Raw genomic sequence first — 144,179 nt, forward strand, 5'->3', positions numbered from 1 at the left:
CAATAGATTATATTAGTAAATAATTTTAAAATTAAATAAAATAGAAAAGGACATGTATGACAAGAGTCTTGATTCTGTGTAAAAGTTTCTGATTGTGAAGTATTCTGTTTTTTGCAGGAGAAATAAGCGCAGCAGGTATGAAAATAGTTTTTAATAATTAAACAAACCTCACTATAGAACACTAGAAAACAAAGGATGCTGAAAAAGTGACTGTAATTTATATAATAATAGCTGGGGGTGGGGAGTGGGGGTGAGAAACTTAAATCAGAAAATCAAAATCTAAGAATAACAATAGATAGGATAAATTAATTATTTTTTGCATGCCCTGAATAAAATATAACATAAATCTCCTTATAACTATAATGGAATACAGCAAAAAAGAGACAAACATGAAGGAACAGACAAGAAAAAAGTATTTTTAGATCAATTTTGAAACAGATGGAGAATCATGTGGCTACAAACCCATTTAAATATGTGTCACTTTTAAAAATCCAGGAAAATGTTGGTGGTGTTAGACTGAAAATAGATATCTATATACCAGGACAAATTAAAAAGATATGAGAAGTGTAACTTAGATGGTGACCTGAGGAAAACAGGGCAGGGAAGAGGTATAGTGAGAGGGAGGGGTGGAGGGGGCTAGAGAAAAGTTTCTTATAACTGTTTACAATTCCTTTATGCTGGTTAATCTTAGTTGTCAAGAAGCTGAAAAATGAACAAGGTAGAAGTTAAAATAATTCTATTTGCTGCATTCCATTCAAAGCTTCTATTTCTCCAACACCTTAAGTGTGTAATTTATGCTAATTTTACTCTTTCTGAGATATTTTAAAGCCCTTTGAAAAGTTTATGCTGCAGTTAATGTCCTTTATGTCATGAACACTCACAGTAAAACATATTTTACATTAGCCAGAAGGAGGCATGGATAGGACACAGAGGTTACTCTATATGACCTCACATTTTTCTAGGGAATGCAGGAAGGACTTGCTTCTGGGTGGAGGTGGCATGTTGGATTGTCAGGGATTTTCCTGGAGGGCTTGAGCAGTAAGGTGTCTTTTCTTGCACCTCTGTCATCACCATTGTTTCTGTAACTGTTTGTTTTCTTATCTCATTGCTGTTTCCAGTAAGTTGTTCTTATTTCAGCCCATGATCTTTACCTTTTGTGGCTACAGTTTATTTCTCCAACATTATACAGGGGAGGTGAAGGGAAGGAGGAATGAGCAAGTGGCACATTGTTTGATGTGGTTTCAGTGGAAACATTAAATTGGATAATGCCATTCCTAAACCATGACATATATAAATAGTCATCAAGAATGTAATCAATGGGATTTTTTACTGTCATATTTCTCTATGTATATTTACTGAATCTCAGTATATCAGGACATCAAGCTATTTTTCTTGTATCTATAAATTCTTATCTATCTGCTAAGCAAAAAGAAGTTGAGATCAAAATTTTAAATTGTTAATATTATTGTGGAGTGCTATTCCTGATACACATTTCATTGTTATTAAACTGATTTTTCAGTATTACTTCATAAAAGTTCCACTTAACATTGAGGCCAATTTTATTGAGTATCAAGAATAAATTTGTGGTGAATTCACTGTGGTGGGCTGCCAGATGCCCACCAGCTGCTCTCTCCCTTACCCTGCTCAATAGGACATAAGAATGTTAGATGGAAAAGCTCATGGCTTAAGATAAGCACATCAACTCAGTAGTTACCATCATTCAGTAGTACAGTAAAACCAGACTTGATTTAGGGAAAATTAATTTAATTTATTGATGTTTTAAAAAGAGTAGAAAGGTGAGAAGCAAAGAATAAAACTAAAGCATCTTTTCCCCACTCCTGCCTTCCTCCCAGGCTCAACTTCATTCTGTCATTCCGAGTTCCTTTAGCTCTTCATCCCCAAGCAGCGCAGAGGAATATGATGAGAGGTTTGTGATCAGTTCATAACATTTCATTTATGCCTCTTCTTACTCTTCACAGTATATCCCTGCTACAACATATGGTCCCTGACATGGGATAAAGTCCTTCAGAGAAAGACTGCCCCAGTGTGAAGTCGTCAAGGGCTGCAGTGTAGTTGTCTGCCCTGATGTGGTCCTTTCCATGGAGTGCAGTGACAACATGCTTCATAAAGGTCTTCACATGCTGGAGCGGGACAACCTGCTTCACCAGCCAAGAAGGAAAATGTACCTTTCCAACGATATTTTGACATATATCTGCACCCTTTTCAGAGACTGAATCGGCTGGGAAAGTATACAGACTGAAAAGTATACAATTTTAAAAATTAATTTGGAAAGACTAGGAGTCAATTGCCTTTAAGAAATAAATTAACTTGTACTAACGGCACAAAACCTATTGCACAGCATCTGAACTTTCCAGCAGAATTTATTGGTCAAAGATTAGCTCTTACTATCATTGTGTTCATTTTAAACAAATAAAATCCTTTGTATGTTTATTAGTCTGAGTAGATCAATGTGAAATGGTCCATGTTTGAGATGTGGAAAAGGAAATGTATATAAATCACATCTATCCTTCTGGGGATTTTATCTCTGACTCATGTTGATACCCAAAAGTTGTTCTTTACCTTTTTCATTACTGTTGGAAATGGCTGCTTCTTACAGTAAAGAATATCTTATCCAGACCGAGACATTTTAAAAAATGATTGAGTTGGATCAACATGTTGGATTTGTTCTAAAGGAATTAATTTTAAATACATTACATTGTGCACTGAGAATATTTAGTATTCATCTCTCTGTTCTGCATCCTGAATCCAGCATGCACATGTGCTCACCAAAGAAGGACATGAAAGGCCAATATTCATTTGGCACTTTTCCTTTAAGCTTCCTCCATACATCACGCATTTCCAATGTTATTCAGTTTGAGGTTATGGGCACAGAGCTAATGTGAACGTTGTACTAAAGCCAGCTAAACCAGAAAGAACAATGCCGACTACATGCCAGTGTTTTCATTTTCTGATCAAATGTCTTACAGTTCCAGAAAGCCAGAGGCATTTAATATGCCTGTCTGGCAAGTAAGATCAATATATGTGTTCAGGGGGTCTAGGAGAAGGAAAAAATTAATGAAGATTCATGTATCAATCAATTCTTTGAAAGAATGGAAAGTAAATGTAAAACATTATGTTAATGAAAATCCAGGTCCCACAAATTAAAGCTGTATTTTATGCTATATATATTTGGGTATAATGCTAATTAATCTTGCAGTGCACACTGCTTTCCAAGCAACAATGAAACAGATGATGAACGTAGGTGAAATAAGGCTAAGACTGTCTACTTCTCATATTGCTAAACATTTTCTCTAATTTGTTGGGAAAATAATCCTAAATATGCTACAAAATTTATTAATAATTTTTAAAATTTTCCTGTATTTTGCATAATAGGTCATTAGAACATTGCATTTTCTAACAGAAGCTTCCACAAAGATCCATATCAATACAACTTTCAGATTCCTTCTTTAAACATGAAGTGTATAGCATACTAAGAATATCTTAAGCCTTAGAAAAAATTATTGTCATGCTACCGATAATGCAAAAATATGACGCAAGTGTGCAAGAGTGAATGAGTTAAGCTCAAACCAAAACAAAACTTCATTAAATGTGTGTAGCTTATACTGAAATGTCCTAGAGAAAGTAATCCCAAGCAATAAATAAATACTGACAGCCCAGTCTTTATGAAGTTTTTGGAAAGAGAGAAGTGTAGTGAGAAACACTTGTGTTGAATATAAACAGCTTTAAAAGCTTTCAGAGGAAATTGGTGTACAATGTTATTTGAAAGAATGGAAAACATTTTTTGGAACAATCAAAAGGGACCATTTTACAAATGCACTATTGCAGTAGATGCAAAGAGAAGAAAAGTGGTACTACAAATACATCCTTGTTTTGTTTCAGAAGCCATAACAATATGTCTGTTTTAGAAACAGATGGAAAATTTAAGTACTTCAGTAGCAAAGCAAACAAATTACTGTTATGGACAAAACCGGTGTTAAATGCTGACTATATAAGAAAAATAAAGTATTCTTATAATAAGAAACCATTATAAGTGAAGAAACAAGCATTTATTATATTTTACTGCTGAAAAGAAGTTATGGTGTGGTGTCCTATCTTGAGCAGGTTACATTGCTGGGAGTTTGATATCAGTTTCCATCAAAGTGTGTGCTCTCGATTAAGATAAATGGATGGCATGAAGTCATAATGCATGCAGTAAAGAACACAATGTACCTCAGTAGAAATCAGACATTTGTCTTACTTGTAAATTTAGTCAATTTAAATAGAAACTCTGACTAAATCCCAGTAGAAACCAAGGTGATGATATGTACCAATGTATTTAAACCTTCTTGATTAGAGACTTTGGAAAACAAAGCCATACAAAATTAAAGTAGATCAAAGAGAGAAAGAAACTGTTGGAATTATAGTATTAGCAGAACTTCTACAAGTGTTTTATTTTGACGCTCTTTGGCTTTCTACTTGATGTAAGAGGTCCTTCAAAATGCTGAGCCCAGGGGAGAGCCCAGATGAACAATTCCTACCAAGAATAACGCAAAACGAATAAATAGCTCTAGAATATATTTCTGTTTTTCTGGGGCCTATTGTCAATCTTAGTGTTCCCAGAAGGCTCCTGAAGAAAACAGATCCTCATGATAATTTTAACATTTCTCTGGTTGAAACAGTGAATAGAACTCTGTAGTACAGAGATAAAATTGTTGAAATGAGAAGTCCTTTTAAAAAGATGAAATTTTAAAGATGGGAAAAGGAGACAATTGTTAAAAAAAAAGCCCCGCCCATTTAAATAAAACAAAATAAAGGCAAACAAGGATACAGAATAGCAAAAAGCTAGCAGAAATGCTTAAAGCTTGTATTTCAAATCCAAGTGGATGGAGTTACAGGAAAATTGCTAATGGAGGCTAGTTTTAGCTAATAGGTTGTTATTCTCCTCTTCTCTAACTCCTGTTCTTTTCCATATGCAGACTGTGGTATGTGCTGGCATGTGAACCCTATCTTGTCCTACATGACTGGAAGTCCCCAGTTCCTCCTAGAGTACATCTATCCCATGCAGTAGCATGGAGGAAGTCTCATGGTGCTAATTTCCCTCGCTGTGTGTTTCTGGTGCACTTAAATGTGTGTCACTGGTGTGTCACTTAATCGTTTCCTGATGCACAGTACCAGGGCTGAAGCAATACCCTAGGGAACCTTTGGGAATGTTCCTCTTGCAATGGGGATGTTCAGGCATCTACCCCTTTGCTGTCTGTGCCTTAGACTAAAAACTGCCATGAGCATCCTTACTGGTCATCTGGTTGTGAATGTAGAGTCCCGAGTGGTCAAACATCATGCTCTTCTCTCTTTGCCTTTCTTTAGTTGTTAGTCAAAAGCATCTGGAGTACACTGTCATATTTTCTTGATATTTTGTGTCAGACTCAGTATAAAGGTAACTAAACATGCTTTATTGTGTTTAATTTTGACACTTAATTTAGATTTTCTTTCCCTTAATAAATTCTGTATGATATGTAACTGTTGTAAATGCATAACAGTTCTCCTGTTCAAATGATGTGATAGTAAGGAGCATTCAAAATATGTTGTAGGTAAGCATGACCTTACATTCATATCTGGAAGTACATAAAGAGAAAATGAAGTTGAGTGTATATGCCAATAAAATCAGCTACCTAGAGAAAGCAGGGGCGTACTAAAGAAGAAAGCAGTTAAAAATTATTTGGGAATAACATTTACACCCAAGAGGGTCAGTAAGATATTGAAGAGCATTATTTGTTATTGTTGTTGCCAGAATCAATGGGTTATCATGGGCTACCAATATCTTCTCTGCCATTGATCCATCAGCAAAATACTCCCCTTGGCCAGAGCAATGGATTGAGCAAGCAGAGGTGTTCTGCAACCAAGTCACAGAAAATGCTAAACAGAATAGCAGGGTGGATTTTTCCCTTCATTACCTTTTTCCAGGTGCTCTTTCTACTTTCACAATTATAATTCTTGGGTTATTGTTTTTGATACTCATGTCAGCTGGTGCTTAGACTGAATTTATTTCTTTGCCACCTGGTGCAGGGTCTACTGACTCTTTTTGTTTCTAGGCCATTACTCAGGAAGTTAAATTGCTAATCACAGCTGGGTTTGGCTCGTGAAAGAATAAAATGCATTGTCGTTAAAATGATCTCACAAACAAGCAGGCAAACAAAAATTCCCCTTAAAGCTGTGGCTGGGAATTTCTTCCAACCACAGTAACAAGGACACAGAGCCATCTTCTCTTTGTTATACATTTGCCTTTACCTTACAGAAGAGTAAGCTACTCCTTTATCAAGATATACATTCCAACATATTGCAGAACCTGCATTACTTTCAGGCTGGAAAATGTACCAACCTAATATGATAAAAGTAGAGTGTAATATTCACATATACAACACCTATTCTCTCAGTCTGCACATCCTGTAGTTGTATTTCCTGTACTACTTTAATATTTTTTCCTTCCTCAAATATTGGTCATAGGAGAAAGCTTTACTTAACTTACTCACACCAACGCTAACATCTCCTGTTGCCCACAATCCTCTTACAAGAATTTGACATCTGTGGATCATGAGAGAAGGAGAATGACAATTTGAAGGCATGGAAACAGGTCTAAAACACTTTAAAGATACTGGAGAGATTATCAATGGGCTTTGAAAAATGTCAAAGGTCTTCAAAAGAGTCATAGGGTCATTTTGAAATTTCATATATTTGAATGTGAATGAGCAATGCATGGTGTAAGTGAAATATTAGGTGGACAAAAACTGTGCTCTAGTTCTATTAATATTCCATACATTCAACTAATTGCTCAGTTGGTTACATATTTGAAGAATGCTTCCTGAAGCCCTAGATCCAGCAAAGCATTTTATTTGCCTTACCCAAGGCACATGATGTAAACCATAAAACACTTGTCATTACTGATTTATACTTGAACTTTAGTTCATGCAAGCTTAATAGGTCAGTGCATACATATACACATTACAGATTTTCTCTGTATAAATTACCACATATTATCACTATGAAAATTGCTAATTAAACATTCTATGTGCTGTTAATAGTTACTTCAACAAGAGTTTTATTAAAAGTTGTTCAAATTCTATGCTTCTGAGACATAACTTTTCAAATCATAAAGCTATAGGAATCATGGTAATTTTTTAAATTTATTTTGCTTGTTAGCAGTTCACTTGCAGAGCCACAAATATTCTTACTTACAAAAAAGTCAATTGAATAATTTTCAGAAAAAATCCATAATGATTTATAGCTAATTTCACATCACCAAAAACACCAACATTGAATCCAAAATACAACTTATTAGTTACAGTAGACTCCTTGCAGTTCCTTTCTTGAAAAGAAAGGAGTCAGGTACTGAAAGTCCCATTAAATAGAGTGCAGGTTAGTTAAACAGAATTGTGTCAAAGAGCTAATAGCATTTCAATATCTAAGGCTGTTTTTCTGTGTAGGCAACACTCTGGAAAATGGGCTACAATAGTGCCAGTCTCATTAAGGATTCACAGTTTGCAGAACAGTATAAAACTCTCCCAAGGAGCTCCATACTAAAAACTGTGGTTAAGACCAAGCCAAATACACAAAGGTGACATTGGAATATCCAGAAAAAAGTGAATCTAAGAGGAGTTTTCCCCTTTTTTTTGTATGACAGATATTTAAAGATATGAGCAGGTTTCAACATAAAGGTAAAAAGATTACTTGCAACAATTTAAATTGAATAAGAAATGATAATGCATTATTCTTTTGTTACCCCAAAGAGATGGAAGTTGTTTGTGCAGTTATCTCTTTAGAGATGTTCTCCACTTGTCCTTTCTTTGATAATTTGGGGAAAAAAAGAAGAATAAGTGAACATATTAATGTAATCTGTATTTTAATGCACTGAGTTTCAGTGTTTAAACTCCAAATGGCATCAAGCTGTGTTTTCAATTAATTTTTAAAAGGAAACTCCTCGCAATTACTGTGGCTAGGATTCCCATCACAGAGGACTAATGTCAGCAATCTGTTTCTAATTTTGCAATTATATCAGAAATCTTTTCAAAATGGAATAGGCATTTTGCATGTAGAAGACAAGACACTTAAGATGTGAAATTTGGAATCTTATACTGTTTTATATTAAAGGCATTACACAAAATTCCTGGAAATTTCTTTTTTTGTTTATTTTTTTCTTAAGAAAACCTTACAGCTCACACCAAATTATTCTTTATTTATTGCATGCTATTAATTTCTAATCCATTTAATGAAATTACCTCCACATTAATCTTTTGTGCAGCTAATAAAAAAAAAAAAAATGCAGTTTTTCTGTACTGCTTTTCCATGGAATAGAAACTATTATTTGTCCTTCTAAAAAGACAACTGGTCACTTTTCAAAGACTGAAAGAAAAATGTCATTTGAATATTTCTATTTTTTCCCTTGAAGATTTACACTTGCAGTTCTGATTTAAGTGTATGTGAAAAATTAAAACTGATAAAGAAAATAAGTTTTTTGATTTTTAAAGGTGTTTTGCAGGAGAAGGAATTTTGAGTTTGGGGGTTTTTCTTTTGGTAGTGGTTTTTTTTTTGTTTGTTTGTTTGTTTTAGCTTCGAATTGTTTGGGATTTTATTTCCTGAGCTAAAAGAATATGTTCCATGTTGGTTTTTTTAGATGTTTTGAGTACAAGGGATTCTGAGCAATCCTCACCCTGCATGAAGAGACTGTATGAGTGGAAAAGGCCACTCATCTGCAACATATCCTAAACCTTTGCTGCAGTGTAGGGATGGATGGAATTCATCATTCATAAATTATGGATGTGTGGATGCATCCAAAGACATTCTTGGGATTTCCAAATATTTTCAAACATGGAGACAACCAGCAATGTTTAAACAAGCAAATAAACAAATAATAATGAATAATAAAAATAAATAAAAAAAACCAGATCCAGACAAACAGCCCAGAAAACAACAAGAGACAGAGAGGAAATATGTTCGTTAAAACTGAGGTGAATTCTGCAGCTAAGTTAAATATTAATAAAGTGAAAAATATTCATAATTAAATGCTTTTCCATTGTACTGCAGTTGCTAATATATGTAGACTGTGTAGTGATAGGTTTAAAAAACATAAGTAACAAAGCACAAAACAGACTAAATTACAATAAAAAAAATTGCTTTAAATGTATAAAAATACAGTCACATCCTCATCTGCTCTAGACATATTTATTATATCAGATGCACAACTATAACTGATGGCTATTTTGTCCTCAATAACATTTACACAGCTTAATAGTTTTTAAAATAGCTGGTCATAGAGTTTAAGTAGGACACACCTTTGAAGGGCACTGAAAATCAAGATAATCTATCACTTTGTTCTTCAAAAAATTTTAAATGGAAAATTGCAGTGCCTGTTCAGTAAACAAGCTGTGGCATGTAAAAAGATCAGGAACACCACGTGGGTAACAGCTGAAAACTGAAAAGGGTATGAGTATTCTTTAAACACCCACATTCAATATGTGTAACTTTATGCAAGATGGAAATTACAGGAGAATCACACACTATCAGTTAAGTGAGTCATGGCTGATAGAGACCCAATACAAACATATGACAAAGCTGAACCAAAAATTGTTAAATTATGTAGATTTTCTCCTCTTACTTGAGTGAATATTAAACTAAGGGGAAAAAACATTTCTAGTAGTTATTTTTTAAAATTTTCTCTCTCTTAAACAAGAAGAAAAATTACTAGTTGGGGGGGGGTTCAACATTTTTTTAGTTAATCAACAACATATACAACCAGTAATCTAATTCCTTAAGTAAAATAAAAAAGAATTTCATAAAGAGAGATGATAACACAACAAGCTACATTTGATACAAAAAAACTTTGGAACATGTTTTTTTAACTATAAGTATATCATCATTTTTCAGTGGTTATAGGGTTAACATATCTTCAATAAAAGCATATCCAACAGTAAGCATGCCATCAAATTCCTTACAAATATCCCCTTGCTGTGTCTGACTCAGTGTCACTGCATTTCTACTCCAACCCTCTAAATGAGGGAAAAGTGAGAAACTGGGTTCTCACCCCTAAAAAGAGCTTAGTTAGCTGTTACTAAGACCCTCATACAACTAATATAATAAATGCTTCAGCTTCATGCCTCTGGTCTCTCCTCTCTCACCACTTTTAAGATATTTACTTGTTTAAGCATTTTCAAAATGGTCTCTCAGGTGGCAGAAATAAGCTAGCATAATTGATTCTAACCCTAGGTTTTACCAGTAGTTGATTTTTTGACTGCTTCTTCTAGATAAAAAATTATCCCTTGTGTTCTTTTTTTATTTCCTGTCAGCTATGAACAACTTCTTTCTGATTTCATGCATATTCATTTACATAAATAAGTTTTAAATATTTTTTTTTCTGGAACTTAGAAGTAACAATTGAAATGAATGAAGACAAATTGAATTAATTGAAAGGATAAAAATATTATTTGACTGCATACCTTTAATCATAATTTAAAACTTTGCAGGTCAGAACACAGATGCAGTGGATGATGAAGCCATAAAGTCTAAATAGTCTTCAGAAATCTTCTGTTGCACACAGAAACTTTCTGCATTTGCCTGATATACTTATTATATTTTTATTAGAAAAAATTGCAACATGATCTACTTAGAAGTGTTTTAAAAGTTTCTCAAGAGAAGATAATCAGCTAATTACTTCTTTACACCTTTTTTCGAATAATTCAATAATTCTATGTTAAACTATGTTGTTCTATGTATTATAAAAAGCTGGGTTTAAAAGAAATGTTACTGATGTTAGTTCATAGAGACTTCTTAATTGGCATGAAGCAATCACTATAAACAGATCCATATCATAAACTGTGATTCTTTAGATTCAAATGTGCTTTCCACAAATAGCCATGTTTCATAGAGGGCTTTTTTCAGTTTTGAAGGTCAATCAAACTTTTCTCCACTTATTCCTGTCATACTAAGTCTCATATTATTCCAAATGCCTTCCCTAATGGTAAGTTGTGTGCATAAAAAATGTGCCCTGCTATGTGTCCAATTCCTCAGAATCAATTTCATCGTTCACTAAATTTTAAAGCAATTGGTTACCAGTTTGCAGTAGTGGAATACCTAACAGGAAAAAGAAAAACAAAACAAACCAACACAAATGCAATTGGAAATATTTCTTAAGGAGTTAATTTATTTCTTCTCCAGTGTTTCTAATCTCTTTTAGATTAAGCCAGATTTTCCATCAGGGAGGCAGATACAGCTTTTAGACACCTAATAACAATAATTTTTTCTCTGAGGATAGCTGTTTTCATGTAAAGCAGACTATCTAAGCTCACAGAGTTTAGTGGAAATCTGAGCTAAATCTACAGTTATCCAGGTGACTAGTATTATTGGATGAGATTCAGAAATAAAAATACATCCACACAACAGAAGCAGATATAACACAGGACTTGTTATAAGTGGATCAGCAGACCAACAGAATCACAGCTTGATGCCAGTTCTGACATGCCAGTGCATCACAAGCAAATTTCTTGAGGTGCAGCCCTGTAGAGAAACACTGAAAATAATTTGATGAAGAGGGGTTTTGACTACTGTAGCCATCACTAGGATAATGCCACTAAAATAAAGGATATCCTTTTCAAATGCAATCTAAGATTCTTGAATTTTGCTTATGTTCTTTCATGCTGAATAAAATTCCTGTTTTTAGTAATATGGTGTTGATACATGTTAAAGCAGATGGTGCTACTTCCTACCTTAAACATTTGGATTTGGAGTATTTGTTTCCATGAAAATCTGGAGACATGGTGCTTAAATTTTATGAAACTTGAGATGAAAACTAGGGAATCTTCAAATTTTATTGCTAATAGATGTATTAATGATAGTATCATTAATAAGACTACTTATGTATTACAGGACTTTATCAAGTACAATACTATCTTCTTCCTGTTTTGGTGGGGGATTTTTTGAGCAACTAAATCAGTTCTCTATTACCTTTTGAATAAAGGAAGAAATAACTACAGATCTATGAAAAAAAGTTCTATAGAATTTTATGAGCTGATAAGTTATAAACTCATTTTTGAATGTGAAAAGGCCTATTTTCTTACCTAAGCTGGTATGTTCAGTATTTCAAAGCAGATTTCCTGATTTCCACTGCAATTAGAATTATTCTGCCTTTTAACCTGAAGATTTTCTATGCATTAATCTTAGGTCCTCAATCTCATTAAAATATTTATATTGAATCATAAACTAGGACAACAGAGAAACAGTTAAGATTTTATTTATTAGGCATGCTGCAATCCTGCACCTTCTCAAAACCACATTAATTCACATTGGCATGTGATGTTCAAATTTTGGTAGAAACACCAAAATTCACTGTTTATGTTGTGACCTTATTTATTAGTTTTTGACGAAATAAAAATGAGCCTAGCAGTGAAATTTTCTATTTGTATTATCAACTCAGAGATTCAGTCAATAGGCATGAAACATAAAAAATACTTATTTGAAGCATTTGCCCTTTATGTAATATTGTACAAACCTCCATTTTCCACAGCTTCAAACCAAAAACAAGTTAACTAACTGCCCAAATCTTTCCAATAAATAAAGAAACTAATTCTGGCAATGGTAGATAATGGCTGTACTGTAGTGCCCAAAACGACCTGTTAAAGGATTATGAGTTCATTTAATAGAAGATTGAAAATTATATCAGAAAACAATAGCTTCTAAAAGGAGATGTAGACTCTATTCAAATGTATGGCCTAATGTTTTTGCTTTCTTTTTCTCCTAACAAATTGTTTTAAGTAATAAAATTTAGTTAGAATAATAACTGAAATAAGAACTTGGTTCTAAGAAGGAAATTGGCAGGAAAATGCCTACACTTCTACTAAATTTTAACTTTCATTTAGTAAACTACAAATAGCAATGATGAACAAAAATATTTCATCAAATAATTCAGGCAGAATTCTGCAATGCTGTAACGTGTTGGATAGTATGAACACAAAAAATTGCAGCACACTTAATACATTTGGTTTATGTGGTGCTGGCACATAACTCAGACATGATTTACGCTTTCAAATATTTACATGGAGTACTGTGGTGGTATTATACACAAACTACACAAACTATTAATCAGAGTATTTGGTTCTGAACACTGATATTAGCTGATTAATCTTCCTGCAGTTTAAATGTGTTTCCATTAAGTCAAAATTTTGCCATTAGCATTAAGTGTGAGTCAAAAGGTTCATATTACAACTTCACTTACAATGGCTTCTATGAATGCTCAATCTGCAAGCTCTTAAGAAGAGATGAACCAATCAGAGGTAAAAATCATGTACAATCTTAGTGCTGGCTGGGTGCATTTGATTGCAATCAAGAATCATCTGCTCATCTAACAAGAGTGCTGGAAATAAAACAAATGAATTTTGTGATATTTCACTTAAAGTATGTTTATTTTTGTCTTCCTCTAATCTGATGGTTTTGATTTGCAGCCTGGTTGTTTTCCCACTCATGCAATGATCCCTGAAGAAAAAAATAAATTATGTCCATAAATGCATCTGTATGTCATACATAAAAGTTACAATACATACAAGCACACGAAACAAACAGATTTAGAGGTCACTTTAATATTAATGGAATAAAAAATTCTGGAGTCTATAAATGATATACATTTACGGGTTTTAACCTGTAAAATGATAAATTGTGCCTTTCTCAATTCTTCTGCCTAGTTTCTTTAATTCTGACTTAGAAACTTTTTGAACAAAAATAAATTTCATATATCTTTTAATATTAGTTTTTATAAACCCTGACAATTTTCTCAGTCTATCAGGCATAGAAATAGCAGTAAAAAATATCCTGATAAAATGCATTTTCAGTTCACAGACATCATTTGATGTTAATTTTAGTTTCTGTTTTGCCTTCCTGACTTTGAAGTGAAGATTTCTTTATATAAACTTGTTACATAAAAACAGTATTTTTATATCACCTCTGTCCCTCTCCTCTGTAATGGTGATGTTCTAATCTGAATATGATTAGCTAAATCCTTACTACTAAGAAAAAGAATTCTTACAATAAAGTACTACACTTATATCTGGCTTCCTTTCAAGATGGTTATAAATCTGTCTTCTTTTTCAGGGTTAACAAAACTCCTGTTTCATGTATACTTCTATTCAGGTATTATCAAACAATATTAGAAGTTATTCAGAGATTACACTTCTTTTTTGGTTTTGTTTTTCTTTGTTTATTTTTTGTGGGTTTTTGTTTTGTTTTGTTTTGTTTTGGTTTTTTTGGTTTTTTTTCTGTAATAAATGCATTTTAGAAAGGAAAGGAAATTTATTAAAGATAAATTATTTAGTCCAGGAGGAACTGAGGTCTGACACAGAAAACTACAAGTATTCTCAGAAAAGCAAAAGCAGCACTTGTTTCCCAAATCAATTATTTTTATAGGCCAGTTAAGATAAATCTTTGGTATTTTTTAGCCATCAGATTTGTGGCACAGAGTGCTCCTAGTACAGCATGTTGCTCAAAAAATTAAAAGCACATAAATCCAATTTTGGATTAATATCAAACTTGTGTCTGTTTTTTAATCAAGCCAATAAGTCTTCTCTGTTTTGCAAGTGATTTTCTCAGTTTCTTCCCAAAAAATGACTTTTACTATACAACAGTATATTTTACAATTGATAATTCATTTTAAGGGGAGTATGTAAACATGGACCATGCCACCAAACTTTGAATTGGGCTTCCAGAGTAAAGAACAAAAGGGATTTTTTTCTTTCATCTCTATCCCCTCTATAACCTTCCATTCTACTATAGATTAATCTTTAGTAATCACAATAAGACATTGCATCACTAGTGATGTAGCAGATGGCCTTATATAAATTGGGACTTCCAATACATAAAGTAAGGTAAGAAAGTCCCTCCCAATCGAAAAACAAACTGTCAGAAGCCTTCATTTTAATATGACAGATTGATTTTGAGATATTGTGTGTTAGATTTAAAGCAAACATTTTCAGCCTTCATTTTAAACTCTCGATTTCAAGAAATCATTGTTGCGAATTACAACCACCAGGTAATTCTTTATGTTTCAAGTCAGAACACTAATGTTTAACCTCCTCTGCCAAACCATTAAATGCATGAAGGTCAAAGTTTAAAAATTATTGCAGAAGGTTGGAAAAGTGGTCCCATGATAATAAGGTGTAAAAAGACTTTTTTTTTTTCCCTGTCTCATATATATGCTTTTCGTTTAAGCAAACAAATAGCTAAGAAAAATAGATTTCTGTGTTTTTTCAGGTTATTGCACATGCATATATAACTGTTCTGGAAAAATTCTGTGAAAGATGGCTTTTAAATTTATTAAATGAAAAGACACTTATTAAGAAAATATAATACTGGCAACAGTAAGAAAAAGAGATTACTCAACAGGAATACACAACAAAATTAACACTCATTTTTTTACTATTCTTTCCCATAAATATGTTTTAAGTAAATTTCCAGAAAATCCCTGAAATCTCTTTTTAAATTTAGCAACACAGCATAGTTTAAATATTTCCATAAGTATTTTAACTCTGAATAAAGAACACACAAAAAGTATATGATATTATTGAAAATAAAGGCTATTATGTAAGATAATTCAAAACATTAAAAGTATAAGTTTCTCAAAATGTTCAACAAGCACATGAATATTCAGTGCACATGACCTTTAAATAGAAAACTTTTCTTCTATATTTAAATTTTAATCAATTTCTCAACCAATCCTCATCTGACTTCAAAACAGTAATTACCTTTAGGTAACATCTGAAATTTTTTTTTATTAAGTGTGTGCTAAGGTGACACTTCAGCTTTCAAGTATAATGTATTTAATCTTTAATAAATTCCTGGAAATATATTTATTATTACAGTGAAACACTATAAAAGACATTAACATTTTTAATAGTCAATCACTATTCAGCATTTACTGAAAGTGAATATTATTCTTCTTTTAGCCAAATTAATTTTGTTGATTAGGTGTAACTAATCAATAGAGTATTTGTTAGCAATAGTTCTCATGGATTTTTTCATTTTTTATTTAGATGCTTAAAAAATCATAAGTGGAATTTAACTGACTTCATGCAGATATCAAAATAGGATCTATTAATCATAGCCAGAAAAGGTATCTCTTTCCTTCCTTTATTGTAAAGTGACATGACAAGACAACTTTACCTACAGATGTTCAGTTTTAAGGTGGATGGACTTCACCTTCCTAATCATCTATAAAATGGTCCTCGTACTTATATAATCAGTACTAAGAAAAAATTAAAAATAATAATAATAAAAAAAATTCAATCATTTAATTGAGTTGAAAGATACCCCTAAAGATCATTTAGTCCAATCTCCTTGCCATAAGCATCTTTCTCTGGACCAGGTTGCTAAAAGGTCCATCCAATCTAGCCTTGAGCACTTTCAGTGATGTGATCATGACTAACATCCTGGACAACTTGTTCCACAGTTTCTTTGCCCTCATTGTAAACAATGTCTTCAGTATTTGCAATCAGCTTAAAAACTTTGTCCCTTGCCCTGTTACTGTAGACCATGATACAGTCTGTCTTTCTTATAAGTCACTTTTAAGAATTGAAAAACAGCAATAAAATTCCCCCAGAACTTTCTGTTCTCCAGGGTAAACAGTCCCAATTCTCTCAGCTGGTCTTGAACATCATGATGTGCTATCTGCTATTCCAATATAAAGTGGACAGTGATAAAACAGTTCAGAATAATGTTTGACTCAGAATTTGCGTGATATGGATTAAAACCAAGTAAGATGATGAACCATCAGGCTTGTTTATTTTCCCCAAAGTCAATATATATTTGATCTTCACACTTTTGTTCAGGCAAAACCAGGGATGGCTACACCCTTTTTTAAAAATACCTTCTGTAACTTCAGAAGAATTTCAGATTTCTGAATTGCTGCATCTCATAATGTATATGTGCAATGCAATATTAAAAGTCTCAAAAGTGTCATGCAATAGCCATTAACACATTGATTTTGGTAAAATGAGAAGACAGAGCACTGAATAAATCTAGCTCTTCAGTGCAGACAGATTTTCCCTCCATTTCCTGAAAAGAATATTTTGCAAGATTTCTGGAAGAAGAAACTAAACCAATAGAGAATTTTTGATAAAGACAAGTTGACGTGAATCAAGAATCATAATTTTTAAAATAAAACACATAATTCTTTTAAACTGTGATCACATGAAGATTGATTTATCTATATTGTAAGAGAGAAATAAGGCGGACATGAGCTGTACTGTTCAGAGCTGCTTGTTGTCAAAAAGGATTATTCAGCCCTCTAAGGCTGGCTGCTCATCATACAATTAAAGTTGTGCTGATGTGAAAGCAGCTCTGATGATGCCTCACATATATATTCATGCAGCTCTCTTTCATTTTGCTGCAGATTGACTGCAGACACTTTACAGAATTTGTCTTAAAACTGTTAAATTGATCAAAGCCCAGTAATGTCTTGCACTGCATTTTCAGCTACTAATTCTTTTTGATGATCAAGGCAATGAATCAACTGTAACTTTTGGAAGTTGTTTAAGCCCTGTGCAAAACCTTATTTTTTATCATCTATAGTCAGTCATTTCACTGATGTCTCCTCTATTGTATTTCCAGAATATCCTCCATAAGAAATTAATAGACTAGGAAAAATAGAATCAGGATATATAGAATACGGTTTCTGTTGTGAGATGTTATTTTTTTACTCCACCCAGAACTTTCAGAAAGACATTATAAAAGTTTTTTGAATAGCCATTTCCTTACCAATAGAGTAACCTTGTCAAAACAGTAAAAGTGCCAGAAAAAATTTAATGACAAAGACTTAAGACTACCATCAAATTTTATTCCAGATGCAAAACTAACCTTAATTTCAATAAAAAACAATAAATTGATTACATGTCTTTGACATTTTATCAATACTGTGAATATTACTTGATGTATGAACTATATGAAAGAGATATCAAAGTAGAAAAAAAGACTGCGAAAAAATAAGAAATAAGCTCCCTCTCATTTATTCTTATGAGAAAAAAACTGATTATTGATTATAGTTTTAATTGAGTTTAGGACATTTTACTATATTTATGGGAAAACACCTATGTTAATTATAAGTATGTAGGTGGACATAGTAAAAAAAATCTGGTATCAAATAAATGTGAATAATTTTTTTCTTTTTATCCTTACTTGTCTTTTTTTTTTTTAATGAAAATTCAAAAGAAATAAAAATAAAGCCTATTTATTTTGTAGAGACACTGGAATTCATTAGAAGGGAAGTTTGAGGATCTTTGAGTACAGGAGAACAATTCTGTTCTCTAAATATGGGTATCTAGAGCCCTTATATGAAATATATATTTATTTATATATACAACTCTGGCATGGAAGGATAATACTTAAAGGATCCACACAGAAGAAACAAGAATTCAAGAATTAGAGGAACAGCATCTGAAAAAGCTCTGTATTTCCATTTTCAATCATTTCCTCACACCCTGATGGTTATATTCCCAGCTGATGAGATGATAGGATATTAAAAGTACAATTATTTCTGTGTCAGACCTTGTTTTAGTTCAAGATGTAAAGTGATGTATTGTATAAGCAAATACACAGATATACTTTTTTTTTCTACTTATTTGAGTATTTTGTTTCAAACAGAATTACAGAATCATTTAGGCTGGAAAAGATCTCCAAGAACTTTTGACACAACCTTGGTAACTGGATGATAACACTAAGTGCCACTGTCGGTTTTTCTTGAACACTTCCAGGGATGGTGACTCCACCACCTCCCTGAGCAGTCCATCCCAATGCTTAACAACCCTTTCCTTGAAGACATTCCAGCTGATGTTCTATATGAGCCTCCTCTGGTGCAGCTCAGGTCTATGCTCTCTCACCCTGTCCTTGGTTGCCTCAGAGAAGAGACCACTCCCCATCTGGGTACAACCTCCTTTCAAGTAGTTGTAGAGACTTATAAGGTGCCCCCAGGCCTCCTTTTCTCCAGGCTAAACAACCACAGCCCCCTCAGCCACTCTCACAGGATCTACTCTCTAGTGCATCCACCAGCTCTGTTGCCCTTCTGGGGACCCACTCCAGCACCTCAAGGTCTTCCTTGAAGTGAGGGACCTAAACTAAGCACAGGACTCAAGGTGCATCCTCACCAGGACCAGTTTTTCCCAGATACATGGCTAAACATGTAGTACTCTCTGAATATCTTTAAGAGTAGAAATGGATGCATTCACTTTGAAATAAAACCTCCACACTTTAAGGAAAACAAGCAGGTTCTATTTATGATATTTATGACCTAATAAATTGGACAGCAAGTAAGGAGAAAAACTTACTCTGTTTTATGTTGGGTTTAGCTCATCTAAAATTAGATGGTGGAAGAAAATTACTTTTTTCAACCACAATAAATGAGACAACCTAATTAATATACGTACAACATGGATTTACCTCCAAGTAATGTTTGCTAAGACACATTCAACAGGAGTGAAGGCTAATAATCACAGATTCAAACAAATAGCATTGTCATATTTACATCAGCATATTGATTGCAAACTTGGTATATAGTGTACAGAAAGTAATTTCATGCTTCACTTTCTACTTATTTTCATGTTTAGATAAGCATTTAATGTCCTTCCAGCTGTTTCTGGATGTTGTAGTTCCTGGGAGAAGTACTGCGTGTACCCAAACAAAATTAATTAAATGCTGCATAACACTGTACTTGTTGGAACAGAATTCCTAAAACAGATGCACCCAGCCATAATATTTAAATGCAAAGGTTTATCTGTCTCGGTGTCTAGATGTGGTGAATGGAGAAAATCTAGAGAAAAATATGAGAATATCCATAAGGATATTTCTCTAGAAAAATCCTCAGAAACTGCATGAAATATAGATATTTCATTAGTTAAAGTATTTGACTTTAAAGTTAATTACAATATAGTAAAGTGGAGGGAGACACGGTTTGCAAGGAGATGTTATTTACTTATGGTACCTGAGTTTAGTTGACAATTGACTTCTGTCATAGTTAAGAGTAGCAATTGACCACACTCTTTAAGCAGACACAAAGGTTAATTGTCTTAATTAGGTGTTATGTAATACTGACCTTTTATGATCACCACCTGTTACTGCTCTCTGCCTGCCCATTGAACTGTTCTCCACTCTTTGAGTGCAACCATCCAGCCAATTGCTTTGTGTGATCCATCCACCAGTTTAGAGAAAAGGATGCTATGTACAACATTGTCAAATGTTTTATATGTCCAGGTACATGATGTCAATTACTCTTCCTTCAACCACATAATATGTTACATGCAATAAAGAAAGGTTTTTCTGGTTTAAATTTAATTTCATGCCCTACAGGTATTATGAGTCTGGAATTTTATTGACTATGGCAGTGGCAACAAAATAAAATTAGTCCAGTATTTCTCATTAGCTTTTAGAGACACTCTTAAAACCTCATGTTTTAATGAAGCATTAAGCATATCTTATAAATTCTTAGCAATACTGAATTATGATATTTTAGCATATCCTAATATATAGGATATTTTTTCTACCCACATTTCAATAAGGGGTAGGATTTTTTTTAATTAATGGTATGTCATGATTTGAAAAATGGAAGTTTAAGAAACTGTGAGACTTCAAGAACATTTTCAGCTAATGGCTTTGAAACATCACCCACCTTTAATTAAATAAAATACTTTTTCACCACATGTTTTCATGATGAAAGTCCCTTTATATACACAGGTCTGTTCTCCTGGTGTCTGACAATAACTAAGAGGGAGAAATGTCTAAGCATTAAGACATAACCTCCATAATCTAGATACCTTGGGGATGGTGATGCTTGGGGAACTCACAAAACAAATGCCATCTCTCAAGAGAGCATATGCTGCTATTGGTTAAGCAGGTTAAACTCTCATCAGTGGTAGAAATAACAAATCTTTAGACATTCACAGCAAGTTTTGCGGATAGTCAAGGAAAACTGGAAGTTATATTGTGTTTCCTAAGAGGAATCTTCAAACGTGAAATTACATAACTTTTTAAGAAAAGCCAAATCACTGAGAATAATAAATTACACAAATTCAAGATTATCAGTATCATTCATCATAATGTAGACTAGAAAGGTATAGAATTGAGTTTATGCATTGTTTTCCAGGTTGCAATATACTATACCTGTGCATGGTTTGTGTACTTTTTTTAAGAGAAACAATTTCACTTTAAAAGACTTTCTGCTCTGCTGGTAGGCTATATATTTGGCAGTGCTCCTTAATGAGTGTAGATTTATTAGAGAATTATATCCAAAACTGTATAAGCCGTATCCTAATTTTCTACAATATCCATGCACCACCTCAATCCCGAGAATTCATGAATTCCAGCACAATATCACTAACCCTCTTCATCTGTCCTTGCTCACATACAGACTACCACTGATTGGTTAATAACTTGGTTCCTTAACAGGAATAAACTATAGTGCTGTACAGCAGCCAGTCTTAAGAAATTTGAAGGAAGACAGATGGACACTAGCTGCTCAACCTCCTCTTCTGCACTTGTGTTGATTGTATTCTGATTAGTGCTATTTATTCTCTCTTTAAAAACACACTTCACAAAGTTTAGGCTGTGGTATTACATACAAATTTTCAGTAATAATTGCATTCCAGAACTGTACTTTGCATAAATATGGAATAAGTTAGATTGAGAGAGACAAGTCCCAGAACAGATTAATGTCACATTGTTTGAGATTGCTTAGAGCTGCGCCCATCTTTCAAGTGATGAAGTTCACAATCTCTCTGAGCAGACTGTTTCAGTTTTTCACAACTATCTCTGTATTTTTTGGTTGGTTGTTTGTTTTATATCTATTTGAAATTGTTCTTGCTGCATTTTTTTCTATGTGCACATGTCACTGTGCACCTCTCAGAAGAGTTTGACTTTTTTCTCTATTACTACTCAGTGACATCCAAAGAAAATCAATTGCCTTTTTGAGGGCAGGGCATGGGAATTAGGTGTCTTCTTTAGGATGAATAAACACAGAATTCTCAATCTTCCCACTCAAGCCTTCAGCCACTTGTGGCCACTTGTTAAACTTTTTCAGTTTTCAGATGCTTTCCTCATATCTGTGTACTTCTGCGTGTGTCAGTACTCTGCAGGTGCAGCCTTATGAGAGGTGAATAGTGAAGAGTAATGATTTCCTGGCACCCAGTGACTATTTCTGAGTAGGCACTGTGCTCTCCCTGATGGAGCCCACTTTGGAGCTGGCCTTCCCCACAACAAGGATGTGCTGCTGACTCTCATTCAGCTTGGTTTCTGTCAGGACTCCCATCTCTATTTCTGCAAAGCGTCTTTCAAGTATTGGTGGGTAATCTCCATTTTACTGCTATTGTGAAAGATATCAAGACTGATTTTGTCTATTCATAAACTAAGTGGAAGCTGACTGTAATTTACAAAAAAATTTAAGAGAAATGGGCTTACCCTGAGTAAAGAAAAGGATTAATAATTTTGTGAGGAGACAAAATGGCATTTTATCTGGATCAAATTGTCACATTTGAGTAAAAGGAAAGCTTGATTTGTTCTGTGAAACTACTTGGATAAATTAACATATACTGAGAAAGAACATGAGACAAGAAAACTGACATATTGGAGGAGCAGCTAGAGAAACAATATCAGCAACTAAAGAAATTAAGATAATAGATGAGACAAAATAATGAACAGTTAAAAGACATTGAATAAGAATAAAAATATCAGAGTCAAGTCTGAAAGCAGAATACAGTAAATAGACAAACAGCAATTCAATACAGGAGCAAACAACAGGCAAAATATGCAAAATAGTCAAAGAATATGGGGGTAGAAATGTGCCTTGGGCCTTGTGCCATGAGATAAAGCAGATGACTGGAAGACCTGAAGATACGTGAAGTAAGAGACAAGTGATGACAAATTACTACAGATAAGAAATTAGTAAGTGATGGAAAGAAGATTTTGAAAACTGTACAATGTGCAATTACAGGACCTGGAATAAGCCTGGAGAACATTCTCTCTGGAGAGGCATACCTCAAATAAATGAAGAAAAGCAAATTTCAGAGTTCTTGCGAGAAAGAGTAAAATATCAGTACGAAGCTTGACAAGCATGAATGCAGACAGGGGAAATAATGTGGACTAGAAAACGTAAGGCTTTCACAATCTTGCAAGAAAATATGACAAATACAAAAATTACATAATCCAGAAGATATTTAATATCAATTCCAGAAAAGAGCAAGCATGAACAAATGAGAAAACTCATCTACAGAAAGGATGAGAAGAACAAGTGAAAAACATGTTGAGCATTAACTTATTCATTCTACTGGCATCTACAAGAATGCTGAAGATGTGAATAATAAAGTGTGTCAGTGACTTTTTCAGAGGAATGAATAATAGGGATCAGATTCTTGTGATAATAGAGATTCTGGAAAATATCACTCTTACATAACACACAACAGTAACTTCAGAGGATTCAAACAGATTTTAGATTACATTTCAAATAACAGAATATGGATTTTGAGAATGAATGGCATTTTCAAGCAGATAAGCTTGTTGACACAGTGTGTCTTTAGAGAATTAGTGACAGCAATAAGAGCAGATGAGAAACTGACCAGATTATTACAGGCTAACAGGGAAGATAATCAAAGATGCTATCAGATGTGTTCATTTTAGTGATTAAAAGTAGAAAAAGCTTTTGTACTGGAAGCCAAAATAGAAAAATTGATTTTATGTGAGAATAAGTGAGACAAGCAAAGGGGAAACCTTAGATATACAAACGATCATAGAATCATGGTTCTATTCAACAACTATTTACAGAGAATTACAACACAGTACCTTGAAGAAATTACTTGAAATCAAGTGCTGAATTAAAGAGTTGAACCAATGCTAAAAGTAAGGTTTGTTGAAGTAGTCAGGAGGTAGAAGTCCTCTTTTATTCTTCTTTGAAATCAAACATCAGTAAAATGTCAGAAAAGTCTGAATTGAGCAGGTTTCCTAAAGACGAAGAAAATTCCTTTGAACTTCCAGCATTTACTACTACAAAGAAACTTTCCATCAATCATTGCAACAACAATACTGAAATAAATTTCACTTTTTGCAATTTGGAGTTATTTAGATATAAAATCCTCACTTCCTGTATGGCTGATGCAAGTTTGTTTGAATACATGTTCTTTATATTTTAAGGATTTCTACAATAATAAACTCAACAAAATTTGACAAAAAAATAAATCATGCCATAAAGACAAACAGAAACCACATTTTTAAACAGTTTAACTCTTAAAACTCAACACAGAGATAAAAGAATTTGAAATTCTAAGTCCTTATGATGGAGAATTTATTTACTTTTACGTATTCAAAATTGTTTCCTTTGTAAGTCCCCATCTCTTCTGGAAGATATTCAGACTAGGATTTAAGAGATAGTGGTCTTGTATAGATTTTACAAGAAAGAGATCATAAAAGTTCGTTTTATTTTCCTTCTTTCTCTGCTGCTGCTGTCATGTGGCCAACTAGTATCATAGTTGTATTTTAGGAGAATCAGATGATTTCTACAGTCATCAAATGTCTTTTGTCTAGGTTGGTCCTCTAGAGTTCTTTCTCAAAATACTATCTAGGGCTCCATCAGAAATTCTCAATGTGTGTAAAAAAAAGACTGGCTATTTCAGGTCAGAATAACATGTTTTACATAATGGAAAAAGGTATTTTGTACATCTCTCTTTTCTTTCCTGATCTTTTTCATCCATTAAAGATGTAATTGCTTTTTTAATCGGCCAAATCACATCATGAATTCTTGAAGATGAGTCAGATTTTTTTTCCACTTTGGCCTCTTTGGTCCATTACTGACTCTAACTGTGACACTCATAGTAATCCACTCCTTAAGAAGATGCTCTACAGTTTTGAGGTACACCTGCATTCATTCTTTTTCATACTTCTATGACTGTAGCACAACTTACCCTTTTACCTTTGTTGACTAAGCTATGTCACCTCAGCAGGAAAAGGAAAGAAAATATAGTGAAAAGGCTTGTGAATCAAAATCAATTACCATCATAGGCAAAACAGATCTGATGACGGAAATTAATTGATTGCAGATTAATAACAGAGTAGGATAATGAGAAATAAAACAAAACTAAAAACACCTTTCTCTTCCCTCTCTCAATTATACTGATAAATTTTCTACCTCCTCATGTCTTTAGTAGTGCAGGATGGATGAGGAATGTGGGTTGGAGTAACTTATAAGACTTTGTCTCTGCCACTCCTTCCTTCTCACTCTTTTCTCCGCTCTGGTGTGGGAACCCTACCATATCATAGGGTCCTTCACAAACTCCTCCCTACGAGTGGGTCCTTTCCACAGGCTGCAACTCTTCAAGACCTGCTCTGGGATGGATTCCCCACAGGCAATAGTTCTTACCAGAATACTTGATGCGTCAGTTCCTGCCAGGAGCAGGCTCCAGCATGGGCTGTTCCTGTTATGCAGGTTCTTAGGGCGTATTCACCTGCTCTGCTGTGGGATCCTCCATGGGCTGCAGGGGGATTTGTGCTCCACTCTGGTCCTCCATGGGCTGCAGGGGCACAGCAGCTTCACCATGGTCTGCACCAGGGGCTGCAGGGGAATCTGCTCTGACACCTAGAGCACCTCCTGCCCCTCCTTGTTTGCTGATCTTGGTATCTGCAGAGCTGTTTCTGCAATATTTTCTCACTCCTTTCTCACACAGCTGCTGCACAGGAGGTTTTACCCTTTCTGAAATATGTTTTCACAGAGGCTCCAGCAGGATTGTTGATGGGTTTCACTCTGACAAATTAAAGGTCCATCTTAAAAACAGTTCTGTTGGACACAGTGGAAGTTCCCAGTGTCAGTCCACAGATGCCATAGCTTAAGCCTCCATCCTGCTAGTAAAACATTGCTACATAAACAAAATGCAGTAAGAAATTAAAATTATTTATTTAGTATGCACTGGATGTTTGCTAAAAGGATGTGGCTGGGTAACAGAGAGGTTTCCTGCTTCCAAAATTCTGGCTGGTGCAGTCTAGTTTGTACAGAAGCTTTTATAAATAGAAAATGAAACCAGAGTTTCTAGAGGGACATGGAGAGATACAAAAACTGGAATAAGAAGGAAGCCTATGGCATTAATGAAAACTGGAAGAAACAGTGCACAAAAAGATGTACTGTCAGTCCTCAACTATAATAAAAAAAAAGGTTTTGTACTTCAAATATTTTGGTTCTCCACACTTTTTTCTTCCTTGTTAAACCCCCAGTTACTTCTTCTGAGATGCAACTTGAGTAAATCCTTCGATCAATGTACATAATGAAAAAGTAAAAGCTCCATGATTCCTGGCCTTTGACATTATCTCTCTGCTGCTGCTGAAGGACAGCAGAAAGGACACCTAGGGGTTTGCTGCTCTCATATAGAGCTGCCAGTAGTACACCAATACACATTTCTTAGGATGCTTGGAAAACAGCCCTTATCTTGGTGGGATGCTGGGGAGGGAAGGGGTAACAAAAAATTTGCAAAGTGCTGGGTAGCTTCTCCTATACCTGCTTTAAGAATTCACTCAATCTCAGTGACAATGAGGAGAGAAAGGAGAGATTGGTATTACTTGCAATATCTTCCCCTCTGCCTTTCCTTTTTTCCATAGCTCTGTTCATTTCTGACCAGGGCTATATTTCATTTAACTGCTTTCATCATACCAGACCAACATAGGAAACAGCCTGCAGTGAGCCTGACCAGAATGATTTACTATTACAACACATCACCCTATAGGCTTAAAATGCACAAAAAAGAGATTTTAGCAGTTCTCTGTGGGATACAGGCAATACAGATTTCATGTTGCAGCACAAGAAAAAGAGCAGATATAAATGTCTATACTAACTCTCTCTAAGCAGCCATGGAATCTCTGGCTGAAGGAGGATTAACTTCTTGTCAGGCATTAAAATCTATAATAATAAATACAATAACTGAATGGAGTTAGTAGGTGTTTTAGTTCAGTGCAGAAGGGATCTAGAAGGTCTGCCAAGAATCCAAAAGCTTTGAAATGGGAAAGTAATTAAGGGCTGTGAGTACTTAACCAGTTAAAGGTTAAGTGAATTGTGAGCTAAGAATGCAGATTTATGAGCTTGAGAGGGGCTAATAAATAATGACAAATAAAATATTATGATTAATTCGCTTCTGCTTGTGATAAATGATACAGTTCTTTTCTTGAAAAAATTTACTGGATTCCTAATACACTGTCCAAATGGACTGAAAATAATGTATATGGGACTGAACAAAAGCTTTCTTTTAGCTAGGTATTTGTTATAAATGCTACTGAACAAAGATTTTACAGAATTGCTTTAGATTAAGGCATTGCTGCTTATTGTGGTTGGCTAAAGAATGACACTTTAGCTTCATAGCAATATTTAAGGTTTCAAACTTCATCTACATTTCATATAGGAGCTTTTCTTCTTAATACAGAACTATCATGAAACAGAATGTTTCGGGTATTTTCCTCAACGTTGTTTACTTCTTTCTTTTTAGTGAAGTCCAGTCTGAATGTCCAACCCTTGATAAATTATTTAGAGGTGAGGAGTGATGCAAGAAGTCAAAGAAGATTCTGCCATTTGGCTTAATGAAATGGCAAGTCAAAAAAAGAAAGCATTCTGATTTAAAAGCTTTGATCTAGTGCATTGCTGTATTTGTACATCAGAAAAAGAAACTTACTGCAAAAAAGACAATGGAATCCACACTCAGCTACTCACTTATTGAGCAAGAACTACAAATATATTTACTTTGTGTGAAAAATCAATTGAGAAAGTGCATCATTCTCTTTAATATTGATTTGGACACCAAGAATGTACCTAGACACAATAATTTGATTTTTTCCTCACCTAAAATGAAATGGTTGCACCATTAGAGTTTGTTTCTTCATTTACCTTGTCTAGAAACAGACAGAAATACTTGAGAGTCAGTGAAAGTGCATTTCTTCATTATTGCATTTTCAAGCAAAATGCAGACTAGGAGTACTAAATATCTGCTGATTTTAAGGTTACATCAATGGTGGGAATAATCACAGCTGTTCTACTGATTTATTGGCTAATGACAATATCAAATATTGAAATAGGGCTGCAAAGAGATTTAAAGTTTTCAAATGCTAGGTAAATGCTAAAATATAAAGTGATCAATGAATTATATATTCTTTTAACTGAAAAAGAAAAATAAAAATTTTCACCTCCACTTATATTATTATGTTTCTTGGTAATATTTTGTAGAATTGTAAGGTTCCCTATTCAAAAAAAAAAAAAAAAAAAAAGAAAAAAAAAAAGAAAACAAGTTGTTTTCTATGCCATAGGACTTACAAAGCCCATTTTCTCATTGGTTTGTACTCATTATTATCTTCACACTCTGTTGCAACCAAACGCCTATCATAAGTGTTTATACCTAAAATTATGGTGTTTTTTTTTTTTCCTTGTGTCTCAGTCCAAGTAATGGATGTATGCAGCTTTTAGATTCTAAGCTGGTTGAGCAAGTAATTGAAGATCTGTTTCTGCTTTGGAACTGTGTTTCTGTCTGCCTGGAAAGCATATATCTAAAGCAAAATAAAAAAGGATTTATTTCTCCCAATTTCTTCCCCAGTGCTAGGATAATAATAGCTCCCAGCTCTACTTTAGTTCTTAGGCCCTTGAAAACATTTAGTGTGGGATTTAGGTCTCTAACAGCTCAAACAGGCTACCTTAAGGCAGGTTACTCCTATCCTCAGTAGACACGAGTAACCTGCCTTAGAAAACTGAGCAGATTTGACACAGAATATAAGTTAGTAGCTGGAGGTCAAGATGGATAATTTAGGACACTCCAGATGGCATTGCATGCTTTGAGAACACCTGAGGAGAACACTGAAAATAAGAATCTACATGATATCCAGGTTTCTCAAATTTTACTGTAATTAACACTGACAATCAATACACTCAGCTACAGCTGAAGCTGGAACACTAAAGTCTACTCTAAAGTTAATGCTGACTAAGACATTGGGCAATAATCTAGAGGTTTGGAAATTTGGGAGCCTAGATGTAGATGCTTATGGTCTATATGATGGGTCATCCTTATTATTCAGTTATTCCTTATTATTCAATTCAGTTATGGATCTACAGGTGGAGGGGGAAAAAATCAACCTGGTGAACCTGGTGCTGAAAGTTTTGAAAAAGGTACATCAAGAGAGGGAGAAGATGACTCACAGCCATGGGAAGAAGCAATGGACCAGGCTGGCAAGCCAAGGATGATGTGAAATAAAAAGATCTTAAAAATAAAAAAAAAATAAACTAAAATCAGGACTAAAGGAGGACCACCCAGAGCCTATACACACAAATGCAGATATAATGAGAGGAATTATGAGGGAAAGTCTAGCCACCACACCAAACCAATCTTATTTATTAAATTATTTATTAAATTAACATTTTAGTGGTTCAAATCTTTCTCATCTTATTTGCAAAGTCTTGTGGGTTGACCCTGGCTTGATGCCAGCTACCATAATGAGAAATAAAAACTAAATCTTAAAACGCCTTCTCCCCACTCCTTCCTTTTTTCCAGGCCCAAATTTAGTTATGAGTTTTTTACCTTCAGTGGCACAGAGGGATGGGGATAGGGATCAGCTCATCACAGGCTGTCTCTGCTGCTCCTCCTTTCCCTGGGGGAGGACTCACTATTTCTCCCTGTCCCTCCCATGGTGTGTTGGGTCCCTCCCACGGATGAAGGTCAATGGGAATGCTTAAACTGTTATGTAATTCACTATTCTTGAAACTAAAGTTTAGAAATCAAGTTTGGCAACTACATGAAATTTCTTACTCAAAAACAAACAAACAAACAACACCCCAAAAATAAGAAGGGGAATCCCTTTGCTCCACTCACAAGATGACTTTAATTTCTAATAGTATAAAATGCTCCTCTGTGTGACAAGCAAAGTGTTTAAGTGGAATTTAGAACTAGATCAACAGTGGTGGATCCTTCATCCAAATACTACATAATGCAAGCAGTTATTTGAACATTTCCAGATTAGAATTTTGCCCTTTACAAATATGTTTTATACATACAAGAGGGCCTGTTGGCTGATTATTTTCTATCGCATCTGTTTGGATGGCATCATGCCCATTCACAAGCTCATCAAACCCTTGCCCAAGGGCAAAGCTACCAACCAAGCAAACACTAGTTAAAATAAGGCCAACAAAGAAGATAGAGTAGGTTAAAATAACATACTGCAAGGTAAGGAAATGAGGAAGCTCCTATATAGGATATAGATATATAGAGAATACATATAGATTTCTATATTCTATATAGAATAGCCTTTTGTTATATTGAGTGTGAAGTTTGGAGAAGTGACAGAGAGGGTTTTGTGAGATAACAGTATAGAGTAAGTGAAATGTTGAGATAACAGACAACACTTTGCTAAATGTATCATGGTAGGTGCAAATATGTGTACAAGTACAGAAACAAATATTACCTTTGCTAGCAAATTATTTGGAGAAGACAACAGCAATAAGATCAATAAGCACCCAGATGGTGATACATGTATTTGTAGTACTTCACTCAGCCAGCATTTGAAGTGCTTTAATTAGTTCAGCTGTCCAGGCCTCTTTCTCCCCCATGTCATCCCTCACTTATTATGTCAAAAGAAAAGAAATATTAAAATTATTATCATTATGGTACAGATGGAAAAAGCATAAAAAAATATAAAGGTTATAAAACCAGACTGTAGAAATGCCTTGGATAAAATATAATTTTGTTTTCATTCGTGGAATATAATTTCTGAGAAAAAAAAATTAAAGCTGACAGAGTGCTTAAAGCTACAGTATAAAAAAAATGAAGATTGATCTGGATAACTAAAGATTGTCCAAAAGCAAAATAAAATTGTCTGTATTTTTGTGATTTTATGTGTTTATAATCATAACAATGGGCTGTACTTACTCTTTATTTTAAGTTGGATTACTAAATAACAAAACGATTTAACAAGAGCATATAAATACTATTGTTGAAGGTGTTAGGAATAGTTACAAATAATAATCACAATAACTACTGTAAGGAGAATACTCCTGGTTTGAAAAGAATGGGTTTTCATTTTTGTTTTCTGTAAGTCTTTTACCATACAACAACTCTTTCAGCAACTCTTTTACTTGCAATGCCAGCAAGCAAACAGAAACTGTGTCCAATCCTGGTTCTCACATCAGCCTTTCTGGACTTCCTTCACATGGATTTTTGTATGTATATGTTAACTTCTGGGTCTAATTAAAATTAATTATTACATTAACAATGATTTAATGAATACAGTATTTCATTTCCTCTTTTAAAAAATTGATCTGCTTTCCCCTGAAATTATTTTTCTGTGTTTTATGATAAAATTACCTGTCTTCCTCAACATGCAGATGGGCCCATGATGTTCCATACAATTTCAGTTTGCAGAGTGTCTTATTTATTATGTAAAATAATCTCACTTCTCCCCTAGTTTGTGCCAGTCCAAGTGTTGTCTGCTAACTAAAGTAGTGAATTTTCATATTTGCATTAGTGATTTTCTTAATGTAAATATTTGCACATTTGTTTTGTCAGCAAATTTGCAACTTAGAATATTTTTTCTTTTTCTTTTTCAAATTAACACCAGGGACAAAACCAATTTTCCACAATTAACTAAAGTAAAATTTCAATCTATGAATATGTTTAAACTATACCTACACTGTAAAGTATAATAAGATAAGTAACTTGTGTTGCAACAGAAGATTAATCTCAGAAAATAATAATAAACTTCTGGTAAAAAAATTCCTATTTTTATTTCTGTCTCCATAAACAATATCAGAGCAAGTCCATTAATCCCTACAATTTATATTATATCACTCTAAAATTAGAAGATACATGTAATTGACAGACAAAACCATATACTGTTACTGTCTTGCTAGTATCATATCTCTATTTAGACTAGACACCAAAAATTAAAGTTAGAGCTCTACTCACCATCAGCAAGACAGTGTGAATATATGGGCATGAACAGATATCAGTCAAGGTGATGGACTACACTTCAGACCTCCACAATAAAACTTCTGATTTGTGCAAGAGGACTCTCCCAATCACATTGCCACAGGCAGCTCTCACTCTGCTCAGACCAGTTTAAATGTTGACAATACCCTGGGTAAAATCCCTTTGATACTTCTCTCTGGGCTGAACAGCCCCAAATCTTGTGGCCACTCTGCATGAGAGAGGTGTTCCAGCATTGTGATGAATTTAATGACCCTCCTCTGGATTCATTGCAACAGGTTAATGTTTTTATTGTGTTGGCAGCTCTAGAGGTGGACATGTACTCTAGGCAGTGTCTCTCAGGAGTGGACTAGAGGGGGAGAAGCACCTCAGTTCTACACCTGCTGCTTTTGATACAGTCCAGATGTGGTTGTCTTTTTGGGCTGCAAGTGTACACATTGAGCTTTGCATCACAAGCATTCCCAAGATCTTCTCCTCTGGGCTATTCTCAATTTGTTTACCACCCAGCCTGTATGTGTGCTTGGGACTGCTCTGACTCAGGTGCAGGACCTCGTGCTTGACCTTGTTGAATGTCATAGGATTCTCATGGGCTGTCTTGTGGCTCTCATGGGGACACCTCTCTAGCTGTCATGGTCCCCCTGCATGGCAGCCCTTCCACCCAGCGTGTCAACCACACCACACAGCTCAGTGCTGTCAGGAAAACCTGCTGAGGGTGCATTCAGTCCCACCATCCATGCTATATACAGGATGGTATAAAATGCTGGAATCCTTTCTACCTAAGAGACATTTGGCATTTTCCAGATTTAGTTCAGGCAGCCCTTAGCAGTCTAAATTTGCAACACCTTCACTGATCCATTTAACAAATCCCTAATGAGTAATGTTTTCAACTGGCAAGGTAAATTTGCATAACAAACAATTTCAAGGACTTGTTTAATCTCTGTTAATTATTCATTATTTATTTCTGTCTGTGTTTTTAAACTCTTGTCCTCATTTTAGTTTGGGACCCTTTATTTACTCAACATCTGGATACTTATTTCCCTAGCACTGGAACTTTTCTACCCTAGTAGAAAAGGCACAATGTATTTGTCTTTCTTGAAGTTCTGTGCAGATTTTTCTTTCTGTACTGTTTCTGCAATTACTATACAGAATTTTACATAAAGCTGACTTTAAGGAAAATCTATAAAAAGAATCTGCGAGTATATATATGTGTGTGTGTGTGTGTGTGTGTGTGTGTGTGTGTGTGTGTGTGTGTGTGTGTATACACACATATATATAGATATAAAATCAGAATCCAGCTTCTGAGGATTAAGTTCTCGAAAAAAAAAATTAAACTTTTTTTCTAACTCTTTTCTTCTGCAAGACAGGGAATCAGGGAAGCAATCATGGTGAATTTAAGAATATAATAATGGCACAATTAATCCAACACTTAGGATGAAATAGAGAGTAACTAGTTAGGTACTGTTGAACCTAGTAACTGGGAAAAGGCAAAGTTTCTTCAGTTCCCTGATCCTAAGTTCCACCATTAGAGAGGGTAAGTTTATGCTCTCCCTAGACAAACAAAACCACATCTATGCAGTACACATCCATTTGCAAGTGCAGCCAGTGAACAAATTAACACAGGATACACAGCACTCATACAAACACAAGCAGCAACAGCAGCCTTGTTCCATTCTCTTCTATGGCAGTTCAGGAAGAAGGTCTTCTACTACATCCCCAGACCATCCCTGTATCCTGTTTCTCGCCTGTTGCTGGCATTTTGTCATGAGGGTTACAGAGGTATGAGGTCAATGTGCATGACTGTACACACATGCCCTCACCTACACACACACACCCACACACACAGCCCCTTGGATCTTCCTGTCTGCAGTTGCCTCATGCATGCACACACACATGCAAATGTGTTTTCCAGCTGACTCAACAGCTCCTCCACCAGCTGATTTAGACCAACTGATCCCTCCAGTAGCCACTTTGCAGGTCATCTCTTCATTATCTGGTCTGGCCCAAATTTAGGTCTTCCAAGACTTTGATCCAACAGGCTGATTAGTCTGACTTGGTATTTGCTAGTGATCACTCACCACTGTATATATCCTCCCTTGCTCCAATTGCTTGTACCAGAGAAATATTGTCCCCCCTGACTCATGATCCTAGTCCATGTGCTGTCATATAAATCTCTGCATTTACACATATGCACATAGGTACACGGAACGTATGAAAGAACATCTCACCCAGGAAAACATTAGAAGTGGGATTCAAGATGATGAAACTATTTATCAGGTGCAGAACAGAGTCAGACATAAGTACTGACCAGTAGCCTGTCAAACACAGAGCCTTCACCCATCAATTTTCTCATGATTGATCCCACCAAAGAACCTTGATGCATCCTTTTCCCTTCCTTTGATTCCTCTTCTAAACATCTCAGTTGTCCTGTACAATCCCAAAATCCCCTACATCTTAGAATGTGTCCCATATGACCAGGCAGCAATCCTTCTCAGCTTTTGATGTAATCCAAAGAACCTCTTCCATTTACTCATGCTAATGACAGGTGCCATTACTGACTCATGAAGCTCAGGAGGAGCAGAACCAGTGCTCTTGTTCCTCTGATTAATTATGAGGACTTTACTGTTTGCCATTTCTCTTCATGCTTTGGAGAAGAATCTTTCATCATATATCCTATAACATCATTAGAATATATTTTAGCCTGAAAGGGAGTCAGTAAATGAGAAAAACTGGGGAATTAGAAAAACTTTGGCTAGAACTCATAATCTTCTTTGCAGAGACAATGAGCAATGCTGCTGAAGAAGTTTTTCAGTCTTGTGTTGAAAAATAGCAGCAGACTCCAATATTCTAGGGAAAATTTGAGGATGAAAATAATTTAAAATTGGATTTTCTGAGCAGAAAATGAACAGTTAAGTTAAACTCACGTCTTCCTTCCTTCCTTCCTTCCTTCCTTCCTTCCTTCCTTCCTTCCTTCCTTCCTTCCTTCCTTCCTTTCCTTTTATTCTTCCAATGTGTATAATTAAATATTTAAAGGTTTTAACGCTGGTTTCACTTTGTCTATCTACATTCCTTATTGCCAGCTAAAAAAAATCATTTTAATATCTACTTCCTCTGAAATACCTTTGAGACTTGAGATTCTGTCCTTAGCATTGAAGAAAAAAAAAAATTTAATGGATATAAATTTTGCTGAAATGTAGCATGGAAGCAATTTTGAAACATTCAGAGATTTTTTTTCATTACTACTTTCTAACTAGCCAAGAGCAGAACAGGAATTAGAAAAGATTAAATTTTTTTGTTTTGCAAAGGTTTCCTAGGATATTATTGCATTTGAGGATATGATAGGGTGCAGAGATCATTAATAATGTGGTATCTACCTGTGTTACGGATTAAATAAAAGACAAAGAATTATAGTTAATTTACTGCAGGACAAGGACCCATGTGCTTTATAATCCAACAAAAATATATACATTAATAATTTGTTTTGTGCATGGAAAGTTAATGTAGGTAAACTGCATACCATAAGCATTGTTCAAGTGACATCTGAACAGCATAAAACACAGAGAAAAAAGAAAATTCAGCCTCAGGGAGGAAATAACATCCAAAATCCTACTTCAGACTGGGAGACTATTCTTGAATAGCCTTTCAGAGGGTGAGGCATAAGAAATGATTATGATAAAATATTATTAATTTGTGTAGTCATCTGTTTCAAAAGAATCATGAATTCATAGTGTGATGAGAAAGAAAATATTTACAATACTTTGATAGCCTTATAGTCCCGATTTTGTTACTGACACTTTCTCTTATGTAGACAGCTGAAGACCAACGATAATAAACCCTAAGTCAGTTCCAAGTTCTTCCAAACCTCCTCCCAAAGTCCTTACTTTTGCAGCTAGAGTTGCATTCAAACTTTACAGCCTGGATTTCTAGTTTCCCACAGTCACACATCTTCTGGAAATTTCAGTGATCCCCTTTCATACAAATCATATTTCTCATATTAATTTTTGAAGGGAAAATATGTGGTGATGGTCTGCTAGGAAGAACCCGTGAAAAGATGAAGTCTCCAGATGGTTCTCCAGAACTAGGGCAACCTTCTGGGATGCTATAAAACAGATCCACATACATTTAGTTCTATGGTCAAAATAGACAAAAAGAAAGCTTTATAGCATATGATCAAAATATCTCTCTTAAATATTCCTGGGAACAAATGTAACCCTCTTCACACAGGTGCATAAATACCCTCTAGCAGATTGCCTTTTCCATTTTCTTTCCCTTAAAAAGGCTTTCAAAATGAGATGACTGCAGCTTTTCCTTCACAATATCCATTAATTATATCTAAGAAAAATATGAAAGAGGGTTGCCTTTTTTCTTCTGCTTAGTCTGGATACTCCATCAGAAATTTTATTGAAAGAGATCATTAATTTGAAGCTACTCATTTAATCTGTCCGTGGGCAGACCACATTGTGATCTGCGAAATTAAACTGACAAAGCAAAGGAGTAAATTCTATCCTGTAAAACAATAATTTCCAGCTGACAAAAAAAAATGGTGTGTGGAAATTTTATTTCTTTTCAATCATCTGAAATTTAGTGATTCTTGGACATCTTGAGAAAACAAGCCTGCATTCATTCCTGTGAAGAAAGACAGAGCTTACTTTCCTTTCCTATGGAGGCTCAAAATGGTTTAATCTTCATGTGCATATCTATACCAACATATATGGAGAGCCTTAAGATCTAGATATCTGTGTTTTGATAATGTTTATCATCCAAATATATGTTTGAGAAGTAATCTTTCAATATTTTTTTTAATTAAAGAATTAATTTTTAAATGGAGATGAAGATGATGGTGGAAGTAGCCTGTAACATGCCAACTAATTTTCCCTTACTTTTGCTGTGCAAAAGGAAGCTTTATGTGAATAAAAAACTTCTAGGTAGAGAGAAGAAATACCACATTCAGAGGAAAAAAATCTCTTAGTATATTTGAAAATTTTAAATTTAAATGCAGGCAAGCTATAAAAGTTGTATATCCTTCCTGAGCAGAAAGTTGAAGACATAAAGGATGTGTTTAATAGCCAAGAGTTCTTGAGGGCAGGAGCTAAGCAAGATGGTCACAGGAACTTTACCTCAGAGAGGAAGAGAAATGATGTGAAGCAAATAATGATACCCCAAGGAAAATGAACAGCAATCACTGCTAAACAATCAATTTTTTAATAAAATAAAAATAAACCCACTTAACTTGGGTTTCTCATCTGCAAATTATACAAAGTCTTGTCATATGAGGGCAAAGCATATGGTGATGATAATTTACATCATCCTTTCTTTTTCTTAAATAACTTATTTTTTTCTGAGAGTAGACTTTTAAATTATACTTACTATCCTTATAGCTTGTTGTATCTTTCCTTTTGTTCACTTAATGTCAAGGAGCTATACATCTTTTCTGAAAATAGATTTAGAGAAAGCATTCTTCTAATACCTGCTGCTAAAAAATTTAAATCTTAAGGCTCATTATAATCATACTACCCATTGGATGCCAGGAAGTGCAAAGCATCTTCTAGAAAAATGGTGGACTTATTGCATTTTTCTACTCCTTTGTTTTTGTTTTTCTGAGCGTCTGAAATAGATTTTATGAGAATTTTTTCAGTTGGTGGGCATTGACATAGTCATTTATGTAAATTTAGAAGATCAACACAGGCTACACTGTCCAAAGCATGCATGCAAGTACTTGCAAATGTTGTTTCTTTGGGTTTTAAGTAAGAACAACATGATAATCCATTGAAAGTTTGTTTTTAAAAGCAGTAAATTCTTGAGATATCTTCAAATAAGCATTTCTGGGAATTAAGTTTTCTCTTTTAATAAAGACTTCTTTGAATACACAATGACTTTATAACTAGTCAAAAACCAAATTAATATAAAAAATGGGATTTTAAAATTAATTTAGAAACAAAAATATTTACATTTTTTGCACTTTTCTTTCAGCAACCACTGATTGTCTCACCTGCTAGAAGCTTAATATTGGCACTTAGACACAACACCGAATACAAAGACAAATATAGTCATCAGCATTGTGTAGCTATCTGTTTGTATTCTGTGTCATCCATTTTTTTAACTGTATCCATCCACCCCCCTCCATAACATTATCCCCGTCTCTGGATGTGTTTCCCTGTTGGTGTATACAAACATACTGTGTTTGACATATTCAGGGCATGCTGAATTTATTCAACTTACACAGATTGTTGGCATCAGCAGCAGACCTGATTTACACCCAATATATTATATATTTCATTTATATTGTGCTAGCTATATGTGTACTACAAGTTTGACAGCTCTGGTTGTCCTGTGGCCTTGTCAAAACTGCAAATTCTAAATGTGTCAGAAGTCCTCAAGCTCCACTGGAACAAAATTTATATGTAGAAAAAAGAAGAAATAGCTTGGCAATCATGAACATATGGTAGGCTCAGTCTTTTTTCCTATGATATTGTTTTCTCATTGGAAATCATGAAGCTGCAGGACATTGAATGTGTATTAACTTCAGAAATGTTGCCTAGGAAACTCTTCAAGTCAGAAATCACAATTGTTCCATTCTGCTACTTTCCATTTCAACAGAATCATAGAATCATTGAATCTTTAAGGCTAGAAAAAATATCCAGCATCATCGAGTCCCACCTTTAACCAAACACCACAATCATTGTCAACTAAACCACAGCATTGTCACATCCAGTCTTTTCTTTAACACCTCCAGAGATGGTGACTCCACCACTTACCTGAGAAGCACATTCCAATGCTTAGCCACACTTTCAATGAAAAAATTCTTCGTGAGGTCCAACCTGAGCCTTCCCTGGCCAAACCTGAATCTTTCTCTTATTCTATTGCTAGTTGCCTAGAATAATTCTACTTCACCCTTTATCTCCACATCACAAATCCAAGATAATACCAAGGCCTAATTTTTTACAGCATACATCTGGGCAAGTCTTGAAGCTCAAAAAACTTTTATTGCAAATAAAAACTTTTTTAAAGGTTTTACATTTTTAAAGCATTACTCTAGTGTTATTTTCCATTTCTATTAATATAAATTAGCCTATCTAACCTCTTTTATTTTCTTACTCCAATACAAGACAATGCTAAATTGCACAGTTATGTGGAATTTATGGGCTTTTCGAAAACTGGAGGCAAACCAGGAATCTACAATGGGTGAGAAGGAGAACCTGGTGGTTTAGCATACTGGAGAGGGTTAGTGGGACAGTGTCAACTGATATTAAAGGGGAGGGAAGCAGGGGGGAACAGAGATAGGCATATAAAAGTGGTTGGTAGAGTGTAAAACAGGACTTGTCAGTGTGCTTGTCTGGCTGAACCCTGTGCTTGATCACTGCAGTCTGTTTTCCTATATCTTCCGGTTAAATATTTTCTTAACTGTCTCTATCTTTAGTCTCTGCAAGGGCACAGGGGAGACCTGGGCATGTGTTAGTGAAATTTGGGAATAGCTACTGGAGTCAAACCAAGAGGTGGGCACCCCTGACCATTGGTATCAGCTACAGGAAAGCCGCAGATGTATCTGTAGCTCACACCTGAATTTCAGGACATGGATCTGACCTCCAGCTACTGGGGCAGGAGAGATTCTGGACTGGAGCAACTGGAGAAATGATAGCAGTCCTAACATTCCTAACACAAACCATTCTCATCTTCACTAGCTTCTGGATGATTAACTGTGGAGATATTTATAGAGAAAGAACAATTGCTGTAGTGAAATATAATCTTTCATTAGTGCCCTAGTCTTCTATTCCTAAAACATTGATTCCATTGGATTTGTTTGTTACACTGAAAACCTTGTTATAGGAAAAAAATGAGGCATACTTCACAGGTGCAGCTGTAAATCTGCTACTGTCAGTCCAATCTGTGCTTTAACTAGTATACTAGTCCACATGATCAGTTCAGTTACAGAAATTTCTGCTTTAGAACACTGCAGTAAACTGCAGTAACACAAGTTCTCCTACCTGGAGGGAGGTGAAGTTTGATGGAGTTCTTGTCTCTTTTCTTGGAGGAGTATGATTCTGACACTGACATTGTGCCTTATTTTCTCCTTAGGCTGGGGATCATGCTTGGAGATCCTGGTGTTCATTCCCTGTCCCCATTGCCTGCCTTTAGGGAGTGTCTATGTGGGAGGGGAGCAGGAGAGAAGAGCCAGATCCCATCGGCCAAGGCTGCTCTTGCCCTCAAAGAGAAACCTGCCCTGTCCTTGCTGTGTCTGGTGACAGGGATGAGAATCCTGCTGGTCTTTAAATATTCAGAAGCACACTGATCTTGTTTGAAATCATGCTCAGCACTTCATAAAGTGCATGGGAAAATGGCGATGGCCAAACTATTCCTTTTGTTTTCCACAATTCCTGTTCTGCTTTTCATAGCTACAAACACAGAAAAGGAAAACTGTTTCTATGGGAATAGATGAAAATTTGCAAAGAGGAATTGAATTGTGTATTTTTAGCATTATACCAGTAATATACTGATTGTTTAGTACTGAAAAATATTCACAGAAATAATAAAACATTATTATTTTTGCAAAAGTATGCATCATCTCTTTTGGGTGTTTGGGGGTGATTTTAAGTAGATGGTTCCTTTGACAGCAGAGGCTGTAAATAGCTCTCATAGCAGCTATTCTGAAAAATGATTAATTCTGATTAAAAAAAATCTTTGAAACACCTCTAAAGCTGGAATAATTTAAGATTTATGACTGTGTCTTTCCTGTCTATAGGTGCAAAATTCCCTATTGTATGAAGCCATGCAAGGAGAGTTCAACCACAGCATTTTGACAGAGAGAAAATCTATTAGTTTCCCAAAGAATATTATTACACAGATCAATTTCTCATTCCCTGTCTTATCCTATAAATTTTCCCATAGACTAAACCTTTAACAAAAATTTATTTCCATTGTCTCAAGGAGAAGAAGTAATAATTCTTTATAGACATCGCTGCTTGCTTTTAAGGTTTGAAAACTGGATATGCAAATAGGTTCTGTCAAATGCTACTGGCAATGTACTATATACATACTCTGAATTTGTAATTACTATTTTCCAGCTTTTATTGTTGTAGCAACCAATTCACTTCAATTGGAGATTTGTGCTACTTCTAGCATTGAAACTTCCTGGAGTCTGAATATTTGGCCTTTTACCATTACTAATTTCATGCATTCTCCTAAATACAACATATAACAACAAAGGATTCTTTTTTGAATGAAATGTTCTGACAATACTCTCAACTATTCAAAAGGATTTTTTGCTGTCTTAGGCAGTGCAATATTTCTGCAGTATATTTATCCAGGTATTCATTTTTCAGACTGACCAGGGGAGAAAATATATTTTAAAAAAAGAGAGAAAAAAAGGATGGAAAAACACAGTTATGTGGTAAAATATCTGTTTATACACAGTAGAAATGCTTTGGTCTACCTTTGAAATTATTTTCAACTGAGCACAAAGAAGAGTGGGAAACTTCAGGGAAATAGGAATTTATGATCTTTAAACTCAAAAAGCTTATATTCCAAAAGTAGCATCCTTTATTCAAGCGTACTTCTTTTTTTAAAAGTGCTTGAAAAACATTAAAGTCCCTATGAATTACATAATATGGGGCATTTTTATGTCTAATGTAATTACTTTTTGTCTGGATTTAATACAATTCAGATGGAATAGTATTTATTTTATTATTGACATTTTTATTTTCATTTTGTATCAGAGGTTCTTTAATAAAAACAAGAAATAAATTATGTTCACTTATCATATAAAACACATCCTAGAGACAGTAAGTGTCTGAAGATTTTATTATTATTTGAGGAAGAATGCTTATAAGCAACATATAGGCATTCTTTAGAAAATCATGGATCTGCCATTTGTATTGTATCTTGAGAGAAATTAAATCTAAGTTCTTTGAAATCAAGTTGGCTTAATAGGTAGTTGAATCATGTCATAGATATCTGTGACAAATTTGCTGTTTCCTTTAAGATTTGATAATTCTTCCGACTTACAGTGATTTAAAAAGTAGTGATGTCACTTAGAAATAATTCAAAAGCCAGCTACTGGATTACCTTTGTCATTGGCTTCCCTTGCTTTTGAAATTAATCTAAATTTGATTTAATTTTCAGGTAGGCAGAATTAAAGAAACAATTTATTTACATGCCTAATACAAACCTCAGACATAACTACGACATATTTTTCTTCTATTGCTATATTTGTGTTAAAAGTTACATGGTTCTGACTTCATAGAAACTCTGAATGTATATATGTTGAAATCTACAAAATTATAATAGTTTATCTTCAAATATATTTGTCTTCAAAGACCTAATTCAAAGGTAAAGAATGTTGTTGGCAAACTAAGAATACAGACCATCGAATTATTAAAAAAACATTTATCTATTACTATGCAAAAACTTCACAGCATTTCCAGCATGAGGTAGTTTCAGGTAAACATTTTGCATTAAGTTTTAGTTGTTTAAGCATTGCTATCTCCAGGAAGAGCAACTTGCCTTCCTTAATAATAAATCTGTTATAATTTAGTTAGGAGATAGTAGTTCAGCAGCTGTAAAGGAAAAGAGAAACATAAATTTTCTCTATACAGTTAATTCATCTGAAGAAATTGATTTGATATGATTTATGTGTTGGCAGTATTACCCCCCACTGGTGGTGAAGTAGAATTCAACTTGAGTTCATTACCTGAGACAGAGCAAATAATCTAAGCCTGAATTAAAAATGGAACATTTCTAAGTAATGTTTTTTCTCTACCACCCTTCTATTTTCTTTACAAGTTATTAGGTATTCCCCCTTCTCAGTACCACTCTTCATGCAACTTAATCAATATCATTCACAATAGGTAAATGATATGCAAAAAAATATTTAGTTTTTTTAGCTGCATGAGAGGAAAGTATTTTGCAGTCATGTACAATTTCAGTATCTTCTAGAATTTCAGCAAGTCCATTTCCTGTATGGCATTCTTTTGTGTTCTGATCTAGATGGATTTCCAATAAATATATAATCACGTTTTTAGGATGGGAAGACTAGATAAAAGGGAATATATTGGACTGACTCCATGATCTGTGACATTTCAGAGACATGTCTTTGAATTTATTGTGGCGCTCCACTGTATTGTTTTATATAGAGATTTGCATAGAGATGGGCAAGCAAATATCCCTATCAAGTTCTAAAAATTCTGATAGACTCTTAGGAGGATCTTCTTCAGGCACATTGAGTTGTTAATATTGGAATTCAATTGTCTAAATTCTACTGTTCTTTTTTTTGTCATTAGGACATTTAGATGACAAAACAGATTTAATTCCTATTCACTTCTCTGGTTTTGGCCATTTTTTGTTGAGCTTTTCTTCAGTCCAAAAAATGTAAAATATAAAATTGTAAAAAACTAATACCCCAGGTCTAAATATTCTTAGTTATACGTTGAACTCATTGGAAAATTCTTTCAGTAGTGTCTTCTGAACTCAGATGTGTTCTTGACTTCACAATGACCCAGTTTCAAAGAAGTACTGCCTGACCTGTCTGCTGGTAGATAGGATTTTGAGAATATTTTTTTCTTTTTTTATTTTCCCTGGAGAGATCCTAGGTGTCCTAACTTTTGCTGAGCTGTAGTTCTACAGAAAAATGTGTTTTTATCTCTGTTGCTAAGTCTCTTCTCTTAAAAAGGCAGTTTGTTGTTTTCAACTCCGGGTAGAAACTAACAATACAAAGCTGCATATGAAGGGCCTGTTTTAGACATGCTGCTGGGTTCTTATTTTTCTAAATGTGGTTTGCCATACATTAAATCAGACAGAAACATTTAAAATTTTATTTATTGTATAGAAAACAAAAGATTCTCCTTAACACCTGACAGGGCATTCAAAAGTAGGAGGTTAAAAATGGTTTACAGGTTTGTTTTATCTTCAGCTAGCTCCACCGTCTCCAGCCTTAGGACCTCAAAATTAATCTCTAAATGTAATCACAGAGTCTTTTGAGATGGAAATGTAGGCAAAACCCCTGCCACTTTTCTGTCTATTGTTATTTTCAACAGGAAGCAAAAAATACAAGTTTGGTCCACCAGAATGTTATTTTCAAGCACAGATAAAGTTTAAAAGAAGCCACAGCTGAAAGAAAAAATGAATTATTTAGGATTTTTTCCCTCACTCTTCTGGAATTATTTTCTGGCTATGAACCATAGTGTGGGTGGATAATGTGGCCATAACAGAAACTAAATTAGCAATGTGAAACACTCTAAGAATATGTGTACTTCCCCTTTCCACCTATACTCTTTCTGGATAGGTAATGAGGACACATTGTCCCATTTTCAAAGTCAGAAAAAACTCATCTCAAGTAACTTATGAAACACTTTTTCTTCTTTAGTAGTGCTGATACACACAGGAAGAGATAAATTACTTAAAAATACTTGCAATAAGACTTCAGAAATGTTATGATATTATTAAAAAATCAAAAGCAACAAGAAAAAAACAAACAAAATATTTCCCATGACCTATAAAAACCACATTTAATTTCAGTATGATGCAAGTTGCTCGACACACTGAAAGAAATTATGAAAGGTTCAATAAAGAGTTTTGATTAGCTTTAAATAGCTTGTGATTAATTATACTGGTAACTGGTAGCAAATCTGAGAAATAAAAAAATCCAGAAGAGTAAAACTATCCTGTCATTTGAATTTTCCTGTGCAGAAATGCAGAAAAAAAAAAAAGGCCTTTTGTTTTTAAAATGGAAGAAGTTGGATAAGGAAGTTTTTCAACGAGATATGAAGTGTTCAAGCATGGCTTTTGAGGAAAAGTTTTGATAGTGAGCCAGTGGTCATACAGTAATTAGTAAAAAATTATACTCAAATGCGTGTGTGTCTTCTGACAGCTCATACATTTTTTGTAGGGGACTTTTCAGTGACCTTACAGCCATACTCATGAGTGGATGGGTTGTGTAAATATAACCACAGTTTAAAAGATACTGAAGAAATATGGGATTGTATCAGGGACTCTGGAAGCAGCAAGCAGAAGCTGATAGAAATAGCCTTGAAAGTGCAATCGTGGGACAATAGACAAGGTCCAAGGCTATGATCACAAATCACTGATGATTAATTACTGATCATTACAGGAACACAGCCTTGGCAGATGGGCAGAATCTATTTCAGGGTTAAAAAAGAAAACAGAAATGAAATGTCAAGCATCTCTAAAATAGGCCATATTGAATGAAACTTGGATGCTATATTGAGTTTATGGATAAGAGAATAAAGAGGAAGTAAGTAAATGGCATTAACAAATATTTTTAGATATTGCATAAACAAATCCAAGAGTCAGGAAGAAGATTAATTCATGGCCTTTTCCTTTAGGTATGTATGTCAAAAATATTTGAAATACATAGGTTACTGAAAATATAGACTAAAATAAGATCTGAAATTAATTAATCCATATAGTAAGGACCTACCTTTACACAATGCCTGAAAAATACACCATTATTGTTTGACTATGATCACTGATACATATGTAGAATGTCTACTTTCCTCTTCCCCAAAAACACTTCTACATTGTGACATTATGATTATATTTGAACCATGCTTTCTAAGTTTTGTTATGTGATAATATGTGACAGTGGCAACTATGAAAAATAAAAAACTATATTACATATGTTGTTCCCCCTATGGATTAGAATAGGTAGGCTGCTAAGAAATGTAGATGGGCTATTTTTGCATTTTTGACAAAGCTATCCTTTTTTCTTATGCTTCTTACTTTAATGCTGATTTTTTAAAATATATTGATAAGTCATTTCCTAGATAAAAGTTAGGCTGACAGATATGTAATTCCTCCAGATCTCATTTTCTTTAGTTCTTAGGGCATGCATATTCTTTTTCTATAAATTCTATAAAGTAACAAGCATTTCTTGAAATATCCTTTTGACTGGTTCTGTTGCTTTAGGGTCAATTTCCCTATGCTTTGTAGTACTTGAGATAACATAAAACTTCTGTTGCTTATTCTTTCTTCCTTTGGGCCCATATCCTTATCTCCCTGTCAAAATTATTTGCATGCTATGTAATATGTGATTAAAATTACTTTTTTTTCAATGATGGCTGAAACAAAAAAGTGTAACAAGTATGGAAGATATTTCCATACCTACTGCATTTTTCCTGTTCCTCTTCAGTATTGTATCTGTACACTTGTCTGTTTACCTGTATGCCAGAGGTTTCCTTGTTAACTCTTTTTTTTCACCAATGTACATGAATGAATCTTTCTAGCTTTTTAGATTCAGTATCGGTTGATTTATTTCTTCTTACTGATCCTTTACAATATGGCTGTCTTTTGATTTATGCAATCTCTCTTTGATTTCTCAGTCACTGACCAACTCTTGATGCATTCATTTCAATACTACACTACCTTCATTGTGTGACAACAGTTTGTCTTTATGTAATGATAACTTGCCATTTCAAGTTAATATACTTCATTAAATAAATTCCAATTCCTTTCCATTGTTTTAGCCCGCATATTATTTTTCTAGTGATTCTATAAGATACATGTTTCAAAAAAAAACATAAAAACACCTTAAATCTGGTAGTTAATCTACTGACCATGTACGTTTAAAGAAAAAAGGGCTTTATTTACTCAACTTCAAAGTGAACATTTAATTTATAATATTCTTATAAGTATTTTAATGGGATTTCTTTGCATTTAATTATACTTTAAAACACAGAAGCAGTTGCCACTAAAACGTGGTTAGGCATTGGAATAAGTGTCCCAGGAAGTTGTGGAGTTACAGACCCTGGAAGTGTTCAAGAGGTGTCTGGATATGACATGTGGGGTTATGGTTTATGAGTGATTATGATGGTGCTAGGTTGACAGTTTTCACTAGATGATCTTGAAGGTCTCTTCCAAACTTGATGGTTCTGTGATTTTGTGAGATCTGTAGTTTGAAAAAGGATTGTCAGTTTTTCTCATGTGCTCTGCTACTTCTGAAACTTTAAAAGCCTCGTTATATTACAATTTCTATTGTTATTTTCACAGAACATTCTTGAGAGAACAAGGACTTAAAATCTCCAATATTATAGTAATAAAGAATTATTCTGATACTCTTTCTAAACAAAGTGTCTCTAAAAGAAAAATGCCAAAACAAAACCTGATGTTGTTACCGTGTTTTAAATTGTATTTCCAAACAGATGACTCCAAAACAGCATTTTCTACTAAATTACTGCTATGATCATCACACCTTTTTCTCTAAATGTTTTTATAACCTCACTTGTGAATTTCCTAAGCCAGTGGTGGCTGCTCATCTTAGGAGCCTTTTTGATCTAATTTTGCTCTATTGTAGAAGAAATACACATTGCTTTCCAAATAACATTAAGGATGATCTCTAATCTCTTCAGTTAAAATCGTGAGTTGCAGACTGGATTAATGTGTCAAAATACTATAATTTTTGAGGGGAATGTGGAAAAATAATTTTAGTGCAATTCAGATGTTTAATATTAATCACAGGAATAAAACTTCAGTCCATTGTGATTATTGATTAAAAAAAAATGGCCATAATAATTCCAGGAAAACTGAATACATCACAGAGCAACAGTTGGTGAGTGAAAAACAGCAAATCCTGCAAGATCTTCTGATGACTTAAGATATTTTTATTACATTGGTGTTAAGCACACCAAATAATGGTGCTCATGTTCAACATAAAATTATTAGACCCACTTATTTCTTTTTCAATGAAACTTTGTTTCTCCTCTTATTTTGCTCCTTGCAGCTGTTTCTCAGTATGAGATAAAAGACTCTTTGAAATGATAACAGCACATCTTGTATCTGCTGACAAAACCCAGAAGCAATCAGACTGACACGGCCACTTGCCCCTTGCTTATTATTAAATTATATTTTTAACTTTTCTCATATCCTTACTTAGAGTCATTTTTCCCCTGGAATTTTTTAAAAAACAATCACTTTAAAAATAAATAAAATTTTTCATCCTATCCTGCTCTCCTTCCTTTTATTTTATTATTTTGCTTTTTGTTCTCTCCTTGAGGGCTTTATGTCTCTGTGTGGCAATACACAGAAAGCTTATAAATAAAAGCTTATGAGTATACACTGTTTTACTTGATTATTTCATACACAGAATCTGCTTTAGTATAACATGTTCTGCAGGTATTTTATTGCTAATGGCTTTTAAAGCACACACACCTGAACTGTAGAACATTATGTCTAGTTTATGCAATGGCCATAGATTGCATGAAAACCAGAACAAGTGTTTCAATGTATGTATGTCATCTCTTTGAAACTTATTTAACTAATATGACAAAAAATAATTTTAAAACCTTTTGATTTACTCCTTGACAGAACTAGGACAAACTACAACAATAATTTGGGCCTAAATAATTATTAGGCCTTTGGCCTTTTGCCATGACAAGCTCTAGCCACTAGGGTAAAAAAAATATGACACTGAATAGGTGGAATAGGCCAAACAAAAAGCTGTTAATTGACTTTGTCTCTAGTTTACTGAGATAATACCTACATGTATATTTGTTCTTAGTGAAGTCGAACAGTTGTATTTTATTATATATAAACTTAAATGCACAGATAATTTTTGATGGGACCCAGAGCTTCCATAATGCTTTTAGATACTAAGATAATTCCTATGCCAGGTATTTTTGTAACTTTTTGTAATTTTTTCATTATTTTTTCCCCTAAAATTTTTGGGACCATTTGCATTACTTAGAACTGAAGTACCCTACTGTGAGATTATGACAAAAGGTGTATGTGCAACAAAAGCGTTCCATCAAAACCATTCCAATGTTTAGGTACAATAGTTCAAATAAAAGAGTGTCAGTTCCTCCTTGTGAATGGAACTCCCTGAAACCCAAAAGAGGTAATTCCCTTCCTTTAAGAGACCACCATAGCAGGTGGAGTCTCAGAGAAACAGGGTTCCAATCTGAATCTTTAACCTTTCAGGTATATGACTACGTTTCAGGAAGAATTTCTTCACAAAAATGTTTTTCAAATATTGAAATGGGCTGCCCAAGAGGGTAGTGGATTCACTATTCCTGGAAGTGTTCAAGAAATGACTGGACTTAGCACTTAGTGCTACTAAGTGCTACGAGGTGGTGAGCAATCAAAGGTTGGACTCAGTAACCTTAACAATTCTATGATTCTAGGTTGCCTAGTACTGTGTCCAGTCTGGTCTTGAAAATCTCCATGAACAGAAAATCCACAACCTCAAGATATGACAACTTGTTCCAGTTCTTCGCTGTCCTCTTGGCAGAAAAGCCATTCTTATACCCCACTTCAATCCTTGCAGTCACAATTTATGACTATTAGCTCATTCAAGCTCTGACAATCACAGAATCACAATACTTGAGGTAGGAAGGCACCTCAGGAAGTCATCTGGTCCATGCCCCTGGTCAAGCAGAGTCACATAGTGCAGGATGTTGAGCACTAAGCTTTTGAGTATCTCCAACAAGGAAAACTGCACAGCCTCTCTGTAACCTCTCTGTACAACCTGTGCCAAGGGCCAGTCACCATCAGCAAAAAAAGTGCTTCTTGATGTTCTGAGAGAACCTCTTGAGTTTCAGCTCTTGCCTATTGTCTCTTCTCCTGTCACTGGACACCACCAAAAAGACTCCATCTTCTTGTTCTCTCCCCTCAGGTGTTGCAGATATTGAACTCTGCTCCTTTGGGCAGAGTTCATACAAACAGAAGTGATCCTTCTGGTGCTCTGAGTTCTCTTCTGCTGCTATAAGAATGAACTGCCCCTGTTCTGAGCAGATCTAAATTGCATTCTCAGCTCTCTCAGTCTTTTCTTATATGAGAGGTGCATCACTCCCTTAATGTACTTTGGAGCCCTTTGCTGGACTGTTCTCATGACAGTTTCCAGATCAGGGAGTTCACAGAACTTCCAGATAAGGGAATGAATCAAGCATAATGACCAATCTTAGTATTCTTTTAACAGCACTACCTCTAGTTACTCCTGACAGTAGGAACAGATGAGTGGAATATATAAACTTGCTGACAAATGTCAAGGTTTTGAAAGAATTATTTCAATTTCCATTTCTCTCCTTCACCAGAAGTATAGATTTCAACGTATTTTATTATGGAAAATTATTTTCCTGTAACCTTCTATCTTGAAATGCCAGAACTATTATCACCATTACATGAAATATTTAACCTAAAATAGGACCATTTTTATTTCAACATATTGCACTGTGGCATAAAATTGTGGTTTTGAGCTTTTTTATGGAATAGATGCACAGCAAATAAACACATAAAAGCCATACCTGCCCTTATTTTTGTTAGTTACTGTGCAGCTGGTGAAAAACAAAAAAAAATGTATTAGAAATTATTAAAATAAGAATTATTACTCTGTATTTTACAGAATTGCATAGAATGTTATTCATTTCATGATACAGTAATGATCCAATATTTTCATAGCTTTGAAAAGAGAAAGTATCTTCCACACAAATTAAAATTAAAGTGCTACAATCATTACTCATTTGCATCTTTATGTTTTAAAATTAGCTGTTGAAAATCATTTGACAGGTGTCAGAACCTCAATGCTTCACTCTCTCAAAGTGTATCATTAATTGTACTAGCATAATGATATTAAAAATAGATAATAATTTCTGAAAATAATAATAATAATAATAATAATAATAATAATAATAATAATAATAATAATAATAATAATAATAATACCTTTCTTCTTTGAATCTTTTTGATGCAATTTTCCATGAAACACTGATATTTTACTATAGTATTTTCTTATTAGATTCTCTAGACTATTTTCCTGAAGCCATGTGAAGCAAAACTTTTCAGAGTTGAAGGCTGGAATAATCAATCCAGGATTTAGAAGTTCTAAAAGTAAATAATAAAGAATCACCATAAACATTTCTACAGAACAATTTTAGGGAAAACCACCAGACATACTTAGCAATTTTGCTAATTTTTTTCTGAATTGTCTGCTGAAATGTCAACCTCTTGCTCAACACTATGTGAAACTGAGGAAACAATACCTAAATATCTAATACTTAAATAATCAAATTTTCTAGATTAGCTTTATTTATGTCTAGTTGGCTATCTTTGTATTCAATTCAAAGTGAAAAACAGAAATACAGACTAAAAATACAGACGAGAATTTCCTTGAAGAGAATAATTGGATTTTAAACTCCTCTCAGTTAAAAGTACACTGAGCGTCTTATGTACTAGGAAAGAAAAGAGTTTCTAACAAAAGCAACACTATTTTCAGTGCTCTAGTAATTTTAACAATTGTTTATTTTGTTCTTAGCTAATTTAAGCAAACCCTTCCCAGAACAACATGCTATATTCTTGAAAAGCCAGCTGGCTCCTGAGTACCTCAGAGCTACATAACCCTTAATCATCTATTAACACCACTATCTTCTCTTTTGTCTGTTGCAACCAACTCAAAATAAAGTCAGGCATACAGTATAAATTTTGTTAAAGGATGCAGTCTTATTCTACCAGATCACAATAAATAAAATGTTGAATTTCAGAATCTAAACTGTGATCATGTAAAACATTCTCTTTAATGTGTTTGGAGGAAATGACAAGCCTGGAAAACTGTTATTTTTGATAGTGGTAGTGGTCTCTCAGTGCATAAGGTGTACTAATAAATAAAAAGTACTAAATATAAATAACACTGAAACCATTAGTAATACTCAAATATTGGCCCTTAAATGTATTTATAGCTGACAAAACCACAATTGTTTTGCTTGGCATTAAGAAATGGAAGCTGAAAATTTTATCACTGTGGCAAGGAAAATATGCTGGTATTAACATCACATTTATAAAACAAATGTGCTGGGGGAGGACAAAGTTTAAAAAGCTGATGGCTCAAATATAAAATACATTCATAGGATCATAGGATCATAAAATCATTTAGGTTTGAAAAGACCTCTAAGATCATTGAAGTCAACAGTTAACACAGAACTGCCAAGCCCACCATTAAATCATGTCCCTCAGAGCCACATCTACACATCTTTTAAGTACCTCCAGGTATGGGGACTCCATTCCCAAAGCAGCCTGTTTCAGCACTGGAAAATGCTTTCACTGAAGAAATTTTTCCTAGTATCTAATTTAAACATTCACTGCAGCTTTTCCAACTCAGAATATTCTGTGATTCTGTGACTTAGCTGAGGACCATTTCTTATTGTCCTATAAGGAGAGGCAGAACCCCACCCTGCTACAACCTCTTTTCAGGTACCTGTAGAGTGATAAAATCTTTCCTCATGCTCCTTTCCTCCAGGCTAAAGAGCCACAGCTCCCTCAGCTGTCCTCACAAGACTTGTGCCCAAGTCCCTTCACCAGCTCTGTTGCTCTTTTCTGGACTTGCTCCAGCACCTCAATGGTCTTCCTTGTGGTGAGGGGCCCAGAACTGGATGCAGCACTCAAGGTGTGGCCTCACCTGTGCTGGGAAAGGGGACAATCACTGCCCTGGTCCTGCTGGCCACACTCCTGCTGATGCAGGCCAGGATGTCACTGTCCTTCTTGGCCACCTGGGCACACACTGGCTCATGTTCACATGTTGTCAACCACTATCCCCAGGTCTTTTCCACTGGGCAGCTTTCCAGTCACTCTGCTTCAATCAGCATTACATGGTGTAGTTGATACTCAATGCAGGAACCAGCACTGAGCCCTATTGAACCCTGGCCACTTTAAGAAGGGATTCAAAGAAATTTTAAAAAATCAAACCAAAGCAAATTAAGACTACAAACAACATTTCACACTGTGCCACAGATAGTCTTTAATCTAGTGCAGCTCCTTTAGTGTTTAATAGCATTTTGTTCAGTGTTTTATTCCTTGCCATTAATTTGCTCTGAACAGCCTTTGGAAACCAGACATGATTTCATTTTTGCTACAAATTAATGTCACAGAATTTACAATATTCTTTCTCTTTTTGTCTATGGAATAAGCACAAGTGATGACTCCCTTACCAAGAATAGACACAAACATACATTAAGATTCTGATATATGAAGAAGAATAAAAACATCTTTTTTATTTGTTGGCTGTACATGTCTATGTGCTGGTTTTGAGACAAAGAGAAGGCAAGTATATTGGATGTGGCTGAGATGGAGCTATTTTTTGCCAGAGCAGCCCTCCTAATGCTGTTCTTTGAACTGGTTGCTAGAAAGGTGTTGGCAGCAAAACCAGTGGCTTCTGCTGGGCAGGGCTGGCACAGAATAAGTGCTGTCTGCCCAACATTGTGTTCTCTTTCCATAGACAGGGGTGGGCAGGATCTTGGGAGTGGACACAACTAGGACAGCTGACCCAAACTGACCAAAGGGATATTCCATATCATATTATGTTGGTTTAGATGTAATAGCTAAGAAAAGTAGGAAGAAGCAGGGCACTTGTTTAAAGTCTTTGCCTTCCAAAATAACCATCACAGATGTGGAAGCCCTGCTCCACAGCAAGTGTCTGTACATTGCTGGCTAATGGGAAGTAGTGAATTCTTTTCCTTTGCTTGCGCACTTTCAACCTTTTAATTTAGTAAACTGCCTTATCTCAATCTGTGAATTATTTTCCACCTTATTTTCTCTCCCCTTTCCATCTGAGAAAGGGGAGTTATAGAACGGCTTTTTGGACACCTGATAACCAGACAAGTTCAACCCACTACATCAAGAAGAAAAGAAAACAAGCTTTAAACTGTTACCAGATTTCAAAACCTTTTCCAAATCATCATAAATACTTGTAATAGTATGTTTAGGAATCATGTTAACCCATTCTGTTTGACAGAATATTTCTATGTTTACATTTAGAGAAGTGAATCACACATTCTCATACATACATACACTTACAACAAAAATGTTTAATTTAGACTTCCTGATGATCATTCCCTGAATGGCTTCATGACTCTATGGTACACAAAGTGGACTACTAATCCATTATGTCAGTTTAGAAAAACCTTTTTCTCAATTTACATCCAAGAAGAAATGATAGAACCTATCTGAACTAATGCAGAGATCTATTTGGTGAACTACTTATACAAATTCAGTCATCCTAGATGCTAATAAAACTAAAGACAGCATTTAGAGGACATTTTGCCTCATGATACAGTAATACAAAATTTCTCACGTGAAACAAGCAGGAGATCTTGTTGCTGTTGCATTAATGCTAACAAAATGTAAGAAAGATTAGATGCAGCTGTCCAGAGTAAATCAGACATCTGGTCCAACCCTTTAATAGCTACTGTAGGGATTGTGGTAGGACTTCTATCATACTTATTAAGTTATCTACTACCAGCAAAGACTGTCCATGGCAAGGAAGGGTTTTTAGGAGACACTTGGTCTTAGATCAGCTCTTCTTCAGCATTTGCATACACAAGAGGATAAAACTAAATTATGTGAACTGGCTTAATATTATATACTTAAGGTCCATACTTTTAGGCATGGATAGCCAATTCCTTACTGAACCAAAATTAGTCAATAGCTAAGAAATGTGAGCAACCAGAGGCACACTGCTTCAACTCACTTCTTGACACCTGTCTTTATCAGGACTTAGAATATGATATACAAAAAAGGCAAATCTTAAACTCAAAAGATAGCACCTTCTCTCACAAAACAGGATGGCTCCAGAAACAAAAATAAAATGCAAAACTTAATTCATCTTCCAAAAAAGTAACAGAAATGTTACTAAGAAAAAAGCACACATTGATTAAACCAATGTTGTTGCAAGAACTTAGTAATATAATTTTCAATTTTTGAAATTAAAAAGAAGACAAACTCAATAGTTTAGTTTTAGTTCCTTTTCCCTCTATCTTTTCTCTTTTTTAAATTCTGGTTAAGATTGAACTAAGCATTGACTAATAATTTTAGATTTTCATTAAGGTAACAATTATTATTCAAGGATAAATTACAAAGGATGATAAGAATCAAACTCATGTACCTTAAGAATTAATTTAAAATATAAAGTAAATGTCTCAGAATATTAGTAAGTAAGGTGCTTCCATGTGCAGGTCTGGAAGCAGGAGATGTTTTAGTCCTCCACTGGCAACAATCATCTCTGCTGTTTTGGCATTGGTAGGTACAAAATTCTGTGTCAGTAAAGACAAACTAGGCAGTAATTGGGCAGAAAATTGCTGAGACTGGCCAAATGGTGATACATATGGTGGAGATATGAAAAGCAAGGATTACTTGTGCTGAGGGAGATGGATTGTTTAATTTATTAGATACCATCTGGGATAACAATAAGCAGCAGTTTTCTCCCTCCTATCTCTTCATAGTAAGAAGAGCAGGACACCCAGTTCTCTGGCATGCTCCCCCACTTGTAGTTGTAAATATCTCTCCCTTCCTCCCTCTCTTTTAGAATAAAAGCAGCAATTTGACACTACATGGACCACTGCCCTCATTTCAATTCAAAAATTTTGATTTCAAAAGCAATAGTGTGAGAGACTGGAATGATCACTGGCTTGAGACATTTCAGTGGCATATGTGGGGAAAAGAGCAGGTCAGGTTTTGCCTTGGCTAGGCAATGCACTGCTCCACACAACCCCCCCCACTCTAGGAGGCTGGGGTGTCCCAGCCCTGCAGTGGCCACCAGTCCCTGGCATGCTGGAGGAAATTCTCCACACCTCACCTCTGAAGCCCCTAACTCAGCTCCTGAGTTACCAAATGAGCAGAAATCTCACCTGGGGGATGGGGCCTGGAGAGCCAAAGGGTATTTAAGCCAGAACAGAAGGTGACAACATTGTCTTGACTGTATGTCCCTTGTGTTTGATATCAGCTGGAACACTGCTGGAACCAAGAGTGGAAGCTATCTTTGTTCTTTTCTTTATTTCTTCTCTCTTTCTTCTTCTAATTTCTTCTCCTTGAAGTCTGAATAGCCTAAAGTTGGATGGGCTGGAATTTGCCAAGTTAGTGCTTTGTGAAATGTTTTTGTTGATTGAATATTGTGCTAAACTTTTGCCAAATTCCCTGATTTGCCAGAAAAGTTTTTGTTGTTTTGATCTCTTAAGGAATAATTTGTACATATTTTCTCCCATGCTCAGGGTGCATAAAAGAATCATAATCCCTTTTAAGAGACTCATTGAGCAAGCTCTGGAGTCTTACAAATACCAACTATAATCAACTTTAAGTCATAAGATGTGAGTTCTTCCAGAAAAAATGGGTAATACTTGATACAGATATTCAAATGCGAAGTCTTTTTGAATCTGGCTAATTTTAACAGGTTCAGAAATGTTTAAATGATCCACTCTACCAGCAGTAGGGGTGAGGGAATATTTCGGTAAATGTGATAAGTTGGCCCTGCCTGGAAGCCATGTGTGAACTGATGCTGGTCTATCATTTCCCTCCTCAGCTAGAAAGGAGAAAAGAAAAATAATTTGTGACTTGTGGGTTGAGATAACAACAGGAATGGATCAATCATTGGTTATTATCACAGGCAAAGCAGGCTTGACTTAGAGAAATTAGTTTAGTTTATTATTAATCAAATCAGCATAGGATAATGAAAACTAAAACCAGTTGTTGAAATTTCCTCCATCTCTCCCTTCTTCCTGGGCTCAAACTCACTCACAGTTTCCTCTGTGTCCTTCCCCTAACAGCATGCAGGGGTGGGAAATAGGGGTTTTGTCTCTGCCACTCTTTCCTCTTCATGTCCTTCCCTTTCTCCATTATGGGGGTGATCCTGCAGGAGAGATTCCCAATGAGTTTCTCTAGCATGATGCTCCATTATGGGCTGTAGTTGTCCAGAAACTGCCCTGGTGTGGATCCCTTTCTCAGGGTGCATTCCTTCAGGAACAGACTGCTCCAGCATTGGGCCCCTGTGGGGTCACAAGTCCTGCCAGTGAACCTGCTCGAGTGTGTGCTTCCTATGGAATTCATGCATAAGGTGAGGTAAAGAGTGAATATAGTTATTTGTCTTTGACAGCCTTGAAATAGTCTCTGCCAGAACTTTTATCTGAGGGGAATGGTTTCATTGTTGCTGAATTTGGCTAAAGTCAAACATCTTACAACATTATAAACAGCAGACCTCAGTGAAGCCTTTGGAGCAATCCTGAGCCATCCTGAGCCATCCTGAGCCATCCTGAGCCATCCTGAGCAGCAGGATGCCATCCTGAGCTGTCCTGAGCCATCCTGAGCAGCAGGATGCCATCCTGAGCCATCCTGAGCCATCCTGAGCCATCCGAAGCTTGCAGGCTGCCAGCAGAGTGCCCCTCTCAGTGGAATATATTTCAGAGCATGTGTGATTAGATTTAAATACACTGTAGAAAGTATAGCATAAATATTGTATTCTCAGATTGATAATTAAGTCACTGTTACAATTGGAGTAAATTATGTTGAATCGTTTTGTGGATCTTAAATTAGTCAATTGATGAAATGCTGCTAACACCTTCAGACATAAACCATTGATCAAGTCTAAGGCTAAATTCACAAGGATGTCCACTCTGAAACTTATGACCCAACAGAAGGGACTCCATTGCCCCTTTTCCCTTTGGCCATTCTCCATCCTTACGATTTTTAATTTCTGAGTTTTGTGTAATTAATTCTAAATTGGTTATAATTTTATTGTAGGGTGATGGAGATTTAAAATCAACTATTTATATGCTTTCCACTTAGGCATCCTTATTTTCTATTCACAAGAGAGACATTTTTTAAATGCAAATTTAAGGGAAAGCTAAACAAGCTGTCTCTTCACTATATTTACTGAAAAAAGCACCTAAAATATTGCTAATGAAAGGCTAATAACCTGTGTAACTCAGGCATACATTTGGTAAATCTTACATATTCAATTAACCTTGCAGTAGTCCATTATCATCAATTGAATGGTCTAGGCTGGTTGTTCCCAACGTTTTTTTTAGTTAAATGCAATACAAAAATTAGAGAAACTTTGAGTTCTGATCTAAATCTCACCTGCTTAAATTGAAGGAGTTGCCTGAGAATTTATGGATCAGGTTAAGAAAACCAAAGCCCAGCTGAATTTGAGACTTCCAAGGGATAGCAAGAATATAAAAAATACCTTTTACCACTTTTTTAATATTAAAAAGCTAACAAAGGACATGTAGGATCACTGCAGAATAAGTTGGGTGTATTTTGTGACAGTGGGCACAGTAGAGCTTTGACTCACTCTTCACCAAGGCCTGTGTGATTAGTTGAAGTGTTTAGGGAAAAGGAGGGCAAGCAGAAGTGGATTGGGATGGAGTCACTATTTGCTTGAGACAACTAGACTTGTACAATTCCCTAAGACCCAAAGGGATGCATCAAAGAATGCTAAGAGAGCTGTCAGAGTTGCTTGTGAGGCAGCTATCTACCATTTTTCAAAGGTGTTGCGTTGGTGTACGCAAGATCCAGACACCCGAAATAAGATAAGTGTTGAAACCCCCTATAACTGACATTTATAGGAGAGCACTGAATAACTTTAATAGCTCTTACAGAACATTTTTCATCTAAAGATCTGAAAGTTCTTTGTGTTGGACTGGACAAAATCCTGAGCTTCTTGTTCTCACATCACAGCTGACCCTGCTTTGAGCAGAAGGTTGGATTCAAGATCTCCTGAGATACTTTCCCACAAGTCCACACCTGTAAGCCTATGATTTTAAAAAGTATGTAGTGGACAGTTTTCATTATTTTGGATCTACTTAATTTATTTAATTTTTTTTTTTTAATCATTTCTGTGCGTGTAAATTTCTATTTAAAATACGGTACTGTTACAAGTAATTTAGAATAACTAACTAACTTAGTAAGAGTTGATGGAGAAAAAAGTACAACCAAAACAAGATGTTTGGACAGCATTACAAATCCTTTCTGAAATCCTGAAAAGCATTAATGCGAACTGAAGAGTGGGAATTCATAAAAAGAAGCAGCAATATCGATTTTGCTGCCCTGTAATTGCTCAGTTCACTTAAAGTGAAACAGACCCTTTGACTAGTGAGGCAATGTCTTGTGTGGCTTGGATTCCTCATCTATGAAGCTGGATAAATTGGATTACTTTTTCAAAATTCTTTTAGACTTATTGTAAAAAATACATTAGAAGGATGTACCATTGTCCAATAATATTTCTCTTCAAAATATTTGTTCTCCAAAAACATGTGTAACCAAGAACGTGTACATTTAGAATTCAGTTTGGGGGAATGGCATTATTGGAACTGAAATGCTTTTGCAGAAGACAGAGAATCCTAGTAGAGGGAAATATTCTGCACAAAGGTAAAAGCAAAAGAATAAAATATTTTCTGATTTTTAGCAGATAGTGAGATAAGTGTTGATTTTTCAAATGACATTGGGTAAAATTATTATTTGAAAATAGTACAGCTTTAGACATGCACAATCAAATATCTAAGCTCCTGGTATGTGGTAGGAGTCCATTCTTTAAACTGTGTTTCCTAAGGCCATTTTAGATGTCCTAATTTACTCCATCTGGCCTCTTACTCCTGCTCCAGAAGATCATAGGTAAACTGGGTCCACTGCTGTATTTGCCAGCTCCATATAATTGCACTGAATAACCTAAAGTGTCTCAGAAGATAGTATTCAACATCTGAATTTAAGCAATTGAATCTCCTATATGAACATACCAACTCACTCTATACATAGTCTAGTGATTTTAATGGGAATTTAATCTAATTAAGGTGCTGGTGACTGAAACGAGATTATTTGAATAACCTGTGGCAGATGAGCATAAACAGCAAGTTGACATACTAGAATTCTGGTCCAAGTTCCACTGGACCTTGCTGTAAAGCCTATATTTTGGTTTCATTTTCTTTTTGAAGAAGATAGTGAGACTTAACTTCTATTACATAGTACTCTCATTTCTTCAGATTAAAAAAATTAATAAGAATTATTAAAATTATGCAGTCTTTCCCTAGGGATGCCAAGTAATGAAAAATTCTTCCATTGCCAATGTTGTTATCAGCGATAGTCACTTGGAAAATAAAAGTGCAGGTTATCTTTAGATCAGTTATTTCAAAGGAATTGTTTCAGAACTTTAGGTTACAGAGCTTGTACTGTGACCTTAGTGTCTACAAGTTTACCCAAATCAAGCAGCACTTTCTGAAAAACAATGTGACATCATTAATGATCAGGGCTTCCATAAAGCTATAATGAGTCTGTTAGTTTCTTATCTACACAAGCTCTTATTTTATTCCTTCTATCTCAATTTAGAGAAATTTGTGCTTGGTAGCTTGAAGCAGCATGGGAACTGGAAGAGAAACATCCATTTTGATATTTCAGAATCTAAAGATGCCTCTGAAAACACACATGCACAGACTCATGCATAATTTTTTTCCTAAAAATTATAAATATTTTTTCTTTCTAACTGAACAAACTAAGTACTTGAGATTATTAATTGAAGAAGAAAATTTACAATCAAATAAATTCTGCTTACAGCAGAGAAGCAACATATATTTACTTCATTTCTTTGGAGTATTTTTTTATTTCTGTTCATAACCAAGTTTCATGGAAGTGGACAAGTTATCTTCTTGCTGTCATTCAATCTACCATTCTATACCTACGTTAGTGAAGGTTTGTGTGCCTTAAAAATCTGGTAATGTACTCAAAATGTGTTGAAAAATAAATCAGAAGGAAGGCCAAATAATTTTATATGATGCTTCGCTGCTGTATTTATTCTGACAATGAGATATGCATTGAAAGATGGAAAATCTCTTCCTGTTCATGTTTTGCTAATTAAAATCAAAAATTAAACTAGAGGTTTTGGGTATAGATTCAGAAAAGTAAATGTGTTATGGACAATAATGCTCTTGCCCATGTAAAATTATCTCTTTTTTTCTTGTATGTTCAATTTCTTACACTTTCTGCCCTCTCTTTTGTCCTTATGACTCTTTGGTTCCTTATTTAAGTTTAGCTGTTCAGTGTACATTTCAAGGCTTGGTTTGGGTTTTTTTTCCTTCCCTATCTTCAAATGCCTGAAGCCTTTTTAAGGTAAATCCTCTTAGTTCAGGATTGCTATGGCAGCTGAAGGCATGACAAGTCTTTAATTACAGCTGTCTCCATTGTACCTTTTACATATGTTTTTAATTTCTCAGGCATTTCCCTTTTAATACCATTTAGTTATTCCATTATTGCTGCTAATTTTATTCATTTGAGAAGCCATTAAGAAATACTAAGCTAATTAAATGAGATGGATTTCAGTAGTAAAGGAGATTTATTTTTTCATTGTGAGGGAGAAAGAAAAGAGAAGATTAAAGAAATTAATCTGTGTATTTGTAACATTATTGAAGGAACAGTACTCAATATATATTTATGGGAAATATTGTTTCTTAGTGAGGAGAACAGTGGTCTAATTGTCATAGATGAGATTTTGATTTGCCTTGCCTTGGGCAAAGTACCTCTCCTGACAATGTGTCTTTCTTCCAGTCTGTTAAATCAATGTAGTTTCAATGGCTCATGAGTTTTAGTAGTTTTTAGCTAAATTGTGATAATTTTTCACAATGGAATTTAATTTAAAAAAAAACCTACCAATACATCTACTTAGATCACAAATTCTGGGAATTTGTTTGAATGCTTATAGGCACATTAATTTACATCTGGATTTGACACAACTGGAAGGAAAAAAAAAGCTTTTCTTTTTCAGTACTGCAGTTTAATAAAGTTTATGAAGTCTAAAATAGCCATTACATGACAAAGCATTCAACAAAATTATTTTTCTCACTTTTTATGTTACAGATGATGACTAGTAACACAGTATGTAAGAAATGTGGATGCATGAAGCAATCACTACTTTTTTGGAAATGATGGAGTAATTATAAAATAGAGTGAAAAGGTAATTGAATTATCATTTTAAACATTAAACTAAAATTATCTAAAATATAATGTATTGTTCTTTGACAAAAAATCAAAGTAAATTCTACAAGTTTTGCACTAGAGTCCTCTGCAAGTGCAAACGCACACATAAATCTATGTCTAGAATAAGTTCTGTACCACCATAGAGACCTAAAATTAGCAAATCAGTTTCAAAAACCTGTTCTTCCATCTCAGGAAACATGTTTTATAAACATGCTTTTAAGGGGAAAAAAAACCAACAGAGTGAGTATTGATGTAAATAAATGATGTGCAGTATGTCTCTAATAAAGATGCTAGTTGAATACTTTTAACTTCAAGAATTCTACCTAGCTTTGTACTGTCAAATTGACAAGTGCTCACATTAATATGTTATTAGCAGGGTTTTTACAAGCTTCCTTCTTCAAATTAAATGCAATTACCTTGAGATCTCCTTTTTATACACGTTGAATTCCCTGTAGAACTTCAACAAACATTAGACAAATTTCAAGTCAATGCAGAGTCAATTGCTTTGTTTAGAAAACATGAAGAGAACAAACTTGTCTATATATTTAATAGAAGGTCATGCAATTAATTGAAGGGGAAATAGGTAGGTGGAAATATGAGTATGTAGAATCCTCTCCAGAAATGAAGTTCTTAATAAATTATTTACTTCTATTAGTTGAGGCACTGGTAACAATACTAGAACAAAATGAAACCATAAAGCTGTCTGCTACCTGTGACTATAAAACTTTGCAAGCACATACTCGTGTTTTAACAGTCACTAGTAAGATTTCAAAGTCAGGGAATGAAAAGATTAGGAAAAGGATTTGCTTCAGAAACCTTAATCTGTTCACATTTTTGTATAAACTCTGATACCACCTTTACTTGCATGAACTTTTCCCATTACACTCATGACATGGATAAATTCCATTAAAAAGTAGCTTCTCAATTTTTTCCAGTATTAAATGTATTGCTGTAGGTTTTATTTACCTTATGCTAATCTGGAGCTGTTCTAAATTCAAAATTATTGTTTCACAGATAATAAAAGTTCCTCTTTTCCTTTTATTACAACAGTATGGGAATACTCTGTTAATTTGGCAGCATATATTGTGGCTACATCACTCTGAAAGAGGTAATACTACCCTGATTTTATGAAGAGTGAAGACAAATCCAACAGCATTATCTTCAACTGCCCAATTTTAAAATGTTATGATATTTTTCCAGACCATTTTGTGTGTAATATTCTACATATTCCAAGTGCATTTACTGAACAATTCTACCGAGTGGACAATTGCTTTTTCATTAATACCCCTTAAAACAAGAATTATTAGAAAGCCACAAAAGATTGTTTTCTTTACAGTGATGATATTATAACAAGGAACTAGTTATACAAAGTCTTAGGTGACCATATATCATTTAAGCCACACTTTAGGTGATGAAATAAAGAACAGCAAATTTTCATTACTCATTGCTAACCCATAAAGCAGACAGGGCATTCATCTGAAAAAGAACCCAGGAAACCTAGATTTCCTTAGATCATTTTAGACAGAGTAATTTCCCCACAACCATCCTGTAGCTTTGGAAGTTTTAGATATGGCATACAATTCAAGTACCCAATATCACTGTTTAGAGAAGAGAAGAACACAGTATATTAGGATCGAGTTATGAGTCGTTTAAATTAACTAGATGTACACAAGTTCATAATGTGGTGTACTTACACATGCTGAAATACTTGGAAGGATGCTCTCTATCATCTGTGAAAAGTCATGATAAATAAGGACGGAAAAAAGGGTATATCTATGCTGACTTCAAGGAGAGATAAAAATTCAGGGACAGCCTATCTTCAGACACTGGGAAAATTACAGAGCAAACTCCTCTTTAAAGCTATTCCAAATACGTGAAGAGCAAGATGCTGATTTTTATCAGCCAGCATGAATCTACCAAGGAAAAATCATGAATGAATATTCAGATTGTATTCTATGGTGTGTTGACTGGTTTGGTCTATAACAGTAAATCAGATGGTGATGTTTGTCCTGACCTTAATAATTTTTGTCATTCTGTCTAATAATAACCATATTTCCAGGGCTCTGAGTGTACAAATAAAACCTAAGGAACATGATCAGCATCACCTGGGCCTTCCCACCCACACACACAATACCCATGAGCATAGGACCTCTGAGTTCAGTCCTGGGCTGTACTTCACTGTCTGAGGTATGCTGGACAGATTTTGGTTGCTAGCATGCTCTGTCCATAAACCCTGCTGAAACAGAACTAAAGCTGTGGCTTGCCTCTTAGCCATAATAATCTGCCAGATGATCACTGGATTTGTTTCTATCTCTGTGGACAGAATACTTGGTTTGACTTTAGATCAGTCTCTTCACCATAAGCTTGCTTGGTGACTTAGGCTACTGGCTGGACTTTGTACACTATATTATCTTTTCTGGAAGTCCTTGAACTGTTGATAAAACCCATTCCTGTCACTGTTCTGTTTGTCTGCTGCTGGCATTGTGGCCTCTTGGTGAAGTCAGTGCCTCATACAACATGTGTGAGGTAGTCATGGAAATTAAATTTCAGTATTCACAGTTAATGACAAGAGTATATGGAAGTGTGAGAATCTGTATTGCAGCAAGGCTTTCTGATCAGAAAGCTCATAATTTGGGGGATGAAAAAATGCCCAACTTTAAACATAAAGAGATACAAATGTGACCAAACTAACATGGAACCAATGACAAGAAAAAACCTTGCTATTCACACTAATTGATGATCTGTCAAGAAACCACAGATAAACTGAGAGGAAATCCCTGTCACTCAGCTAGGCATGAGAGAATCTGTAGGATTATACATGTTTATGGGAAGGGAGGGTAGGGAAGTGAGACAGGAGGAACAGAGAGGTGCTATAGACAGCAAAAGGTATTAAAAACTTCAAGTCATGTAAAACAGGGACAACCATTATGCCTGCCTGGCAGAGCTCTGTGCCTATTGCTGCAGTTTGTCCTGTCTTATTAAACATTTTCATAACTGTGTCGAACTATCCTGTGTGTATGTTTGACTCTGCAAAGATTCAGTGCAAACTATGGAGGGACTGGCATGAGAGCACTAGATGTTCAGATACTTGAGTTTAAAAAGAGCTGTGGTTTGGGTGCTCCTGGACTGTGGTGTGAGCTACTGCAGCCCGTGAAAAGTCAGCACCAGTCACTGGAGGCAGCAGGCACAGCTAACCTCCAGCCACTGAGACAGGAATGGTTTGTGCCTGAAAACCAGCTACTGGGGGGATCAGGGTGAATGAGACAGGTAAGGGGCTCAGCACCAACCACTGGAGCAGGATTGAATGGCCAGAGGCCATATGGTGCTGGCTGCTGGGAGCAAGTGTCTGTATCTTCACCAAACCAGGTATGCAGGTGTATTTGCTGTCAAGCTTTAAGTATGATGTGTTCATGGGTAGGTAGACCTCGGGTCCAGAGTGGGGGATTTGTTGGGTGGAGGGTGTGTGCTGATTTTGAGGACTCATTATTGTAGGGTGTAAGTGCTGCATGTTTGCAATAAGCATCCAGCTGCACCAACCAGAGAATGCCCAGAATGAGGGATGGATTAAAGGGAACAGGATCCAATCAGGGGTGTAAGGCAGCAGAGGAGCTGTGCTGGTTCTTGGGGAATAAGTAGCCGTGTGTGTGCTTGTGAACCTGAAGAGTGTTTAGTGTGTGCTGTCACACCTCCTGTGTCTGCCAGGCCAAAAGGAGGAAAGGATGTGGCAGTCCAGGTTTGTGTCTGGTGTGAGTCCTATGTGTGGCTGCTGTTGAAGGCTGAGACTTGCCTGTGGCTGCCTGTATATCCAGCCTTGTCAGGGTCCCCTGTGTGTGTCTGGGACATGTGCTCAACTTTGCTAGTGGGACATTTTCCTGTCAATGGGAAGGCGGCATCTGCATCAGAGCCTGGGCAGAGAGCCCAAGTCCCCCGGGCACAAGGCAAACCATTATTTAATGAATAGTAGTATATTTTTGATCCTAAACTCAGTTCACACAGCTATACGTCAAAATATGCCAAAAGAGACTGAATCATTTGCTGGACTGGACTAGATGATCTTGAAAGGTTTTTTCAAACCCAAGCAATATTGTGATTTGGCAACTGAGACATCAACAGAGTAAAAATTTTGATGCAAAGAGGCTTTGACTTTACAAGAAACTAACGGTGCAGCTGAAACCTGAAATTCCTGTATAGATCTTTAACAGGACCACTGAAGCTGTTTCTCACATCTGTAACCAGAGCTACAGTATTTGTAAAGGATGTTCTGCAGGAACATTGTTCACATTCATTCATTAATTGCAACTTATGTCACAGAGTCACCTTAGAAACGTTGGGCAAAGACCTTCAAATTTACCAGTTCAGAAGATGCTTTCTAATTTAACATGAATAAATGCATATGGTAACCAGAAGTACATATAAGACACCAAATCTATGTATTCATGGAAGCACTTCAAGTGAGCTTGTAAAAGCTTATCTTCGTTGCTGTAGACATTAATGTCAGCACTACAGAATTAAAATGTTCACTAAATGGGCTTTGCAGCCAGGTGTTTTAGTGTTAATGTAACAGGGTAAAACACAGCTATTAGTTATAAAGGAGTATTTTTAAATTACTGTTTAGTTAACCAAAGGATTTATATGAGTATATATGTGGCATCTTCATTTTACATCCTCATAACAGTAATGTAAAGAAAAGATTCAACAGCTGCCTGCTGCCCACTTTATTAAAGAATTTACAGTCAGTTTGATAATCCTTTTCTTAATGAGGAAGTAATTTGTTCTACTACCAGTAAAAATAACTTCTGAAATATTTGTCACAGTATAAGACAGAAAATCACACAGTAAAATTATCCAAGAAATATAACCATATAATTCTATTACCCTGTATGCCACAGAAGGCAGAGAATTATCTAGAGAATCTCTACAAATGATAGGTACTCAATTTAAAGAATACAAAATATACACAGTCTTTTGTGTGAAAACTTAAATCTATGCTGTTCAAAGGAATTATTTTCTTCAGATCTAGTCAGAATAGAACTGAAGAGAGTCATTCTAAATGAGTACATTCCTGCAATAGCAGCAGCAATTTTTCCCCCTCACATAAAGTTTAGGAAAACTTAAGAATTTAAATAGTTTAATGAAAATATAAGATGCACGGAGCAGTAGAGCAGGCTGACCAGAGATATTGTGCACTCTCTGCCCTTGGGGGTTTCCAAGACATAAATTGAAAAATTCTGAGCTGCCTTATCTAATTTTACACCTGATCCTGTTTTGAGCAGGAGATAATAAATCTAAGATCTCTGAACTATTCAATAATGGTATGATTCTGTGAAGTTTTTCTGTGATAAAATATTTTTCTCCTAAATGCACCAACTTATCCCACAAGCAAAGTTTTGGAAAGTCTTTGTTTAAATGCAATCTATATAGTCTACTAAAATAACAATTATTTATCCAGAGCTATTTGTTGCAGGAAAAAGAATGTACCTAAGATAAAATACTACTATTTAAGAGAAAGTCTTCTTAAATGGTTTCAAATGCATTTCCTTTACTATTTTCAATATATTTTACTTATATTGGGTATCTCCACATTGAAAATATTGAAACACTTTTCTCCTAAGGCTCTGTCCTTCAATAAATATTACTTTACCTTTGATGACTTATAGTAGTCCTGTTATCTCAGTGTCAGGCTGGTTTTTAATACATAAAAGGTACGTCACTGACCTTCATTCCTATTCTAAGATCCTATGCAGCATAAAGCCAGGATTATGGCATCTGTAAGTATTAAATCTATTAGCTAGGATACAACTGGTATTGGGTAGTCTTAAATCCAAATGGAAGCATGCATCTAGACTTGTCTGAATCACTAGCAAAGCATAAGCACTCTCTGTGACAAAAGAAACGTCTTGCAAAATATGTGAGCAATCTGATCCCCAATGGGTCAAAGACATGTGTAATTGCACTTAGGGGGCAGATAAAAATGTGTGAAGAGTGACCCATGCAGCAATTTCATGATATAGAACAAAGGAAAAGATAGACACAATGGACTGCAGAAAGGCAAGGCATCCTGCTGAGCACACCAGAAGGATGACTAGCAAGACTGAAAACAAGATTAATCAGCATCAGGAGCAGGGGATGAGGGTATGGTGAGGGAGCAACACAAGAACAACAGGCATAAGTTGAGAAATCTGGGGAAGAAAGAGATTATATGCTTCAGTGCTCACTTCTTTTGTTCTTTTTATCATCACCTCTGCTGCAATGTATACTCACAGCTAATTTAGATGTGTTAAGACCTAGCAGGGTTTTGTATGCAGCAATATATAGTGATAATGATTAAGAATTAGCCATTAGCACAAAATGTGTTGTTAACAAATGGCTTTCTTAAGGTTTTTTTAATGAACTAAATTAAGTCTTCTAAATAGTCTTGTCTCAGAGATACCTATTTCCAAACTGAAATGTGTGTATACATAGCACATTATTCAGTTTTGTTATACATTTCACTCTACACAGGATATCAAGTTGTCCTTGTCTCTTATTTTTGCTTAGACATGTCAAAATTACTATGATGTTAAGTTCTATATCACACAACAGTAGAAAATTAACCATAAGATGGTCCTCTGTATTTTGAAGGATATTCACTGCCTGTGCCAGAGCCTGGTCTTGAAGGTTCAGTTTATACACAGCAGAGAAGTGTGTTTAGTATGTTCAATAGTCTAAAGACTTTTTTCAAAATGCAGCATAAATAAAGCTTTCATTTATAAAAGACACACAAGCTAGATATCCTACTATATCCTATCATAATTCTCAGTAAACAGAAAAATAAGGAAAACATCTTTTAATGCTATATAAAGAAGTAACTAAGACTTTAATAAATGTCATTTTGAAATATATTAATTTATTTTACTACAGTACTACAGCCATTATTAAGACTACTGCTTTCCCTGTCTAAAAGTCAGTGATATTTCTGCAGTTACTTATTTCCTTACTCTCTTGTGTTCTCCAAAATTTATATGTTATTGCATTATGTGTAGATAACCCCCAAATCACACAAGTGATCAATGCATCATTCAACTGTTACAATTTTGTTAGAAATGCATTTATCACATTGTTTACATAGATTGTAAGAATAAAGAGATGTCACACTAAAATCTGCTGGATGAGTCCTTGGAGGTTTAGAAGTTCGATGTCTCAGCAACAGAGACTTACTAGAAAAAAAAAATAAATTCAGATCTCTTTAAGTCTGGCTCCTGGACTGATAAAAAATGATAAAAAATCTGAAAATTCTAAAATAAATTTCATACAGAAAGAGTGTAATTAGCCACCATTTTGTTCAATCCAAGTGTCTAATTTTGTATTTAATTCACTAAATTAACCCAGAAATTAGGTACTGGTATGAGATAATTCTTTTCAAGTATGAAATATTTGACACGTACGTGTTGAATAAACTATAATAAACTTGAGAGGAGAGGAGAGGAGAGGAGAGGAGAGGAGAGGAGAGGAGAGGAGAGGAGAGGAGAGGAGAGGAGAGGAGAGGAGAAAAGAAAAGAAAAGAAAAGAAAAGAAAAGAAAAGAAAAGAAAAGAAAAGAAAAGAAAAGAAAAGAAAAGAAAAGAAAAGAAAAGAAAAGAAAAGAAAAGAAAAGAAAAGAAAAGAAAAGAAAAGAAAAGAAAAGAAAAGAAAAGAAAAGAAAAGAAAAGAAAAAAGAAAAGAAAAGAAAAGAAAAGAAAAGAAAAGAAAAGAAAAGAAAAGAAAAGAAAAGAAAAGAAAAGAAAAGAAAAGAAAAGAAAAGAAAAGAAAAGAAAAGAAAAGAAAAGAAAAGAAAAGAAAAGAAAAGAAAAGAAAAGAAAAGAAAAGAAAAGAAAAGAAAAGAAAAGAAAAGAAAAGAAAAGAAAAGAAAAGAAAAGAAAAGAAAAGAAAAGAAAAGAAAAGAAAAGAAAAGAAAAGAAAAGAAAAGAAAAGAAAAGAAAAGAAAAGAAAAGAAAAGAAAAGAAAAGAAAAGAAAAGAAAAGAAAAGAAAAGAAAAGAAAAGAAAAGAAAAGAAAAGAAAAGAAAAGAAAAGAAAAGAAAAGAAAAGAAAAGAAAAGAAAAGAAAAGAAAAGAAAAGAAAAGAAAAGAAAAGAAAAGAAAAGAAAAGAAAAGAAAAGAAAAGAAAAGAACCTTGCAATGGTGTGAAGTCAAACTGGTCTGAGTGGATACATCTTTTTTATCAAGATAATTTTATGTATTGCCTCTTTTGAGAGCTGATGATTCATCAGATACCAAGAGCTACAAGCCAATTGTGCCTCATAGTATTGTATATGACATGGGGATTTGTAACAAATTACCTGTGTCTTATTTAACCTTCAAATACAAGTTACCACACCAGATTTCTGGCCATTTTAAGTAGTTGCTCAGACTGGGCAAGGGAACTTCCCCAACAGAGGTTGCCCAGAAGCAAAGAAGAAACAGCTGTTAAAGATGATTGCTCCTACAAACCCATTAATCATGCATGGACAGAAACAAAACCCATAAAACCTATGAATAAAAAAGAAGGAAAGTATAATTAAATAATTTCATAAAATAATTAGTACATATGCCCTTGTATACCATGTATACCACTCAATAGTAATAAGTGGGCAAGCAAGGCAAAATGGAAATGTACTCTTGACAGCTGGAGTTTCCGGCTATGAAACATGGATTCCAACTCCATTAGCTCCAATACAAATTTAGATCACACTGCTAAAATGGTTAGTATGCTAAGTATGAACTAAAACTCTATTTTCTTCAAAAGTTTATAGCTGTGAATGACAGCAAGGCAGCTAAAGACCTGTCACAAAAGCCTTGCAACAAATAATTTTTAACACATACAACCATAAGCAAAACCCCTACAACTTTGCTTTGGTTTCTATGTTTTTATGAATGGAAGGCGAGACCAAGGATGGACTAACTTCATGAATGTAGTAACCTAAATTAAAGACTTTCCATGAGCAGTATTTAGAGATTGATACACCTGAACATGTTTTTCTGCTTGAAAAAAGAGGTGACAGGGTTTGGAGTAATTTACACCTCTGGAGAGGTACATCACAGAAAAACAACCTCATGCTTATAAAGTAAACTTCCAAGTACTATAATAAATATTTCAATTTGCAGGTATACACAAAAACCTCTCTCTTTTCTGTATAAGTAATGAAGCTATTTTCTACCTAGAAGTGATTTTGTGTACATAAATACTTCTTTCAGTTGTTAAACAATTTGCTATATAAATACTTAAAAAAACCCTTCTTTTTCTGACAGTCTACTATATTCTGTTTTGTCTTCAACCTACAAATCTAGATGTTAGGCAGACAACAGAAATTTAAAACAAACCTGTCATTTTGGGTTTGAATTATTTAACATGCCTCTTTATCCCCTTCTTCATCCATGTTCAAGAATGCATTAGTGTCTGTTTCCAACAAAATGAAATATCTCTAGTTTTGGATCACAGTGCCCCAAATTCATTTTTCTGTATTTTGCCTGAATCATTAAATAACTCTAGTCCCCTCATATTCTCATGTTCCTTAGAGAAATTTCTTGTTTCAAAAAGAAATCTTCCATTTCTATTTTCTATTAAACATAATAGAGGTTTTATTTATATGTTTGTCAGGACATCTTGCCATACTAAGCTTCTAGGATCAAAATCCATTCAAAAAACCTGTAAAGCTGAGAGAGACTATTATTTTCCATACAGAGAACAATAATAGCTTGCCTGCAATGTTTTTAAAACAATTTCCTTATGGTCAGTCTATTGGTTCTTTTAATTCATCATGTGTTGTTCTCTGATATGCAGCATAATAAATCCTTCTCTATCCTGTTAGTATTGAGAGAGAAAAACTAAAAACACAACTCAGCTGGTTGTTTTGGGTTTTTTTTCCAGCAAAAATATCAGTCTTATCCTAATTTTTCCAAGACTGGAAGACAAGAGTTCATCAGTGAAGGGGAAAAAATTGTGATGTATCTTACTTTTGTTTTCACCTATTAAGGTTCTCCTTTTCTCACTGCTTTTCTGATCTTTTCTGATCTATTGCAAGTACAAAGAACAGTTATTCTAGCCATACAAGAAAACTGTGGTTTAAGTAATTTGGAAACATCACAGGCATTTGTTTTTCAGGTCACGCAATGTCCCCCTCCTTTGCCAACATAATTATGAAAATTGTATTTAGAGTCTACCAAAGTACTTAAGGCCATGAATATTGGTAGAGGAGAGAACAAGGTGTTCAAATATTTTATTATTATTGAATGTTTCCATTTTCCTAATTTCTGCAGAGATAAGAATAAAGACACTTTGATGCTTTGAGTTGCTTTATGGAACACTCTCTTTGTCTCTCTTTCTTACACCAAGGCACTGTAAACTACATTAAGGCAATAGAAGTAGTCTTACTCTACTCCCCTGGGACTTATTGTGAATGTACTGCAAAAGGTTTAATTTTCTCAGAGTAGCTTACCTGGTGCTGCATTTTGGATCAGTGACCAAAGCAGTGCTGATAACATGCCCAAGTCTTAGTTAATATCTGAGCATGAAGGATATTTCTGCTCCTCACAACCACCACACCAGTGATCAGGCTGGAGGTGCACAAAAGGTTAAGTGGGGAGCAGGCCAGGACAGCTGACCCCAACTGACCAAAGGGATATTCCATGCCATATGGTGCCATGGTCAGCTATAAAACTGTAGCTGGAAGGAGGAAGGGAAGAGAGGGGTGCATTTGTAATTACAGCATTGGTCTTCCCAAGCCACCACTGCATGTGATGGAGCCCTGCTTTCCTGGAGATGGCTGAAAACCTTCCTTCCCATGGGAAGTGGTGAAAGAGGTCCTTGCTTTGCTTTGCTTGCATGCCCAACTTTTTCTTTACCTATGAAACTGGATTTTCTCACTTTTTCTCTTCTGATTCTCTCCACTATCCCTGCCGTGAGGAGTAAGCCAGTGGATGAGAGAGGATTAGCTGCCTGCCAGTGCTAAACCATGGCAAGGACAAGCCACCTGCTAGCTTGAATTAAAGTGACCATGTGGTAGAGAACTGGTTCAGAAATAGGTTAGTCAGAAAACTGTGGGATTAGGGAAAAAAATAAAACATAATATCATGAAAGTTATATATCACAAAAATAGAATAATATCAGGAAAAGAGAGCCACTATGGTTACACCTGTGAACTAAACAGAATCAAGGCATTAGCTCAAGTGTGTGATCATCCATGAGATGATCATGAGAGAGAGCTAGCACTCCTCCTGACAGGGTTTGGGCCCAACGCCAGCTAGAGTTCTCCTGTAAGAAAATGGCAGAGATGAGATGAATCTCTGTTTTTTTGGGAATAAAGGCTTCAGCCATGGGAAAGTAGGCAGTACCTTGCAGATAACAGCATGGTAAATACACTAATAATGGCACTGTTGTAAATTTATTTAGATTATTAAAACCTTATTTAGGCTTGCAGTAACCTCTTACCTGTATGTATCAGGCATGTTCAATTTGCCCACATAAATAAAACACTGGCACGATCAACCTTCCTAATTCACCTTCAGCTAAGTTCCTGACCTTAAAGTGAGGAAGGTCAAAAGTTATAATTGTTCATATTCCTCTTTTAAAAACTAGAGTGGAGTAACATGATTGTGTAGGAAGCTAAAGGTATGAACCACTGAAATGCTTTTAGTACCCTGGAAAAATCCAGCTTCATAGAAGTCGGTCTGAATTTACCCTCAAAAAAATAATGCATGGAGGAAATTTAGATATGTTAGGGAAGAGAAAAAAAATTACAGAGAGCCATTTCTTTAGAGAAAGGATTCACCTAAATGAAAATGGAACATGCTTAATGGAATCTTATTTAAGTAATAAAAAAGTGATATGGAGTTTTAAAATTAAACATTATAGTAAATCTAAGAAGTTTGGATGGATGTACAATTTAGTAATTTTGAAATGAAGTCATAAATACAGTATTTCGGAAGAAATTATTAAAAAAAATCTTATCAAGTGTAAAGTGTTGAAATAGGTTCTTGAAGCAAGTTCAAATTGTATTTCTGTACAAATAATATATGACTAAACAGGTAGATATCTTGCAGAGCAGTGGTAAATGAAAAAACAGGAATTATTATAACCATTTCAAGACTTGTTTGAGAAGGTAATCATTGGGATGCTGCAATATGCTTCAGCAGAAAAATGTTAGAATTATATTTGGTAGATATTGTAAATGGAACAAACATATCACATTATGTCTTGAAAAAAACCAAATGCAACATATAAATTTATTTTAATTAACCTTCGGATCCTTGATTTACATGGAAAATTTTTATTGTCTTATAACTAAATTCCACGCCTAAATGTGGAGAATTTAAGTATTGGCATAATGCTATCAAATATATCAAAAGAGCATTTTCAATATTTGCAAATAGTCCTAGGCAAATAGAAAAGCATAGACGTCAATCAGAATTAAGTACCTCAGCTACAGGGTCACTGAGAAAAATAGCCTAACTGTCTTTGAATACTGATGGACCCCAGCAGCCATTAAATTATGGCATTGAAATGGATTGTAGTAGAAAGTGGAAGAGAGATGTTCTGCTCCCTCAAGGGTATGTGTCTGTGACTTCTCAATGCAAAAATGGATAATAAGAAAAGGAGGAAGCCATAAACCAAACACACAGAGGCATAAATCAGACACAAAAATAGTTAAGAAGTCAGTAACAAGAACCAAAACTGGTGAGTCACACTAACTGATTAGAGTACATGAAATGTGGGAATGTTTATTCCAGTGAAATTATCTGATCAAAGATGATGTCAAATGGGATATTAAGGAAAATGAGGAAGCAATAAAGAAAATACACAGAGAAATAAATCTGAGTAGCATGATGAAGACAAAGCTAAGAATCAGTCCTTACAAGTCATAATAATTAAAGGGCTATGAGAAAACTACAGGCAAACTTGACCTTTGACACTGGTAAGGATGCAAACCTGAAGGTCTGTGATGTAAGAAAGATGCAAGAAGGCAGAAGAAGCTGGGATGCAGATAGGGGTATCAGACCAGTTCTTGAGGTATTCACAAATGTATTTTTGCTTGTCAGCCTGGAAAGTGTGATGTTTCTGCCTCTAAACTGCTTCACTGGTGCCCTCCTACCTCTGGCAGCCCTAAAAGAGGAGGGGCTGTGGTTGGTGGGAGTTGGCTGTGGTCTGGGCTTGTCTTTGGTGGGAGTCTTGTATGTGAGTGCTCTTGAAGGCATCTTGTCTGCAGCCATCTGTGTGACTGGCACTGCTACAGATGTATTATGTGTACAGATGTGTTATGTGTCTGTGTCCGTGTGCCTGTGTCTGTCTGTGTGCACTGAGTCTGGGTTCCAGAAAATAGCAGCATGGGTCCTGGGCCAGAGGTTTTGGAGTCAGTGGCCATTAATAGCATCCCTTTGCAATGAATTTTGATAGAGGTGATGATTTTTGGAGTCTCTAAGAAGCCAGAAACTTTTTCAAGATATTATTAAGATTTTTGTATATATCAGTTACGATAGAATAGTCACAAACTATATTTCTGTGTAAGAAAAATTGCTGTGAAATGCTTTTTCCTTCATGAGATGCAGTTTATTTTTTCATCAAAAAGTCACAATCAAGGATCTGCCAGAGAATCAAAAAGGCGTGAGAGGTAATCAGAGTGTAAAATAGGATTTCAAGAGTGTAAAACCAGTGCAAAAGAAGCTAAATTAATTATTATTTGCTCCAAAATTTATGAGAGAGTGCACTAGAGAGATTTGAACATTGAAACTATTTTTAGTGCTGATTAGTCAGATTATTGCACCTGAGTAAAGAGATTTTAAAATAAATAACTGAAAAGAACAGTAAAAAAAAGTGTTAGAATTTGATGATATATTCAAGGAGTTCTAAGGGAACTCAAATGAGAGCAGTTTTGCAGAAAAGAACCTCTGGGTCCTAGTAAATGAGCTGAACACAAAGCAGCAAAGCACTCTTGAAGGAAAGTAAACAAAGAGCTTCCAGTGTTCCATCAGGAAAAGTGTCACCAGCAGGTCAAGGTAGATAATGTTTCCTCTCTGCTTTGCACTAATGAGGCCATCTGGAGTGCTGGGTCCAGTTCTGAATTCCCCAGTACAAGAGACACATGGACATACCAGAGAGTCTAGGGAAGGGCCAAGATGATGAAGGAAGTGAAATACCTGTCACAGGAGAGGCTGAGAGAGCTGGGACTCCTGAGCTTGGCAGAGTGAATTCTTGGATATTTAGGGAATTTGTCAATATGTGCAAATATCTCAGGATGAGGGAACAAAGAAAATAAAGCCAGGCTTTTCTTACTGTGGCCCAATGAGAGTGTGAGAAACAAAGAGCAAATTAGATAAACAGGGAATTCTTATACATAAGCAAATGTTCTTTACTATAATGGGGGTTGTATTGGATGTAGGTTTCAAGATTTTGTGTGTGAGGTGGGCTGCAGGAGTGGCCTATGAGAAGAGGCACAGGGGCTGCTGTCTGCCAGACACAGCCAGTTCCAAATAGCTCCAAGGAACCATAAGGCACAGTGGAGTCCCACAGGCAAGATGATGGTGCCTTGGAGAAAGAATATTTAAGAAATTAAATTATTAAAATGCAGGAGCATGTATGTGGGTACTCAGCTACCACACAGGATGAGCCCACAGCAGCAGCCAGGCACTGGAACAGGTAGCTGAGAGCCTATGGAATCTCCAGCCTTGGAGACACTAAAAACCCAACCAGGCAAGGTTCTGTGCACCTTACTCTGTCTGAGCCCCCTTTGTGCAGGGGTTGTGGCCTAGATGATCTCCAGAAACCCCTGCTGAATTCAACCATCCTGTGCTTCTACATGGCCCCAGGCCTCTATAACTAGAAGGCAAAGTTAAGTATAGACTTGTGTTTTCAGTACAGAGTACCAACAATTACATAAGAACACTTAGGGGTTTTTTTACAGCTGAGAAGAGTAGGGCTTACAGTACACATTGCAAGGGAGTTTTAGGTGAAAAGTTTTCTGAAACAAGATTTGAGAAATATAAAGGACACTGCAAAGAAAATGTTTTTGTTTCCCATATTATAGAAAAAGATGATTACTAGAATAACCTGTCCTCAGAAACATATCTGAGTTTTTTAGAACTGTCTCCTTACTAAGTCCCTGAAAAAAAAACAAAGTTTGTGAGATGTGTTTGACCAACAGACTGGAATATCTAAGTGAATGGGGAAATAATTTATCTGACATATGGGCATAATCCACCATGCACCGTGACTTCCAGCAGTCTGATGAAAAGACTTCCTCACAAATTACAGAGTTTAAAAAATAATGCCCAGAGCAAACAGTACAGCTCTGCCTATCCATAGATGGGCTAAATCAAATGGTAATTTGTTCTCTTATGGTAATGTTTGGCATCTTGGGCTGTCTGTCAGAGAACCCATTGGTTCTGCAGCTACAGCAGTAGGTACAGTATTAGAAACACTGGTTAGCCTGACCATACACTGATAAAGATAGTTTGGGGGGAGGCTTTACTAGATATATTTGATTATGCACAAGCAAAATAAAGTTTTTCCCAGATTTTATAAATGAGTAAAATGTAGACCAATTTTCATGATAAGGAAGAAATATCCTTTCTGAAATATCCAATGGTTCATGTAAGCAATGTCATAACTCAAGAACTCTAGCCATTTTCTCAGAGTCAGTAAACCAAAAGTTTCCCAAAATTCAGGCTGATGCAGACTATTAGCAGAACTTCAGCTCAGTTCTCTTAAAAATATCACTGTATGGAAAGAAGCTGTGAGAAAAGGAAGACAAACCTTAATAATCAGGCACTCTTACAGCTCTCATCTTAGTGTGCTTACGTAGTTAAACCCTACTTGCAAGCAGCTGAATTTTATATACCATATGCACTATCACTACTATAATCTACTCATATTTCCTAGCACATCTCCTTACTATATAATGTGTAAATCTATATAGAATCATAGAATAGTTTGGGTTGGAAAGTACCTTTAAAGATAATCTAGTCTACCTCTCAATATGTATTATATACTAAATCCTGTGCCTAGAAGTTTTTCACATATTGTCACATTAGGTCAGAATAAACCAAGTTGTTTAAAAGAACTACTTTTAAAAATAGCACTGTGCTGTCTCAAAGAAGTGAAAATTAAGAACTTTATCTTTTTGCTTTCCTGATTTCTTAGTAATATTATGCATTCTTTAATAACTTGATACCAGCTTCTTCCTTAGTGTTGAGATGCCAGAATACATCATAGACCACTCATCCAGGTCACATACTTAAAAAAGAAATTAGGAAGTCTAAACCAGCCTGAGGTACTGTATTTTTTCCTCAGAAACAAATTATTTCAGGAGAAAAAAAAAGACAGGATTTCAGTGATATCAATAAAATCTTCAAAAAGCTATTCTTTATTATTAATCTGAGATCAAGTTTTTTGAAAAAAATAAGCATTTTGATACTCCTTATTTTTTTAATTCTCTGCAAAAATATTGTCTTGCTGGCATGAGTAATTTAGTGTTAATATCGTATAACTCACTAATGTTGCTCTTTCAGGGAAATAAATCTATATGAGCACAACAATCCCTATCAGTCATCCTTCACAGATCAAGATATTCTAATTATACAATTTGTTTCTTTTAACTTCTCTAAGGATATATTTCCAGATAAATTTATTTATATACATATGAAATTTGTCATTTATTTTAAGAAGTTGTATTAAGGCTAGAAAACATCCTCAATAAGACACACTATATATGATTCCTTTCATCATGTAAATACTTGTGTAGCAAAAGGAAACAACTTCAACCATTTTCAGAAACATGGCCTAAATCACTCTGACAGTACAACATGTGATGGGAATATTTTTAAGGGAAAAATCACCGTAGGCTGTTTACTGTCAAGCCTAGCAAGACAAAAGGTTAGTTCACTAGGAGGAGAAACTGGATGTTAAATTTGAGGCTTAGTCCTATATGATATAGTATGCTTTTCTTGTATAGCATTGCACTAGTTAAGGATTTTCTGCATGTTGTTAAAAGTAAGCACACACACATATTTTATTAAGGATACATGTTAGGTATTTTATCTGTCAGTTATTCTGAATATATATTGTTGGTTGTTTTTCTATGTGACCAAATCAGTATATAGCAATATTAGAAATATATTATGGAGCTTTGTAGCACATCATATATATGTACTCAGGGAAAATATAATAACTATTAGATTATGATATTTTATCTCTTAAATAGGAAAATAAACTAAACCATTATAGTTCTTCTAGCATACAAATTCAGTAGTACACCATTGCCACAAATTATTTCATGTTTTTATAGAAGTGCTTGAGTCAAAAATTCTAATAGATTTAAATACTGCTTGCAAAATTTTGTGCTGGCCACGAAATCTGGAATCAATTAAATAAATCAGAATATTTCAATGTGTTCCTTTAATTTCACAGGAAAAATAGCTCTTTAAAAAATAAAAATTGAATTTGTGCTATTACTGAATGTTGCCAGGGTTTATTCCACTTTGCTAATGAACAGTAGACATGTACTTTTTGTCCAACACATGTAATTGAATATATGAAAAGATCATTAACTTTATGGTATTGAACTAAAATTCAGAGAAAAGGAGAACTCTAATGAATACCAACAAATATTATGTCTGCAATTACATTCGATTAGAGTGTAGAGTGAGATGCTATTTTTCTCTGACTTTTAAACACAACTTTTTCTCTATGCTAATATTTATATTACATTATTTTCAGTGTCTATACGCAACTCAACATTGAGACCAAAATTGCTTTCATTTTGTGTTTTCACACAACACAATTAGCAATTCATATTGCTATATGGAAAAAAAAATTGTGGAGATGATCTAACAGAAGAAAAAAAAATATTTTAATGTTTATAGTGTGTACCCTTGCTGATCTGTGCAACATTGCTCAATATTTTTGTGTCTTCTAGTCTAACTCAACAAATATCTTCCAAAAGTACAGCAGATGTTTTACTGTCTTTTAAATTTTATTTCAATCTAGTACATATATGCTAATACATTTGAATGCAGAGCTGTAAACTGCGTAAAACTCTGCAGAGGAATGCTATTTGGGTATATGTATTGAAGTCTTCAGATATCATCCATTAGGAAGCTGGTACCTGTAGACAGGTGTGAAGAAATTTTATACATTCCTACACAGTAACTAATTGTCTTCAGTTATACAGAAACTAAATATCATCACAGTAAGTGGTTTTATTAATTACTTATTCAAGAAATTTCTTATTTCTTATGTTTACTTAGGGAAAAAAATGCCTGTTGTAGGAACGCTGAAAGTTCAAAGGTTGTTTGCCTATATAGCTGCTAGAAAAAATTAAAGTAGCTCACTCCTTAAACAAAATTCCACTGTATGTTGCACCTCAGAAAACCAATTACTTTTGGATTGCCTTGATTTTTGTTGTTTATTATATAACCTAATCCTTCACTCTACTCCATGCTGCTGTCTCCTAGGAAAAGATGAAGAACTAGAAACTTGCATCAAGGAAAATGGTGAAGGTAGGTAAGCATCATAATATTCTGTTAAAATTCAACTGAAATTTAAGAAAAACTTATATAATTAAAATTAAAGGAAAGGTAGGTAATGGTTGAAGAATTATACCCATAAAAGGAAAATGGTAGCTAGTAATTGACATATTTTTACTGTTAATGTTTTGAGATATGAACTGAAAACCACAATTTTATCTGTCTTTCCATTTTGTCAGAAATTGCATATATATTTTTAAATCAGACATATTTAAAAATGAGATTGTCTCATTTTTCATGGGAATATTTGTAGTGTGACTCTAAATTTGCTATCTACTGACTCTGTCAGTATTGTTTAATAGAATATTTCCTCTGTGGATTTTAGTGTGAGATAGGCCAGATATGAACTTGCAGCGCTGAGGGCATTTTAGTCTTCTCTTGACTTCTTTTTAAGGTGAAAATTATGTGTGGAGAGAATCTCAAATATGTAGTTCAAACATGTAGTTTTTTATTTCTTCCAAAAAAATCTCCAAAATCAGAATATTAAAGAATTCTTAATCTCTAAGTTAGAAACACATGAATCTAGTTACCTGCAAGGACACAAATATTGCTAGAACAATTGTTTCAATATTTCATTTCCCAAAAAATGAGTCAGAAAAATATGTGATAACATGAGAAGACTTCTAAGCCAGAAATCTGATTTCAGTAATTTTACAAAAAGAACTTCTACGCAATTAGTAAATGTGTTAAAATACAGTAAAAAGGAAATAATTAAAAAGTGACTTTTAATTTACTTAATTGGTTTCAACAGAGACAGACATGTTGAACTAAAGGCACACATTAAGAATTCAAAACTTGACAAGCTTATTAGATCTCTCAGTGTTAATTACAGTTTTCATTTTCCTTAATAGTAGTAAAGGTCTAAAATAGTGTTCTTTTACAGTAACATCAAAATGTTAGTGCAAATAGCTCTATACTGCTGCTGTAAAAATACCCTCTTTTAGGGTATTTACCTTTTAAGCCAAAGTGCATGTTTATATTTATATATTTGTCCTACAGATTGCATCTTTACACATACAATAGTGATCTAAATATGTCTTTAACAATGCCATCTCTTTTCCTCCCTAATCTGCATCAGCTTTCCATCAGCTTTACGTGTTTCTATTCATATCATGCAAACTTAAACAAAAGCAGTGCTCTTCAAACAGTATATAACATGGTTGGATGATGAACTGCTAACACATTTAGGTAATGTAACCTTTTCTTCTGAGAAAAAGAAACCAAATTGTAATAAGATAGAACACATTTATTTTCTTTCTAACGGAGATCAAAGATTCATACCAATATAAAGTCAATGGTAGAACTAATTTAGATTGCTTCTATACGGAATTTTTTGTGTGCATATGTGGTTCATCCTGCCTGTGTCAAATGTGATGTACTTATTTTCCAAATTATTGTTTATCTCTATCTCACAGAATCATAGAATGGATTGGGTTGGAAGGAACCATCAATTATCATTCAGTCCAGCCATGGACAGGGACAATTTCCCCTGGATTAGGTGGCTCAAAGCTCCATCCAACCTAAATTTGAAGATTTCCAGTGATGGGATGTCAACATCTTCCCAGGGCAAACTCTGCCAATATTACTGACCCCCTTGTAAAGAGTACAGACAATCTAAATAGCTAATCTATACCTACCCTCTTTCAGTTTAAAACCATTGCCCTTTGTCCTACCACTACAGACCTCTCTCCTTCTTATATTCTTTAAGAACTGAAAGACTACAGTAAGGTCTTCCCAGAGTCTTCTCCTCTCTGGGCTGAATAACCCTAGCCAGCTCTCTCAGGCTGTTCTCATAGGAGACAATATGCTTCAGCTTTCCTACTGCCCTTTCAGACCTGCTCTAACAGGCAGGTGTCTTTCTTGTAATGTGACTAGACTCAGGACTCTATGCTCAAGCACAGGTGTAAGGAAAGAGCATCTGAAACAGAAAACACTGATTCTTTGTTTTATGAAATCAAGAACAGATTTACAAATGCTGTGGATGAGCTGGGAATGGTCACAGATTGCCTGCTTAGCTTTAAGCCATCAACACATATTTTACATGCCTTGAAAAAATATTGTATTATTGATGGAGAATGGAAAAGGTTTTTTAAGACTTCTTGGGTGCAATAGGTAGAAACTGAGTTATGGGTATCACAAGGCCCTTTTTGAACAGATGGAACAAAGGTCACAGAGCACGCTGTGTTTCAGCCTACTTTCAAGCCATCCCACTGAGGACATGGAAATATACCTAGAAATAAATATATCTTCATCAATTCTGTTTCCACTGTTCTAGATGTATCCCAATTCAATTGGTATTTACAATATATCGATATTAAGCAGAAATTAACTTCTGTGAACACAAAATATAATGTATATGGACAATGTTTAATTTAAATCGAAAGCAGTACTATGATAATGTCAGCCTACTTTTAATAGGTTTTATTTAAAATGAATCAGATTATAGTCACTATTTCTCATTGTACACACCAAATTATTTCTCCTTGAGCTGATTTCCTTTCATGAGTTTACTGGAAGTAAAGTATGAATCAAAGTATTGTAAACATCTTAATTGTAGCTAAAATGCTTATGATGTATTCAAATATCATCTATTGGTAATGGAATTCTTTCTGCAATGTGGGGTTGTGTAATAAAAACTAGAAGATTACTTTGATCTCAAAAGTTATGTGTTCCTATTGGATTTTACTTTGGTAAATCTACCTTTCCTTCTTAGCCCTAAAAATCTGATTTGCTTTGTAATCCATTCTGAATCAAATGACACCACTGTATCCAATCTAAATTTTGCTGGAACCCAAGACCATGGATTACTAAATTACAAAAAGCAGAGTCTAAGCAATTCACATTGGTATTACTACAGCTTTTGATAGAGACTACTGCAAATCTGTGAGCTTGACACTGAGGGCAAATGACAGTATTACTATTCTGCTGATCCAGTCAGTGTTATTTTTGCTGTGTGAAATATAGAAGCACAATCCATGGCTATATGGCATTAGGAACAGTATCTGTTCTTAAATTCTCACTTACTAACAACTTTAATGCTATTTTGTAGTTTAGTTTCCTTATTAATGTCCACAGAAACAATTATTCTTTTTATAAACTTTATTATAAACTAGGGAAAAAAAGCAGGAAAAAAAAACAGTGTCTTCAGAAAATATATTAAAGGATTATGTATTTCTCTGTAGGTCTCACTTTTTAAAAAGACCAACTATGATTATGTGTACATACTTTTACTTCAAGTGTTTGAGATATTTTTACTTGAAAAAAAGCCAAACTGAAACAAATAGACACAATTCATACTAACCTCCACTCCTGGAATCCTTAACTAATTAATGAACAGACAAAAGACATTTTATCCTCACATGTATTCATTCCTCATTGGTAATACTTTCTGAGTTTTTTTCATATCAATGTCTCTGAGTACATCTATATCTACATCCATCCATATTGTCAATCGATAGATATCTGTGATATTGCACTCATATCTACCTTGGATAGGCAAAAAGTAATTATAGAAGGTATAATATTTCTGCTTTTTGATAAACAGTGATGAATGGAATACTATTACAACAGATATTCACAATCTCTAAAAATTTTGGTTCATTACACCTTTGAGAAAGTAACACAGTCAGGCTCCTTTTGTCATCATTGAAAAGATGTATATACAGAAATTTCATGACTAAAATTCCAAATCTTCTGGGATCAGATCCCCGGCTCTTAGATAGACCAGACAACAGAAAAATAAAGAACTAGGGCAGTATTATGAATAGCTGTTTTCATTCTGTCCTTGAAAGCCTGTGTACAGAAATCAAACTAACACTCAAAATGCAATCATGCATAAGCCAATCCTGCTGTGCTGCTCGAGGCTAACAGTTCTGCAGGTATGAATCAAGGAAACACCAACTTCTTTGCTTGCTTTCCACCAGTACATTGCCACTCTTGCTAGGCCCTCAGAAAACCATCATCCTCACCTTTCCTCAGGGCATTTGGTAGTTGACAATAGCAGTCACTCATTCAGATGGTACAGGTAGAATCCTGGTAGCTTCTGTGTCTTGTTAATGATTCTGGATCATAAATACTGCCACTGCTGACAGATGTAATTACTCATGGAAATCCACTTCATTGTAGCCTTGTGTTTGCCTTATGAGTATCATAAATGGGCTCTTCTCAAAAATCTGACATTCTAGGAAAGTACAGCCCCAACTGAAAAGAGATGTGAGAGCTGACAGGAGATGACAAATGTCAGTAGTTCAGCCACACTGTTGACAGATTTGTCCTTGTTAACATCAACAGTATTAGTAGAATGGTGAAATAACCTATTACTCACTTGTCAAGCTTTTGCTGTTATAAACTTCCCACTCTCTGGTAAGTCTCTCCTGCCTGCTCCCCATCCAGCACCACTCCCACAGACACCTCTTGGTAACATTATTTTTTCCCCACTCGAATAAAAAGGTGAAATAAAACATAAAAGTTGTAGTGTTAAAAAACAACCTACATATAAAGTTGTGTCAAACATATTATAAGGATACATCTGTTTGTTAATACACAGTATTATATATATATATTTTATATATATATATATATATATATATATATATATATATATATATGTATATAATACACAGTAACGATGGCCCACACCTGAAGGACAGATTAAGGACTTGTGCAATGAAACAAGTTTCTCTCTATATGAATTTGCTAAACAGTCATAATGATGGTCAATGGGAAACTCCTGATCTTGAGACCTTGGCCTCAAAACCCTTTGTCTGTGGTCTGGAATGAAGTTCTACTCTGAGCTGGCACACTGATGTCTGTCTAAATAAGCACCCTGGAATGTGACTCCCTCATGTGCCCTTTAAAACTTTAAGACCTTTATAAAAGTTTTAACTATTTATAACTTTATAACTATTTTTTAAGGAAAAGAAAAACCAAAAAACCAGAATTTTAAAAAACTGAATAAGTTTTATCTTGCCAAAAATATGCAAAAGTTTTATGCAAAATATATAAAATTTACAGATTAAGTGAAGAACATGTATATTGTTGGAAATACATGATTTTGCTTTTTCACTACGAATGAATAGTCGCATTCTCTCTGTCTAAGTATTTTTAAATTTCTATTTTTTTCCTTCCAGATAGAGTTAATTTTGCAGTTCATGGTAATCAAAAAATAAATCTTCCTAGAAATAACACTAGTTCTGTTCTATTTTACTTTATATTATTGTTAGTCCACTTAAATCTTAGTGCTTTAAGTTCTTAAATCTTTAAGCACCTAAATCTTAAGCTCTCAAACATGAAATTTTGTGATATTTATTTTTGTAAGGTAGAAAAGTTAATTTTATTACTGTTGCCAAATCCATAGAAAGTAGCTGTCCTACAATCTTCATGGGCTGCATAAAAATATCCGCCTTCAAAATGTAAGTGTCCTTCAGCTTGGTGAAACACCTGAGTACAGCTTCTAGAAAAATGTTTTAGAGTGTTTTACTTATGCTTCTGCTTACTGAGATGAATGCCTCTTCTTCAACTGGTCTGTTTCATTTTCACATGTAAACATGTCATATACCAGCCAGATGCAGCACAGATTCCTGCCCTGTGCAGCCTAAATCAAACATGACATAACAAGTCAGGCTTATGAACAGATGTGGTGTATCTGGAGGGAAAACAAAGGACAAAGATGAAAAAAAAAAAAAAAAAAAAAAATTAGGCTGTTTGTCAGCTGTTTAATCAGTTTGATTCTTCCATCCTTCTTTTTTTTTTTTTTTTTTTTTTTTTTTTTTTTTTTTTTTTTTTTTTTTTTTTATTTCACTCTCCCCTTCCTCTTTTAAGGATTTAGAAGGTTGAATGCACTTTCCCTCCCTTTGCTGAGCAGGCAGTGAATATACACTTAGCATATAGCAACACCCCTGTAAAAGTTACAGTATATTCCCTGCTAATATGACTGCTCTGGGACACTAAAAATATTGCCTTTATTTCTTTCTAATGCGTGCTATTTTTTGCTACAGTTTGGATGTGCAAAGTAGCAGTGGTCTCTTGGGGTGTAACTGTATAGCAAGGTGGTGGGTTAACCTTAACTGGAGCCCAACAAGCAGCTCTGTCACACACCCCATGCTTCCCTTTGCTCCCCTTTCCATTCCCTGTGGAATGGAAAAGGAGCCTTTGCATACACCTTGGGGAAAAGCTGCAGCACACTTCAAACAGACTTTGCTGAAGCTGACCCCAAACAATTATACAAGTTCAAAAATGAATTTTAGACACAGAACCAAGAAAAATAAACTATTGTTGAAGGTATTTCTTTTACTTTGGGGTTTTTTTCTCAGATTATAATAGGCAAAGAAAATAAACTAAAATATAACAAGGGAAATATAATTTGTTTACAAAAACTCAATCATCCTTCTAGAATTGAAAACAGAAGCTTTTGAACACTCTATGTAATTTTATATTGAAACATGCCAATAAGTATTTTTCCGCCTTGCCTTGCCTCTACATGCAATAGAATCATTGGCTTGCAGGTAATTTTTTTCTTTCCCCTGCTTTTCAACTCCAGAAGAAAACTAAAACATGAAATAATTTATATGAAAGTATTAATCTCTACAAATACTTGAAAGCTGGAAGCCTGAATGGCGTGGAGTGATCCTGGCTGGCCCCACTCCACTCTTGCACATCTTCTCTTCTGTGGGACAGGGGAAGCAAATAAGAATCTCATGAGATGAGACAAAGATAATTTAAGAATTAAAAGCAAAAGCCACACGTCGAGGCAAAGAAAACCAAAAATATTTATCATCTACTTTCCACCAGCAGGTGATATTCAGCTACCCCTTCAGAAGTTGGTCTTCACCATGAGCAGTGATTACTTTGTAAGAAAACTGCCCTAACAATCAACACCCCTCCCCATTTATTTTCTCTTAGCTTTCATTGCTGAGAAATGTCATACAGTATGGAATATGCCTTTGGTTGGCTTGGGTCAGCTGTCCTGGCTCTGTCCCCTCCCAGCCTCTTGCCCACCCCAGCCTAGAGGCCTCTGGGGAGGGAGGGAGGGTTGGGGAGATGGTGCTGATGCAGTGCCAGTGATGCTCAGCTGGAGCAAAGGCACTGGTGAGTTACCAACTCTTCTGGCTACAAGCACAAAACACAGCTCCATGAGGGCTGCTATGGGGGGAACGATCTCCATCCCATCACGAACCAATACAAACAGTCAGGACACTGAAAAATTACTGGGTGTTTGCCCTAACTCACCATTAATTTATTAAAATGAGAAATTATTTAGATTATTTTAAAAATACATATGAACGATTATGCAAATATGACAGATTCAAGGAATCATTTCCCTGCATTTATTTTGCTTACTAATCCACAAAATGTAATTTTCCCCCACACTTCTGCTAACTTAAGCAGCTAATTAGTAGTAACAATCTATTCTGAAAATGTCTATAGATGCTCATATTTTAGTTGTTTTTAGTAGGGTCTCTTTAATACTTTTTGGTAGGGTCTTATTTCTTGACATTTTCTGAAAGCTACCAAATGCCTTATAAGTAGCAACATATTTGTTTTTCCAAATCTGCTATTCACAATAAATGAAGACCTTCATAGGATATGTTCTATTTAAAGCAAAATAAATTTTATGTAACAAATTCATTCCTTGTATGTCAAAATGCTTTTAAAAGTCTCTTTAAAAAGTCTGTTTGTTCTAAAGATATTGAAACTATAGTGCAGAAAAATGAAATTGCATATATGTATTGAAATTGCATATTTTTATTGAAATAAAGTTTCTTTATCTGTGCTGTTATCCAAAAATATGGCCCACATGAGCCATGATTATTATTTGGTATATTAAATAGGACTTGGATTTCTAGCAAAAAAATGCTATAAATAAGAGCAACCTTTGGCTGATGTAACTCAAGAGTACTAATTTTGCCTTTAATCTGTATATATTCTTATCAAGATGCAAGTTCTCTGGTATTGCTTGTGGTCATTAAAAGTACAGTTCTGGTTTTTCTAATGGCCATCTGCAGGGAAATGTGAGTAAATACAGAATTGAAAAGGTGAGCTGGTGTCTGGATAACAGTTTCTTTTGTATTATGGGTACATTTGGGAGTGTTCTAATATGAGTTAAATTTTTTTTTTTCTGCTACAGGCAAATACTCGTATCAGGACACTATAAATTATACAACTTTATTCAAATACTTAATTCGTTCAGTCTTAAAATAATCCAACCAAAGCAGCAAGCAGTCATCTTTTTTGGCTTCTTCTGTGGGTTAACATTTAGTTAGAGCACAATCTTGAGAGTAGAACCAAGTTTCCTTTATATTATGTTTCTTTATTTTCCCCTCTGCAATGCTGCTTGTAGAAGAGACACAATTTCCACCCTTTAGTGTACAAAGACATTTACCCTTCTTCTGTGAGTACAGGTATCCCAAAATACTTACGTAACTCTTCATGTGTTTTATGGTGTCACTGTAAAGGATGTTGGTATGTTACACAAACAGTGTAAAACTCTCTTTAAAAAAATAAAATAAAGAAAAAAGAAAGAGAAAATGGTAAGCAGTACCAGTTCAATACAGTATAACTGAAAGTGCACTCTGACACTGATACCCATCTTGAGTGTTCGAAGCATAAAAAAAGCAAAATGTCACGTCATAGTTTAGTGTGCAAACATCATTCATGCTCACATACAAAGAATCATCACAGAGCTAAGTAAATATAACTAGATTATTTTAATTACTGTTAATCAAATAATATAATTTTGTTTTACAATTGTGGCTGTTATTGTCTATTGTGTAAATAGACTTAAAGATAACACACAGCACTTTGAAATTATGTATAACATAGCCCTATGGAAATCAGTTAATTTATTAAAGTTCTACTGAGACAGGGAAAGTCAACCATTTTTACCGCCACAGGGAAATGCATTTATATTCCTATAATCCCTCCTGGAAGTAATAACAAACTACTGAAGAGTTTTCAGTGGAATATTGGGCAGTTTCTAGTTGACTTAGATCAATATAGCTTTACTAGCACCAGAGGTTTGCCAATTTACACATTTCAGTGAATATATATGCTAATTTATACCAGCTGAGAATCAGGCCTTTAAGAGATTGTAAATTTGTTTAAAGGTTTATTCATAATCCTGGATAATAGGAAGGGATGGTTGGGAGGATTATTTCATTCATTTTAAAGATGCAATTAAGCCAAATATATAGACTTTTTAAAAGCCTTTCAACAAAGGGCTGCTATTTTTAAACGACCATCTTTCATTCTGGGAAGAGACATATTTACTAATAAATTCACCTCACAAGGAACAATTTAGCTACTTTCTTACTGACAAAAGGAGTCCAGAACTATAGTCTGATAATAGACAGTCTGTAATCCGAGTTTCCATTAATTGATACATACCTTTAGACCGCTATGAGAAGCTAAAATGATTCTAATCACCATTATGGTTCAAGGACAATATCTAAGTTGCTATTAATAGTACATAAAACCTGCTAACCCTTGCATTTCTCCACAGTAGTTCTAGTATCTTGGAGAAATTCTATCTGTCTTAAATATGGCTTCCTAGTCTACAAATCAGAAAACATCATCAGATGTCATAGACCACCTACAATTGAGAGCCAAAGAAAAAGGAAGGGGAAGGGGAAGGGGAATGGGGAGGGGTGAGCAGAAAAGGAAAAGAAAAAAAAAAAAAACAAAACAAAAGAAGAAAACAAAAAGAAAAAAGAAAGAAAAAGGAAGAGAAAGAAAGAAAGAAAAGAAGAAAAGAAAAGAAAAGAAAAGAAAAGAAAAGAAAAGAAAAGAAAAGAAAAGAAAAGAAAAGAAAAGAAAAGAAAAGAAAAGAAAAGAAAAGAAAAGAAAAGAAAAGAAAAGAAAAGAAAAGAAAAGAAAAGTTTTCTTTCTCGTTGTCCTTTGTCCTTGTAGTGCAATATTAAAAATGTGGATTGATGTATCTGCTACCATTCTGTTCACAGCCAAGCATTACAGGCTCATAGTTCTCATTCTGAGTGGTATCTTTCCAAAATTAATCATTTTGAGACCTTCTATGGTTATTATGATGAGAAGGACAAAAAATCATAGGGAATACCCTAAGGAATTCCTAGGGAATTTACCAATATGTATAACCAATATATTTGGCTTCAATGGTGAAATGTCTGATTGTGAACAGTAGAGGAACCATGCTATTTACTTCCACTCTAACAAGGCTTTAATTGAGTTCTCCATTGGCTCTGATACAGACATGGAGGAAACTTCTGGCACCCCTCACACAAGCCACCCTGTAGCCACCCTCCCATCCTGCTACCAAATCTTGGCCATGCAATCTCAGACCCATAAATCCTCAGTCATCCATTAGAAATATAAATGTACATTCAAGCTACTCCACATGGGGTGCAGAACTTTGTCTCCTCTCTCTCAGTTACGCTTTTTGAAGACCTTGGATCCCTCTAGAACTTTAGTCATTAAAGCTGCTCCACCATGTATCTTGCATCATAATCATATTGTGGTTCTGTGACTGCATGTAGTTTTTCAATTCCTTCTTTTTTCTTGTGCTTCATACACACACAGGAGACAGCACTTAGGCTTTGCCACTTGCCTTGAGGATGGAAAGCTACACCCTCTCACCTTCCACTCCCTTCAGCCTGGCCCTTAGGTCTCTGTAATCACAATATTAGAGTTGCAATAAGAGGCATAGCAAATGTCTCAAAATAGCAAATATTTATAGCACACTGTATTCCAAAACAGCTATTGAATTTCCAGAGCTGGCTTGAATATCATTTTGGTCAGAAGGGTATTGAAACAAGTATTTTTAGATGAGTATGTGAATCATGGTCCAATAGTACTAAAAGAGGGACAAGCATTTCATTAACTCCATACTACCTGGGTAAATTTCCAAAGAAAAATTGCAAAAGTACACCTATTCAGATATAGAGGAAATATGTAAGCATTTACCTTTAAGAGAAGTTCAGGTCCATAGGTTCTCCATTGTCAGACCTACTGTCTTACAACCCAGTTAAACAAGCAATTTGAAATGTATCTCTGACCTCAGCATTTGTAATTACCTAGCAGTATGTAGCTGCATGATAAGGGCAGGTCTCTGTTCAGCATTCAGTCTGTTCTGGTCTTAAATGTAAAGCACCAATTGTTCTCACACACTGAGGAGAGAAGAAAATATTTCATACTCGATACCTGTGTTTCAGCAGCTGGGTACTTGAGCATTACAATCAGCTGACACTGTAATTTATTTCTTCTGGAATTGTGCTTGAATTCCACGTGTATATCTATTTCTTAACACCGACACAATTTCACAAGAGAAGCAGCCTGGAGCACACAGCAGGAGAAGTGCAGCAAACACAAACAGCACATCAGAGCCGCTCAGTAGAGGTTCTTGTTTGATTTCCAGCATTTTATAAGTGGTACTACATCATAGCAAAGCTCAGCAAGACAAACATGACAAAGTACTAGATCCAGACAGTAAACAGGTGTTCTGCAAAGATGTGTGACAATTACACACACACACACACACAAGTATACATGCACAGAAACCAACACACTCCAGTGCCTTTAATGCAGCACTCACATGAACACAGACAACAGTAATTCAGGTTCCTCTCCTCCGGATCAGAACTGAAGATAGACTTGTTGATAGATAGACACCATTGCTCCTTAACCCACAGCAATATCCACAGATCTGTTATCAGATTATTGGCACAGGTTTTATGTTCACCTAACACCCATATGTTCATAATTCAGAAACTCAGACTCTGGATCTTTCCTAGGCTCTTCCCACACACTAGCTAGTCCTGCAATTTCTCACAGTGCTACCTGAAAGTTGTATCAGGTTATTTCTTTCTAACTTGTTAAGTCCAGCATATTCTCCTGCTATGCTCACATTGTCATGTTTTTCATGTTCTGTTCAGTTATTAAATAGCAGGTCAGAGCCTACTCATCAGCCTACATATGTTAATACTTTTATTTGTATTCATATAAACCTATGTGTGTGTGTTTATTTTCCTTTAATCATCTTGTTTTGAGGTAGACATGGAAAATACTGATGTGTATTGATATTGTACAGGAAAAGACATGACAAATTGACAATACAGATATTGAAGTAAGCTGCAGGTGTTCAAATTCAACACAAAAGAAACAGTTTTTCCTAGTGAAACCTCTCTTTCCCCATGTGTGTGGTGAAATTTTGATCATAATGAAAAGGTAGGAATGACTGAACTTTCTTTCCTGGAAACACAATCAGAATACATTCTTTTATACAGAAACCATTTTCCTGAGGAAAGGTGCAAAGGCAACATAGAGAAAATTTTCGTGAGAACTTGATACAATATTTTTCACAGTCCACAGGGCCATTCCCACTTCAATTCATTCTGAAAGCAGGGAAAGAAGAAGCAGAGCAGTTTCATTGAGCTCAAGTAGTGAATTTACATTTACAGTGGCCAATCAAGTTTACTATTTAGGGAAAAAACCTCTTGTATCTTAGTTGCTATTTCAATCTAAGGGATAGGAGATGAGTTATTTAGAGTGAGAAGGTGAGTAAGAAGCTGTTTTTTTTTGATGGACAAGGTTTTCTTCCATTGCTGAAATGAATATGCAGGTATAGTAGACAGAAGAAGCCAACAGAGGGGAAATAATGAGTGACAAAAGGGTGAAACCAGTTCTCAGCTGCCTTTTCTGTGGAACAGCATCAGCTGTCATTTAGTTGCTCCTAGAAACATAGAGTTCTGCTTTAGGAGAAATTTGCTGACTCCCTGGAGACTGGTCTCTGAATGACTGACCAAAAAAGGCTAAATAGCATCAAAGAAGAAATTTAATTGTCAGTTCATATGGATAATGCTTGGCAGGCAAATGATTCTATAAAAATGGGCACATTATAGTACAGGAAATTTACTATAACCAAATGTTATCCTGAAAATTTTGATAATAGTGAACTAGCAAAGGTCAGTCCTATTTTATGTAACAGTGAATACCACAGTTTACAACTACTTTGTCAAGGCTGAGCCTTCTTGTGCTTGTGATCTTGTGGCCATCTAAAAATTAAACAAGTAAATTTTTCATAGAACATAGCTATATGTCAATATATTTAACTTAGTGGAGTAATGAAATATATTTTTTTCCATTCCTCATGCAAAAGAAAACTAAAAAACTATGAATACACAAATCACTTATCACAATTATTTCTTCAAAGTCTACAAAGAGATAATATGAAAGCATCTTTTAGATTTAAACATTTCTTAGGACTTTTCCTTAACGCAAAATTAAGCAACAATCTTTTAAATTCTTGGAGTTGCTGTTGTTCATAGGATCAGCAGTGTTTTTATGGCATTCAGCTACCCTGAATTATTTTATTAAAGTCCTCAGATCACCCATATTGACTGCTTTTTTTTTAATCTGCATGTGTCATCTCATTTTTTTCTCCTTTTTTTTAACTTTTTAAATTTATTAATGTACTATAAAATTTGAACATCAGTGAAAAATAAAATGAAACAAACTGTCTATGGTGATTATCCAATAATTTTCATTTTGTGTAGAAACATTTCTTCTTGTGATACTTTGAAGAAATAAAAAAACATTTTGTCTTTTTAGTTTATAGATCTGAAAAAATAATTTGTATAGCCCTCATTTACAAGGCTGTATGATTGCTGTATTTAACTCTAGAATGATTTTTTTGAGTATGTTTTTGAGAACAATACATAACTTCTGTGTAGGATTGAAGAACAATTTCACCATTAAGAAACTTTGAACCACCTTCACAATTCCAAACTTTTTAATAGAAATTGAATGTCTCACACCTTGTTTTTATATTGACTGCAAATAATATGAAGAAAAAAATTAATCTAAATTCTATTATTACACTGTAACATCCCACTAAAAGATAACAAGGTTGTATTTTTTTTTTTTCCAAGTAATCAAATGAATGCATTTATTTTGAGCCAATAATCTTTTGTTGATTTGTATTCTAGGTAAATGAATGATATTTTAAAATTCTAAGTTTAGTCAGTTAAAAACTTCCTGATTTGGCCGACATAATTAATGAGAACTAAATTAATTTTAGTTCTACTCCATAAAGTTTATTTACTTTTTTTCTGACAAAAGTGTAAGGCAGTTGTAAGAAACATACAAATGAATAGATATGGCCAACTTCACAAGACCAGATGCTAATCTATAAAGTAATTGCTCACAAAGCAGCACAGGCACACAAGCAGAACAATCAGATGGACTTATTAGAAGAATAAGAACAGCATGTTACTATTATTAAAAAAAAAAATTAGACAGTTCTGCAGAGAATTTACAGAGTGCATTTAAAGTCTCTGTGCTCCATTTGTGTATATATTCAGCCATGAATATTAAGGTTTTGCTTAAGGTGGAGTTATAGTTTGAGGACTTGAGGAATTTTCCACCCCTTCCCAAAAGATGGGTTTTTTCCTAAATTGTGTAGCTCTTATACGTATATAAAGGAATGCATTTTTTCTGTGCTAATATTTTCTGAAAGTGTGTTTAAATGTATGAAAAATATACCAGCTAATCTGTCTGGAGAAAAAGAATAATAAATAATTTTATTTTTTTTTAAACAGGTAATGGTGACCTATGATAACAGTGTTTGTCTGCAAACACTTTTAGGTCAGTGGTTTGAGCATATTATGGAAAATTTCCATTGCCTTTTCTGACAAAGGGATTTACACAAGTATTTGTACTTTGGGGATTCTAGATAAACTTCAACAGTGCAGTAATTTCTATTCTCCTCTTGCATTTGATCTACTTTCATTTCAGAAATACTCCAAAACTCTTTTCAGGGAATGTTTCTCTTTGGTCTGGTGGCAGAATATTAATACAGAAAGCAAGAGGAGAATGGCTGAATTACAGTCCCATGAAAAGTAAATATTTCTTTTATTATTTGTATAAAGTGGTAGAGTGTCAGCAATATTGTGCTGACACACAGTATTGTGCTGGTGCCTGTGAGGTTGAACATAACTGAAACCTAGACCCATGTATGATTTTTCATCTATTCAACAGCCAATACATTCTGCCACTCTCATCCCAAGCAAATGAGCAAACAAAACAGTGTGATTTACAGGTGATTTAAAATAATTAAAGTCCTAAATTGTCATGCCAACCTATTTAAACTGCTTTAATTCATACTGTGTGACAGGTTTTGTAGTCTTTAGTAAAATTTGTAAAAGAATCTGTGCTCACTCTTTCCTTTTTAACATCTACATTTTCTTTGAAGTGTATTTGCTGATTATACATGCTTGTCATTGCTGAGGAATATTTAGATCTTACTTGATGAGTAAGATCTTTATCTTTTGCTGATCTAGTACATCTATTACGCAGATTCAGAAGACAAGCTCTGTCTGCTGCTTCTATTATAGTAAAACTGTATTAAATGGTTGGAAAAATGGCAATAAGTAATATTTCTATAATTAAATCAGGTTGGAGGAGGACAGTCCTGAGGAGAACAGTCACCTGTCATTGGTTTGCATTTTACTGACAAGTCTTACATCACCTAGCTTTTCCTGCAGGATATGCTTATAATCTTTCAATTTGAAAATAAAAACCAATACAAAATAATGCACATACATATTTATGTGTATACATGTATATAGAGTTGTGTATGTATTTACTAATTATATATAATTTTCCTTTGAAATTCCTGATGCTAGAAAGATGAAAATGTAATTAACTGTCTTCAGAAATGTCTCTCATAAATAAAAATATCTAAATATTATTTTAATACAAAAATTCAATTGGTAGATTGCATCTTGATTGCTCCCTGTCATAAACTCCTTAGATAAATATATTTACTAGAGAAACATATTGGCAAGCATAATTTCCATTCCTTAGACTTTGTTCTCTGACCTGGTTTCATCCTTCTGAATTCTAGCCACCTATTTGAAACATATAATTTGGGATTCTATTCATCATTAACTCACTCTGTAGTTAGTTGAAAGTGAAAAAAACACTTTAAAAAGGAATTCAGCATTAAATATATCGACGTCTAGGGAGGACTCTCTCTTTCTACTTATTAGGGAGGAAGCTGAGATAAACATATTCCTCCTCAGTGACTATCAACTAAATGCTTGCTGTTGAGTGGAAAAACCTTCATTATTTTTTATAACTTCAGCCAAATTATCTTTTATCAGCCAAATACCTTTCGTGCTCTGCTAATGGCATCATAAACTTAGCAACTGCTCTTTATAGTTGGGTTCCAAAACAGAAAAGCACCATATTCCTCTTTTACAGAGGTAAACAAACTTTATAGATGAAATACCTTTCCCAAGATAACAGCGAATACAAATCAGAACTTCAGTACATGTAAGTTGACCAGTACGCATATATAAAGTATTCTTTACTCATTTTGGATTTGTGTCATTAAATGTCATCGTCCAAAAAGTGTCAGGTAGCTTACCAAGTTGTTTCCCACTTTGGATATGCCTATCTTCTCTCTATGACAATAGATGAAATTTTCTTGAAGAGTTTTTACTAGATACCAAATGATTTACGTCATGATTTAAACCCAGCTGGAAACTAAACACCACACAACCACTTGCTCACCTCCTCCATTCTGGTGGAACAGAGAGGAAAATAAAAGTGAAACACTAGGTTGAGGTAAGAACAGTTTAAAAATTGAAATAAAAGTTAAATAAATCAATAATAGAAATATAGAAAACCAGACCTAGTAAGACACAGTGCTGAGCGTATTCATCTCAAGCAGTTAAGCAGAAGATTCAAACCAGTCTTAGATGTAAAATTGTGGATTACTAAATCTGTTTAAAAATGCTAAACTGTCTTTACAGTCAGAAGTAAAATTAGACACTTCAGAGAATAGTTAGTGTAAATTACATCACCTTCTCACAAAATAAAATAAATCACCTCAGGAAGATATTAATTTCTCTATATTAAAATAAGATATGTCCAACCAAGGTGCCCTACTCAGGTTTAGATACCTAATCTGCACATCCTCAGTTTAGAGCAGTTGAGGGACAAATGTAAATAAATATCTGATATGACCAGTAAAAAAACATGTCCACATAGATATGAATGTGCATGTGATGGAAACACTGGGAGATAATCAGCAGAATGAAGACATCCAGGTAACAGTCACAGGCCTCTGTTCTGTCTCTGGTGCTCCTTAGCCCTTACTTAATCCCTGCTTTATATCATGTGTGTCATCCCTCCATTTTCCATATTCCCAGTGAATATATGCTCTGGATATCCACTGCTAGCAAGGGCACTAGCTAAGTCCCCTATGAAAGTATTCCAGATCCAGCTGTTCAAGCAGTGAGTCAATAGGATTCCCTGTGAAATTACCATCAGGGACAAGAAAGCAGAGCAGAGCTGGCACATCTTTAAGGACACTACATAGCACACAAGAACTCTCAATTCCTAGGTGTAAGACATGAGGAAAGAAAGACAAGACAGACTGGCATGGTGGGTAAAAAAATGACCAAAAACAAGGGCAAGAAGGAAATTCACAGGCAGTGGAAGCAAGGACAGGTATCCTGGGCAGAGTATAAGGATTCTGCCAAGTTGTGTAGGGTTGGGGTTAGGATGGCCAAGGTGTGTCTAGAGCTGAACTTGGCAAGGTACATAAAGGGTAGAAAGAAGGGATTCTGCACTTGTATCATCCAGAAAAGGAAGATCAAAGGACATATGTTGTACACACACCTGAGGGGAAGAATGCCATCCAGATGAAGTGCTGCATCCAGCTCTGGGGACCCCAGATATGATAAGAAGGACATGGACCATTTGCAGGTAGTCCAAAGAAGGATCACCAGGATGACCAGAGGGATTAAGCCTCTCTTACAAAAATCGGCTGAGAGTTTTGGGATTGTTCAGCCTGAAGAAGAGAAGGATGTGGGAAAACTAGCAGGTTTCCAACACTTAGGAGGGGATTTGTATGATGAGAAAAAACTTTTCAGTGTTGACTGCTGCAATAGAATGAAGAGTAAAAATCCCTTCCAACCTCAAAAGTTATTTCTATGAGAATATATTTTCAACAAATCAAGGCTTTGCCTATTTTATAATTGTCCATGTTAGATTTTAAAACTCTTCCAAAAAAAACTTGAAAAATGCTTTGTCAGGAAATTTTCATCCTCCAGACTGACCATTCAGCTACTTATGGTGACTATTATTAAAACAAAAACAAAACAAAAAAAAAAAAACAAAAACAAAAAAAACCCCAAAAAAACCCCAAAAAAACCCAAAAAAACAAAAACTCCAAAAATAAAGCAACTAACAAAGAAGTCAAAACCAACCAAATAAAAAAGGCACCACAGAAATTTATTTGCTATTACAGGGTGTCATCATTTCTCTAAGAGATGTGCTTTTTTTCCTTTTTTCAAGCAGATAAAAGCATTGCCACAGGCAAAGAAACAATATCTATGGCAAATTAAAAAAAAAAAAAAACAAAACAGCTTTTGGAATGAATGCAAGCTTCTGCAAACATTTGGAATTATTTTCATCCTGTAACCATTTAAGGAAACAAATTTTTCTGCATTCAGCCTTAGCAAAATTGCAGTCATAACCTTTCAATATTTCCAGTGAAATTTTTCCTTTATTCCAAGAAAAAGTTAAAAATTATTTTATTTTTTAATAATAAAGAGAGCTCTATTACTGAGTTGCTAAATGACTGATTTTTAATTTTGTAGTCAAAACTGAATTTGAAAAATTTAGAGATGCAATTTTGCAGTCCTTACTGATTTGAAATTAGCTAAATAGAACAAGTAGTTTTTTATGTGAGACAGATATCTGACCTAGCCTCAGTAAATCGATATCAAACTGAAAAAATTCATAAGGAACAAAATAAAAGCACAACATGAAAAAGGACCTCTCACTGAGCTGTTTTTGCTAAGTGGTAGCCAAATTAGCAATTACTAGCAATTTAGTAATTTTTGAGCTCAGAATTTAAAGTTCACTATCCAATTTTTTAAAATTGCTATCTTAAAAATAGCTTTTTTTAAAAAATTAGAGACATAAAAAGAAACAAAAACATATAGCACACTAAAGGGTCATCTATGACATGCCATCTTCTCAAATGTTATGTCATTTACCATCAGAGGGTTGATTTTTGTAGTGGGCTGTGTCTATACTCAATGGGATTGGACTAACATTGGATTAGTCACCATGGCTACTAATAGTGTTGTTTCTTCCAGGACAGATGGGATCATCACACTGGGATCCTAGTGTCAGCAGGTAACCATGCTGATTTAAATTTTTTGTCTGTTTAATTTGTGTTCCAAGTGAACTAACATTACCACAGTGCATAATCCTACATCTTTTTTTTTTGTTCCTAGCAGATATGATCATTGAAGAATTTCCCCCAACCTGCAGAAATGCTGTAAGCACAGTAGGCACAGACCTGTGGGAAGTAGATGGTAGGATAAATGTGGATGTATAAATGCTGTTGATGTTCAGCTGTGGTGATAAAGTCAAATTACCAACCCCCCTTTCACCAAAAAACCCTTTTTGATAGATACAGCTTGACTGTGCTGAAACTAGATAAAGTATATAAGTCTGTATGGAACAACAAAGAATAATTTTCAGTGTATATGGATTCTCAAATATCTTCCTAGAAGAAATATCTGCCTTTCAGCAAGCCCAGAATGACAGCAAACACAGAGATGGAGTAAAGTCTACTTTCCACCTGACACAGGTATTTAATTTCCAAAGGCAGAAACAGAAACATTAAGAGCTGGAATTGAGTCAATAATTGCTACAGGTACAGTTTGCCCAACTTGACTTCCCCTTAGCATGCAATTTCAGTTTTCCTTCAAAGCCCAAACATTTTTTATGTATGGCTCAGCAAAGATAATGTAAAACTTCCCTCTGGATGGTCCCACCATCAATAGCTGAAATAGTCTTAATATTTTCCTCTGGTATTATTATTGATACCATCCTTATTGTTGTCATTAGATTTTTTTATTATTGATTTTACTACTAAAAGTTTTTTTCATGTTGAAACATTGATATCTGTTACAGGAAAAAAAAAAAAGGGTTTTTTGAATAATGAGATATTTTGACACCTGTGAAATATCCCACATTTGATAAAAACTCATCGGATAATATTTTAAAAAGGATTACAGTTTTGGTTTTTGAAAAAAAAATTAACTATATTTTTCTCTCCTGACAGGCATGACTGAGATTTTCCAGAACAGAGATCTTTTACCAAGCTTTAGATGAAAACTCAAGTGATTTATATCTCAGACCTAACCTATTTTTTCAACAAATAAACAATATTTTTATTTTGCCCCTTGTTTAATTTCTATATTTTCTTCTGCGTAATGTTATATATATCACATCTATATAAGTGTAAAAAAGAAAAATCGTATTATTTTTAAACCAATAAATTTTGCACAGTGCCAAATTGAATAATTTAATGAGGATTTTCTTCAATCTTTTTAGTTCTTTTTGTGAATGGTAGGTAGCAGAGAAGCCTGATATTAACTCTGACTACAGGGAAGTACTCAAACTGTACAGCAGATTGCATTGAGCACAGCACTTTTACCACACCACAAAATATATTTAAAGTTATTCTGTTTAGTAAGGACATAAGTAAACATATATTTATCACAGAAGAGATTTTAGCTGCAGGTAGAAGGGGCAAACTGTTTTTTAAGTTATATTTTGGTCTGGTTTTATTTCTGTAATTAAATTACTACACTGGAGTAGTTCAGGGTGGTGTGTAGACATTTAATGCAACAATAGCTATACCTGACTTTCAGATGCTTCCTGAATATCTGCACCATTCTCATATGCATTTACCCTTTCCTTTTACAGCAGCAGAAATCGATCTAAAGGCAGCATTCCAGAAGATTCCTAGTAGAAGTTCTTGTCCTTTGAACTTCATCGTGAAGAAACAAGGGCTTGCCATTTTCCATAACACTCTCTGTTGCAGATTTTGGGGAGCCTTTTTTTGCTGAAGGTTTGGGTTTGGCTTTGAGTTTCAGGACTACATTTTGTTAGATATCAGGAGTTGTATGGATTTTAATCAAAGACATGTTTTCTTTTTTTGTAACATAGCATGACATGATCTGAAAACAGAAACCTTAAAATGTGTTTAAAATGAGGCAGATAACTAGAGTAGAGTGCAAAACAATTAATCAAACCAAGAACATTGGGTAAAAAAAGATGAATTTTTTCCTTTAGTTCAGGAAATATTGCTTTAAGTTTCAGCTGATAATTCTTATAAAAGGAGTTTGAAAGTCAAGAGGGAATTAATTTGGTGTGTATATAAAGAAGGAGGTTTCCTAAGCATATAGAAAATAAAATTTAGACTATCTGCTTTAAAAATGTATAAATATTAACAGATTAAGTTTTTGCTGAGCAGAGAGTTCATAATTGCAGAGCTTGTAGGACTCATCGGAGACAGGAATTAGAGGACCTGCAGAGTGAAGAATAAACAGGTTTTAGAAATGTCTGAGATGAATTTGGGGAAGCATGGAGCAGAGATCAGGGACATAACTGTGAAAAAGACTGATGGTTGCACAGAAGGAAGATGCCATATCGGTCTTCATGCCTTTTGCTATTGAGAAAGAAAAAGGGAATTGGAACACTGGGGAGGGTGTAGTGTCCTACACTCCACTGGGGGCTTGAAGGAAGATAGAAGGGAATGTGCTGGAATTCAGGAGCACAGTGCAAAATTGAGCAAAAATGAATAAAAACTGAAAGGAGTCCAATATTGGATGGGACTATAGTCCAGCATTGGATGAGACACTGATTTGAAGGTATTTCAAGTGTAACAGTAATTATGGTAGAGATGGAAATCAAAATATGATCCACAAGCAGTCATGAATAAATGCAGGATGTCTTACCAAAACTTAAATCAGGGAGATAATAAAGCACAATTATTTAATATGATTTCAACAATCATTCCCAATCATTCTGCTTCAGGCTTAGACAAGTCATGAACAATACTTGTGACAAATAAAAACACTTTTATTACAAAGCAGTATTAACCATAACAAAAAGGTTGAAGAAGTGTAAAAGTAAATAAAATAAATCTTCTTATTTTAGGAATGAAGGCTAAATATCCTTTAAGGTTTAATGTAAATATACTTGATGATGAAAACTGAAAATTTTTAGATTGATTGGTTCCATAAAATTGAATTCAGCTTTAAGGTTGATTAGCCCTTAGCAAATAGGAAGAAGGAAACTCCAATAGAACTGAAGCAACATAGGCAAAAATGGTAACATCTTAAAAAATTCCGTGAATTCTATTTTTTAATAGAGTAGCATCTCTGAAATCAGTTTAAAAATATAGTACTAGGCAAGATTCCAAGGACAGGTTCTAATGATGGCAAGATGCTGCAGTGTGATAGGATTCTACTTTCATTAGTCTGTTTTGTCTTTAATACATTTTAACTGTCATATTAGTCAGTCTTACCATCACTTTTATTAACCAGTGTTTGAGACCATGTCAGCAGATATCCCTAGAGGTTACAGGTACTAGATGTTGCTCAGCCCTGAAATTGTTTACATGTTTTCTTTGTCCCTGGGTCGTTTATAGATCACTATTGTTTTTCCAGTAATCTTATACATGACTAAACTATTTGCAAGGCAAAATATATCTCAGTTTTCAAACAGCAGGATAATGTTTTCAGAAGTCTGAACTTAAAGTGATGAATATATAAAAAAAAAAAGCTCATAATTGACAAATTACTGCAAATTTAGTGAAAAAAAACACAAGAAATACTTGCTATAAAATACTGAAAATATATGCCAGTTCACTTACTGCAACAACCCTTCAAATCCCACATATTGTGGCATAGTTCACTTGTGTCTGAATTTGTCTGCCTTTGGGCACACCTCTTGGACTGGTCCTTAGCCCATGTTAGGGATCTGTTCAGTAATTTCCTCATTTCTAAAGATCTCACAAGTTTTATTTTTCCTCTGTAGAAAACAAGTAACAAGATATAACGGGAGAGAATTGGCACATGATTGATAAATTCTTAACACAGTTAGGATGAAACTTGGAAGGAAATAGAGACTGAAGACATGCTTTCATATAGAAGGAGAACTTCTGCTTGCCTCAACAAAATAATTGCATATGTGACCTTATCCTGTTGCTACTTTAGGCACCTTGACAAACAGTAATGATTATTTTGGTCCCCAGGCTTGTTTCCACATGCATGTATCTGTCTAGCTATCTGTGTGGTGAGAGCATGTGTGAATATAAATAAATAGATTTGTCTAAAAATGCAAAGGAGGGTCTGCTAAAGGAAAAATCCAGAAAATTCTCTACCCTGAAAATCTGAGTTCTTATATCAATATCCCTCATCTACATATATATTCCCATTATCCACAATAAAATAAAATCCACAATAAATTAGTGTGGAATTTCATAATTCCTTTTCCTCAAAAAAAATAAAAAAAATGAATAAAAAAACCAAAACACAACACAACAAAAAGCCCCCATCCACTTAAACCTAAGCATAAAAACAAAATAAAAACAAAAAACAGAAAGAAAAAAAAACAATCAGGGAAAGATCTGTGAATGTTAAAAAAAATTAAAAAATCATTTCTTCAAGGGTCAAAACTTTATCTTGCATAACTGAATAGGGCAAAATAAAGGTTGTTTTTAATAAATATTCAGTTTAGAGCCCTATCTACTTTATAGAAGCCCTGACTTATGTGTGTCCTAATAAGTAAGAAACTTGTCTGTGATAGCGTCCTGAGGTATCCAGTGCACTGTCTTGAAGTTACAGTTTAATGGAATATCTGATTCCCAATGTCCACATCACTTGACAACAGACCTGTCAAAATAGCTGCTGTTGTCATTTTTGAGTATGTTAAATAGCATTAGATAATTCAGAAATAGAAGCTTTTGAGATTAATTCTTTATGCGAAAATCTGTGACATTTTTTGGATGAAAAGAACAAAATGTTTAACCTTCTTAATATTGCAACCAATACTTTGTATTCTCCTTGCATTTTACATTTTACATATTTTTCTGTTGTCTTCCCTCACAAGTATCAGGAACAGATAAGGAATGCTGTCCTCATTTGCTATACTATCAATGCAATGTTTTGTCATACAGTGCCAAAGGCACTCTTTGATTGCTATCTGAAGCAGATTTTATCAACATCTCCTGGGCATTTAGACCATGTCTACACTTATTTATTAATATACATCACAGTGCTCCACAGGGCTCTGATCTATGATCGTACTGCCAAGCAGCTGCTTGGAGCATGCCCTTATCAGTGTCTCAGTTGTTTCCTTGTATTTCACTTCATCTCATTTTAGTTTTGTACAATGCAAAAATCTACCACTAGAACTAGTTTTCTAGATGTGAAATTCTTTATCCAAGACATGACTGGTTTTTACAAAGGGCAGGTTTAATTCCTGGGCTTACTAATGAATATTGGCTCTGGACATCATTCAGAAATCTGGGGAAATAAACTGTCTTGGTATTCAGTATTTTAAAACTCTGATTTTACAAAGAACTAAAAAATGTTGTTAGTTGGAAGTGAAAGAAAAAATTGACAGTGAGGATGAGAAATTTTAGACTAATACGTGATAACCACATAAGTTATTTCTGATATAAAATAATGATCAGAGGATGAAATTCTTGAGATACAGGTAGCTGGGACAGCTCCTAAATTTTTGCATTTTTCAGTAAAGCTATTGCAGCTGCCAAATCACAGGGCTCTATCAGATATCTTACTGGGTAGAAAAAGCTCATGAAGTCTGCTACTCTTAAACAGTGTTAATATGTTTGATATTAAACCCAAAGACTTGCATTTGGGTTTTAGGATTTCAGTATTTACCTTGAAAGAAATAATCATAGTCCTCATAAGTACATATAGCGTTTGCCATGAGAAATCTTTTAAAACAGTCTCCATATTTTCGCAATTTGGATCTGCAGTTTTTCTCCTGCACAAATATATTTGAATTTTCATATAAAATGTTTTCAACATAACTCTGCTGCCTCTTACAAATAAGTTATTTGATTTTTTTTTTCTATTGGTTTACAACACAGTGCTGTTCCCCCACTGGCTCTCCAACATTCTTAAACTCTGTAACTTATCTTCTTATCTCAGCCCCTAAACTGACAGAGGGGAAAAGCAGGAATTCCCAGACCAGAGTTTTTCTGCTTTACATGTTTATTGCACAACAAAAGTGTTTATTACTCTCCACAGACTGTAAAAAGTCTGCCTTGATAAAATCAAACGTCAATGCCAATAAGTTGGTCATTTAAATAAGATTACATAAATTGAATCCAACTGACAATTATTTTGTTTGCTTTTCCTTTAAGTAAAACATGTAAAGGAAAAATATTCCAATATATCAGATGTATCAGATACATATATAGAAAATACAGCAGGGAAGAAAATGCACTGCATTAGAAATCTCATTATCCTGATATCTGAGATACATATTATCAGGTTATTACAGTTTTCATTATTTTCTACCCTGTTTTTCCTTTCCACTCAGACATAAGCTTTTCCATGTCTCATTGTGTGTGGTGCAGAATGGAAATTTATGGATCTCTGTCTACTACAGAAACAAGAAGACATTGCAAAAACCTCAAAATGATGAAAGTAGTGAAGGGCTCTTTCACTTTTCTGGTATTAACCATAATATATTTGACTTACAACACTGATTTTAGAAAAGACAATAAAAAGGAGAGCATCATGACATCACTATGAAATATAGCTTCAAGAAAAAGAAGATAGGATTTGAGGAATACTGTAAATGGAAACAGATCTCCCTCTTTCTTCTCTCTCTTACACTTAATTTTGTATTAATTCCACTGTCCCTTAAAATGTGAGAACCTGGTAAGTGCCTCTGTCCGAGAGCAAAGCACTGAGCTGGAAACCCCAGGATTTTTTCTTTCATCCTTGCTCCCAGACAAGTTCCTTACTCATATACATTTTTGATCTCTTCTCAGTTGTATTTGAATGTCTATGAAGTAAAACTGCTGGCCTAAAAAAGAAACTTCAAAAGCAAGGGAGATGCCCTCTCATCTTCAGTCCGTTTTCTTCTCCATCACAGGGTGGTAATACCTTGAAAATAGCACTAACTGGATGGATCTATGTATGCAGGGCCAAGGCAGGAAACTTTTCAAGAGAATGTGCCTGTTATTCAAGTAATTAAAATATGTATGTCTAACCTAGTGAAAAAGTAATAATTCATTTGCATAAGAGTGAAGGCTTGTTCAGAATAAAAATTAAATACTTCACAAAAAAGGCCAGAAATAAACCACTTATTTTTCAGAAGTTCTTGTAGACATTATTGGCTTTTGAGAAGTAAATTGTTAACTCCCATAAAACTAAAGCTTTATCATAATTCATGCAAATATTATTGAATTTACTCTGAATATTTGTCTACTTATAAAAAAAGTTTAAAACCATTGTTGTCCCTTTGAGTGCATCTAAGGCGGTGCTAAACAGTTTCCAACATTTAAGATTGAAATACTATTGGATTGCATATTTGAGATTTTCTTCTGAGTCATCTTCTATTTTGGGGATCCTTTTGAAATCAGTGGATTTTTTGCATCCTTGAAAACTGATCTGTGACTGGGGAATAGCATGGCAATCTTTCAGAAAAGTGTTTTTTATACAGTTACCTGTAAATCCATTTATTCTGTAAATACAGAGAGATTAGATTTCCCTCCTCTAACACTTAGAAATTTAGCCTGCTTTTTCTCCTTATACTCACTATTGGTCCTACATAATATTATTTGGCAGGGTCAATCTCTTAAATTTGCCAAAATAGTAGTATTTTTTCTTCCCTTACACTTTGCTTTTATTCTTATAGTCAAAAACAGTTAAGTAGAAGTATAATAAATCTTGAAGCTATTACTATCAGAACAAAATGCACATCACTTTCAGCAGCTGATTATTTAAAAAATAGATGCATATGCTATTTGATTTTTTTGTTCACTAGAATTACTTTCTTTTTCCCTTCTTAACAAAAATTCTCTTCTTTTGATCTTATTCAGAAAGGCAGTAATTCTTTTTTAGGACACTTGAAACCCTCAATAGATGCTGATTTTTCCACAACATCTGCCATGTTCCTATTTTTCCATGCTGAACAGACGTTTTTTAAAAGTAAATGCAGAGCAAAACAGATTTTGCTAAACCTTAATTAGCATTTTTATAAAATACTTCACCCATAGAATTTAATAGGAGAACCCTTTATGGCATCACTGGTTTAGCCCAACAGTAGATGTTGTATTGACATCTTACTTTCCTACTGGATAAAGATAGTTAGTCTTGATTTAACCTTTCATGTGCTTTAGAGCAAAGTTTTAAACCACTGTGCTTTCTAATTTTATCAGCACACATTTAACTTCTTTTAATACCAAGACAGTGAAAACCTTGCACTGTCCTGCCCTTCTTACAACAAACACTCATTAGTGAATACATACTGCAGTATATCATGAGTGCTTTGTTACTCAAGAGAAATATTCCCTTTGAAACACTGGTACATTGAAACACATAACAAATATTTATATCAAAAAACTGTCATAAAAGTATTCCATATATATTATTTAGACAGAAAGTTGTGTTTACAGTAAAAACACCTTTTTCTTCAAAAAGTGTCAACTTTCTAAGAATATTTTCTCTGCTAACAATAAAAGCCCCCTAACTCTTCACAAGTAGGACATTCAGATAATCTTTTTTCCCTGCTGAAGCTGCCATAATAATTTGAAATGCATTTCTTTATATTCATTTTTTCCCACTGTCGCATATTCCCATTCACTGTGATGGCCAAGCTGCACCTATGATGATATGAGAAAGAAAAATACACCACCATCAAAAAGAGCTCCCAGGTACACCACTGGTCAGACAGTATTATTGAAGAGGACTGCTTTCTGATGGGAAATATGATGTACAAAAGAGTTCAAGAGTGTTCAAATGAGCTGCCACTAAAGCATCTCTGAAAGTGCAGAATCTCTGAAAGTGCAGAAATATTTTGTCAATACTGTTGTTGGAGGTCAGAAAAGTTTCTGTCACTTTCAGTATTTCAGTCTTGTTTCCAGATAATTTCTGTTTAATTCTGGAAGAGAGAAGGCTTTTCTACTATTATGATGATGTTAACCACTTTAACTGTTGCACTTTAAAATACAACAAAAAAAGAAAAGAGAAGCATATATTCAGTTGATGATTTCTCATCACATTAGATTGTTTCTGACAATGAATGAATATTAAGTATATTCTAGCTATTCTATTAATTTTTTTAAAAAAACTTATTTAGCACATTTCATATTCTAGAAAACAACTTTTATGCTGACAATGTAAAGTCATATTTAGTTCAGCTTTCATAATTTTTCTTTTGTAGATATTTACTTCTATAAATATATCTTAAACATGAGCCTTTTTTTTCCAGTTTTTTTTTTCCATGGCAGTCTTTCTATAATGGTATTATTTTCTTAAAAGGGGCGGCAGTGGAGGAACCCAGTTTTGAAAATTTTGGAAGAGGTAAAATTTTCAATCGCCACTGCATGTCTAAAATAAAATCTCTCTCTGTGCCACAGAATAATTGCATTTGTTTTCTTCCATCAGTTGAATTTAACCAAATATTATCTTTAATCTCTAAATTATTACTATTCCCCCCAGTTAATTTCTTTTTCCTTCCAGAAGTTGTCTCATCTGCCAGCTCATCTGCTACATAGACAATTAAGCATCCAGCTTTTAAGTACTCACAGATTCTTATCTGTTTCTAAGTTCCTACAGACCACCTCAATGTTGTTAAGATTATTGACATTTTCAAGATAGCTGAGGGATATGCTTCAGTGTGTCCATAGAATCCAATACCATCAATATTATGGTTGTGGACTATCTGACTAAGGGACTGTTTTGTTTTGTTTTGTTTTTTAATAATTGTTGTTGGAATTTTTTTGTTGTTTTTTTTTTTCATTTAGGTTTGGAGGTTTTGTTTAGTTAATTTTTGATTTTGTTTGTTAGTTAGTAGTTGGCTAACTGTGGGAGGGGGTTATTTTGGTTTTCCCACAAAAACTTGTAGCTGATCACATGTGGAAGCTCTGACAAAAGACTTTCTGTCCTCCTGGAATTAGAGCTCTCTAAAGTCCCAGGGTTCCCTGTGTTGCCAAATGCCTTATTCAGCTGAAGGTTGTTCTGAAATGTCTCTTAATTGAGCGTGATCTTTGCAGATCAGTGAACTTCACAGGCACATTTCGATAGTGGTAGAAGGCTGAAGAAAAAAGTACTGACTCCTTGTTGTGTTCAGCAGAGCTTGTGTTAGGTCAGACTGCCCAAGGCCTTCTGACAGGAACTAGAATATGTCAAACACAATAAGGAAGAATTTTGTTTGTTTTATTTTATCTTTTAATTAGCTCAACACTTGAAAATAAGCTCAGAGGTCAGATAAACATATGGAGGGCTCATTTCAAACCTTGCCTAGTTAAAACTTCTTCCAAGTTCATTTTATATGAATAATTCTATTGTTTAATTATGTATTTGTTAACTGGGACCAAAACATTTTTCAACAGATACCCTGTGGGAAAAGATGAGGGAAGGCTAAGAATGAAATACCTCATCTGCCTAGCTCCCAGAATTATTCATTCTTCATAAAAATTCTTCCATCTGTTATCATATGTAACCCAAGAAAACACTTCATGAACAGGATGGTTTGTAACATACTTTATTGCAGAAGAACTGAAAAAGGTCAAAAGCTGGGCAGTCAAGTATCCCTTACCTGTCTCATAACTGGGAACACAACTGTTCTGTTTGTGCCTAGACCTGCCTAGAATGTCCAAGCAGAAAACTGTAAGTGCTTTGAAGCTGCTGGTTTGATTTCCCTTTGATTCCAGTCATACTGCTGTAAAAGTCTGCAGGCATTTTTCACCCTCATTATTCAAGTTTCATGTTGTTTAACTGTCTTGTATTTAGGAAAAAAATGTTGATCAAAGTAAAAACAAAATATAAGTGGCTTTTAGGTTAAAAAACCTTAATATATTTATAATTTATTTATTCACAGAATTAGACTTTCTTTTCCTCATTCCTCAATTTCTTTACTTCATGTTTTGTTATATCTTGGTGTTGCTTTTTCTCCCAGATCCATATATCTTACTTTCCTTTCTTATGCATTTTTCTTGTCCCAAGTGCAATTGTTATATTTGCTATATGAATTTCTCTAATATATAGAACTCATAATCATAGCTTGCTTGGTGATGCTGACCAAATTCTTAGTTTTCATTATAAATTCCAAAGACTCTGCATCCTAATTGTCCTTTCAGTTCTTCTTGCAGTTTTGTATGACATGCAGTGCAAGATTCTTAATGTTATTTGTTGTCAGTGTAATAGTCATAATACAGGGAGATAGCAGGAGAGATTTTTCACTTTTGGAGTCCAGTTGCATTGCTGATAGAGATAACAGGTCTGGTCCTGTATGCACAGCTACTTCTTTAGTCAATAATTCCTGGAGTGATGTAGGACCTCACCAGCCAGTCCTGTGAAGATATGAATTAACAGACTGTTAAGAAAATGGAATACTTGGAAAGAGGTAGCTGGCTGAATCTTCCTATTGAATATTTAGCTCATTTTGCAACAGTCATCCAGGGGATAACTTTGGCCATCTCTAGAATTCCACATATATATGTCCTCTGTTCCAGCCCAATTTCTACACACAGATGTCTTGACTGAACAAATGGATTGAGGGATTGAGACAATATACTTAGAGCAGTGCTGAGCAGATGGACTGGAGGTAGTTGGTGGACAAGAAGCTCAACATGACCCAGCAATAGGCACCCAAATATCCAACCATGTCCTGGGCTGCATTAAAAAAGCGTGACTGGCCAGACAAGAGAAATTATTCACCTCCTCTACTCAGCTCTCATGAGACTCCACAATGGAGTCTGGGGCCCCCAACAATAAGAATGACATGGACTCACTCTTGGAGTGAGTCCAGACAAGGGGCAAGAGGAGGATGTTTTATCTCAGGCTGCCCAATCACTGGTAGTTCAGGCCAACTGAGATGGGATTTTGAGAAACTTGGTCTAGTGAAAGATGCCCCTGTCCATGGGAGGGGGTTTGGAACTAGATGATCTCTAAGGCTCATTCCAACCTAAACCATTCCACAATTCTTTGATAAATGTCCTCAGTGGAGTGTCCCAAATAGTCATCATTATATATTCCATTTTATCAATAAAAGAGGAAAAAGGAAAAAGAGGAAAAAGGAAAAAGAGGAAAGAGGAAAGAGGAAAGAGGAAAGAGGAAAGAGGAAAGAGGAAAGAGGAAAGAGGAAAGGGGAAAGGGGAAAGGGGAAAGAGGAAAGAGGAAAGAGGGGAGAGAAGGGGAAGGGAGGGGAGGGGAGGGGAGGGGAGGGGAGGGGAGGGGAGGGGAGGGGAGGGGAGGGGAGGGGAGGGGAGGGGAGGGGAGGGGAGGGGAGGGGAGGGGAGGGGAGGGGAGGGGAGGGAAAGTTTACCCTGATTTTCCTCATCTATTATATAGAATAACTACAAATGAATAAAAATTTTCCTTTTGCATAACTAATGTAACTGAACTTTTTCACAAGAAATTTTGGGTTCTGGATTTGCAGGGATATGGGTGAAATTTAATGCAAAACAGATGAAGTCTTTCAAAGGTAACACATTTGAAGAAAACTAGGGAAATTCTATCATAAAATTTGAAAACAGTATTTTGGGGGGTCATCAGTCATATTTTGCAGCCATTTGTCATTGCAGATCTTCTGTCATATCACCCCAGTGTTGTCACGTGTCATTGTGTAATTTTTTTAGAGGAAGTAATTAATAATGTGCATGATCATATTGTGCATATGATTTTGCTGGTCTGTGTGACTGGATTACTCACATACTACTAAGGATGCACTCTTCCCACAAAGTATGAATGAGTTTGTTGTCTCCTGTTTTTTCTCAGTAGGCACCATGAAGTTTTAAGCTGCCTTCCTGAGAACAGTCATACTGGCTGGTTTTCAGTGTCAGAAAAATTGTAGTGATACTTCATTGGTCCCACGAGGAAGTCTTAAGGAGAATTTTTGAATTAGCCAAGACTTTGTATCATGGTAGAGAGAATATTTAACACAAGGGTTGTTGCTCTTCCCACTTCTTTGTCCAGTTTATCAATAGATGGCAGCAAATAGCCCTTTTACCTCTTATCTCCAGCCCAGAGAGTTATACACATTTAATTTGAATTCTTTTCTATTTCTTCCTTTCTTTCTAAGACAGTCATATACAAGACCATGTTGCAATGCAGTTAGACTACAGAATGTGCACATCTTCAGTAATTAACTTCACCAGATCCTCGCTGGGGAGAATTTATTGGGTTTCACTGAGAACTGTAAACAATTCCTGCCAAATGCAAGTTAGCAAGAAAGTGTGTATGCATCCTGTAGAAATTCACTGAAATAATTCAGTGATAGATTTAAATATCCCATATTTAAGTTCCCCATTTGCTGACAGGCTGAAAAACTCAGTCTCCAAAATCAAGATTGCAATCTCTACTTTTGATAATTTTTTACTAAATTCACATGTTCCTCTTTCAAGTTTTGGAAAAGCTTTTTCTCCACTTAGATATTCACAGTATTCCTTGTGCAACTCATCCTAGAAAAGCCCCTTGAGCCTAGTCAATCTGGATAGAAAGGATGTGTACTTATTTCTGAGGGGAAAGATGCTTTCTAAAGCTATGAAATATCTTGGCAGATTTCACTCTATGTGCTCAGAAATATTTTTTCACTTCCTGTAGGTGTGTTCTGAGAAGCTTTTGCTTTCAAATAAGGGAAGGGAAGGGAAGGGAAGGGAAGGGAAGGGAAGGGAAGGGAAGGGATTATGGGAATCATGGGGTTATTTAAAAGAATCATGAGCAGCTGGTTCAGGGGGGAGATTGTGCCCTGCTACTTTGCCCTCGTGAGACCCAACCTGGATTGCTGCATCCTGCTCTAGGGTCCCCAGGAAAAATAGAGACATAGTCCTGCAGGAGCAAGTCCAGAGGAAGGCCAAATAAATAATTAGAGGGCTGGAGCACTTTTCCTATGAAGACAGGGTGAGAGAGGCTTGCAATTAAAACTGGAGAAGAGAAGGCTCTGAGGAGACCTTCTAGCAGCCTTCCAGTACCTAAAAGGGGTTTAATAAAAGGAAGATAAGTAATTTTTACATGGGCAGATTGTGATAAGACAAGGGGTAATGTTTTTAAAGTAAATAAGGAGAGATTTAGACTAGGTATGAGTAAGAAATTCTTTATCATGACAGTGATGAGGCACTGGAAGAGGTTGCCCAAGGATGATGTGGATGCTCCATCCCTGGAAGGCCAGACTGGATGGGGCTCTGAGAAACCTGCTCTAATGAATGATGTACTTGCTCAGGCAGCATGGGTAGTACTTTCAGTTCCTTCCAACACAAGCTGCTATTCTGAAATTCAATGATTCTATCAGCTTTGCTGAGAATCATCTTTGGAGTCAGTTTCCTGATACTTGAACTAGCAACACTTTCTTTAACTCTCACTGCAGTAAGTGTACTCTTTCTCACAGTGTGTTGCCATGATGATGGTCTTGGGATATAAAGAGAAGATAGTAAAAAAAAAGAGTAACAGATAGCTAAAAATATTTTGATGCAGTATATACTAGAAAGCTGAAAATAAGAGGCAAAAAAACACCTTAAAATAGCTTTTGTGACACCTCTATATAACAAAAGGAATTACTTTCACTGAAAGCCATGGGCCAGACATGTGCCTAATAAAAAAGACAGGAAGAAATGCTCACATGCTCTACATGTCAGATCCCATGTAGTTTGAAGATTTAATTTGCTATCTTAATGCATCCAAACAAATCTGAAAATAAATTCATATAATTGAAAATTATATTAATAATACTTTTTTCACAGACAGATAATTTTTAGTTTTTAAAATAAAAATATGTGAGTGGATGTTTATTGTTAGGAGTCTCCATTTTGGATCATTTTGCAAAAAAAAGAGGTATGAATTGATTTTTTTAAAGAGGTAGGTATTATTATTAGAAAAGAAGGGAGAAAAAAAATAACAGTGCACACTTTAAAAATATCCTGGAAATGATAGATGTTGAATGTGCATTTAAACAATTACCAATGTGAAATGACACAGGTTGTATAATTTATTGTCTGGCAGTGCTTAGTTACTTAGTTAAGCTAATAAAATTATAGAGATTTAGAAATGAAAATGAGAATTTGTCTTCATTTACTTAAGATGTCCTTCACTTGTAACTCAAGTTTTATTTATACATATTGAATTTTTTTTCCTACACCAGTTATAATTTTCTCTTCTGAGATTTATCATGTCATATGTGAAATTAATTGTAAAAGGTCACATTTTGCTGCTACATCTTGAGCCAATGTTGTGAAGGAATTGAAAAATGCTGTATTCAATGTTCAGGCTGCTGCAGTTTTTGTCCTTGCTACATTACCTGTGACAGAACAAGGATGTTGCCAGCAAAATAAACACACTTTTATGAAATCAGTGAGGCTGAATTGCCAGTGACCAGTCCATCACTTCTGAATTAGTTTTATCCTCTGTTTTCTTAAATTGTCATGCTTTAATTATTTTTAGAGAAAATATTATGTGAAAACCCATCACTGTGATACTATTAGGCAAATAAATGTATTTCATTGTTGTTGTAATGTATTGAGCCTGGCTGCCTGCCAGGTGTGCACCAAAGCTCCTCTATCACTCTTCCTCCTCAATCAGCTAGGGGAGAGAAAATAAAGATTCATAGGTTGGGATAAGAACAGGGAAATCAGTCACCAGTTACTGTCTTGTGCTAAACAGACACAGATTAGGGAAAATTAATTTATTACTTTCATTTTGGACTAGGATGATGGGAAGTGAGGCCAGGTCTTAAAACACCTTCTCCCTAGTCCATCCCTTCTTCCTGGGCTGAACTTCAGTCTCAATTTTTTCTACCTCCTCCCCTCAAGCAGCATTAGAGGACAGGGAATGGAGAGGGCTGGGTCAGTTCCTCTCGGGCTCCTTCTGTCACTTCTCAGGTGGAGGAATCCTCACACTCTCTCCTGCTCCTGCATGGGGTTTTTACCACTAGAGAGTTACTAGATGCAGTTCCCCATGAACTTTACCAATGTCAACCCTTCCCCTGAGCTGCAGGTCTTCTCCAACTGCTCTAGTATGGGTCCCTTTCACAGGGTGCAGTTTGTTGAGTGTTTGCTTTCTTGCAAGCTACTTGAGGCTTCTGGAAGCACCTTGTGAGTTGATGGCCCCTCTGTGTGCATCCTTGTTGTTTAAGGGAATTTGAGGATGGTGAGCTTCACGACCCTGGGACATTCTCCTCCTGGTCTGCCAGAGCATGGCTGTGATCCCCTGGCACCAGGTCCAGCCAGTGTCAAGGCTGAACATGTATCCTTGGAGTTACACATAGACATGCACACACATCTACACAAATACAACAACAATGCCTCTACAGCGATCACACACAAAACCAGCACTTAAACACAAGCTGCACAAATGACCTGACCTTTCTTTACTTGCTCTTTCAGTATAAAAGACAAGACAAAAGACATCCAACAAGTAACAAGGAAACAAAGCAGGGAACCTAGGAAATAGATGGTGTGAGTAACAAAAAAAAAAAAAAAAAAAAAAAAAAAGGGAACAAAGGAAGACATATGGCTGAATGGAGCAAAGGCAGAAGCAGAATTAAAGGGGAAACATCACACTAGGAGAAGTCTGAGAAGGCAGGTCATAGTAAAACCATAAAATTTCCTTAAATAAGCATCGTACTGTATCCTCAGCTTGATGATCTGTTCAGGTATTGAGACTCTCTCTACAAATGGCTATCCAATTGACACCTTTAAATTTAGAGATTGCATGGTCATACCAGCAAGAATGACTCTAAATTCTGAGATTTGGTTTTCAGAAATGCATCCCTCTGTGCATTTATTTATTTTTCTTTTCTGAAACCATTTCCCCTCTATAAATAATTTTTTCCATTTACAAGAGGGAAAGTGCATTCTTACTTTTTGTTTTACCATGTGTCAGGATTATATCTTCATCAGAGATCACTGTCTGGGAAACTAATAAAAAAAAAGAATTGTGCAGCATGATGCTAGTTGTAGGTGGCCCACTTCCAAGAATACCATAAGCTTTAGCAGATGTTGGCCAGACTGTGCTAAATATGTGTCGGCAACTTTAGGAATCTCAGAACTCTTCAGTCAATGATCCTAAACTGCTGCTTTCAGATGGGTGGTTTTTTGTTTTTTTGTTTTTTTTGCATTTTACTTCTTTTTAAACAGAGGAACACTCAGTATCTTGTGAATAATAGAAAGAATATGCAGGAACTCAGTCACTGTGAGTGATGGTACAGTGTCAGAAAGCAGATAGGACCAGCTGCTCCCTAATGGATGGGAAGTCAAGTGAAATAACGTGCCAGCAGGGCAGGAGTCTTGACATCCAGAGTATTGTCCTAAAGTACCCAGCCAGGGGGAATAAAACAGGAGCAGGTTCAGAGACACAAAAAAAACAGATCTTTATAATATCACCCTGGGCTCTCATCTTCTCTGTACTATAAATCTCAGGTTTTGACATTCTTATATTCTAAACCCAGAGGTGCCAAATATCTTTGTTTACATTACTAGCACAGCTCCCTATCTCTGTCATGATATCTGTAACTTGTGCATCACTGCAAAGCATGAAACCATGTTATAAGGGACACTTAGATTTACCCAATCCTCAAAAAAAAGCAAAAAAAACTAACTGTAAACAAAATTACAAAACCCAACACCAACACCAAATCCAAATCTCAATTAACTTTATATTTAGCTTTTCAATACTCTGCTAAATGAAAAAACTTATGTTACAATTCTTATGTGGAGACTTCTACAAGGATATACACTGCTAAAGTGCTAGTACATGAATGAAAAGGCAAACTCCTCAACCAGTGATTTTCTAAGACATTGAAAGTTTTGTTTCCTTGATCTGCCACCCAAAATAGCAAGTCAAAATCAATTGCAATAAATAATTTGTCCCTATTCTGTATCTTTTTTATTTCTGTCTCCTGAAATGAGTGTTTATCTCAAACTATTAATATATATTGACTGCAGCAGAGTTTTAGTATTTGAAAATATTCTATTGTTATAAGAAATGTTGTTTAGGAAAATGTTTTCAGTTGTAAAGAATTATGACTCATTGGGTAAAAAATCTGAGAATTTAGAAATACTTTAGCATCTAAATATCAAGAAATATTGGGATATAACTTATCTTTTCAATCTTCTAAAACCATCTCTAATTAATTTTCTGTGTATAGTTTGTAGCACTGGAACTTATATTATCTATGCATTATTCAAAAAAACAAACCCCACCCAAAACTCCTTATCAAATGTTTTAATTGTTCATTAAGTACTAGCTAACCATAGGATCAAGTAGCAATTAAAATTATAGCTTGAATCAAATGTGCAAATCTAAGAAATTACTTCTTGGATTTCATTTTTTTTTCCAGTGAACTCGTTTCTGTATTGTTTTTTAATGAAAGGTCCTGTTACCTTGTATTACCTTATCTTTGTTTTCTAGAAGGGCCGTGTCTAAAGCTTAGATAGTCATAAGATTGCTTTCACTTGGGTGAAAGAAATAGATACCTCCAGCAGAAGATTCTTCTTGCTGTAATTCAACACACATAAACACCTTGGAGGCACCTATTTCTCTTCTGACTGCAAAGGGAGACTATGTGGATCAGACACATAATTTTACAATTTCTGAACCAAAGGAAGCAGACCAAATAAGTAAGTATTCTCTTATAAATAAAAAAAAATGCACAGTTGTATATGTGTGTACTTGTAGGACAGTCGAAGACTCAAAGTTTCACTTGCTTGTAACTGGAGCTGTTTTTTAAGAGGAAATCAAAGCACAGGTTCCAAATGGATGAGGACATGTTTATGCTGGAACAGCCTTCCAGTTAATTTAACAGAGAGATTGTTAGGGACATGCATTTTTTTAGGAGAGGTAAAGAAACATGTCATTACTATACATTTTAACAGCAGGCTGAAACCATTGCTTGAGAGATTATTCCAGGCCCATTTCCTACAATTTCAATGATCTGCTCTGGAATTTTAAGCTATATTTCCAATTACATCAAAAATAACCTAAGTCTAGAACTGCTGAGCAGTACACAGCTCAATCATGTGCAAAATTTTTCCTTATTCCAACATTATTTATTCTCTCACTTTTCACCAATTGCACTACAGTATGCTACACAGAAAATTATATGGGCTGGTTTCCACAGTAAAACTTCTTTAAGGAAAAGCATTCTTTCATCTCTGTGATTAGCAATCTCATGCAAATTGCAAGTGACCTGATTAAAATTTTTGCATCTCTGTGAAGAGTTTCCAAGCTTCTAACTTGCTATGAAATGTTTTAAAATTTTCTAAGACAATAATGGCTAATACTTGTTAAAAAATTTGCTTAAGCTCCTGCATTGAGAAATATCTCCATAAGATATTCTTGATCAATTTAGCTAACATACTTGTACTCCTAATTAAAACACAGAACAGGAACAATGACAGAAAGACATAAATTTTTTATTTTTTTAAATATATAGTGGTGTTTCTGCCTATTTGTAATAAACAACAATAATAAAGCTCAGTAAACTGTGAGCTTTGCTCACAAACAATATGATGTTATTTTCACAGCAAGTGATTTAATTACGCCTTTTTAAACATTAATAGAAACCTTAGACAAGGAATTTGGTAGTAAATGCTGCTAAGCATTGAGTAAAATGCCAAACTTGCCTTTTGCCTTTGCTTTTTTTTTTTTGTTTTGTTTTTTTTTGTTTATATCCATTTCAGAAAATGGAAATTGATTTATTTTACCTGAAAAGAAAGATTGAAGGTCAAAATTAAGCAGTTTTCAGGGGGAGTATTAATTAGATGCAGTTAAAGCCCCACAGAGCTTCTCTGTCTTCTGTCTTTAATTCCCACTCTGTGAAAACCTTCTGAACTTCCCCTGCTGCTTTATTCAGATGTAATCAGCACCCTTCAATGAAACTCTAATTTAAAGAGAATTCATTATAGTAGATTACTATTTTAAATAGGTGAAAAATGAACACCTCTGAGCAGAGAATTGCATGTTCTAAAATGAAGATAAGGTCCTATAGATAAGCTGTGTCAACACTTATCACTGCTGAACACAATTTATATCTCTATAAAGGTATATCTTTGTATAAAGACACATATATGCCCATAAAAATAAAACTTGTGAAGTCTCTCAAACTGTTTTCCAAACATATTAAAAATGTCTCTTAAATATTCCAATGTAAATGAATATTGCTTTATTATCTTACCTTTTATTTTCCAGATGAGTATTATATATAATAAACCCAAGGATATCTAAATTGCCTATACTTATGTAGTGATTCTAAAATAGATATGAAACAAAAGTTTCTTAACTCATACTCTCTGTCTGTAATTAACAGGATACTACAAAGCTGATTTTCAATTACTTTATATCTGATATAATCGTGCCTCATGCACTGTAGCTGCAAAGCTTTGATAAAATTTTTTAATTGATAGCACTCTAAAATGTATCTTCACTCATCCAGATCACTATAACACTGTCTAAAGATATTGAATACCTCAGATAAAAATACTAAAGCATAATTTCAAAACTTACTGATGAAACACATTTATGTTTAAAGCTACAGGACAGTGGAAAATTGGATCATCCTAATTGTAACAGGGGTATCAGTATTGCAATATGCTAAATGAGTCAATGTCTGTAGGAAAATACATACTCCTTCATTATACTGGCTGTGTATTCAGAAAAACTGAGACAGTGCCAGGCATGCAAATCAATTTTTAGGGTTGGAATAGGGTTGAATTTTTAGGGTTGAAATGTCATGCAACCTGAGAACAATTTTTTCTGAGTTTAACTAAAAAAGTATGGTAATCACTGTGATAGTTTGAAGGAAGATTTCATTCATAGCCATGCAAGGGAGAAAAAGCGCTCCAATTAAAATGATGAGGAACTTCATTATCTCTCATTGGAGATTATCTAAATAATGGTAGATGTTGGCACCAATGGTGTGCATAATATACTTTAAAATACAAACCCACTGCCACTGAGATTACATTTATCAAAATGGCTTATAAATATAGTTTCTTCTCTGCCTTTGGGCTTCTTGAACAGATAGTAATCAAGGTAAGATACAGAGTGAATTCTTCATGAGAAAAAAAATTTTAATATATGATTGCATGCTAGAGAACTTATTGGGTTTTTAGACTTAATTATGTGGGGTAAATGATTTCTACTTCACTGTATACAGTATTTTATAGAATAGCATGATAGTTCTGTACTATGTACTCCCTCAAGTATAAGATAAAAATATAGATAATTGTTTTCCTGAGCATAGCTCTGTCCCGAACTGAATTGTCTCTTCAACTCCAAGAGTACATCATGACAAAAACAATAAGTGGTAAACAGAGATGATTCTGGGGCTGTGGAATATAGGAACCATACTAAAGTTTATTACACCTACAAACAATTAACTTCAGCATGTCCTGTTCTTTATCAGTTGTCTCACAGTTGATCTTCGAGAACACTGCTAGTACATCTGTAATACTCTATAGAGAATCCAAACAATTTATTTTTCTTACATTAATTTTACTGAAGATTATCCAAAAATATACCTATTCTGAGAAAAGTATTCTAAAATACAAATACAGTTTTTAATGTGAATTCTTGATTATAGTAACGTTAGCTTTCAGTTTTTGATGACTGCAGTTCATGCTGTATGATAGGATCCATATTCAAATGTTAAAGACAGGACAATCAAAAAAGCTTATAGAGACTGCACAGCTATGCAGAGAGAATTTGGAAGTGAAAGCTTATGTGGAAAGGGTGTGTGTTCCTCTGAGGGCATCTGATCAAAGAAGCCACAAACCAGAACACCTAGAGTCAACCCAACCTGACACATGATAAGAGGTCTTGATAAGACCAAACCTGGTCAGTAGCATGAATTGGTAAGAGTATGTGGGATGGGAAAATGTTTTTTCAAAAGGTTGGGATGTGGAAAGGGAAGGAAACAACCAGAAACACACCTGGTCAGTCATAGTAATCAATGGGCTGTCAAGGATCTGCAGGCAAACCAGCACTTTGCAAATGATAATAATGCAAGCCTGGAGGTCCTACCTGTTGGAGGGAGTCAGTGGGACTGTGCCAGATGGTGATGCAATGTGTGGGGAAGAGGGATCAGGGAGGTACAGACAAGGGGACAGTCAGAAAAGGGCATAAAAGAGGCCAGCTATGTGAAAGACTGTGCCAATTAGTATTTTCTTTTGGCTGAGCCCAGCACCTGATTGATGAAGTCTGTCTGTGGATGCTGGTAGAACTCAAGGAAAAAGCAGTGTGAGTTTTCCCAATCTACTCAAAAGAAAACAGAAAGGAAAAGATTAAAAACAAAGCTAGCATCTACTGTTGTAGACATGAGGACAAGTAAGAAACATAATGTTTTAATAAAAACATACTTACAAGAGGTGTTGCTGTCCTTAAACCGTAAGCTTTAATTCTATCCTTGCTTCTGTGGTCCAGTCTATAAAAATGTGTCTGCTTCTGCAATAAACTGCTTCTTCTTCTGTCTTCTAGAAGCCTGTGTTGCTGTATTCTTTTGCCACTTCCTAGCCTTACAGCAACATCTGTCCTGTCTTTTTATGTCTTACTATGCCTTATCTTAACTCCCTCTGTGTAATCTCACTTTCTGTGCCATGTGTGTGTCCTGCAAGAACTCAACACCATCTGCTCATGAGGCCTATGTGTGGGTGAAACGTGGTGTCAAACCCTGGAGTCAGATTTCAGCTGGGTTATTGTGCCAGCTCCTGGAGCCTGTGGGGTCTCCATGTCAGCAACTGGAGTGAGTGGGAGGTGTTTAGACCCCAGACACTGGGACAGGAATTATGTGTGTCCCAAAAAAACAGCTACTGAGAGGACCAGGGTATGAGGTGAATGAGGGACAAAGTCTGTATTTGTAGTTCCAGATGCTGGGCAATGGCTGCCTGCATCTTCCCAAAACTGCGCGTGTGATGTGTGCATTCACAAACTGATTTTTAGTTGTTTCTGCTGGAGAGTAGGTGGCTTGGGTCTCAACAGGAGTCTCAGGTGCTGGCAGGGTCTATGCTGGGTCTCTGTGGCTGTAGGACAAGTGTGTGACTGCTGCAGGTTTGCTGCAAGCATTGGGAAACCTCTGGTGTGGGTAAGAGGGGCTGAGACCTGGGCAGGGGTACAAAGTAGTCAGAGGGTGTACTGGTGCTCAGGAATTCACAAAACTGTGTGTGCTTGTGATTCTGGAAAGTTCACTGACTGAACCTGTGAAGAGGAAGGTGGCAGTTCTGTCTCTTAGCCTGGGCAAAGATTCCAGGTTCCTGGGCACTGTGCTGGGCAGAAGGGAGCCCTGGAATGGGCAAATGGAGGAGGCAAATGCTCTCCCATCCCCATATGAAAATCTATAAAGAATTCAACCAAATTAGTTGCTTCAAGGATTTCAAAATTGAGGTTTATCAGACAACATTTTGTATCCTGAGACACAATTTTTGTGAGAATACATTTTAATCACTGAAGCCAAAATTTCAGAACTCTGAATGTCTTTACAGATACTTCAATACAAAAAAAGAACAAATAAAAATCACATCTGCTGCTACCTACAGTCTGATCCCTAGTCATCTGTGTGGATTTTAATTACTGGTTGGCAGCCATGGCAGGCAAATTTGAGCTGTTACTTTATTTTTAATTAAGTTGGGAAGATTTCCTAATCAGCCTTTGAAAATGACACCAAAGCTTGCATACATACACATTTCTTTGATTCTTCTGCCCATAACTCCTTAAAGCCTAGGAGTATGTAGACTTCACTTTTCTTTTTACATATCATGGAATTCTTTTGCTTAATTTATTTGCATTATTTGACATTTTTATTAGACTTTATAAAATATCATTTATTGCACACAGTACTCAGTACTCAGAGAAGAATGCATTGTCTTTATTTAGAGATATTTTAAATTACATAGGACTTGAGAGCAGCAAGCCTGTTTGAAGAATCCAAAATATGTGGTTTGCGGTAAAAAACTAATCTGTTCTCTCTATTTGAAATATACAATAATAATTACTCCACAATAGAAATAAGTCATTTGTCTCAGAGCTCTTTTGTTTTGAATGCATGGTGGTTTTTTGTGGACTTTGAGAGAAGACAGTAAACATCAAGTCAATGAACTGAAAATCAGAATAAATACAGTACTTAGAGTATAATATTACTGCCCAGTGGGATTTTATTAGCCACCAGCTGTAAAAAAAACCCTACTGAAATATGATTTATAGTATACATAATTTTAAATATTCAATAGTATTCTATGACCATCAAGGGTCATAATTTTCACATAGCTGCACATTGGTACTCAAAGTTTCTTTCTGTAAAAACAAATCAACAGACTGAAAATTAGTTTCCATGGATTGAAAATGGCTCATTTAGTCTGAAGAAATTGATTCACAGAAGTCAGAGACATAAACATTAGAATAAATTTAATCAAATGTTTAATCAATAATAATGCTGAATTTTAAGCTGACATCAGGTAATTAAAATGAACATTGCTACAGGAGGTACAAAGTTATGAATTATCTTCCATTTGAGACATGAAAACTGCAATTCATTCTAAGTCTGACAGAGGATTTTAGGTATTGCTTCTCTTGATGCCTGGGTAACTATTGCATATTCCCTTTACTTATTACATACTTACTGAGATTAAAACTTAGTTCAGACTAAATTTTTATCTCCCTAGGTAATATTTTCCCACAGTAATTACAGAAGAATTCAGATTCACTATTCTTTAAGGTGGCAAATAATCTATGTTATTAAAAGAGAGCTCCACACAGAAGCCTGTTCAGCTCTTTAAATATCTTAGGTCTAAATTCTTACATCACACTGCTGCACTTGTAATGCCCCCATTCTGCTGTTCTCTTTCTATTCTGCTGTTAAAATAAGCTTCAAAACATTGACAGGTTCTTGGAAATAAGCCTTTAAATACCAATTAACTTCTGACCATGTAGGGTTACACACTACCTCATCATGTTCCATAATCTCATAGACTCTAAAATGCTCAAATAAGCCTAGAGTAGAACATCAAGAGAATAGAATGGTAAAAGTAGGATTAGCCTTTTCAAACTAGTGTCATACATTTCGTGTTATTGTAAGCTCGGTCCTTAAACAGAAAATGTCTTGCAAACCATGCCTTTAAGCAATCAGAGACAACTACCAAAAAAAAATAAAAAAAAAAAAAAAGCAAAAACAAACACACAAAAAAGAATAGAAATAGTATATTCTTATTCAAAAGCATTGTCATTGCCCTAGCATCATTTAATCTTTGAGATATCTTTCTATATAGATGCATCCCTTTTCATTAATAGAGCCCTGTACCTGTACTCATGTGAATCTCTGCAATCAACAGGGATGAAAAATAGAGTTGAAAAGCACAAGCACTGAGGAGCTGGGAACTGAGTCACAGTGACTGCCAAGAGACATAGTGACTGCCAAGTGGGAATACTCTCAGAATAAGCAGAAATCTCTGCCCAGTTTCTTATTGGAAACTGATGGCAGGGAATGCCAGGACACCAAAAGTACTAAAAATAGATCATGCCATAGAGAGCTAGGTAGCCCATACAAATTTGGAGCAAACAGGGTAATTCCAAAGTCCCCAGTATGTTTCTTGAGACTCTCAGACAGCTCAACTGACACAAAAGGACACAGTTTAATTCATGTGACTTGTGGATTAACACAGACATTAACCCAAGAGGGACTTCCAAGGGGAGGTGTAATCACTGGGTCTTGGGCTGCAGGATGAACCTGCTGCTCTTCTGTTAGGTAGGAGCTGGAAATACCTTCAGCTGCAAGAGGTCTGCTCTAGTCAAGCTGCTAAGCCAGAGGAAGGAGACGAGGGAGGGAATGAGAAGAGCATGTTGCATCAGGGAAGATGTATGGGGAAGTGAAAGAATTTTTGCAGAGATCTGGCACAGTCCAGGGCCCACAGCCCATGACAAAGAGAATGAATGTTCAAAACTTCTGCTTGAGCTGGGGTAGGACAAAGATTTTCAGGACCATGAGACTTGAAAGCTGGGAACACTTAGGGCTCGAACAGAGTCCAGGTGGTGATGCCCTGAATCATACTATTAAAGGGAAAGGAAACAGAAACACATGCATATTGCATGTCAACTCCTGGCTGCAGAGCTGTCATGTTCAGGACTTTGGCTCCTGTAACTATGAACCCACTCAAGGAATAGGAGCTGCTAAAGAGATTCAGGCATCACAGTTGCCTGTGAATAACACAATGAAGAGAATTTTAAGCAAAATTTGTCATAGAAATGATACCAAAACCTGAAATATGCAGGAGAATGTGCATGGGAAAGGGCAATGGGGGAGATGTTCACATTTCACTTGAAACAGTGAAGTGACTCTACATCCACCTGAAGTGTTCTTGTTCTAATGTGTACAGCACAGGATAGAAACAAGGAACTGGATGCCAAAAAGAAATTACAGGGACTAGTAAATATATAGCAGAGTATTATGAAAAACTGAACTATTGTGATGCATGGATTGTAGGATTTTAAAAAAGATAGGCAGAGAAAGTGACAAGGTGTGAAAGGAGTGGTTGTGTCCAAGTCCTGAACTAACTTTAGATGCTTCTGTACTTGTCCTGCAGCTGTCTCACTATAATGATAATAGATGGCAGCTGTGACTACAAGGAGTAGAGCTTCAAGATCCTAAGGAAAGACAAGAAGACAAGTATCAAGGAATTTGGACTTCAGTAGAGAAGGTTTATTCAGAAAGCTAGCATGGAAAATTTTGGGTTCCCAAATTATCTGATGGCATACAGTGAATTTTCATTTGTGCTTTATTATAGATTGATGAGAAGGAATATGTTGTCAAGAAACTGGACTGGAGTGAAGAATTACTGAAGAATAGCTCAGAGAGACATTACTTTTAAGTATGCTATCTTCTTTAAAGGATGACCTTAAAAATTAAAAAAAAAAAAAAAAGAAGAGGTGACTTTTTGGTTCTTAAAGAAAGAAGAGTTATGAAACCAAGTGATGGATTACATTTATAGATATAATAAAGAAACTGGAGCTAATATCAAGACTGAAAGGACAAAAAGGTTGGTAGGAAAAGTGGCATTCCAAAGTTTTAACAAAGAAAATTGATAATTTCCTGTTCAGCACATGAAACTACTGGAACTATGTCCAAGACATGTTACGTGTTTTTAAGATGGAAGAAACCCACAATCCTTCAGCTACCAAGTTTTAGTAATTAGATGATTCAGCAATACCACTTTGCTTTGAAAGCATACTAAAATTAATTTTATTCTCTTTAGAGATATGTGCTGTCTTAAAATAGTTCTGATTGTACAGAAATTAACTTTGAAAACCCATTCCCATTTTCAGCCTTTTACTGTTCTCTGAAAATCCATATACATTCAAGAGATTATGAAAAGAAATGAGGTAGTTTAGACAACACCTAGTAGTTGCTTCTCTTGAAAATTCTTCAATACGTTTAGTCAATTATTGAGGGGGATGGATATAGAAACACAACATTTCTAAGAGTGTTTGCAGACTTTTCAAAGCAAGAAAACAATTCGTGTTGATGTATCTGAACTGAAAATAAATTCAAAAATCGGTTCAGGAACATTCTAAAGATGTTATTTCATTTATTTCTTTGTGATTGATGACTAGATTTTTTTTTTTACTATCTGGCTTTCTTTATGAACATGTTGTCCAGATGTCTGAAAAAAGTTGTTTTGGCTTATACTTGCAGTTTTATCTTTATGGAGCTCCACTAATCTTCACTTACAAGTGTGAATTCAAAGAGTCCAGGGAGATTGGTAAAAGGCCTAATTTTGTAAGACAAGTCAAGATTTAGAGACATCTACTGTAATAATCTAATAACAGATTATTAGTTATTTTGTTATTTAAAGTACTTTCAGTTCCAACACTCTAAGCATATGTAGTTAAGTAATCTTCAGTGAGTTAGCTGAGCATAAATTCAAGTAGAAGCCTTATTACCAGAACATAGTTAAGACAACACAGGCAAAAATTGTGTGTGGAAAATGCTTAATATGCAGGTTAACCTCATACCTTGAGACTAAAATCTCAGGATGGGGGCTTAGGTTGCCTTCAGGTTTAGCTGGCCTTTAAATCTATGTTCCATGGGGTGGGACAGAGTGGCTCACAGTACTGGGAGCCCTCTATACAGTCAATCCAAGAATGCCTTTAGAGAGTGATTTAGAGCACCAAAAGGAAACCCCTACATGTTTACACATTGAGTTATTGACTATAGAAAAGCATAAATTTCTCTGTAGCAATTTGATGCTCTTTAACAGTAGATTGAGTGCTGCGTTGAATCAGCCATGGAAATATAAGCTACATGTCTCAGAGCTGATTGATCCTAACATCTCTTGACCTGGCATTCAGGACACAACATTATTTTTCTCATGACTGACTTCATTCAAAAACAGAATGAAGTTAAATTCTAAAACTTTTCCATCATAGTAGTTCAATGGAATGTCTTGTGGGGAAGCTGTCTCAGCCTACAAATGAGACTTTCTTTAGGAAACTGGCAGCTGTCCTCTGAAGATCTAGTCCCAAATCCAAGGCATCTAGAGCTGATTGTTAAGGACTATACCCAGATTCTGAAGATCTCTGTATCTGGATATTCTAGGCAATGTGCCCTATGGCTTAACCTAGGATTTCTGTCAATAAATTTTCATATAGTGAAGAATTAAGTGAAGAAAACATGAGCATGTGAGCCTCTTGTATGTGTGTCACTGACCTTTCCACTCAGCATTCACTCCATAACCACAGTCTGAAGTAAAACATACAAACCACGAGTACCTCTGTGAACCAGTAATTGTGTTTTTGTGTGGCTCACAAGGGTATGAATCTTTCTCAAAGTACTGAGTTGCAATCCTTGCCTGAATAGGAAGCATAGAAAAGATATACCTCCAAATATGTTCTATAATTTTGTTAGGATATCCTTTAACATGAGAAATGATGAATTTAAATGCCCCTGTATAGAAGAGGGGCTGTAATAGTTCTGTTTCGTATGGGAGTACTTAAACACTTCAGCAGTTACATATGAGCAAGTTTCTGACAGTTTCATACACCAAAATGAATGCTATAATTTTTTTCCTTGCATGGTTTATGCTTAACTAATGGATTAGTTGTTCCAGGAATTAAAGTAGGATTCTGCCTCTTCTGGTTTATCTTTGAATCAAAGTTGCTTTTAGTCATCCACTGACTTGAAAAGGAATGTTTATGAGCACATCTACTAAAATGTGATTAGGTGCCTAGAGAACTTAGCCTAACAAGACTGAAGAATATTATATGCATTAAAGAATAGGAAGCCACAGATAATAGAAAACCTAAAAACCACCCCATTTTGCCTAAACTAGCACTATAAAAAGTAAGTGGGCTGAATTCTTCTTATAATGTCTATCTCTTTCTACTTCAATATATAATAAGTTATTCATAAAAAACGGAAGAAATTTTTCCTCTCCTAGGACATGTGGTAGAAATCAACCTCTGGTTGATCAGTAAGGTATAGTCTTTGTTAACCTCTTTTAATATAGATTGAGTTTCTATTCTGAATTAAACAGAGAAGAGCTTTGAAACCATCCCACTGAAATAATGAGGTTAAAGTAATTAATTGCCTTTTCTTCCCTAGGTGTGTAACAAGTGCAGTTAATATACATAAGAAAGGAACATACTCTACATTTACTTTGTGAAAAATATCCTTCATTTGTGTATAGATTTAACATATGAATTTTCACAGAAATTATTTCTAAATATGCAAGAAACTAGATGTCCTAAATGTATTTCTAATTCATTCAGTGTCTGAAGTTGATCAGAGATTTTGTTGCCAGCTGTGAAAGTGCTATGATGTCTCCTGCATTATCTGATAACAGTGGGAGACTAGTGTAGAAAACGAAATTATGTCAATCAAAATCAGACTAAATTATGTTGCTCACAGAAAACAAAAAATCTGATAAATATGAAAATAAATATTTCAAAAATAAATAATTATTAAAATAAATCAAGAAAGAAGGAAAAAGAAGACTAAAAAAACACACAAAACATGGAACAATACTGATATCACCTTGTAAGAAGCATGATAGAAAAGTCCCTTTTTTCTCATCTCATTTCATATTAGTTACTAATTGTGCTTTCCTGCAGAGCAAGATACGCAACTAATCTTTTAATGATTTAAGCCACTGCAGAGGTGAACACCAGGAAATAAATTAATCAAAATCCACAAGAACATGTAGAATGTATCCCACTTTTTCTAGAATATAAAGGACTCTGCACTAAGTAATTTTGGCACCACAGTGATTTTCTCCATCTCTGGTTGCAGAAAAAGAGACCTATATTAAACTTTGTACTGGTACAGAATACCAAGCAATAGAAACTATACACAAATTTCTAAATAAACACAGTACAAAACATTACTCCTGAATTAATGAAATTTACCATTTATTAAAATTAACTTATGTCTCCTGCTCATAGTATTGAATCAGTCACATAAAAATAGATATCTAGGGCCACTAGTAATGACTTCATATCTCAAAACATTATAGCTGTGACATGGTAGAAAGGCCTATCAGACATTTATTATAGGCACCCTTATTTCATATATTAGCATTCAATAACTGAGTTTAACCAACTATATCTATATCTATCTAGGCATATCTTAAAGTTTTCTGGTCATGAGTTCCCAAGCTTTGAATTTAAGTTAATAGCAATTTCCTTTTTGACAGGATTTTTCTAAGGAAAATTGCAGACACAGGAGTATTCAAATTAAATGGTATAAGAGATTATTAAAGATATTTTGCTCTCATTATTGACTAATCAAGTAATTTATAGTTTACACCATTTTTTTACTCATTTTATTTATTCGAGACCATTTATGCTTAAAAATTACACTTAAACATATTCTAAAGAATTTGAGCCTAGTTATGAATATCATTACCCTATTTAATTTTAAAAATCATTAATTAATTTAAAATATATTTTTTCAAAAACTCCCAATGTTATTAGAATGTTTCTGAGATAAACAATGCAATATTTTTCTCACTAAATCTTGTTATTTTTCTTCCCATAGCAATCTACTTGTTATGTTCTTACCCTGCTTTCCAGTTGATAATTCAAAATTAGATTTAACTTCTAAAAAAACATGCTTGTGTGAAGCGTTGGTTAAAAGTCAAGGGAAACATTTCTTTGCTCCAGCTTTTGAATTTTAAGGAAAAATATTTTTGTTAGTTGTCTCTTCATTTCTAAATAATGGAGTGTTACTAGTAAAGGTTTGGCTTACTTCCATTACTAAGGTTTTAGCAAATTTTTTGCAGCATTTGAAATACATTTATCATTGCTACTTGGTTCATGTGCTATGGACTGGATGTATGAATCCAGGCAGAGATTTTGTTCTTAATGCATCATACATCATCTAATGTTAAGTGTGCTCTCAGAAATCAAACTTAAGGAAGACACTGACAGCTGTTCTCCTGACATCTTGTCAATGTACAGAAAGTGTTAAGGTAAAAACACACATATTTTGAACTAAGCTTTATCTATTACAGTTTATTAACTAATAGTTATTTTCACTTTATTCATCATGTTTTTCAGTTCTTTTCTCCTAAAATAGGTGTAAGAAAAATTAATTAAAATTTTTAAATTAAGATTATAGTTTTAGCTGATATTCCTCCTTTATTTAGAACCTGGGACCAAAGTAGGACAAAGGAAAATAAATACAACTACTCTAGTTGAACATTTGTATAATAGCTTTATCTGTGGGCTGTAGCTTCCAGTGTGTGAGCCAAGTTAAAGTAGAAGGGGTTGAAAATTCATCTCCTGCTAGTTCATTCTTTCCTTTCCTCCAGCTTAATTTTTACTATTGAGCATGCAACAACCAGGACAAGCCAAAAAGGCTGATTTCCTCTCTGTTATGCAAACATACTCTTTTAAAAAGAAAAATAGCTATTCAATCCCTGATAATCATTATTTTCTTCTACTTCTCCTTTCATACTTGGTTGGTTTACTTTCTTTATAATCTTCTCTTTTTTGAATTTCTACTTGTTACTATAAGAAACATTTTGAAGAAGTAGAATTTTTTAATAGTTTTGTATTTTTAGTTAAAAAAAAAAATCTATTTCCCTTCATTTTCACAGGGGATATATTAAGAAAATCTCTCTAACAGAGTCTTGAACCCCTTTTATACGATTAAGTGGATGTGTGCTCTTAGCTCAGTATGGGACAGGATGCCTGTCAGGAGGGGGACAATGATATCAGTTATCATTGTCACATCACCCAGTTTTACCCTGTGAATCTGTGGCTGTCATGGGTTACCTTGTAACTAGAAGTATCTTGAGGCCAAGGTAAATATGTTTAAATTTGCTTTGTACCTCAAAATGAGCAAGGAATTAAAGATGTCAAATAATAATCAAAATACAGACTAAAAACTGTGAGACAGCAACTTTCTGGGGGAGTTTTCCAGAGTGGAACCATGACCATCAAAGTTCTGAACTAATAAGGTTATGCAGATGGTAGTAGCATGTGGTTCAACACCAACAAATAAAAAGGAAAATTAATGAAAATGTGTATGTATAGTTATAAAAAGTTGATTTAAAATAGATGGAGTAGAATTAGGTTGACATAAAACTTTATTTTGGCTATGATTAAGAAATTAAGTGCACTGAACAATATAAAAATTAGTGTAACATATTATGAATATTTTTATAACTTAGCACATCAGAGAGAAATAATGCACTGCAATCAGCTGGGAGATCTTAAACTAACAAGTTATCTCTAGCAAGTAATGAACTTGGTATTCACCTGATGAATCTGTAGGTTTGATAGAAGGGTTTTTTCTGTGACAGGAAATGTAAGCTTAAAACAAGCATAAAAAGCAAGTAAATAATAGGAAGGCTTGATCACAAATTGTGTAAGTCTCACAGCTTAGCATACTTACTTCTAAAATTTATTATACAACAGACTGTTGTTATTTAATTTAAATTAGGACATCACCTCTCAAAGAAAATGGGGAAAGAATTAGTTTTCTTTATTTTCTCCAGATTTTACTATAAGAATAAATCTATTTTGAGTGACTTCTGATTGAAAACAGATTGAAATTTTTAAGGCAAAATGTCTCTTACACAATACAAACACTCCAAAGCATAACAACCTAAGTTTGAGCAGAGAATGAATGTAAGGGTCTTCCAGTTCATGAAATATATGAATTTCTTCACACCATCAGCTCAACCAGAGAAAAATCTTGAAAGTTCTATGTTTCTATTAGTTTCTCAGCCTCAGACCCATTGCACTGGCTGCATATTTCTGATGTCAAATTAAAACATTTTTAAAACAACACAAAACTACACTTTCCATTTTTTAACTTATCAGCTATTAACACATCATATTATGTTTTACTGCCAATTAGTAAAAATAGCAATAATTCTTTTAAGATTTTTTATTCACTAGAAATTTTGCTGCAGGATATTTAAAATGAGGAGATTCAAAAAAATACTTCTTTCCCTCTCCTGTAAGATTTTATGTCATGCCATCTGGCCTTATGATAAAGAATGTGCTTATGTTAAAATCTCTGCATCACTTACTTGTCATATAGAAATTAGCTTGCTCATTTATATCAGTTTCTTCTTAGGGTCTATCTTGCTTTCAGGGCTGGAATTCTTTCCATTAAATAATTTTCCAAAATTATCTTTACACTTTGTAAAATATATATGTGGAATACAAAAGAAATATTTTTCTTTGCTTTGTCTTTTAAATAAAGACATCTGCAAAACTAATACCACTATTTCATAATTATATAATCTTCCATACTACAGTATTTTTCTAAAAGGCTGCCTGAGTTTGTAGTGTAAGCAGAAAACTTTATTGTTTGTAATGTGTGCTTATACAAAGCCAACAGTCATAAGTTTCACACTTTTCCATTACAAGAAAATAGCAGCACTGATTAAATGGTACTTTTTGAAAGTGCAAGGCTAATCCAGTGGAAATCTACTTTAATGAAAAAAAGATTCAGTCTCCACATAACAGCTGCAAATGTAACCCCTGAAGTATGAAATTTAGATGGAAACTCAAAATGTAGAAATGTGCTGGAATACACACAAATCACTATTAAATAAATAACACTTCTGTTTTATATAAAATTAATTTCAGCTAGTAAAGTGTTTCTGCTTGTTTCTGTGGAAAACAATCTAATATTGAAGTACTCAAGACACAGGTTCAAAAAATAATGACAGATCTGTTCTATAGAATTTTTTTGTCCTTAACCGTGTCGTGTCAGAAAGTCTAAATTCTGGGATCCTTATCTTTTATTTATCAAGCTTCTTAAACAAAGCATATTGATTTAAAGGAATATTTTTTTCTGAGGAAGTGGTCTAGGTAATGTAAGAATATGCAATATAAAGCTTAATTATTATTTTCACCTTTCTATTGGTGTTAACAGTTGTAAGTGTTAGTTTGAAATAAAGTCTAAACATAATTGAAGTTTGAAGTACAACTGCCCTTCCATTTTCCAGTGCTTTAGGGAAAAATTTATTATTCAATAAGATACTTTCCTTGTAGAACATAAAAAGTTCCAGAGCTTACAAGCAGGAGGTCAATTAACTGTTTTGCTTTTTTTGTTGTTGTTGTTGTATGTATTTCATGACTGTAACTCTTGGCATATTTTTGAACCACTTTGTTCATTTAACTGAGATTTTATAACACTGTGTTAGCAAAAAATCTTTTAAAGAGTCTGCAGGTATTTCCACCATTAATTCTTTCCCTTGGTCTTGAACAGCTGGGATAAAGATACCTCTTTGGAAACAAGACACAGAACATTTCAAGGACAGATGTAATTATTTAGTTCCTGCTTCTGAAAAATTGTTTGGCAGCCCATCTAATTTTGAATCCTTCTACCTTCTCACCTGAAAGAAAGTTATTATAGCTAAATCTTTGGCCAGCCTAGGTCACTGTAGCTCAGTAACCCTTATGTTAAATGCTGTCATTGAAGACTATAGTTCTTTTTGTTTAAACTGAAATAGAAATTTTCGGAACAAATTCTAGTTTTAATAACTACTTTTCCCCTCAATACCTAGTCTGCTGGATATAAAAATAATATATTAATTGAATGGAATGATGTCTTGGCCTCTGCATAAACATAAATTCTGAAACATTCTAGGCTGATACAATTTATGAGCAGGGCTTACAGCAGCAGAAAATGACAAAGATGCAGTAAGACTCTTTTTGGACCTAAACTGTGGGTAGAAGATATTTACATAGCTGTACTAATTTTTCATTGTGCAGGTAAGATCACACATTAAGACCCTTATGGAAAATTTAAAATTTTAGACAAGCTTCTGTAAGGAAGAAGAAATAGAAACTGGTGAAGTATAAGAAGTTTCACCTACTGTTTGCAGCACTTTTACCAGGTTCACTATAGAATGGGGATATGGAGATGTATAGAAACAATCCACTATTCAAACAAAAATCTAGTAAACTTTTCATAGTACATTGTTTAATATAAAAAATGAATTGGAAGTGGTGAGACAGACTTAAAAGGCAAAGAATTTCCTTCTCCTATTGGTCTGGATGCAAAACTTTAGTAGGAGTCACATAAGGACAGTATTGGAGTGTGATTTTTGTGCCGTAGTATAGTGGGGGAAAGGAAAAAAAAGTGATTATTATTGAACTAGAAGTCCTACTTCCAAAGTTTCATTATTTTAATGGGCCATTATAACATTATGACTCATGCTAGAGCCCTCATATGGATAAAGCTTTCTTAATTTTTAATTACATTTTTATCTAGAAAAGGCCTACAAGGAAAGGCAAAACATTTTCAACATTTATTCATCATTATATTAACTGCAAGTTATTCTGCATTTCTTTCTCACCATATAGTTATCCTGAATTCCTTTGTAACTGTATGGAAAAAGAGGATGTGTTTGGCATACTTAGCCTAATCTTCATTTCCCACTCATTCAGTCAATTCATCAATAACTACTCTAATTCCACAATTTATCACTATGAAAAGTAATTCCAATACCACAAACAATTATGATACTGCTCTATGACTAATTGGTACAGTATTTGAAAGTCATCACATTTGAAAGTCATCACATATTTATTAATTTCTATTTCCAGAGTCAACACTAGCAGTGTTACTAATACTATGAGATAGTTCAATAAGGACACACACACAAACAAAACAAAACAAACAAAAAACAAAAACAAACAAACAAACAAACAAAAAACAAACAAAAAAAACCTCCCCAAAGAAAACAAAAAAACAAGACAGAGAAACAGAATAAGACTAGTGAGGTAAATTGTGTCTGTATCAAGCACTGGTGGCTGAAGTACTTCCAGAACGTGGAGTACTATACCTGTAGAATCTCTGTCAGTGTGATACTGCACCACCATGATGAGAGCAAGAACTAAATGTGCTACCATCATGATAATACAACTACTTTATTTGAAGGACTCATGCTTTTATTTTTTGAATTGTGCTCTATTCTGTGGAGACAAATCACCCTGTCTGGAGCTCACACAGGACTCTTAGTAAAGTGTCCCACTGTTTCAATCTATTGGCTAAGATGAAAAAAGAAAATACAGGTTTTTGCATTAATTTTAATCCTAAAAATGCACAGCATTTAAAGTGATTTTTAGTGGCCCAAATACAGAATTTCCTTTATAGATTATGAAGACGTTCACATATCCATACATGTATATATATGTTACATATCTTCACCTCTATTTATCTATTTATTTTGTTTATCTATTTATCCTGAAAGTGTTTCCAAGTAACAAAAATGCCTCACTAGTTCTAAGTAATACAACTGTGACTAGCGGCATCAGACTTTAATATTAATTAATTTCTAAAATAATTTGCTAATTTAGAAATAGAAAACTCACTTTGAAGTTTAGATTTAGAATTAGGATATGTATGGATTTATTTGTTTGAATTTTTATTATTAAATCAAATATAGAAAAATAAGTGAGAGCAATTATTAGATATGTGCTTTTTAAAGTATTATTTAAAACAAACAATTATTGTTGTATTTGAATACTGCCCAATGTCTCAGATCATCAATTCATGCTAAATTTTGCTTAAACATGCAATATATAAAGTAGAAATTTTCTTAACTACAAACAGCATAAAAGCTGAGAAATACATTAAAGTCAGTTTTAATTTAACGTTTGATTCTCATCATTCATCATAAAAAACAGGATTCCAAATTATGGTTACAACTAATCAGCATAAACTCAATAATATTTATGTAAAATATTAAGTGCAGAAGAAAGCTGGTGTTTGAAGAATAAATTATTACTCATTCACAAGTAGCTGTTCTCAATGTCAGCAGTACTTGTACATTATAGTGTGCAGTAAATTTGATAAACATTTAGTACATTTTTGGTGTGTTGACCTTGGCTGGATGCCAGGTGCCTAACAAGCCTTTCTATCAGTCCTCTTCAACTGGATGGGGAGAAAAAAAGCCATGATAGAAGGCTTGTGCACAGGGTAGTGAGAAATAAAATCAAATCTTGAAATACCTTCTCTCAATCTCTTCCTTCTTCTTGGGCTTAATTTTACTCCTATATCCTTTACATCTCCCCAGCACAGTGGAAAGGGCAATGGCGAAAGGGATTTGTGTTTGAGACATCGTGTCTACTATTCCTCCTCTTCAGGGGCAGGACAGTCTTCCTCTGCTCCACCATAAGTTTCCTCCCACTGGAGAGAGTCCTCCATGAACTCCTTCAATGTTCAGTGTAAGTCCTCCACACAGGCTGTAGCTCTTCATGAACTGCTCCAGCCTGGGTTCCTTCCATGGGGTGCAGTCCTGCAGGAATAGATTTCTCCGGGATGGGTCCCAGTGGGGTCACAGTCCTGCCAGTAGATCACTTACAGCATGGGCTGCTCTCCCAAGGAGCCACAGGCCCCACCAGGAGCTCTCTGCAGGACAGGCTTTCCATGGGGTCACCATCACCCTGTGCATCCACCTGCTCCGCCACAAACCTCCATGGGGTGTGGGGCACAGCTGCCTCTCCAGGGTCTGCAACACTGACTGCAGCAGCATCTCTTCTCTGGTGCCTGTAGTATTTATTTTTCACTCCTTCACTGACCTTGGTCTACAGACTTTCTTATTCCTTTCTTTTGGCTGCTGTTGCACAGCAGCTTTTTCCTCTTTTAAAATACGTTATCACAGAGTGAAAATGAAGATGTTATTTTTGTGATCCTACTCATGCATAAAACCAACAGTTTCATTTGGTCATCAACTTTATTTAAAGCCAATCTATATAGTTACAGAGCATTTTAAATATACCAGGAAATAAATAACTTTCATATGAAATTTATTTCTAAGTTTACAAGCCTTTTCTCTCTTCATTTCTCTTTGCTAAAACTATGAGAAGTAATGCTTACAAATTTGGATTTTCATAATCTTGATATTCATTGCATTTCCTTTTCCTTTGTATCCTTATTCAAACACTTATTTCTATACCCCTATTTTTAGGAAAATTACTTTTTATTTAATTTGGATAGGGCAGTTGCATCCTGCACAACTTGTCAACAATGATCCACTATTTTTATCTTTTTTTTTAATTGAAATAGCATTCCTTTCCTGCATTAAACAAAATTTGCAGTCTTGCCATCAATATTCCTACAAATATTTCTTAGAAAATATGTTTATTTTGACAGTCTATGTCTACATTGCCAAATAAAAGAAGATTAGATTTCATTAGCTCACTTGCAGACTAGATTTCAGAGTCTGGTTTCTCTTGACCCTGCTGTGACTCTAGTGAATGCAAGCAATGTCATAATTTTTCTCAGTCCCTGATCACCTCTTATTCTCAGTTGTGCACCTCTTTCTTGAGGTATTTTCACTTCTGTGTGTCCAAACCATAGCCAGGAGAAAAGCAAGAAATTAAAGAAGGTTGAATGAACAGGAATATCATCCTCTGAGGTGTTCCTGGTCTTTTATTATTTGGCAGTGCAGTAACTACTTGATAGTGTAGAAAGACCTGGTGGGACCCTTTTAATGACAGCTCTGAGGGGTAAGTGCTTATATCTATTGTCACTGAATAGGAAAAAAATGGAATACATATTCTGAAGCCATTTGTGCCCCAGTGTTTCAGACAGTCATCCTTCTTGTCTCTGCCCTGCAATCCAGACTACATTCAAGCAATCCCACCTAGATGTTTAGTAATCAAAGCCAAATAAAAGCAGTTTACTTTAAGCTGTGTCAGATCAAATTATTCACATTTGATAAAATAATTACTTCAGCTATTGAGATTTAAAATCTTTATGATTGGAAAACATTCTTTAAAGTCTTATTAATTTAACTACAATTTAGCTGAATTAGACAGTCCAGCACACAAAAAGGAAAAATGCATTATCACATGCATGAAGGCAAAAACATTTCAGATAAAATTGTTTACTAAAAGAATACAGAATTTTATAAAATTTTTCAACAAAAGGCTGTGTAGTATATTCTCTGTCAAATGAATAGCTACCAAAGTAAAATATTCACTCAGCAAATTTCATAAACTCTTTAGTGCTAAATAGACACTGTATGATTATAGGCTATTTTCCATCAACACATTTTGCATTCCAAGTGACAGCTTTTGGTTTTTATTAAGATGTCATGTTTCATTTTTAAACTATATGGCAACCTCAACGTTAATATGCAATGGAAAGAATATGAAACATGATGCTTGTCCATTTACAGGACACTTGACTCAGGCCATAGACAAACGAATCAGGGAAAAAAAATATAAAAATGTTTATGGTGGTGTGGTCATTGCTCCTTTCCCTTTCCTTTCCTTTCACAGATGTCATATCATTTCATTAAGCAGTTATTTGTATTACTATTACTAAAAATATTTTGGCAGCTATATACAGGAGAAAATATTTTGAAAAGTTTTAATGAAAGCATAAACTGAAGTTGAAGTACTTTCTTAAAACATTTAAAACAGAGCTAATAAAAGCATGACTCGGCAAATTTGGAGAAAATATTTGCATTTCAAAAGGAAGACAAAGTGTAGCACTATGTACATACAATATATTACAGAAAAATATACTTCAGGAAGATTTTCCATTTTAGTTTTATATCAAGATCTGTCTTTTCAGCACTTTTTCTTCATGTTCCCACTTTCTGATCATGTCCTGCATAATTCCATAACTTTTTTCCCCTCAGTTTATCCTCTCAGAAGTTACTTTCTGAAGTTCCTCAACTTCCTGAAAGTCCTTTTGCGTCCATTTTTTTTTTTTCTCACTTTGATGCTGTCTTGCTCCCATGAAAGTATATCTTAGTCATCAGTTCACCACTCTTATCATATGACTCCTAGAGATGAATTCTAGATGGTTTGGTTAAAAGCCAAGTTGTCAGGTCGAAAGGACTGGCAGCAGGGAGGCTGTTCAGTTGCAGAGCCCATGCCAGGTGTGGTGAGCATCCAGCAGCCAAGAGGCAAAAAAAGTTGGATTCACTCCAGGCAAAAATTCTGTCCTACTTTTTCTGCTAGTTGCTGGACACCAGTTGGCCTATCTGACTTTTATAAAAGAGACTTTAAAAAAACCTCTAAATGTCACCTATCACCTCTGAGTCCCCAGAACAGTTGGAAGTGAGCTGAAATTCAGAAGATTCTGTTCTTTTACAGACTGATTTTTTTGCATTTGTTAGAAGACAAAATTGTAAATTTAAAGCAGTTGAAAAAATAATTATTAAGTTATTATTAATAATTATTAATAATAATTATTATTAATAATTATTATTTATATTGAGTGGAGTGAGATGTGCACGCCATAAGACAATTTATCTGTAGAGCAAGGTAGGTAACTAGGACAGATCAGACTGCATTTCTCCTAAGGAGGTCTATTTTTCTCAATTGAATATAAAAGAAGACAAAGGCAAGATCATCAAATAGTGATGATCATCTCTTAGAATCAAGACACACATTGAAACTAAATACATATATACATATCAGTTGAGGAATTAGGGTTTACTGTGAAAGAAACGTTTAGATGACTGATAATACAGTCCAGTTTGCAACTTCAAAACAACACTGTTTGACTATTGTTGACAATAGGCATCACCAGTTATGAACTTTTATCACTATTTGTTTGAAGCAGACATACTTTCATCATCATCATATTAGAGCACACAACATTTAGGAGTGGATGTTGTGTAGTTCCTACTGATAGTTACAGACCTTGTCATGATTTTAGTCACTGTTCTGGTTTTGTCAAGGTAGAGTCAATTTTCTTCACAGTAGTCAGTGTGGGACTATGTTTTGGATTTGTGCTGAACACAGTGTTGATAACACACCCAAGTTTTAGTGATTGCTGAGCAAATAGCTTTTCTGCTTCTCACAGCACCTCACCAGCAGATATGCAGGGGGTGCACAAGAACTCAGGGAGGGACAGATGGGACAGGTGATCCCAAACACCCAAAGGGATATTCCTTTGGTGTCACATGATGTTATGCTCAGGATAAAAAGATGGGGAAAGAGGAAGGAAGGTAGGGACATTTGGAGTGATGGTATTTGTTCTCGCACGACCATTACATGTGAAAGAACATGATTTCCTGGAGATGACTGAACAATTGAAAGGAGTGAAGGAATTCCTTGCTTTGCTTTGCTTACATGTGTGTGATTTTTGCTTTACCTATTAAACTTCTTTTATCTTAATACAAAAGTGTTCTCAATTCTACTCTTCCCATTCTCTCCCCTATCCCAGGAGAGAGTGAGTAGCTGTGTGGGGCTGAGTTGATGTCTGGAGTTAAACCATGAGTCACCAAGTGCAAATTGACCAGATGTGAGAGTTCTTTGATGAGGAGAGAAATCATTAAAAAAATAAAATGAAGTGATCAAACTCTTCCCATCATTCTCATCACTGTTTTTCTACGCTCCTTCACTAAAAGAAAGTGAAGAATCTCATTTCTTCCTAGTATAGTTCAGCTTATTTTTGGGACTAACTATGGCTCTGAATTTGTCAGGCATCTTTCCTACTTCTTCTACATCTCTTGTTTCCATTTTGCAAGTTGTACTGTTTGCAAATTTTCCAGTTCTCCTTTTGAGCAATTCTACCAGGGTTTTTATTTTGCTTCTTTGCCTGTATATGTTAAATACTTAAACTTAACTCTGTTGCAAAATGTCCCTGCATTGCTGCTGGACATTCTAATTCGGTGTTTATTTCAGGATCCAGGACAAGTAAATACTTTGCTTAGTTTGTGATGTGTTCAGTTTCCTGAATGCAACAGGCCTCTACTTTGGCTACTAACCTGAAGCAGATCTCCTTCCTTCTCCAAATATGACAGTGAACCATAAAATCTAAGAATAAAGTATTTCACTCTTATTATTTTAGAGATTAATGTATTTAGATGTGCAAGCATACCTACCCTTGTGAAAACAGAAATAAATTCTTCTAAGAGTATAGATTCTGTTTCTACTCTTTTTAGATAGCCTAATTTGTAACCCATGATACTCAGGCAAATGAATTAAGACTGCATGCATCTACTTTCATAACCATTTGTTAAAATCATGACCATTTGTTTCCTTCCTCCAGGGAGATCAGTTCCTCTGGGAATTAATAAGTTTTCCCAACAAAGGTGTTTTTTAATCACTATGGATGGTTTAAATGCCCTATCAGCTTGTCATTAATCTGCCTGTTGTCACTTGACTGTGCTAGGTCACAGTATTCTAGTTTAAGCATTCCAATAGCATCAGTCAGTCATTGCACTGTGCCATATAACCTATAATGTCCCCTGCTGAGTAACCAGGCAGAATTTGTGTGGCCAGTTCAAGCTACAGCAGAATCCTATTGTTTTGATACTGCTCTAGCCCCTGTGGTTCAAGAATTTTAGCTGATAGCAGAAAACCAGCTTTTTCACAGCTCCTGTGGAGTGATCTGGCAAGAGAGCAGCATTTTCAATAAATTTCCCTGAAAATATTTGATGCTGACAACTTGCCTTTACTGTCAAACTGTAAAACTGCATCCACCTAAGTGACTGCCCAGCCAAATACATTCAGGTTTCTATTTATGAAAGGGCAGGCTTTAAAATAACAAATGTAGTTTTTCCCTGTCTAGACATAGCCACGGGAAGCATGAGATATGACAAAAAATTATTCAGCATGTCTCTACTCCAGCAGATGTACAGGTGCACTTGGCAAGAGCCTTTTAATGAAAGTCGCGGTGAAACCACACACAATTTCATTAGCACCTGCTCTTTTGGTGAACACCTGTGAACTCCTGGCACATATCTGGAAGAAATGGTGAGGAACTTTGATAATCATCCTTAGCCCTGTGAATACTGCTGTCTTTTGAGAATTTCATCAGCTTCACATCAAGTGGATTTGACATCCTCCTTGCTTTTAGAACAAGAAACACGTTGGATTTCCAACAGCCTTTGTTAACACTTACATGTGTTATATTAAGTAAGAGTAAAAAATGTGATTAGTAAAGTAAGCCATAATTTAGAAACAGGAAAAATAAACTTTTCTGTAGATCTTGAGCCACGTACATTTTTAGAATACTGGAAGTCTGCAGGGAGAATGGCTCTTATGATTCAGGTGAGGATGCAAGTTTTGCTAACTTCCTTTTATATGTTCTTTGGCATTAGTCTAATATTTCCTGTTGCATTGATCCCTTCTTTGGGGGAAAAAGAGAAAAATATTTTCAAAACAGAAGTGTTTCATAGTATTTTGAGAAAAAAAAACCAAACCAACACATATGAATTCCTCTCTGGACGAGAATTAGGAAAAAAACACTGAAAATTTTTAGTGGAAATTCACATAAACTTATTGATGACCTTCAGAACTATCTGATTTGTGCTGCTTCTGCAGATTGTCTCAGGATGGGATTAACTGTCTTGAGGAAGACTTTCCTTTAAAAAGTAAGAAAATCAACATTCCTATCCTAAAGAAGAGATATTACTTTTAAATCCTTAAAGTTGCATATTATTAATTACACCCTAGTGTTATTTTCTAAGTACTTTTAATGCTATACACATTTTTTCAGAGCTGTTCAAGACAAGGGAATTGTGCCCAACAGGCTGCCCTCTATAATTTTATTGGATGTCAGCATTTCCAAAGAAGCCATCCATAAAATATCCCAGCAAGTTTGTTCTAATCAATACATTGTGTCGCTCTCTAAGTTGACTTCTTTTATGAAATCCTAGGGAAAAAAGTTACTTTGAGAAAAAAAAGTAATACCCAGTAGAGGTGTTTGGTGAACATGTTTTATATAGTCTTAAATTAATCCAAGGTTTTGATTTCTCTACTTAGGGAACAGAGAGTAATACAGCAAATTTGTCATTCTGAGCATGTTATTATATTAATTATATTAATAATTATTCAAAGCAATGGAAAAAAACAAAACAAAACAAAACAAGATTTCAAGGACAGGATTTGGACAACATGTTGAATATTAGTTAAAGCAAAAATATGTCTTTCAGTTCTCAGAAAAAAAGCAATAAAATAAAAAACAAAACCTCAGAAACTAACAGCAAAAACAATTACAAAAATGAAACCAAATCAATCTTATTCTAAATTGATGGTGTTGCTTTCCCAATATAAAATTGCTTTCTGATAAAAATTTTTCCTAACCAGCTCTAAAAATTACTCCCCAGTTTAGTCAAAACTGTTTACTATTTATTATTTATTACTAGAAAAACTATACAGTGGACTGGATGTTTGAAATAAGGTAGGCTTTTTTGAGGAAAAGCTAGGTGCAGAGCAGCTAATTTTAACATACTTCTAAGTACTTAAAATAATTTAAAAGTTTTAAGTAGTTGCAGTCTATTTCCTCTCTTTTCCCCCTCTATTTTTATTTTTTCATTAATTTCCTCAATTTCTCTAAATTTTTCACTTGTGTTTTTTCCTAGCTTTTTATATTGATAGAACTATACAAATATATATGTATGTAATGTATCTAACCCTTGCATGCTAAGTTTGTGTCAGATATTTATTTTGTCATTATATTCCCTTCTAAATTTTCCTAATGT

This window comes from Oenanthe melanoleuca, chromosome 1 (genome assembly GCF_029582105.1).
Source record: "Oenanthe melanoleuca isolate GR-GAL-2019-014 chromosome 1, OMel1.0, whole genome shotgun sequence".
Classification (NCBI taxonomy): Eukaryota; Metazoa; Chordata; class Aves; order Passeriformes; family Muscicapidae; genus Oenanthe; species Oenanthe melanoleuca.